Source organism: Sciurus carolinensis, chromosome X (assembly GCF_902686445.1).
Source record: "Sciurus carolinensis chromosome X, mSciCar1.2, whole genome shotgun sequence".
Classification (NCBI taxonomy): domain Eukaryota; kingdom Metazoa; phylum Chordata; class Mammalia; order Rodentia; family Sciuridae; genus Sciurus; species Sciurus carolinensis.
In genome coordinates this window covers 44,561,137-44,705,315 of record NC_062232.1, presented here as the reverse complement: position 1 = coordinate 44,705,315, position 144,179 = coordinate 44,561,137, and the positions used below count along the sequence as shown (strand labels likewise).

Sequence of the window (144,179 nt, the reverse complement as noted above, 5' to 3'; positions counted from 1 at the left end):
TTCATATGTCTCTAAAAATTTCTTGATGTCTTCAAGGTTTTCTGTTTTGTTGTAGTATAGATTTTCAAAATAGCTTCTAATTATGTTTTGTATTTCACTCGTGTCTGTTGTGATATTTCCTTATTCATTCCGAATTTTAGTAATTTGAGTTTCCTCTCTCTTTCTCTTTGTTAGTGTGCCTAAGTGTTTATCAATTTTGTTTATTTTTTCTAAGAACCAACGCTTTATTTTGTTAATTTTTTCAATTGTTTCTTTTGTTTCAATTTCATTGATTTCAGCTCTGAGTTTAACTATTTCCTGTCTTCTACTACTTTTGGTGTTGGTCTGCTCTTCTTTTTCTAGGGCTTTGAGCCGTAGTGTTAGGTCGTTTATTTGTTGATTTTTTCTTTTTTTATTGAATGTACTCCATGAAATAAATTTTCCTCTAAGTACTGCTTTCATAGTGTCCCAGAGATTTTGATATGTTGTCTCTTTTTTCTCATTTAACTCTAAGAATTTTTTAATTTCCTTCCTGATATCTTCTATTATCAATTCATCATACAATAGCATATTATTTAATCTCCAGGTGTTGGAGTAGTTTCTGTTTTTTACTCTGTCATTTATTTCTAATTTCAATCCATTATGATCTGATAGAATACAAGGTAGTATCTCTATCTTCTTGTATTTGCTAACATTAGCTTTGTGGCATAATATATGGTCTATTTCAGAGAAGGATCCATGTGCTGCTGAGAAGAAAGTGTATTCGCTCTTTGTTGGATGGTATATTCTATAAATGTCCTTTAAGTCTAAATTATTGATTGTGTTATTGAAATCCATGGTTTCTTTGTTCAATTTTTGTTTGGAGGACCTGTCCAGTGGTGAGAGAGGTGTGTTAAATCACCTAGTATTATTGTGTTGTGATCTATTTGATTTCTGGAATTGAGAAGGATTTGTTTGACATATATGGATGAGCCACAGTTTGGGGCATAGATATTTATGATTGTTATGTCTTGCTGATTTATGCTTCCCTTAAGCAGTATGAAATGTCCTTCTTTATCCCTTCTGACTAATTTTGACTTGAAGTCCACATTATCTGAAATGAGGATGGATACTCCAGCTTTTTTGCTGTGTCCATGTGCATGGTATGTTTTTCCCCATCTCTTCACCTTTAGTCTGTGGGTATCTCTTTCTAGGAGATGAGTCTCTTGCAGGCAGCAAATTGTTGGATCTTTCTTTTTAATCCAATCTGCCAGTCTATGTCTTTTGATTGATGAGTTCAGGTCATTAACATTCAGGATTATTATTGAGATATGATTTGTATTCCTGGTCATTTGGTTCATCTTTTTTTTTTTTTGACACGACTTGATTTCTCCTTTATTTGGTTGTTCATTTAGGGTAGTTCCTCCCTTTGCTGATTTACATCGTTGTTTTTCATCTCTTCCTCATGGAATATTTTGCTGAGAATGTTCTGTAATGCCGACTTTCTTTTTGTAAATTCTTTTAGCTTTTGTTTATCACGGAAGGATTTTATTTCATCGTCAAATCTGAAGTAAGTTTTGCTGGATATAAGATTCTTGGTTGGCATCCATTTTCTTTCAGAACTTGAAAAATGTTGTTCCAGGCCCTTCTAGATTTTAGGGTCTGGATTGAAAAATCTGCTGATATCTGTATTGGTTCCCCCCGAATGTAATTTGATTCTTTTCTCGCGCAGCCTTTAAAATTCTGTCTTTATTTTGTATGTTAGGTATTTTCATAATAATGTGCCTTGGTGTGGGTCTGTTGTAATTTTGTGTATTTGGGAGTCCTATAAGCCTCTTGAACTTGATTTTTCATTTCATTCTTCAGATTTGGGAAATTTTCTGATATTATTTCATTGAATAGATTGTTCATTCCTTTGGTTTGTTTCTCTAAGCCTCCTTAATCCCAATAATTCTTAAATTTGGCCTTTTCATGATATCCCATAGTTCTTGTAGATTCTGTTCATGATTTCTTACCATCTCCTCTGCTTGGTCAACTTTGTTTTCAAGATTAAATATTTTGTCTTCGATATCTGAGGTTCTGTCTTCCAGGTGTTCTATCCTATTGGTTATGCTTTCTATAGAGTTTTTAATTTGGTTTATTGTTTCCTTCATTTCAAGGATTTCTGTTTGGTTTGTTTTCAATATCTCTAACTCTTTATTGAAATGATCTTTTGCTTCCTGTATTTGCTCTTTTAACTGTCAATTGGTGCAATCGTTCAATGCCTGCATTTGCCCTTTCATCTCATCCTTCAATGCCTGCATTTGCTCTTTCATCTCCTCATTTGCTTCTCTGATTGTTTTGATTATGTACATTCTGAACTCCCTTTCTGACATTTTTTCTGCCATGTTGTCATTGGATTTTATTGCTATACCATCAAGATTTGTTTGGGACATTTTCTTCCCTTGTTTTCTCCTATTGTTCAGGTATCTTCCCCTCTAGTAGTGAAACTCTGAGATATTGCAGATTTCCTCTATTGACTAATATTTTCTCTGCAGATTCCAATAACTCACCTCTTAGCCTTCAGTAGCCTGAAGTCTTGGAGGAACTTGATAATGCAGTGCTCCACTAGGAAGCTGGCCTTCTGGGGTGGTGGCCTTCAGGTGGGGTATATTCTCCAGTGGCTCTGAGTTTGTCCCGAGTCTCTCAATACCTCCACTTCTTGGCTCCTGGGTCTTGTCAAAGGTCCTCTAGCCTCCTGTAGTTGTCTCAGGAAGGGAGCTGCCCTTCCAATGATGAATGCCACACACTCAGGAGTAATTCAAAATGCCTGCGCCCGCCTATAAAGAAGCCTCTGGCTAGCTCCGTGATGGTGACAAACCTCGGTGTGGTGGTCGGGCAGGGTTGTTCAGTGATGGCGTCTGTCTTTGGCCTGGTGGTTGGGCAGGTTGGCTACCCACCTCCCAGCTCCACAAGGCAGGCAGCTTGGGTGCCCGCCTGCTACCTCCGCGTTGTAGTCGGCCTGGCTCACCCGCCCGCTCACTCCGCGACTTTGCGGGTATAACATTCTTGATAGATGGGTTTTAATTTCAATACTTTAAATATATCACTCCACTCACTTCTTGCTTGCATTATTTCTCACAAGAAGTCTGCCATAGCTGGTATGTCAGTGCATGCCTGTAATCCTAGAAACTCAGGAGGCTGAGGCAGGAGGATCACAAGTTCAAGGCCAACCTCACCAACTTAGCAAGGCCCTAAGCAACATAGCAAGACTCTATCTCAAAATTTAAAAAAAATTAAAAAGGGGGACTGGGGAAGTGGCTCAATAGTAAGCATCTCTGGGTTCAATTCCTAGTACAAAAAATGTCTACCATAATTTTTATTCTTTTTCCCTATAGGGAAGGTGTTTTTGTCCTCTGACTTCTTTCAAGATTTTCTCCTTGTATTTTGTTTTCTGTAGCTTGAATATGATACACCAGGGTAAATATTTTGATACTTATTCAATTTGGTGTTCTCTGAGATTCTTGGATTTGTGGTTTGGTGTCTGTTATTAATTTTGAAAATTTCTTGACCATTTGATTCAAATATTTATTTTTCTCCTTTCTTTCTTCTACTTCTATCTCAATTATTTTTTATGCTACATTTTAAAAATTTTTCCACAGTTATTGGATATTATTTTTTTCTTTGTTCTTTCTATTTGCAATTTGTCTTGCAATATCAGCAGGACTCACTGAGTCCTACCTCCACCATACTGATTGAGTCTATTGATTATCCTATCTAAAATGTTCTTTGTTTCTATTAGTGTTATTGATTTTTAGCATTTCATTTTCATGTTATTGAAGAATTTACATATCTTTACTTAAATTAACCAATCTGTTCTTTCATGTTTTCTAATTCATTTCATTAAGGCCTTTAACATATTAATCATAATTATTTTAAGTTCCTGATTGATAATTGCAACATCTGTATATTATCTGAGTCTAGTTATGGTACATGCTTTGTCTTTTAAGATGGCTTCTTCTTGTCTTTTTTTTCATGTGTTAATTTTTGTTGAAAGATATATAGAGAGTTTATCCATGTATACAACTGAGGTAAAAGGTCTCTAGCATGAGACTTATGAGATGTTTGCTATAGCTATTTTTGTCAGAGGTTTCAAATTCCTCAAGTGACCCTGTTTATCTCTCCTTTTTTGATTTGGGACTTTCCTACATACTCCTTCTCAGAAAGACTTTGTCAGATAAAGGAAAACTAAGATAATTTGTTGCCAAAGAAAGGCAGGATAAAGAAAACAAAATCAGCATGTGGTAAAGATTTTCTCCCATTCTTGTAGACTCTCTCTTCATGGCTATTTAGTTTGAATCCATTTCACTTATTGATTCTTGATTTTATTTCTTTCACTTTAGGACTCTTGTTAAGGAAGTCAGGCCCTAAGCTGACATGATGAAGATTTGGTTCTACTTTTTTTCTACTAGGTGCAGGGTCTCTAGTCTCATTCCTTAGTCCTTGATCCACTTTGAGTTGAGTTTTGTACATAGTGAGAGATAGGGGCTTAATTTCATTTTGCTGCATATGGATTTCCAGTTTTCCCAGCGACATTTCATGAAAAGGCTATCTTTTCTCCAATGTATGTTTTTTGTGTCTTTGTCTAGTATGAGATGACCATACTCATGTGGGTTTGTCTCTGTGTCTTCTATTCTGTACCATTAGTCTACATGTCTATTTTGGTGCCAATACCATGCTGTTTTTATTACTATAGCTCTTGAGTATAGTTTAAGGTCTGGTATTGTGATGCCTCCTGCTTCACTCTTCTTGCAAAGAATTGCCTTGACAATTCTGGGTCTCTTATTTTTCCAAATGAATTTCACGGCGATTGCTTTTTCTATTTCTATGAGGAATATCATTGGAATTTTAATTAGAATTGCATTAAATCTGTATAACACTTTTGGTAATATGGCCATTTTGACAATATTAATTCTGCCTATCCAAGAACATGGGAGACCATTCCATCAACTAAGGGCTTCTCCAATTTCTTTCTTTAGTGTTCTGTAGTTTTCAATGTAGAGGTCTTTCACCTCTTTTGTTAGATTGATTTCCAAGTATAGAACTAATCTCCAGGATATATAAAGAACTCAAAAAACTCTACACGAAGAATACAAATAATTCAATCAACAAATGGGCTAAGGAAATGAACAGACACTTCACAGAAGAAGATACACAAGCAATCAACAGATATATGAAAAATGTTCAACATCTCTAGTAATAAAAGAAATGCAATTGAAAACTACACTAAGATTCCATCTCACCCCAATTAGAATGACGATTATCAAGAACACAAGCAACAATAGGTGTTGGAGAGGATGTGGGGAAAAGGGTACACTCATACATTGCTGGTGGGGCTACAAATTAGTGCAGCCACTTTGGAAAGCAGTGTGGAGATTCCTCAGAAAGCTTGGAATGGAACCACCATTTGACCCAGTTATCCCACTCCTTGGCCGATACCCAAAGGACTTAAAATCAGCATACTACAGTGATGCAGCCACATCAATGTTTATAGCAGCTCAATTACAAAACCTAAACTATGAACCAAACTAGATGCCCTTCAATAAATGAATGGATCCTCACACTTCCTGATTTTGAATCATATTACAAAGCTACAAAATTATCAAATTGATGTGGTAGAAGCATAAACACAGACAGACATATAGACCAAAGGAATGGAATAGAGGACTCAGAAATAAGCCCTCACACATCTGGTCAAATGATCTTCAACAAGTGTGGCAAGATCATACAACTTGTAAAGGACAGTCTCCTCAACAAAAAAGCTAGACCCTTGCCTTAAAGCATATACAAAAATTAAATAAAAATGGGTTAAAGACCTAAACATAAGTCTTGAAATTATGAAACTCCTGGGAGAATAAGACCTGAAACTATGAAACTCCAAGAAAAAAACATAGGGGGAAAGGTACATGCATGGAATTTGGCAATGATTTATTAGATACGACACACCAAAGGCACTGTCAAGAAAAGCACAAAAGGCAACTCAGGCCCTAAGCAACTCAGCAAGACCCTATCTCAAATTAAAAATAAAAAGGGCTGGGAATGCAGCTCAGTGGTTAAGTGCAACCTGGGTTAAATCCCCAATACCAAATAATAATAGTAACAACAACAACAACAGCAGCAAAGGATTGCAATATAAATTCTTTCAAAGGAACAACTAGCAGATGAAAAGATGCTCAATATCACTAATAGAGAATAATAGAGAAATATAAATCAAAACTACAATGAGGTATCACCTCACTGATAGGACAACCACTGTAAAAAATGACAAGTGTGTTCGACGATTTGAAGAATTATAAAATTTATTCATTTTTGGTAGGAATATAAAATGGTGCAACTGCTATGGAAAAGAATATTGAGATTCTCAAAAATTAGAGAATTACTATATGATACAGCAGTCCTACTCCTTAGATAAGTATCCAAAGAATTGAAAGCAAGATCTTACCATGTTCATTACAGCATTATGCACAATAGACAAGAGGTTGCAGCACCTCAAATTGTCCATCAGTGAATGAATGGAGAAAATAAGTCAGTCACACAAAGGCAAAAACTGCATGATTCCACTTATATAAGATACCTAAAAGAGTCAAACTCATAAAAACAGTAGAATTTTGGTTGCTAGTGACTGGGAGAAGAAGGAAAGGGAGTCATTATTTAATGAATATGGAATTTCAGATTTGCAAAATAAAAAGGTTCTGGTGGTCTATTGTATAACAGTGTGAATACAGTTAACATTACTAAACTGTGCACTTAAAATAATTAAGATTGTAATCATATATGTGTTTCATCGCAATTTTTAAAACTATCAAAATTCCAATGACTTTTTGGCAGAAAAGGAAAAAGCTAATTCTAAGACTTATATGGAATTGCAAAAGACCCCAAAGCCAAAAATACAAAATTAGGGACTCACAGTTTTCAATTTCAAAACTTATTACAAAACTATAGTAATCAAAACAGTGAGGAATTAGCTTACAGAAAAACAAAGATTAGTAAAACATATTGATAATCAAGAAATAAAACCACATATCTATGATCAATTAACTTTCAATGAGGATGCCAAGATCATTCAATAGGGAAAAAGTCTTTCACACAAATGATGTGTGGAAAACTGAGTTTTCAGAAGATACCCAATTCTCCCAGCACTATTTCATGAAGACTTTTAACTATAATACCAAGAGCACAAGGAACAAAATAAAAAATAGAAATATTAGACTCCATAAAATTTGAATTTTTTTTCATCAAAGGACATTGTAAAAAGAGTGAAAGGCAACTCATACATGGGAGAACATATCTGTACATACAAATGTAGATAGATAGATGATTGATTGATAGATAGATAGATAGATAAACAGACAGGCCAACAGACTTAAAGTTTATCTTCTCCAAAGAAGATAAACAATGATCAACAAGATTTCCAATCTCATTATTCATTAGGCAAATATAAGTCAAAACCATGAAATACTACTCCACACACATAAAGATGGCTATAGTAAAGACATATTTAAATAACAAGCAAGGGCAAGGATGTGGAGACAGTGGAACTTTCAGTCATTGTTAATGGGAATGTAAATGCACCCACTCTGAAAATGGACAGTCCCTCAAAAAGTTAAAAGTAAAGGTGCCATATCACTCAGCAATTACACTCCTAGGTATAGACCATAAAATTGAAAAACACATGTGCAGACAAAAACTTGTACACAAATGTTTAGAACAGCACTATTCACTAGTATCCAACAACTAATTAATGGATAAGTAAAAAGTGGTGTCTCCATACAAGGGAATATCATTCAAACAAAAGGGAATGAAGTAATGATTCTAAAACATAAATGAATCACAAAATATTTTGCTATGTGAAAGAAGTCAGACAAAAAACACCACATGATTACATTTATATGAAATATACAGAATAGGAAAATTCTTAGGAATGGAAACCAGGTTAGTGATTGCCAGGAATAGAGGGAATGGGAAACTAGAAGTAAATACTTAATGCATACAGGATTACCTTTTGTTGTGATGAAAAATTTCTGGAACATGACAGAGATGAGAGTTGTACAACATCGTGAATGTACTTAATGCTACTGAATTGTACACTTCTAAATGATTGAAATGGTATATCTTATGTCATATGGGGTTTGCCATGATTTTAAAAATGCAGAAAATAATAAGCTGAACCTAAATTTTTATGGAAATTCAAGGACTTGGAATTGAAAAAAAAAAAACTTGAGGAACAGGAATGATGATTTGAAGTTCCTGATTTCAATGCTTAATACAATTATAGTAAACAATACATCATGGTACTTGGCACAAGTATAGATATCTAGATAAGCAGAATAAAACTGAAACTCCAGAAGTAAAACCTGACACTTATGGTCAATTGATTTTTGACAAGATCATTCTGTCGGGAAGAGGTTATCTTTTCAGCAAGTGTTGCTGGAACAACTGGATACCCACATGCAAAAGAATGAAGTCTGCCTCAAACTCTATGCAAAAAATAACTCAAATGCCCCAACAAACTCGAAGAGCTAAAACTATATAATATGTACTGAAATATATAAGTTTAAATCTTCGTGATCTTGGGTTCATATCTGTCATTCTCAGATATGACACCAAAATCACAAACAAATAAAAATAGCCAAACTGAACTTCATCAAAATGTAAAGGGTTTTTGCTTCAGCAGACACCATTAACAAAGTGATTAGACAAGGGAGGTATGGTAGTGCATGCCTATAATCCCAGGGCTCTCGAGGTTGAGGCAGGAAGATCACAAGTTCAAAGCAATCGTCGGCAATTTAGTGAGGCCCTGAGCAACTTAGGAAGGCCCTGTATCAAAATAAAAAAATAACAAAATGGGATGTGGGTGTGGTTACGTGGTTAAGCACACCTGGGTTCAATCCCTGGCATCAAAAAAAGGAAAAATGTGATGAGACAAATTTCTCCATTCATTCACTGATGGACAATTTGAGGTGCTGCAAAGAAATACAACTGAAATATTTATAAATCATGTCTTCATTAACACACTTATGTCTAGACTATATAAAGGAGTCTTACAACTTAACATTAAGAAGAAAAAACACCTAGTGAATTAGTAGACAAAAGATCTTAAATAACATTTCTCAAAAAAGATAAATTACCAATAAGTACATGAAAAGATGTTCAACATCATTAGCTAATACAGAAATGCAAATCAAACCACAGTGTGGTTATAATCAGAAAGACAACCAAGGCCGGGTGCAATGGCACCTGCTTGTCACCCCAGCAACTATGTAGGATCACGAGTTCAAAGTCAGCCTCAGCAAATTAGTGAGGCCAAGCAAATCTGTGAGACCCTGTATTTCCATCTTGGGGTGCTGGTTTCATCGTCTCCATTCAGCAAATAATTGAAGAACAGGACACACAGATATTAAGCAAGAAATAGATTTATTGCAAAGGCGACAGAAATACAGAGATTGACTTCTCCAAAAAGAAGGGTCCCCAGAGTTAGGAATCTGGTGGGGGAATTTTGGCCTGTTCTTTTTATGGTCTCTGGAATTTCCTCTTTTCCTTATCTCCACCCCTGTCCACGCGGTCCTCACTATTATTGATTGGTGCCTCCTATGCCCCTGCGTCTGTTTTTGTTTTTTTATTGGATCCCCTACTTAGGAGTAGAAGTACGGAAGTGTCTGTCTGATTGGGTCCCCCACTTGTGTCTACAAGCACTTCCATCAAGCAGGAAATTGACCTAATCAGAAGATCCTCTCCATGCTCCTTTGTTCTGGTCCTGCCCCCCAGACCTGCTCACTTGCCATCTTGCCTTGACTGCCTAGGCCCTAGGCCCTTCTACATCTCCATCATTTCTCTCTAAATTAAATGAAAAAAAAAAAAAAAAGGACTGGAAAATGTGTGGCTCACTGGTTAAGTGCCCTGGGTTCAATCCCTAGTTCAAAAATTTTTTACAAAGGAGAATCAATAATATGTATATGAAAGGATTAGAAGTAATTGGAACCCTTGTACAATGTTGATGTATGGTATATGTAAAATGGTGTAGCCAGGATGGAGGTGTAACTCAATGTTAGAGCACTTGCCTAGCATACATGAGACACTAGGTTCAATTCTCAACACTGTAAAAAATTTAATTAAATTTTAAAATAACAATAAAGCAGCGCAACATGTTTGGAGAAACAGTCTTACAATTCCTCAAAAAGATTAAACTTGATAGGTGCAGTGGAGCAGGCCTATAATCCCAGAGGCTTTGGACGCTGATGCAAGAGGAATGTGAGTTCAGATGCCTCAGCAACTTAGTGAGGCCCTAAGCAACTTAGTGAGATCCTGCCTCAAAATAAAATATTAAAAAAGGTTTGGCAAGAGCCTCTGGGTTCAATACCAATACCAAAAAAAAAAAAAAAGATTAAACTTGGAGTTACTATAGGATCCATCAACTCCAAACCTAGGTGTATGACCACTCCCAAATACCCAGCAGCTCATGAGATTGAGGCAGGAGAATTGCAAGTTCAAAGCCAGCCTCAGCAACTTAGTGAAACCGAAGCAATTTAGTGAGACCCTGTCTCAAAATTTAAAAAATGAAATGGACTAGGGATGTAGCTCAGTAGTAAAGCAGCCATGCAGCCAACCCCAGTACCAAAAATGTATAAAAGGTATAAAATACCATGCCAAAAGTAATCAAAAGAGAGCTGAGGTGTATATATCCCTAAAATGATCACTACCTGAAGGTATATGAATGAAAACATTACCTTATACCTCATAAATATGTATAAATATCTTGTCAGTCAAAAAATTTAATTTTTAACAGACAAAATATACTCAAAACAAAAATTAATACTAGAGCCAAAAAGGTCAATATATAACCATTATATATATTTTTTTTTTCATTTAAGAGAATCCCCAAAATACATAAAGCAAAAACTGCTAGGACCTAACTGAGAAACAGACAATTCAACAATAAAAGGTGGAGACTTCAATGTCCCACTGTTTAATGGGTACATGGTTTGCTCTGGGATGATGGAAATATTTTGGAACAAATGGTTGAACAGCATTGTAAATATACTAAATACCACTGAAAGGTACACTTTAAAATGGCTAATTTTATATTATCTAAATTTTAACTTAATCAGAAATGAATTTCAACCCTGTATGGTGGCATATGCCTGTAATCCCAGCAACTTAGGAGGCTAAGGCAGGAGGACCTCAAGTTCGAGGCCAGCCTCAGCAACTTAGTGAGGCTCAAAGCAACTTAGAGAGACCCTGCCTCAAAATAAAAATAATAATAATAATAATAATAATAAATACTGGAAATGTGTCTCAATGGTTAAGCACCCCTCAGTTCAATCCCAGGTATCAAAAAATTGAACTTCAACAGGTGTCTCACACTTTACATATACCAACACAAATAATTGCAAACTTAAGTTTAAAAATATAAAACATATAGAAAAAACACAGGAGAATAACTTCAGGATCTATGACTCAGCAAAGAATTCTTAAACTTGACACCAAAAGCACAATCTATGAAGAAAAAAGATCAATAAATAGAATCTCATCAAATTTAAAAACTCTTGCTCTGAGACTATCAAAATGACAAGCTAGCAAAAGACAAGCTACGGAATGAAAGAAAATATTTGCAAACTACACATCATACAAAGGACTAGTATCTAGAATATATAAAGAACTCAAGACTGCAGAGAAAGAAAAATAAACAATCCAATTAGGAAATGGGCTAAAGACAGGAAAAGACATTCCACTAAAGAGAAAATACAGGTGGCAACTAAACACAAAAAGCAAAGTATTGAGCAGCATTAGCCATTAGTGAAACGAAAACCAGGGTCACAATGAGGTACTACTCCAAACCTATCAGAACCATAAGTTAATAAATAGTGACAACATCAAATGTTGGTGGGGATACAGAGAAACTGTAATACTCATATATTGTTGTTAATGTAAAAGGGTACACCTATTCTAGAAAACAGTTTGGAGTTTCTTCAAAAATATTAAACTTCTACTATATGACCCAGAAATTGCACTCCTGGGCATTTATCCCAGAGAAAGTAAAACATATTCACGTGAAAATCAGCAAGAAAAAGTTTACAGCAGTTTTCTTTATAATCGTCAAAATTGGAATCAGTCCCAAAATCCTACAACAGATGGATTGTTAAACTAATACAACCATACCATGGAATACTACTCAACAATAAAAAGAAGGAAATTATTGAGATGTGCAACACTTTGGATGACTCTCCAAAGAACTATACTACCTATAAAAATCCTATCCCAAAAGATCACTAGCTATATAACATTTTTTGTGGTCCTGAGAATCGAACCCATGATTTAGTTATTTTTTTTAAAGTAACTTACTTTTTTATACCTTTATTTTATTTATTTATATTTTCATGTGGTGCTGAGGATCAAACCCAATGCCTTACATGTGCTAGGCAAGTGCTCTGCCACTGAGCCACAATCCGAGCCCCCAGTGGTCTTAATGTATACATGAACTGCTGAGCTATATCCCCACAAGCTAAATAAATGCTGATTGCTTTATTCACTAAAAAAGTCATACACCAAATGTTATCATTTTATAACATTCTTCAAATCACGAAATTATAAAGATGGAAAACGGATTAGTGGTTCCCAAGAGTGAGTAATATTAGGGAAGTGGAAAAGAAGTAAAATTTTAAAGGGACAGCATAAGGGATATCTTTATGGCAATTAACAGTTTTATGATTTCATTGTAGTAGTAATTACACCAAAATACATATGTGATAAAATGGCATGTACACAAATATCCTAAAATGGCACCTTTGTGCTATTTTATAATTTCTTGTGATTCTATAATTATTTTAAAATAAAAAGTTAAAAAAAGAATGTTGATTCATACAATACAGATAAACCTTAAATACTTTTTGCTAATTGAAAGGGGCCAGATTTAAATGGATGTACATTTTTTAAATATTACTACAAATGAAAAATTGTAAATAGTAGAAAATACCATGGTGTGTAGCTCAGTGGTTGGGCTCTTGCCTGAAATGTGAGAAGCCCTGGGTTCAATTCCCAGTACTGAAAAAAAATTGGAAACTAAAAGAATTTCAGAACAATTTGCAATAGCACAAAAACTAGTCATTATTCTGACAAAATGTGTAAACTCTGCTGAAGATTACAAAACACTGATGAAAGAAAATCAGGAGATATAAAAATTGAGTGATACAACATGTTGATGAGTTAAAAGACTATGCTGTTATCATTTCTTTCTAACTTGGTTTGTAGTTTCAACATAATCCTAATAAATTTCCAGTAGGATTTTTTTATACATATTCTCAAGCTGATTTTAAAGTTTATGTGAAAAGACAAGGAAAGAAAACAACCAAAACAATTGTAAGTCAAAGTAGCAAAGTTGCAAAATTCATACTATCTGATATCAAGACTGATAATAATACAGTGTGATATTGGTGAAAGGATATATGCACTGATTAATGAAACAAAATAAAGGGTGCAGAATACACTGACATGAATATAATCAATTGATTTTTGAGAAAGGTACAAAGGCACTTCAATGAAAAAAGCACCATCTTATTAAAAATGTGCAAGTAAGGCACATTGGCACACATGTGTAATTTCAGCAACTGGGGAAGCTAAGATAGGAAGATTCCAGTTTGAGGCCCGCTTCAGTAACTTAGCATAATAAACTTTTTTAGAAAGAGTTGGGTACATAGTTCAGTGGTAGAGCACCTTGGGTTCAATCCCCACAACCACAGAAATTAGTTAATTAATTGAAATGATGCTGGGAAAAATTGGCTCACAAACAAAAACTTTACCTAAATCTCATAATTAATATAAGAAATCAGGCTATATAAGAAATCATGATAGAGAGCATGCTTAGCATGTGTGAGAACCTGGGTTCAATTAAAGAAAAGAAGGAAAAAGGGAAAGGAAATGGAAAATCAAAATGGACAATAGATACCTTTGAAACATATATTATAGAACATTTTATAGAACGTTATGAAATAGAATAACTTTGTAACAAGGTAAAGCAATAATTTTAAAGATATCGAAGTACAATCCATAAAAGAAAAACAAAGTTCAACAAAATTGTAAAACTTTTCCTCCATGAAGACACCCAACAGAATAAAAGGAAGCCATAGACTTATATATATGCAAATCACATGTAGTATAAAGGACACGCATACAGAATATATAAAGAATTCATAAAATTAAATCATAAGGAAATACCTTAATTTTTAAAAACAAGCCAAATATTTTAATAGACACTTCTTTACATAAGATGTATAGATATCAAAAAAGTTCATGAAAAGATTCCCTACAACATTGGTCATTAGAGAATTGCATACTTAAACCACAATGATATAGCATTACAGAACTACTAGAATGGATTTTTAAAAGTTAAGAAAAAAAGTAATAACATTACTGAATGCCAGTGAGGATATAGGCTAAATGGAACTCTCTGGCATTTTTTTCAGTTTCCAATAAAATTAAACATTAATATATAACCCAGAAATCTATATTCTATAATTTACAACAGGAATGAAACCTACTTTCACACAAATGTGTGCTTGAAATATTGATAGAAGCTTTTTTCACAACTGCTAAGAACTGCGAAACAACCTGAATTTATGAGAAACTGATATATCCATTCAATGGAATACTAATCAGCAATTTTTTAAAAATGATTGATACATGAAAGAAAATGAATGGATCTCAAATGCATTATGCTGTGTGAAAGAAGCTAAATTGAAGCCTACAGTACTTCAATATTCTATGCCTGTGACATTCTGAAAAAGGCAAAATAATGAGCACTGGTGAACAAACCAGATTATGGGTAGCCAAAGATTTCACTGAAAAATGAAAGAAAAAGGAAATTATGCTAGGTGTGCGGTGCTGTACACCTGTAATCCCAGCAGCTTGGGAGGGTCAGCAGGAGGATCTCGAGTTCACAACCAGCCTCAGCAAAAACAAGTTGCTAAGCAACTCAGTGAGATCTGTCTCTAAATAAAATAAAAATATAAAACAGAGCTGGGGATGTGGCTCAGTGGTTTACTGTCCCTGAGTTCAATCCCTGGTACACATCCCCCCCAAAAAGAAAATGATAAAAGTGATGAAGTTTTCAACTTCATCCTAATTCTGGTGTTGATTAAATAACATATATTTGGGGGGTGGGGTTGTGGCTCAGTGGTAGAGTGCTTGCCTAGCACGTGTGAGGCACTGGGTCTGATCCTCAGACCACATAATAATAAACAATTAAGAGTTATAAAAATACATTAAAAATAATATGGGAGATCCAAGATGGCAGGACTAGAGGGAGGTTGGGCTCCTTGTCTCTCTGTAACTCGGGTTTCAAGCAGAGCATATCTGTTTTCTTAGTGAAGCAGTTCTTGCTGCTTATCAAGCCCCTGCTGTTTACCCCATTTGTCTGCTGTGATCACCTGCAGTCAGCCAGCATATCGACGCCTTTTTGATGTGCAGATTGCTCACTGTCAGGCACCTATCATCCGCCATTTGCCTGCCTCTTGCCTGTCCATCATCACTGCCTTTCACCTATCCATCATCCATACCCAAGTTCACCTCCCGATTGTCTGACAGCAGTCAGCAAACTGACCACAGCCATCAGTGGAGCACCAGCTGCCTGCTGTTGCCTGGAAGTTCACCGTCACAGTACCTGCAGGTTTGGTTACATGTGGCTGCACCATTTTGAGACAACAGCCAGGCCCTGTAGGACCCCTGGCCAGACTGACTGAGCCCCGTCCCCAGGATCCCTCGGGACGACCAATCACTCCCTGCCTCTGGGGCCCTTACATAGACTAACTGCTCCCCATCACCAGGACCCCCACAACAACAAACTGCACACTATCACCAGGACTCCCAGACTGACTGATTGCACCCAGCCTCCAGGATCCCGCAAGTAGACCAAACACACCCCACCTTCAGGACCCCTGCCTGACCAACCACACCCCACCTCCAGGACCTCCAGCCGACCAGGCCCACACCCTGGGCTGCAACTCCCCATTTGTCAAACACATTTGGAAGCCAGAGCAGCCATCTTGGATAATCCTGGAAGCTGTATCTCCCATCTTTAGGTGGGGCAAATCCATCCTGAGATGCCTGCTGGAGACCTAAAGATCCTTGTCAGGTACCTCTCATGCATCAGGCTACTGAAACAAGTTTGAATACTATATGACTGTTATAGTGTAGATTTTCACTACACCAAAAGACTAGACCAGTTGGAAGACAGAACCTTAGACAATGAAGACAAAAAATTTAAGTTTTATTTCTTTACTTTTCTTGCTCCTCTTTCCTTTTGTTTACCTGTTCCCTCAGAGTCTCTTTCTCCCTTTTGCATGGTAACAACCAACTTCCTTTGATTACACTCTCACTCTATTATCTAGAACTTCTATATATTCTTTTCTTATCCCATTAACAGCTATATCCTACACCCCTCCGCATCCTCTTTGTCCTCCATTAGAAACTGCAGACCTTATTGCAAATCTGTTTGTTATACTGAAGATAATATTTGAACTCATTCAGTTTATTATCACAATATTGTTATTGTCCTCATAGGGGCTATTTGGTCTAGGATTGCATAGTGTCTGAATTGGGCACTGCTAATATTGATCTCCCCCTTAAAGAAAAGGTTTTGGATACCTGTAGAGTCACTGTAGGCCTATAGGGGGGGGAAATGCAATACCCCAGATCTGCACTGCTAGAGGGGAAGATACATGAACAACATGAAAAACAAGGGAAGAAAATAATCCAAATGAACCTAGGTTCCATATTAATAGAATTCAGTGACAGGATGGTAGAAGACATGCCAGAAAAGGGGTTCAGAATATACATAATTAAAATGATTCCTGAAGCAAAGGATGAGATAAGAGAGCAAATGCAGACAACGAATGATAATACCAATAAGCATTTGAAAGAACAACTGCAAGAAGCAAAAGATCATTTCAACAAAGAGATAGAGATTCTCAAAAAAAAAAAAAAACAGAAATCCTTGAAATGAAGGAAACAATAAACCAAATAAAAAACTCAATGGAAAGCATCACCAAAAGACTAGACCAGTTGGAAGACAGAACCTTAGACAATGAAGACAAAATATTTAATCTTGAAAATAAAGTTGCCCAAACAGAGAAGATGGTAAGAAATCATGAACAGAATCTCCAAGAACTATGGGACATCATAAAAAGACCAAATTTAAGAATTATCAGGATTGAGGAAGGCACAGAGAAACAAACCAAAGGATATGAACAACCTATTCAATGAAATAATATCTGAAAATCTCCCAAACCTCAAGAATGAAATGGAAAATCCAATAGAAGAGGCTTACAGAACACCAAATGCACAAAAATCACAACAGCTCCACACCAAGCCACATATTAATGAAAACGCCTAACACACAAAATAAAGATAGGACTTTGAAGGCCGCCGAGAGAAAAGCAGCAGATTCCTATAGGGGGAATCCAATACAGATATCAGCGGAATTCTCAGCCCAGACCCTAAAGCTAGAAGGGCCTGGGACAACCTATTTCAAGCTCTGAAAGAACATGGTTGCCAAGATCCTATACCCAGCAAAACCAAACTTCAAATTGAAGATGAAATAAAATCCTTCCATGATAAACAAAGTTAAAAGAATTTACCAAATAGAAAGCCTCAACAATATTCCACGAGGAGGAAATGAAAAACAACCAATGGAGGTCAGCAAGGGAGGAACTACCTGAAAGAAAATACATTCAAAGGAGAAACCAAGCCATGTTAAAAACCAAGAATAAGCCGAAATGACTGGGAATACAAATCATATCTCAATAATAACCCTGAACGTAAAGGTCTAAACTCATCAATCAAAAGACATAGACTGGCAGAATGGATATAAAAAGGAAAGGCCCAAGAATATGCTGCCTTCAAGAGAGTCTCTCATAGAAAAGACATCCACAGACTATAGGTGAAAGGATGGGAAAAAACCTACCACGCACATGGACTCAGTAAAAAAGTGGGGGTTTCCATCCTTATTTCAGATAAAGTGGACTTCAAGTCAAAGTTAGTCAGAAGGGATAAAGAAGGACATTTCATACTGCTTAAGGGAACCATAAATCAGGAAAGAAATAACAATCATAAATATTTATACCCAAACAATGGTGCATCCATGTACATCAAACAAATCGTTCTCAATAACAGGAATCAAATAGACCAAAACACAATAATTCTGGGTGACTTTAACACACCGCTGTCACCACGGGATAGATCTTCCAAACAAAACTAAACAAAGAACCATAGAACTCAATAACACAATCAAAACCTAGACTTAACAGACATATATAGAATATTCCATCCATCATGAGCGAATACACTTTCTTCTCAGCAGCACATGGAACCTTCTCGAAAATAGACCATATGTTATGCCACAAAGCAGCCCTTAGTAAATGCAAAAATAGAGACACTGCCTTGTGTTCTATCAGATCATAATGGAATAAAATTAGAAATCAATGACAAATAAAAAAAGAAATTACTCCAACACCTGCAGACTAAATAATATGCTATTGAATGAAACATGGATAACAGAAAACATCAGGGAGGAGATAAAAAAATTCTTAGAGGTAAATGAGAACGATGACACAATATATCAAAATCTCTGGAACACTATGAAAGCAGTACTAAGAGGAAAAGTCATTGCATGAAGCACATTCAAGAAAAGAATAAAAAGTCAACGACTAAATGACCTAACATTACAGCTCAAAGCCCTAGAAAAAGAAGAAAATAATACCAGCAAAAGTAGTAGAAGACAGGAAATAGTTAAAATCAGAGCTGAAATCAATGAACTTGAAACAAAAGAAACAATTCAAAAAATTGACAATACAAAAAGTTGGTTCTTTGAAAATGTAAACAAAATAGATAAACCCTTAGCCACACTAACAAAAAAAGGAGATAGAAAACTCAAATTGCTAAAATTCATGATAAAAAGGAAGCATCACAACAGACACCACTGAAATACATAACATAATGAGAAGCTATTTTGAAAATCTACATTCCAACAAAATAGAATATACCAAAGACATCGACAAATTTCTAGAGACATATGCTCCTCCCAAACTGAACCAGGAGGACATACACAATTTAAACAGATCAATATCAAGCAATGAAATAGAAGAAGCCATCAAAGCCTACCATCCAAGAAAACCCAGGACCAGATGGATTCTCAGCCAAGTTCTACAAGACCTTCAAAGAAGAACTCATTCCAATACTGCTCAAAGTATTCCAGGAAATAGAAAAGGAGGGAACCCTACCAAACTCATTCTATGAAGTTAATATCACCCTCATACCCAAACCAGGCAAAGACACATCAAGGAAAGAAATTTTTTAGACCAATATCCTTGATGAATATAGATGCAAAGATCCTTAACAAAATACTGGCAAACCGTATCCAAAAACATATTAAGAAAATTGTGCACCACGATCAAGTGGGGTTCATCCCTGGAATGCAAGGATGGTTTAATATCCATAAATCAATAAACATAGTCCATCATGTCAATAGACTTAAGGATAAGAATCATATGGTTATTTCAATTGACCCAGAAAAAGCATTTGACAAAATACAACACCCCTTCATGCTCAAAACACTAGAAAAAATAGGAATAGTGGAACATACCTGAACATAGTAGGAACATACCTGAACATTGTAAAGGGTATTTATGCTAAGCCATGGCCAACATCATTCTTAATGGAGAAAAACTGACACATTCCCTTTAAAAAGGGGAACAAGACAGGGATGCCCTCTTTCACCACTTCTATTCAACATTGTCCTTGAAATACTACCCAGAGCAAATTAGACAGACTAAAGAATTAAAGGGATACGAATAGGAAAAGAGGAACTTAAGCTGTCACTATTTGCTAATGACATGATTCTATATTTAGAGGATCCAAAAAACTCCTCCAGAAAACTTCTAGACCTCATAAATGAATTCAGCAAAATAGCAGGTTATAAAATCAACACACATAAATCTAAAGCATTTTTATACATAAGCAATGAAACATCTGAAAGGGAATTGAGGAAAAGAACTCCATTCACAATAGCCTCAAAAAAAATAAAAATACTTAGGAATCGATCTAACCAAAGAGGTAAAGAATCTACAATGAAAACTACAAAACATTGAAGAAAGAAATTGAGGAAGACTTTGGAAGATGGAAAGATCTCCCATGTTCTTGGATAGGCAGAATTAATATAATCAAAATGGCCATACTACAAATGGTATGCCTTTACTCCATGTACAAACAGAGAAACAACATGTATCCCATTTCTTTACAATAAAAAAATGGCCATACTTCCAAAGGTGCTATACAGATTAAATGCAATTGCAATTAAAATCCCTATGACATTTCATCATCATGAAATTCATCTGGAAGAACAAAAGACCCAGAATAGCCAAAGAAATCCTGGGCAGGAAGAGTGATGCAAGGAGGTATCACTAAACCAGCACTTAAATTCTACTATAGGGCAATAGTAACAAAAACAGCATGGTACTGGCACCAAAATAGACAGGTAGATCAATGGTACAGGATAGAAGACATGGCGACATACCCACATAAGTACCATAACCTCATACTAGACAAGGGTGCCAAAACTTACAATGGAGAAAAGATAGCCTCTTCAACAAATGGTGCTGGGAAAACTGGAAATCCATATGCAGTAAATGAAATTAAACCCCTATCTCTCACCCTGTAGAAAACTCAATTCAAAATGGATCAAGGATCTAGGAATCAGACCTGAGACCCTTCACCAAATAGAAGAAAAAGTAGACCCGACTCTCCATCATGTTGGCTTAGGACCAGACTTCCTTAACAAGACCCCCAAAGCACAAGAAATAAACGTAAGAATCAATAATGGGATAGATTTCAAATTAAAAAGCTTTTCTCAGAACAGGAAACAATAACAATGTGAAAAGAGAGCCTACAGAGTGAGAGAAAATCTTTTCCACACACAGCAGAGAGAGCACTCATCTCCAAAGTTTATAAAGAACTTAAAAAACTTTACACCCAAAATACAAAGAACCCAATCAATAAATGGGCTAAGGAAATGGGCAGACACTTCACAGAAGAAGATATACAGGCGATCAACAAATATATGGAAAAAGTGCTCATCAACCCTATTAATTAGAGAAATGCAAATTAAAACCACCCTAAGATTTCATCTAACTCCAATTAGAATGGTTATTATAAAGAACACAAGCAATAATAAGTGTTGACGTGGATGTGGGGGAAAAGTCACACTCATACCTTGTTGATGGAGTTTCAAATTGGTACAGCCACTCTGGAAAGCTGTATGAAGATTCCTCAGAAAGCATAGAATGGACCCATCATTTGACCCAGCTATCCCCACTCCTCAGCTTATACCCAAAGGACTTAAAATCAGGCATACTACAGTGATGCAGCCACATTAATGTTCATAGCAGCTCAATTCACAATAGCTAGATTGTGGAACCAACCTAGATGCCCTTCAATTGTGAATGGATGAAGAAACTGTGGTATATATACACAATGGAATATTAGCCATAAAGATTAAATTATGGCATTTGATGGTAAATTGGAAGAAGTTGGAAAATATCATGCTAAGTGAAATAGGCCAAGTCCAAAAAACCCAAAGACCAAATGTTTTCTCTGATAAGTGCATGACAATATATAATGATGGGAGGTGGTGGGGGAAAGAGATGAATGAAGGAACTTTGGATGGTGTAGAGGAAAAAGGGTGTGGGAGTGGGTGGGGATGGAAAAACAGTAGAATGAAACAGACAGTATTACCATATATATGTATGATTACATGAATGGTGTGAATATATATTGTGAACAACCATAGAAATGATAAATTGTACCCATTTGTCTACAATGAATCAAAATGTCTGTAAAATAAAAATATTTAATAAAATAATATGTATTGTCAAGCAAAAAGAGTGATATTACTATATGATATTAAAAAATAAAAACAACTACCATGGTGGCACATACCTGTAATGTGTTATAATTTTGATGTGAGGTGTCCCCCAAAAGCTCATGTGAGACAATGCAAGAAGATTCAGAAGATAATTGATTGGGTTTGTGGAGAGTCTTAACCCAATCAGTGAATTAATCCCCTGATAGGGATTAACTGAGTGGTAACTGAAGTGGTAGGGTATGGCTAGAGGAGTTGGGATTAGGCCATGGTTTGGGGGTATATATCTGTTTCTTGCAAGTGGTGACTTCTCTCTGCTTCCTGATTATCATGTAAGCTGTTTCCCTTTGCCAAACTCTTCTGCCATGATGTTCTGCCTCACCTGCAGCCCTGGAGAATGGAGCCCACTGTCTGTGGGTTGAGTCCTCTGAAACCCCAAATAAACTATTCCTCCTCTACAAGTTGTACTGATTGGGTCATTTAATCACAGCAAAAAAGCTGAACTTAAACAGTCAGCTACTCAGAAGGCCAAGAGCGGATGATTGAAAGTTCAAGGACAGTCTGGGCAAACTTAGTGAGACTGTCTCAAAATGAAGAAAAAGGGCTGGGGATGTAGCACTCATTCAGCAGGGACAAGCTCCTGGGTTCAATCCCCAGTTCCACAAGAACCAAATTTTTGATAAAATAAAAACAATTGAAGAAGAAACAAAGATTTCCCAAGAAGAACTTCAGAAAGATATACACACACAAAAGTAAAGAACACACAACATAATTGTACCCATGTACTGTGTATTGTTTTGTGTTCAGAGCATATGGAAAAATAAATCATACTAATATCACAAAGGCATGGAGGAATAATTGGGATGATGCCGTCATAAGATTTTTTGAATATATTTTTTATTGTAGGGAACATAATATCTTTATTTTATTTTTATGTGGTGCTGAGGATTGAATTCAGGCCTCACACATGCTAGGCAAATGCAACTACCACTGGGCTACAACCCCACCCCCAACATAAGATCTTTATACTTCATGTGAATAAGATAATTTGAATGTTGACTCCAACTAAAGATGTGTATTATTATGGAGGTCGGTGACAAAGAATGGGAGCAGTGACTCAGATTGGGAGTCTCTCATGACCTCATGGCTGCAGTGTGCCTGGTGCGTGAGAATGTTTCTATGCAAGGACACAACATGCCTAGATGCGGTGGTAAAGCCCTGCCTGAGGAGGCTCTGTGCAAGAATTCTGTCAGTTTGACCTTGATCTCAGGCACAAAGCTCCTGGGCATAGAGGAATCCTCCTGATAGATAACCACAATGTTTCACCAGCTCTGCTACTTCCTGAGTCTGCCTGCTTAACAGTAGCTTTAAATCATGGGACCTTCTTGAGAACTACACAAAGCTCCCAACATTACACTTTGCAACTGTGGATTGCAACTGTGAAAAAGCTATATAGATGTTTCTGGTTTCTGTAACTTTTCCTGAATGCAAAGAATAATGCTTGCATAGTCTTTAACCTGTAATGAGACATATATAACTAAATATTGCTGGCATAACCTGATCCCAGCTGTTTTATCTTCAAAATCTGCCTGTGTGAGTCTTTATTATTATAATTGCCCATCACCCCTTGCTGGAACCATGAGGTTTAGCCACACTGGTTGCAGTATATAATAAAGTTTGAACACAAGTCAATACTGGAATAAAATAGAAGCATAAAAAACATCCAAAAAAGAGAACAAATGGAACAAACAGGAAATAGCTATAAGATGATTTAATACAACCATATCAATAATTACATTAAATAAAAATGCTCTAGATATCCAATTAGAAAAACAACATGTGAGATTGGACTAAAATGTGAAACCCAGCTGTATAAAAGAAATCCACTTTAAATATCAAGACATAAAAAGGTTAAATGTAAGACTAGAAGCTGTGTGTGTGTGCACGTGCATGCATGTGATGAAAGCAATATTTGAAAGAACATTAGATTAGTTATATCAATATCACTTAAAGAACAAGGAATATTACCAGAGATAAACAAACCTATTTCATAGTACAGTGGGGTCAATTCTCCAAAAAGACACAACAACCTTATGTACCAAAAAATAGAAATTCAAAATAAATGCAGATAAAATTGAAGAACCGGAAAGGACAAATTGACAAATCCATATCTCCACTTGGATAGAAACTTCAATACTCCTACCTCAATAATTTACAGAATGTTTAAATGGAAAATCAGTAAGTATATATAAGACCTGAACAACACTATCAACCAACATGACCTATTAAGTGACATTTATAGAAGAATTACCCAAGAACGCAGAATAAGTATTCTGCTCAACTTCACATGGAACATTCATCATGATAGACATAGTGAGAGTCATAATACAATACTTATCATGATGGCTAATTTTGGTTGTTAACTTGATTGGATCGGAAGATTCTTAGAAAATTGGTTAAACACATTTCTGGGTATGTCTGCAAAGTTGTTTCCAAAGAAGATTGGCATTTAGGTCAATAACCTGAGTGGGGAAGATCCAATAGACTCATATGGAATGAAAAGGCAGAGGAAAAGCTAGCTCTCACTGGTACCTGATCCGACTTGATTGAGTGCATTTTTCTGCTGCTGTCACCCATGGGCATCAGACTCCAGAATCTCTAGTCTCTGAATGCTGAATTGCACTAGCAGACACTTTCAGTCCTCAGCCTCAGGTGAGTCTACATTATGGCATCTCTTTCATTCTGGGATTTCCAGCTTCTGGACTGAACAGTTTCTGATTTCTCTGGGTCTCCAGCCTACAGAAAGCCATTGTGGGAGTAGTCAGCCTCTGATCATGTAGGCCAATCTAATAAATGTCCCATAATACCTCTATCCTTTGATAGAAATATCACTGGAGAATGTAATACACTTACCGAATTTTGAAAAAAAAAATACTACACAAAGCATGTTCTCAGAAAATTAAACTCAAAATCAGTAACATAAAGATAACTGGTAAACTCCCAAATAATTGAAAATTGAATGGCACACATCTAAATAGTTAATAAGAAACAAAAGGGGAATTTTAAAACACTTCAAATTTAATGAAAGTAACAGGATAATTTATCAAAATTTGTGGAGATGGGTAAAACAGTGATTAGAGAGAAATGTATATCATTAAGTAAAAATATTATAGAGCTAGGTATATAGCTTGGTATAGAGTGCTTACCTAACATGCAGAGTTGTGAGTCTGATCCCCAGCACCAAACACACACACATACACACACACACACACACACACAAAGACAAGTTTCTCAAGTCATGATCTAAATTTTTACCTAAAAAACTAAAAATTAAAAGGAAAAATTACCCCAAGCAGGAAGAAAGAATAACAACAACAGGAATCAATGAAAGTGAAAATAGAAAATCATAGAGGAAAATCTATAAGACGAAGAAAGTGACTCTTTGAAGAAACTACCAACCAAACCAACCAAGAGAAAATACAGAAATTAAAACTACCAGAATGAAAGATGTTACATTATTATAGACCTTGCACATATTAAAAGGACACTGAATAATATGAAAACTCAGTTTCAATAAATTGCATAACATGATGGTAATGGACAAATTCCTTAAAAGACACAAATGGCCAAAGTTCATTCACAGTTAACATGATGACTCTCTCTCTATATATATATATGTGCATACTCAATGGACAGAACCCAAGACCTGTATATATATATATATATATATTATATATAATATATATATATATATATATATATATAATATTATATAGTGGCTCAGTGATTCAGTGCCCCTGAGAGAGAGAGAGAGAGAGAGAGAGAGAGAGAGAGAGATAGAGAGAGAGAGAGAGGGAGATGGAGAGTCAGGAGAGAAAGAAAAAGATAATTGGAAGGGAAAGAGGTATGTTAAAGAATTGCCTTATGTAATTTTAGAGGCTATAAGTCCAAAATATGCAATGTGGGAAAGCAGGCTAGAGACCAAGGGAAGAGATGAATACTGCTGTCTTGAGTCTGACTGCATTCAGACTCAAGACAGCAACATTTTCCTCCACAAGTTAGTCTTTTTTATCAACATAATCTTTTTTTATTAAAGCCTTCTTTGGATGAGACCTACCTATATTCTGAAGGGTAAGTTGTTTACTCAAAGCCTACTCATTTAAATGTTAACCTCATTTTTAAAATACCTTCTTTGAGGGCAGAGAGTGTAGTTCAATGGTAGAGTGTTTCCCTAGTATGCATGAGTCCTTGGGTTCAATTCCCAGCCACAACAAAAAAAAGACTTCTTGAGCTGATGGCATAGTTCAGTGGTAGAGTGCTTGCTTATAATGTGTGAGGCCCTAGGTTTGATCCCAGGACTGCAAAAATGAAACAAAAAACAACAAAGTTCATTTGTCCCTGGAATGCAATGAGGGTTCAAGATATGCAGATCAATAATATCATACTTCCCACTGACAGAATGAAGGGCAAAATTATGATTATCTGAGATGTAGAAAAATAATTGGACAAATTCAATATTCTATCATGATAAATATTCTCAACATATAGGTACAGAAGAAATATGCCTCAATAATAAAGGTATGTATTATGTCCCACAGCTAACATTATGCTTAGAGGTGAAAAGCTGAAAACTTTCCCTGTAGATCGAATAAACAAGGATATCCATTCTCATCACTTCTATTAAACATAGTAATAATATTACTATTAAACATAGTAATAATGCAAGTCCTAGACAAAGCATTAGTCAAGAGAGAACTAAAAGGCATCCAAATAAGAAAAGTTGTTAAAATCTGCTTGGCGGATATGTTTCTTATTTAGAGAACATGCTAAGACTCCACCAAAAAACTGATAGAACTAATAAGCAAATTCAATAATATTGCTAAATACAAATCAACATTACAAAATCAGTTGCATTGTTTTTGTGGGGGTACCAGGGATTGGGGCACTTAACCACTGAGACACATCCCCAGCACTAGTTTGTATTTTATTTAGAGACAGGGGCTAACTGAATTGTTTACTGCCTCACCATTGCTGAGGATGGCTTTGAACTCGCAATCCTCCTGCCTCAGCCTCCCAAGCCACTGGGATTACAGGCCTGCACCACTGCGCCCAGTTAGTTGCATTTTCTATATAAAAAATGAACTACTGAAAGAGAAATTAAACACAATCTCACTTGTAATATATCAAAAAATTAAATACTTAGGAATAAATTTAACCAAAGAAGTAAAAGATTTACACTGGAAACTAAGCTTGATGAAAGAAATTAAAGACACAAATAAATTAAAGATATTCCATGTTCATGGATCAGAAAATTAAGAGTGTTAAAATATCCATTTGTAATCTTTATCAAAATTCCTATGGCTTTTTTCACAGAAATGGGGTGGGGGTTCTAAACATCATGTGGAACCACAAAAGACCCTAAAAAGCTAAAGCAATCTGAGTGAGAAGAAAACTAGAAATGTGGAGTTCACAGTGAAGCAAATTGATTGCCATGAGTGAATCCATTTTGTATTATGGCTCCATCTTGTACTTAGGGATGTTTTTCTAAAGATAGATCTTTTGAGGAAATAGGATGTAGGAAAGTTCAAATAACACGTGCTGCACAGAGCTGATTAGTATCTCAGTTCTGTAAACAGAACATTTCCAAGAAAATTATAACACTATCCAGAAAGGGAGATTACACATTAACAGGAGAAAAACATCTTGTATTTTGTAGTTTAAATCCCTGCTTGTTGATACATAATGCTGGTAACTATCGTAATAAAGGATAAGAAGTCCAGCTGCTTGGGAGCTCAGCTCACTCATGGTTTAAACTACTGCATGAGTTAATTTTTCTTTATTTTGTTGTGCCAGCAATTGGTGCCCAGTGTGAGAAACCTGGTGCAAGGTCCCCTGTGAGCAATCTAGTCACCTACAGACTTTGGAAACAATCTGGTGAGAGGGTATCTTGGACATCCCAGTCAGTACATTGACAACATGTCTTGGGTTCTGTCCCATTGAGTATGCAATGAAGTCTGCTATCTCTTTCTCAAGTCAAGCAAATGGGGAATTCCATTCCTCCTGAAGTTAAAGTCCATGCTTTTGAGTTAAGAGGCTTAATAAGAAAATAGATATATTAGAGCTTTTAACTGTTTTAACTGTTATTAGGGAACAATGCCCTTGGTATCCAAACACTGGTAATTTAGAAGTGGCCTGGGAGAAAACAAGACAATGCCTTAAAATATCTATTGGGTCAATTACTCTTAAGCATTTAATTACTTGGAATCAATAACATTTAGCTCTTCAACCTATTCAAAATTTACAAATGTTATGTCCCAATCTTCCCCCTCCAGATAGACCACCTCCTCAAGCTCCCAAGCACAAGGAACTAAAGAACCATGGAATTATTTAGGATTCTAAGTAAATAATCGAGCCAATAAACTGCAGAAGCTTCACTTTTCAAAATTTTCCACATTAAATTATTTACAAATATTACTAGAAAATCAATTGAATTAGACCCGTACTAGGCATTACTACAATGGCACTACATCATTAGATCAATAGGTTTGAAGTCAGTCCCAAAGAATAAGTGTCACTTTATAACCCAACTTGCTGTGAGACATAAAGAACTGTTTTCTTTTCTTACACTCTGAGATTCTGCAATTTCAATAAGCTCCTCCCTAAATGGATTTCTCTTCTCTCCAGATACAGAAAAATAAGTAAATAAACAAACAAACAAATAATCCCATGGATACAAGTTTTCTTTTTCTTAAAAAAACTTTCTGAGGACTTCATGAGTTTCCAAATTCTTTAATTAATCTTGGCTGACTCTAATCTGATCCAAAAGTGCTCTCTGGTCTGATAACAAGTTCCATGTGCTCCTTTAATAAAACACTTGCAACTATATCTTTTTAAAAATTTTTCCAAGGTCTTTGTCTTATTCTAAACTCAAGGTTTTCTAATGAATTAATCTTTGGTGTCTAAGTAGAGTTTCTAGTCCTCTGTTTTTTTCTGCTATTTTTTTCAGGGTCAACTGTTCACAGGTTAACTTTCAAATATGCTTTTAAAAAGGAGTCTTATCCTTTAGTGTCCTAAACAAAATAATAATAATTATAAATAATAGTGATGGTGGGAATGATCTGACCCAAGAAGACAAGTGGCCACTTGGACCTTCAATTTCAGTGTCTGCTATGATACAGACTCCATTCATAACATCCCCAACTGTACAGGCCTATCCTATATCTGAATATTACAAGAATCTGTGACAAAATCTTTTAATTTCTAAAGGGTTAAGTCTGACAGTCTACAAAATTAAACATCTATAACTCTTTTGCTTCTTACCTGTGGGAATCTAATACCTAACAAAGGGCTATAAAATCTTTGTTTCCTGTTGACTTCTATGTAGAAGTGTGTACACTTGCATAGTATATTATGTATTTGTGTCTATAAATCATGTACATGGTACCAAAATTGGCATATAGATATTGAGCACTCATAATTTTTTTAAAGTATCCAAATGCCTTTTAGGTCATGTGATTACATTAGTTAAAATAAAAATAAAAGTATAGGTGTCTTCAAAATTACTAATCTGCATGTGACCAGCCAATCAAAAAATTAGTTCTATAAAATGTTTAAAATACAACATTCTATACCTTTGTCTTCATGGGTAACATGTTTATAACTAAAACAAATAATTTAACATAAATGGGATTAATCTTCATAAATAAGTTTGTTAAAAATCTGATTAATTTACAAAGTTAAAATACTATAACATCTACTAAATTTAAATTTAAGCACTCTTGGCTTCTCAAATTCTATAAGAAAAATTTGGGGCTTTATTGTGTTTTTTATAGATTTTTAGTAAATTAAAAGTTTAAGATGATTTTTTCTGGGTCTTCATTAAAAAACAATAATTAAGGACTAAAATTCTACTTACAGGTATTGTTCTATGTACAAAAAACAAAACCCTTTCTTGATTCATTCTAACCACCCACTATGGTACACATTTGCTTAAACCCAAATATCTTAAAAACAACTCTGGAAAAATTAATAAAAATTAGGTATAGGGCTGGGAGATAGCTCAGTTGGTAAAGTGCTTGCCTAACAAGCACAGGGCCCTGGGTTCGATCCCCAGCACCACAAAAAATATATATATAGTTTAATTATATTTAGATATAATTAAACGGATAATTTTACCTCATCAATCAGGATGTAATATTTATCCTAGGTTTTTACAAAGGCACATTTAATTATGAAAGACAAAAATTGCTGTTAAGCCATATTTGGCAGGAATTCTGATTTTATCTACCCAGCTATAACTAACACTCAATTTGAGATGGCTCAAGATGATGATTAACAAATTGCCCTAATTGGTTATGAAGGGCAAATCTTTTTACATACTCATCAATCCTTAAAAATATTATTTAAACAAAAGGGGGGATATACATCCACTATATACATGTCAAGATCACTTCCTGATTTCCAATTATAAAAATTATATTACAGAGGCTGGGGTTGTGACTCAGTGGTAGAGTGCTTGCCTAGTGCGTGTGAGACACTGGGTTCAATTCTCAGAAACACATATAAATAAATAATAAAATAAGGTCTATCAACATCTAAATAAATATTTTTTAAAACTATATTACAAAGGTAGCACCTAAAATATAGTATGTGCATAAAAACAGACACATAGAAAAATGGAACAATAGAAAGCCCTAAAATAAATCTACACATTTATATCAAACTGATTTGACAAAAGTTGCCTAGTATACACAATGAGGAAACGTTTCTTCAAATAAATGGTGTTACATTTTGCTTTTACTCAAGAAGCTTGAAATGTTGAGATGCATCTCCTCTCCATTTGCCTGGTACAACATTCCTTCATCCTTCAAGTCGAAGTTTAGAAACTTCCTCCTCTCTGAAACCTTTCCTTGACAAATTAGGCCTTCCTGAACCTTGGCTGCCAAACTTGTTTGTACAAACCTCTTTTGTAGCAATAGTCTTACTAAATTTTTTCTGTTTGTCTCCTCATTTAGACTATGAACTCCTTGAGGACAGGCACATTATCTTTTCAGCTTTTGTGTTCCACATGCCCAGCTCACTGCTCAGAAAATAGTAGGTACTCAATAAATGTCTGTTGAGTGAAGGAAAAGAATAAAAACTGAAAAGGCAAGTACATGAATAGACATTTTTCAATGAAGACAAATATATGAGAAGTCACTCATAAGGAATGCAAATCCAAGCCACATTGACATATCACATTGTTAGGATTTCTATGAAAAGTCAAAAGATAAGCATGAGACAAGGTGGAGGAAAGAGCCTTTGGAAATACAAAATGGTACAGCCATTATGGAAAACAATAAAAAGATTCCTCAAAAAATTAAAATAGAAGCAAGGTGCTACCACAGGTCTATAATCCCAGTGACGAGGTAGGTTGAAACAGGAGGATCACAAGTTTGAGAACAGCCTCAGCAACTTGGCAAGACACTCAACAACTTAAAGACCCTGTCTCTAAATTTTAAAAAGGGGGATGTAGTTCAGTGGGAAAGAACCACTGGATTCAATTCCCATACCAAAAAAATAAAAATAAGAACTACCATAGGATTCAGCAGTCCCACTTCTGGGGATATCCAAAGGAAACATAATCTCTACCTAAGAGCTTCACTTCTGCATTCATTGCAACATTATTCACAATAGGGGATATATTGAAATAATCTGAGTCTGGATGGATGAAGAAATATGGTGGGTATGTATATAAATATATGGGTGCATGTGTAAACTTATTCAGCCTTACAGAAATTCTGGCATTTGTGATAACATAGATGTAATAGAGGATATGATGCTAAGTGAAATGAGACATACCAAAAAGACAAATATTGCAGGATTTCACTTACATGTAGACTCTCTAAAAGGTAAACTCAAGACGGATGTAGTGACATATGCCTGAAATGCCAGTGGTTCAGGAAGCTGAGGCAGGAGGTTCGTGAGTTCAAAGCCAGCCTCAGCAAAAGCGAGGTGCTAAGCAACTCAGTGAGACCCTTGTCTAATAAAATACAAAACAGGCTAGGGATGGCTCAATGGTTAAGCACCCAAGTTCAATTCCCAGTATGCATATGTATTTGTGCGTGTGTGTGTGTGTGTGTGTGTGTGTGTGTGTCTAATTTCTGGACCTAATATACAGCATATTGACTTTAGTTAATAAAATGTTGTATACTTAAAATTTGCTAAGAGTAGACTTCAAGTGTTCTCACTACTCAAAAACAGCTCTGTGAAGATGCATAAGTTAATTAGCTTGACTGTGGCAATCACTTCACAATGTACACACATAACAAAGCATGACACTGGTATCAGGGATATAGCTCAGTGGTAAAGTGCCTGGCAAGCACAAGGCCCTGGGTTCCATTCCCAGACTGCAAAAACAAAATAAAAGTCATCATGTTGTATACACATTGAATATATTTCATTTTATTTGTCAATTACCACAGAAGTTGAAAAAGGTAGATACATGTAATAGATTACTATTAAATCTTAAAAAAAATTGTGACAGATTACAACACAGATGAATCTTGAAGATATTTTGCTAAGCAAAATATGCAGTCACATAAGGACAAATATTGTATTATTCTATTTATATGATGTTCTTAGAATAATATTCATAGTAGCAGATTCATATTGTGTGCATCTACAAATATGTAACAACAAGTCACTGTTAATGTATTTATAATACACCAATAAAAAGGAAAATAAAAATGAAAAATCAAAGAATTGTGGGGAATGGGGGATGGGGTTATCATTTAGTGGGTGCAGAATTTTGGTTACACAAGATGAAAGGAGTTTTGAAGGACTGTGGTGATGATTGCACGATGTGAATGTACTTAAAAATGGTTGACAGTAACTTTTATTATTTATCCTTTACTACAATTTTTAAACAAAAATTAATTTGTCAATAAAGCTTTACCATAATGAAAGTAAAAGACACTGTTTAGAAAATCAAAGATAAGTCCAGACTGGGAAAAACTGTCAGAAAGCATATATCCAACAAAGAACGTGAACCCAGCACAGAATCTTTAAAACTTACAAATAACAAAACAAACCATTACAAAACACCCAAGACAAGAACATTTTGTCAAAGAGGATATTTGGATGGCAAATAAGCACATGAAAATGTTCAAATCATTAGTCATTAGAGAAATGCAGATTGAAACCACAAAGAGATACCACTACATACCTATTAGAATAGCTAATGTTGGGGCGGAAAAACTGGCAAAACCAAGTGCTACAGAAATGTGGAACTAAACCTTTCAAGGAAATGTCAAAACGGTAAGCCCGGGGGGCAGGGGAGGAAAAACTAACAGAATGAATCAAACACCATTACCCTATGCAAATGTATGGTATGCCTCTATTTCATATACAGAGAAACAAGATGTACCCCATTTGTTTACAAAAAAAAAAAAAACTGGTAAAACCACTTCAAAAAAGTTCAGCAGTTTCTTAGAAGGTTAAACATACACTTACCATATATTCCAGCAATCCAACTCTGGGTAGCTGCTCTAGAGAAATGAAAACACAAAAAGTCGCACACAAATATTTATATAGCAGCTTTATAATGCCCAAAACTGCAAAGATCTAAATGTCCCACAAATGGGGTACAGATAAAACAAATGGTAGTACATTCACACAATGGAATATGACTCAGGAACAAGAACTAATGATACACCCAATGACATCAGTAAATCTCAAATTTATTATTAGCAAATTGATTCTCAAAAAGTTACATCTGTATATTCCACTTATATACATTCTGCAAAACATGAACCAGAAGGACAAATCAATGATTACCAGGGGTTAGCTACAGGGGACTGGTTTTAACTATAAAGTGCAGGAGTGAATTTGGTGGCGGTGGCTAATAGGACCGTTCCATACCTTATTGTATTGGTGGTTACATACCTCAATGCATAATTTATCAAAGCTTATAGAACTGTAATTTTATTTTTTTGCAGTAATAGGGATTGAACTTAGGGCACTCTATCAATAAGCTACATCCCCAGAACTTTTTATTTTTTATTTTAAAACAGTCCTGCTAAATTTCCCAGGCTGGCCTCAAATTTATTATTGTCCTGCTTCTGCCTCCAGAATAACTGGGATTACAGGTGAATGCCACCATGCCTGGTTCTAATGTAAATTTTAGGAATACAAGTTTAAAACTTGATGGCATAAAATAAACCTATATACTGTATGATTCTATTTATATGGCATTCATGCTAAAGCAAAACTATAACAGATCAGTGGTTTGTAGTAACTGAAGATAAGGGCTAAGAGTAGACAACAAAGGTCCTGAGGAGTTTTGGGGGATAACAAATATTCTAATCTCAATTGTGGTGTTGATTCACTCCTGAACTTTATGCAAATCTTAATTTTTTTAAAAAGAAAGGGAAAAAGATTTATAAGTAGCTTTAATTCAGGAATAGTGGTGCACACCTGTAATCCCAGGTACTCAGTCAGGAAGTTTTAAAAAACTGAAGATATCTATAGGTAGAATATCTAGAATCCAAAATTCTTATCCCAACAAGACTACTTTACTTCTAGATATTTCTATTTCTCATCCTTGCTTACCAGAACCACTCAGGAATAAAAATTATTTTAAATATTAAATTATGAAATTCCAACTGAACATGGTGGCACACACCTATAATCCCACCTACTCAGGATGCTAAGGCAGGAGGACTGTAAGGCCAGCCTGGGCAACTTTCAAGAATCTGTCTCAAAATAAAAAATAAAGGGATGAGGATGTAGCTCAGTGCTTGCCTAGTATACCTGAGGTCCTAGGTTCAATCCCCAGTACTGCAAAAAGGGTGTATGTATACATACCTGTGTGTGTGTGTGTGTGTGTGTGTGTGTGTGTGTGTGTGTGTAAATGGCTTTGGCAGTCTCAGTATCCAATTTCTCATTTTAACACTATTACCTACCAGAAGAGTCTCATAATGTGATGTTATGAAATGTTACACCTCATTCAAGGAGACTCAGGCAAAACTTTAGCAAGACAATACTAGGATTTTTAAACCTAAAAAGAAGAAAATGCATTTTAAGGACTTAATAAATTGAGACTGGCACACAGTAGGTACTTAATTAATGTACCTTTGTTAAGAATGCAGTATAATGCAGACGAAAGGGACTGCATAGGGTTTCAATCACACTTGGCTCTACCAGTTAATGTTGTCTTGGGCATATCCTGTCAACTTTGAGCCTGTTTATTTTTCTTATGAGACTAATCCTGTATTGGTACAGCCATATAGAGGGTTAAGGGGTTAACAGATTTCCAGAGCTTGTTACAGTTTGTGCTCAATCAGTACCTAACTCCCTCCTTTGGCCATGCCTGAATACAGGAGTAGTCTGTCTCAAAATAAAACAGTCTATAGTCAGTGGCATTCTAGTCTATCACCTGATTTGGTTATTAGGATCTGGTTAGGTAAACTGCGGGTGCTGGCCTAAGAGGCAGAGGTAAGAGCAAGACTAAAGGGTATTATTCATGGGTCAAAGGATAGCTGGAAGTTTAGTGTAGCGGGCAAAGACCGAAGTAATGCAATGCTCACTCCCTACAAATATCTCGACTCTGGATAAACTGCTAGGAACTGAAATTTTGTACATGAAACAAAATCCCTAGTAAAATGAGATCATTTCAGTTGTAATCTTCTATCCCAGTCCAAGAGCTTGCTACAGTTTGGATTTTAAATGTACCCCAAAGGCCCATGTGTTAAAAGGCTTGATCTCGGGGTGGTACTATTAGGAGGTGGACTAAACTTTTAGGAGGCAGGGCCTGGTGGGAGATCCTTAAATCGTGAGACAATGAAAGGGATTGTGGGACTTCAGGCACTCCCACTTTTTTTTTTTTTTTTTTTTTTTTTGCTTACCGGCCATGAGATGAAGGTTGGTCACCACTTATACCCAGTTTATCTATGCTACCTCACCAGAAAGCCAAAGCAATGGAGCCAGTTGATCATAGATTGTAACTTTAAAGATTATAAGTCAAAATAAACCTTTCTCTTTATAAATTGATATCTTAAGTATTTTATAATAGTGACAGCAAGCTGACTAAGCCAAGACCCTAGTACTGCTTGGGCCTGCTGCTCTTGTCTGATGGGTAGGCTGTCCAAAAGGTGATAGTTAATTATACTTTAATGGGTGGCTTCCAGGCACTAGGAAAGGAGTTAGCTGGTACAGTCCCAAATACTGCTGCTCTCTTAAGGGCACACTCTGAATAAATGGAACCAAAACTCTCTGGAATTATGGAATTCAAATTCTGATGCTGGATAAGGTCCACAAGGGCAGGGACCAGCAAGAGCACTTCAGTTAACAGAATTCCTCCAAATTCTCACATATGCCAAGATGGGACTGTCCCTAAAGCACCCAGCTGCCCTAACAACAGGTACCTTCTATTCCTTTCCTACAAAATAGTACCTAACACACTTTAGCACCAGCCAAGCTTGTTTGTTTTCTTCTTCCCTCTATCCTATCTCCAGACTCTTCCACAGATATAAAAAGGCTCATCACTATTCCCCCTGTCCCCACTGCCACCCAGGTGAGGACTTAAGAACTTGGAAGAAAGATGCATGGCCAGGAGCCCATTACAGGAATACCTTGATGCTGATACCTCTTGTTGAATGGTAAAGAAATCATCTTCCCTGCAGGGTCTCCAGGTCTACTAACAGTCTAGCCTTTATTGTACATTCAGCGGTCTAAGAGGGCTTGTGGGAGGTCATCCCTAATATCAGCTCAACCTGCGGGGTGGGATCCTGGGATTAAGTGTGAGGGATAAATTGTTAGCACCTGGGCTCTGCTGATATTTTATTTATCTTGTAAAACACAGCAGGGATTAAGTAAAGGACACTGGATTGGCAACTCCAGCCTCTCTAGAGAGGATGGAGGGAATAGTATGGGGAGGGGACACAGTATGGGAGGGTTTTTTAAATATATAGATACTTCAGAGAGAACCAAACTCCATTTGTATTCCCCCATCCCACAGGAACCGGTGCTTGGAGCGGGAGGGGAGTGAATCAGCTGATCAGTCACCAGCACTGTCATCACCGTTGCCAGAGAGGTCGAGAACAGACATCATGGAATCGGACAGCTTGCTGGCAATTTTATCTGCAGATGAAGAAATACATGCAATCTTTGGGTGACTGGCTTGCCAAAAGAAGGCCTACTAGATCTGACCTACATGAAGCTTGGTCTGCACCAAACTCCCCAAATAGCTCACTTAATCCCCAAACACTAAACAAACAACTGGTGAGCTGTTGGAAGCCACTGTTAAACCTCACAACTAGAACCATTTATCAACCTATGATCACCACAACATAGCTTCTACCTCAGAGTTTCAAACTCACAGGGCTCCAGATTTTTTTGTCCCTTCCAAGAACCAAAATGGTAATTTTCTTATACTACATTGTACTTAGCACCCCATCATTACCTTCAAAACAAAGCTCTCACCAGGCATGGTCATTCACACCTGTGACCCTAGTGACTGGGGAGGCTGAGGCAAGAGGATCACAAGTGAGGCCAGCCTGGGCAACTTATCAAGACCCTGTCTCAAAATAAATATAAACAGGGTGAGGATGTAGCTGAATGCCCCTGAGTTTAACCCCCACGACCACAAAAACAAAACAAAAAAACAAAGTTCTCACAGCAAAAAACAAACACAGGGGCTAGGGAGATAGTTCAGTTGGTAGAGTGCTTGCCTTGCAAGCACAAGGCCCTGGGTTCAATCCTCAGTACCTCAAAAAAATAAATAAATAAAAAGAGAACACAGCAGTGGTAGCTTTGAGCCTGAATGCTCACAACTCACGCTTCTCATCTGCCCTATTATTCCTCAAGATTCCCTGAGACTGGTTAGATCCCTTCACGGTACTTGCTATCTCTTCAGAGTGATCACTCTGTGCTGTCAAATGTCTGTTTTATCTCCTCCCTACGCTCTAATAAGACCATAAGTTCAAGGGCAATTTATTTCTGGAGTCCAAGGACTCAAAGTAGAGCCAGGCCAAGAGTGAATGTTTGATTATAAAATATGACCTACTTCAAAGAATAGGGCTGACAGGGCCAATCAACCCTATCTAGGTTTGCATTTTGCCTCCAATGATTACTAACTGTCTTACTTTTAAAGTGTCGCTGACTATCTCTGAGTCTCAGTTACCTCATTTACTATATGAGAATAAGTCTTTTACAATGAGTTAGTGAAGACAGGTGTAACCATCCTTCAGTATCCATAGGAAAAGACTTGGAGGATACCAATCCAGATTTGTTATTCTGAAGGCCCTTATATGAAATGGTACAGTATTTGAATATAAACTATACATATCCTCCTGAACACTTTAAGTCATTTTTAGATAATACTTAATACACTATAAATTCTATGTAAATAGTTGTCATACCATGTTGTTTAGGAAATAATGACAAGAAATACATAGTCTTTATACATTCAGGACAAATGCAATGTTTTTTCAAATATTTTTGATTTGCAGTTGGTTGAATCTGCAAGTACAGAAGCCACAGATATGGAGGACCCACAATAAAGCATGAAGACCTAAATGGGTCAGGTACACAATGGACCACCATTAAAATGAAGGGAAGTTCTTTCATGTATGATGTGGAACAGAAAAAAAATGATGGGGCAAAACCATGTGTTCAGTAGACTAGCATTTGAGTAGAAAAAACAACAAAGAATATAGGTATTTTCTTGTGTCTCTTTGTTAGGAAAGAGACACAAGAAACTAACGGTTGCCTATGAGGAGAGGCCTAGATAACCAGCAGATAGAAAATATATTTTACTGTATATCCTTTGGGATTTTGAGTGCAATGCCAAATGATAAAAAAAATTATATATAGCCTGATAGCTAGCTAACACAGAAAGTACCTGATAAATGTGGCTATATTTACAAAGACTAGGCCACTGGTTTTCCAAGTGTGGTCCCCAGAGGACCAGCATCAGCTGATTTATTCAATTAGAATCTCTGGGGAAGGGTCCCATAAATCTGTATCTTAATAAACACTCCAGGTGATTCTGATGCAAGGTAAAGTTTAAGAACCACTATGCTAGTAGTTGAGCCCCTAACCCATCCCTGCTCTCCAACCCTGGACACATGGATATGCTCATTGAGCAGCCCCTAATACAGGACCCAGACTGGCCCTTTGCAGAGCAAATGGGCAGCCAAGTACCCCCACCTGTACGCTTCTGCATCTTCTTCTTGTTCTTCAAGGCAGATGCCAAAGCCTGGCCCTGTTGCAAAGGATCTGTCTCCATGATCCTCTGCAGCATTGGACGGCGGTCCACTGAGCTGACATCCACCACGCTGTTGTTCTTGGGGTGGTGGTGGTTCACATTGCGTTTAGCCCACCCCACCTGATGACGGTTTGGATTGGTGCAATAACCAGTGAGGTCTCCAATCTGGAGAGAGAAAGAGGATAATGGTGAGGTCCTGACCTTCAAAGGACCTCCAGAGACTTCTACAGAGGAGGCAGAAACAGGCTTAGTAAAGACTAGGAAGCCTACAGCTGGGTATGATGACACACATCTGTACTTCAAACTACTTGGGAGGTGAAACAGAAAGATCTCAAATTCATGGACAACCTGGGAAACATAGACCCTGTCTCAAAATAAATAAATAAATAAAAGAGCTGCAGACATAGTTCAATGGTACAGTGCCCCTGGATTCAATCCCCAATAAAGTGGGGGAAAAAGGAGCCTGGAGTCATGTGAACTAGGCTCTAATTTGGCTCCACCATATATAAGCAGGTACTTAGCCTTTCAACCTCAGTTTGCTCATCTGTCAAGTGGGAGTGAATAATGGGTAACCTATATGACTTTTACAAGAATAAAATGAACTGGGTGTGGTGGTGCATGCTTGTAATCCCAGCGGCTCAGGAGGCTGAGGCAAGAGGATCACAGGTTCAAAGATAGCCTCAGCAACTTAGTGAGCTCTAAGCAACTAGCAAGACCCTGTCTCAAAATAAAAAAATAAAAAGGGCTGGGGATGTGGCTCAGTGGTTAAGTGCCCTTTGGTTCCCTCCTTGGTAGCCCCTGCAAAAAAAATAATAAAATGAAAAGATAGGGTTACTTGATCATGAAAATTGGTATTATAATGATCCTTTACTTAAGCGACTCTTCAGGTCTCATTAAATTTAACAAATATTTTTGGAAACTATTTTGTTCCAGCTCTGTGTGAGGACAAAGAAGAGTCAAACTCATTTCCACCTTTAGGGAGCAACAATCTATCTCATAAGTATGGTGTCTGCCCACGAGGGACACAAGGATGAGTAACAAAGAGGTTGGAATGACAGCAGTCAACATACTACTGATGGGAGGATCATTCCTTTCTCTTTCTTTTTTATGGTGGTACTGGGGATTGAACCCAGGAGCACTTTACCAATGAGCTATATCACTGACCTTTTTATTTTGAGACAGGCTCTCACCAGGTTACCAAGGCTGTCCTCAAATTTGATATCCTCCTACCTCAGCCTCCAGAGTCATTAGGATTACAGGCATGCACCACCATGCCAAACAGGGAGGGTCATTCCTAACTAAACATTGGAAAAGCACAGAGCATACTTGGGGGGGTCACCAAAAGGGACTTGATGTGGCAGGAGTGAAAGATGTATGTGAGTAGTAAATCCAGTGTTAACAGAAAGTTTACTATATGCCAGGTACCACTCTAAGTTCATATGTGAATATACGTATATGTGGGTGAGTGTGTGTTATGTATGTATGTTTGTGTCTTAGCTTATAGAATATTTGCACAACTACAAAAATCACCTAACAATGCATCTCTCAGAACATATCCCCATTGTGAGGCATCATATGTGACTGTACGCACCCTTTTGCATGTATTAATTAACTTAATCCTTCTAACAATGCTATGAAAACAAGGTACCTGAGGTCACAGATCTAGTATGCTATGGAGTAAATTAGAACCCAAGCAGTCTAGCTTCAGAGCCCATGCCTATGATCATCTACTTCCCTATAGTGAGGAAAAGGCAAGAAGAGATGGGACTGAGTAAAGTTACCATCCTGCACCACTTGGGTTGAGGGCAGAAGCACTATTCACAATATAGTATACCTAAACCATATCTCTTATTTGTACAATGGGGTGGCCCTAATGAAGGCCCTGAACTGAATCTGAAACTTGTAGTATAGAAAAAGGGAACCACTTGCAGGTTTCTGAGGAAAAAAGGATGTGTTCTGGGGCTTAGGAGCTCAGTGGAACATATTATTGGAGATGGTCTTAAATACACAACTTTACACTGATTTTCCCTTTAAGCAATGAAAACCTCTAAAAAACTATGTGAGAATGAAAATAGTGTGATTCCCTCACTTTTGCATACCACAAATTTCATATAGACTGACTACAGACTGGGTTTCCTCCTCGGACTACATGCCCCCATGGTGGACCCTTTCCTATGATAACTGTTCTAATACATAAACCTGACCATGTCATTTCCCTGCTTAAGGAACCCTTCCAGATATATAACCAAAAAATAAAGGACAGCTCCTGAAATTAATCCTGTGGAACAATCTCCAAGATGAATTTGTAAGTGAATCAAGTAAAATGGAGAACTATATGAAGAGCATTAAAAATATTTACCTGTAACTATTTATATAGTTATATATTATATTTATATAGTGCACATATAAATATGGAATAGCTCTGAAAAGACATTTAAAAGTCTGCTAATAATGACTGGCTCTAAGAAAGTGACAGGGGGGCTGAAACACAAAAACAGGAGAGAGATTTACTTTTTGCTGTACACATTTTAGTACCTTTTAAATTTTAAACCATAATTACATTACCTACTTGAAATTTTTTTAAAAATAAAAAAATTAAGAAAACGGGAGTGAAAAACCCTTTGAAGTCAGGTGCAGTGGTACACACCACTAATCCTAGTGACTTGGGAGGCTGAGGCAAGAATATAGCAATCCAAGTTTAATCTCAACAACTCAGGAAGTTCCTGTCTCAAAATTGAAAAAAAAGAAGGAAAAAAAAAAACTCTGGGCACAATGGCATATGCCTGTAATCCCAGCAACTCAAGAGGCTGAGGCAGAAGGATACCAAGTTCAAGGCCTAGCTCAGCAATTTAGCAAGGCCTTAAGCAACTTAGTGAAACCCTGTCTCAAAAAAAGTAAAAAGGGTTGGCTCAGTGGTAAGGTGCCCCTGGGTTCAATCCTCAATACCAAAACTAAATAATATAATAAATAAATTAAAAGTAAGAAAATAAAAAGGGCTGGGGATATAACTCAGTGGTAGAGTGACTTTGGGTTCAATTCCCCAGTACCTAAACAGTAAAAACAGAAACAAACCAAAAACCCTCTGACCCTGAAAAATAAATAACCAATTTTCAGTGTTTTCTGGTTGTCTATGAGTTACAATCAACTAAAAGCCTTCTGTGATCTGACTCCAGGATTATCTTTTCCCCACCTCTTACTGCCCACTCAAGCTACCTCACATCACTAACCATTTCCGCAAAACACTTTCCTGTTACCCTCTTGGGCCTTGGCACGAGCATGGGTTGAGCCCTTGCCCAGAAAACTCAGCTTTTAAGATGTGGTTCAAGCAAGACTTTCCTAACTCACAATTGGTATAGATGAGGGCCCTTATAACCATGCTTTCTCAACCTTCATCCCACCCCTTTCCCATCCCTGCCAACATTCCATGCACCTCCCATCACAGTGCAGATGTCTTTCTGAAATCCAGAAAGATTTGTGGGGACTGGCAAAAGAGAAGGCTGAAAACAACCACCTAGAGTCATATCATCCATGCAAATCTTGAATAACAGAACTCTGGTATCTGAACCTTATTCTTTAGGTGGCTAGGGAGCCATGAAAGGAGTTTAAGCAGGTGAGATTAACACGGTCAGACTGGGCCATGAAAAATATGAAAAATAGACCTGGGACATATGTCTGGCTGAGTTGAGAGAAGTTTACTCTAGAGTTATGGAAATGGTAAAGACAAGGGAAACTGACAGATTATCAAGGGATTTTGAAGGGATACCATAGGACTTGCTGACTGACAGTTACAGCATCTTGGATACTAGGTAGGAGAAGTCATTTGCAACTTAAAACAACTGAGTGACTACTGATACCTGTTCTATGGGTTAGAACCAGATCTGGCAAAACTGCTCGAGAGTATACCTCTCTCCATGGACCTATTATCGTTTGGCAAAAGACACACAAGTCAGGCATCCAGGAACCCCAGGTAGTATGTGAACCACTCATACCTCACTACCTTACAGAAGCTAGGCAGAAGGGACTGACCACATTCAAGAATGTGGGTAGAGAAGAGGGTTGCCATAAAGAAGTGGACAGGTACCTTATATACAGTAGTTTTATTTTCAATGGCATCTGCTATTTTCACCATCGGAGAATGGAGCCACTTGATCTCCATTTCAAGCGGGTCCGTGTCACCCAACAGCTCATCTGATTCTCCTGTGGCCAAGCCTTTAACAGAACCAACACCATTATCAAGATCCTTGCTCCTCCTTGCTGTCAGCCCCTTGGTCAGGTCTCAGCAGAAAGGAAATGTGGGTACTGCCCAGGGAGTCAGGTGGGGGAAGATACTTCTCAGTTCTGCTAAAAGGTTACATAACAAAAGATTAAAAGCATGAGTTTGCAATACAACATTTGCCTATTGGGAGCTATTGGGAGCTGGCCTCAGAGTCTTAACTTGCTCATCTGAAAAATGGGAATTCCACAAGGCCTATACACAGAGGGCTGCTGTGAGTCATGGCAGAGGAGCCCTATTATTGTTTGGCCCAACCATGATGCTGTTCTATAAATGGCAGCTACCAGGATTACCTCCTCTAGGACCAGGACTATCTGTTCCCTGGCCCATTGTCTAGAGTTGGTTTCCACCGTAATCTCAGATGCCCACTGCCTCCTATAGTTCTGTCCCTATTCCCTTCTTCCTAGTCCCTACTCACCCTTCAAGATCCAGTACTAGGAACAACTCCTCCAAAACTGCTTCACCACTAACCTCCCTGACCCTCTTCTCCACTTCCCAGACCTCAATCATTTGCCAAAATGTACTGTCAGTGATAGATTCCCTCTTGCCCTCACATACATCAAGAATCAAGCATCATCCTGAGAACATGATCTCCCATCCCTCTCAAGTGCCCACCTGACAGAAACAAAAACTAAAGTTCAGAAAGAAGGAGGATAACCTGCCTAAAGCCACAAGGGGACTAAATAAGGAAGTAGGCAATTTCTCTTGTCCTCACTTACAGACATTACATTAGACATTAGAAAACCCAGACAATGAAATGTCTAACCCTCAAGAGAAACAGATACCAGAAGCTAAGTCAGCTAAGACATTCTCAACTACCCCAGTGTCTACACATGGGTCCAGGGAGTCTTGAGGCAGGATACAGAAAGAGGCCAGAGCCACAAGCCAGGGCTCCAGAGGGTAGTGTTTTATGAAAAGAAACTTTCAAAAGTTTCTGAAAGTCACATCTCTGTACACCCAGAAAATAGTCATCTTAATAATGGCTAAATTTTACTGAGCATTTATTTACTATATACAAATTACTGTTCTACATGTCTTTTCCTTTCTCATGTGCTAAGCACCAAACCCAGGGCTGTGAGCATGCTAAGCCACTGAGCTATACTCCCTACCCATTTTTTAAACAGTAAATAAATCCTCACAATCACTTATCCATGGGTGCTATTGTCCTCATTTTACAGATGACGCTATTGACACAGGGAGAAAAGAAGTAACTTATTCAGCCTCATACAGCTAATAAGAAACAAAGCTTGGACTGAATGCAGGTAGTTCATCCTTTCAACTACCTAGCTACTCAGAGCTGGGTGTCTTACATAACAGGGCAATAGTGCTGGTTCCAAGGCTACCTTTGCTTGTCACTGTCTATGTGCCTTTTAGCAACCACCACCTTTTTGTGAATTAGATAACTCACCAGCCAATGGGCATAAGAAGGAAAGCCTAGAAATACATTTGAAATGGTAGTGGAAAAGCATACAGCAACACTAGACAAAGGGCTTTTGAAAGGAACATCTCAAATCTACTACAGGCCATGCCCGAAGAGGCAGGAATTCGCACCTAACAAAAGTTCACAACCATCACCCCACCATCACCCCGTGGCCCAGATTAGAATTCTCTACCTTGCAAAAAAAAAATTAGGATGAGCTTGTTAAACTTGTACAAAATACAAGTAGAACCAGGGAAGGGGAGATCATGAGTGGGATCTGTCACCATGTCTGTGTGGCATCATCATCATCAGATCAAGTGCACCTACCCATCCATACTTACATTCCATGGTGTCTTCATTGGCCTGCTCAGTATCTTCAATGTCAAAGACTTCAGTCATCTCCTTAACATCTCAGCACTGAGATGGGCTGGTAGAGTGTGGGTGGGTGGTGGTGGTGTATAGAAGCTGATCTTCCCACTGCAGAGGTGGAGGAGATTGATGGTGGTTGTTGAGAGACCAAATGACCAATCAGACAGAGGATGAGTTCACAAGCCAGTAAGGGACAACAGAAAGGGACAAGAAAATCCAAAGTGGCTTCTAAACAACAATGGGTTGAGTTGCTGGATAATCATTGGGTATAAGTCCCAAGCACAAGGCCCTTGTGCCTTGACTGTTCCCTGCCCTGGGACAGAGGACACGTTGCCCCCCAGCTGTAATAAACACAGATGAGCTTAGCCCAGTCCTCACCTCACCCAGTCAGCCAGGACAGCTTTGGCAGCCTGTTCCTGACTGTATAAGCCTCCCTTCTTCTTCTTCCCCAAGCGGTGGGCCACTGCAGTCAAAAAGTGCTCAGTGGTCTGGAACCCAGAAACCCCATAATAGTTGGAAATCTGGTTTAGGAAAGGAGAAGAGCAGTCATTAGGAATAAAAACGAGACCCTGGAGTGGGTAGGGTAGGGAATCCACCAGGGGACCTGCTGTGTACCTCTTCCAGGTTGCAACGCTGTAGGATTGTCTCCACTGGGGTCACAGGGTCTGCCAGCTTCTGCACATGGATACAGTTACGCAAGATGGTGCCCACCTCTGAGTTGGGTCCTGGGACAATGCCTGGAGCATCCAGCAACCTGATGAACTTGTCTAGGTAGACCTCCTGCATGAATCTGGGGTGGGAGAGAAGATAGGACTGCATATGCCTGGCATTTAGTCACAAAGTTTGAACCTGGAAAAGTTGGGGAGGCGATAAAGGAGCAAGGGGAGGGTGTCTTACAGAAGTAGAAAGATGTAGGGCTGGTGGGATCTGGGGCCCTACAGACTTGAACCAATTCTAAAATTCAATCTCTGCCATTGGGAACCAGACTGCAGAACCACAGGTTAACTTCTGACTGTCTGGGTTTCAGTTGCTCCATCTATATAACAGAGCAAAGCCCAATCTTAGAGTTGTTAGGAGGAACTAATGAGAAGGATCAAGTAGGGTACCTGTCCCACACCTAGGGGGTACCAGGTAAATGAGGGACTCCCATGCCCAGGGGAAGAATCAGAGGATTGTCCAAAATAAGGAAAGGGATGAGGGCTGAAGGCATAGGAGTTGGAGAGAATGGTAGCATCAAAGAGTTGTGAAGTAGGGGAACAGGTGCTTACTTGGTGACCCCAGGAACGGCTCCCACACTGCATGCACGGCTGCGCTTCAGGCTATTGATCAGACTGCTCTTCCCAACATTGGGAAGGCCTAGAAAGTAGCAGCACATGACTCAGGGTAAAGAACATCAAGACAGATTCTGTGAGGGAGGCCTGGCAGGAGCAGCCATGAGGCCATGGAGAAGCCAAAAATAGAGCCTGGTATCCTGCCTTCCCATTCCAGGCCTTGATCAAGACCCATATGGGGCCTTTCTTTTTCTCTTCCTTTTGTGGACATGCTCCATAAATTTATCCTTCTATCTAGATGTGACACCCACCTCCCACCCACAACTAGCCTGGAAAGAAGTTCAATCCAAGGCCTCACAAACCCAATGCAACAGAAGGTGGACATCAAGAAATGTCTGCAAATGTCACAAGGCCATCTGTTCTACTGTATAATTGCCCTGGGGGAAGGGGCTCCTTTCCAGATGCCAGCCTCTTTGAGCAGCTGTCTTTTCTTGTGATCTGGTTTTTTTTTTTTTTTTTTTTTTTTTGTAGGCACCTGTGAACTGCTCTCAGCCTGTGAATAGCTTGTTTCTCCCTCCTAGGTCTCTCATTCTCACTGTTATCTCTGTATGTACTTGAATTTACACATGTATACTACCCTCTCAAGTATGTGCTTGGTGTGCACCTTTTACCTGGAAGTTTCTGTACACCTCTATCTCTTGGTGATTCTTATTCTAAAATATGACTGCTTTTTGCCTTTTTGTCTCTCTCCCCATCTATTTCTCTAGCATCTCTTTCTTTTTCCATTTATGTTTGTACCTAAGCATCTCTTTCTCATGCTGGCCACAGTCCTTTCTGATTCTCTACACCCCACCAATTCTGCCTCTCTGTAATTCCCTCTATGCTAACTCCTGTCAGTCTCCTTCTGACCACGCCTAAGGTGAATCAGGTATATGAGGGCTATTAGTGGGACTCCCATGCCCCGGATAAGAATCAGAGGATGGTCCAAAATTAGAAGGGGCTGAAGGCATGGAAGCCTCCTCTACATAGGCTCCTCTACATATTTGCTTTCTAAATGTGTTTCACTGTGTCTCTTTTTATCTCTGCCTGTGTCTCCCTAACCCTGTTGTGTGTCTCTGTCTCCCTCTCCACATACAATCTGTCTCTTCATAGACATGCTCATAGATCTCTCTCCCCATGACTCTAGATTGTATCAGTGGGTTATAGTGTATCTAGGCACATGTGTGTTACTCTGTGACTCTACTGAAGAGCAGAGGTGGGGTGAGTACATGTGGAACAGGCTTGGTCTGCATGCACTTTGCCTCTCTGCGTCTCCAGATGTGCACCCACTGGATGTGTATAGGACTCCACACATGTAGATCTGTATATACGTGTTTGTGGATCAATATGTGTACTTAGGCTGTGTGTGTGTGTTCCTTTGTGTCTATATATCTCTCTCTTTAAATCTGCTTTTTCCTTGAATGTTCTCTCTTTGGATACGATATCTGCACATCTATATACATGGGGTGTCCTTATTCTTATGCCTCCCTTTGGCATTTCTTTTTGGTCATTCTCTCCCCCTCTCTGCATGCCTTTGTCATTTAAATTTGTCTATTCTTTCCATTCTCCACCAACCTTGCCATCTGGTCTCCCTGGTTTGGTATTTGTTAATTTTTTTTCCTACATCTTCCTCTGTGTCTATTCAGGTATACATATCTACACATTCTCAGTGTCCAGCTCTCTCTCCATGGTCTCTACCTTGGCTTCACTTTCTCTGCCCAATGATCTGTCTTTGTCTCTCATGAATTCCCTAGTCCCTGCCCATGATCCCTCCCTGGGTTCCAAAAGGGTCCAGGTTTTAAACCTCAGTCCTGCCTTGCTACACAAGGCTAAGCCCACAAATCCTTTTTCCTTTGTCTGGGTCTCATTATTCTCATCTGTAAAAGATAGACAGTAACACCTCCCTTCTGACAGCTCTGACAAGATGAGATGATACCAATCCAAGCCTGGCACTATGCACTTGGTCCATGGTTCTAACATTCCATACACAGTGGTGATCTGAATATGCCTTTCTATGCCACCTATCGAAATTAAAGTTCAGAAAAACCCTTTTTGAAACCACTCCTCTCTTCCCCCAAAAGGCATATTTAACCCCAGTGACGTCCCTCTCCAAGGAAGGAACCTAGACCCCATGACTATTCACCAGGCCTTACCACGACACCCACACGGATGTGGGTGCGTACTTCACCCAGGCGGCAATAGTTTCCCAGAACCCTCATGAGATTTTCAGCTCCAAAGCAAGCTTTGCTTTTTAGCAGCGATTCAGGGGCTTGATCCACTGGCACATTACACCGATTCTGGAAATAAGGGCTGTTACAGAAGAGGCATCAGGTAGCAGATGCAATCTGAGTCCAGGTTTTCAACTTTCAGGGAAACATTCAGGAAGTCCCTGTGATGACCAACTCCTCAACCTTCAACACAGGGCTTCTCAGACAGACCCTGAACACCTACTCTTTTCCACTCTCCTCTCTTGTCTTTGCATCTCCAGATTTCTCTGTCTCTGCTTCTACCTTGACACATGTATCTTGCTTCCCATAGCAGGGGCAGGGTAGCATCCTAGCTCTAGACAAGTCTGAGTTCCAGTTCTAGCACTCACAGGTCTATCCCCAGCAAAACCTGCTTTCCTTCTCCAGGCCTTATTGCCCTCAAGTGCACAATAAGAATGCCTGCCCTCTCTGCCTCTATAGGGATGAGGTGGTGACCGGACCACAGACTACCTTCTCTTGACACCTCGCACAGGATGAGGCCATCTCAGCAATCCATCTCTTTATTCCTAATACCACCTCCTCTGCCCCGAATGCCCTTCCTCCTTTGCTTCTTCCCTTACTCACCCCAAAATGGTTTCTAATGCCACAAAGTTAGAATTAACTAAACACCCATCAATAAGAAATAGGTTCAAAGGCCTATCTGGCATATACTTAAGGTGGAATACAAATGTTAACATAGCAGGTTTTTTTTTCTTAATTTGTTTGTTTTTTGAGGTACTGGGGATTGAACTAAGGGGCACTCTACAATTGAGAAGCACATTTAGTCCTTTTTTTAAAATTTTGAGATAAGGCATTAATAAATTGCTGGCCTTGGCCCAAACTTAAAATCCTTTTGCCTCAATCTCCTGAGTGTCTGGGATTACAGGCATGTATCACCATGCCCAGTTGGAATACAACTGTTCAAAGAGACTTACAACATCTTTGCCATCAAAATGGCCACAAATTAGGCCATGGTATACAGCTCAGTAATAGACTGCTTCTCTAGCACGCACAAGACCCTGGGTTTGATCTCTAACAGCACACACACCCACATACAAAAGGTCAAAAGACTATAAATGAGGACACCATGTTTCTCAAGACTTAAAAGTTAAAAGTTATCTAAATAAAGTCAACATAGATTAACTCTGTTTATCTAAGGATTTCTGTATGGGAAATGTTGATTTGAGAATCAAATACATGCCCCTGAGACTAAAAATAGGCATGCCTACAATAGAAAAGAAACATTAATACTATTAAGTGTTGGCAAGGGTATAGGAAGCCAGCTATGGTGATGCATGCCTATAATCCCAATGACTAAGGAGGTTAGGAGGGTTGCAAGTTTTGAAGTCAGTCTCAGCAACTTAGCAAGACCCTGTCTCAAATAAAAATAGAAAAGACTAGGGATGTAGCTTGAGTGGTAAAACAACTCTGAGGTTCAAGCCTCAGTATTTTAAAAAAAGTGTAGGGAAAGATGCCCTAGTTAGCTACCCCACTGGTGGGAGTATAAACTGTTACAGCCATTATGAAGGGCAATTCAATCTGTGTCCTGGAAAATGCAAAATACACAAAGCCTATGTATGACCCAGTGACACCGATATTTGTCTACAAGCCAAGGAGACATATACAAGGGAATTGTGAAGTACAGATTATAACAATGAAAAACTGGAAACTAGGGGCGTGGGTTATAGCTCAATGGTAAAGTACTTGTCTACAAGGCTTGAGGCCCTGGGTGTAATCCCCAGCACCACAAAAAGTAATAAGTTTAATGCCTGGGGCTGGGGTTGTGGCTCAGAGGTAGAGTGCTTGCCTAACACATATGAGGCACTGGGTTCAAGCCTCAGCACCACATAAAATAAAATATAAATAAAAAAATAAAGGTATTAAAAAATAAGTTTAATGCTTGTACAAAACTGAAAAAAATGTTTCCCTAGCACCAAAATTCTCTCTCTAGAAGCAACCATTGTTTCTGTAATACATTTTATAATAAAAAAACATATTCGGGGCTGGGAAAATAGCTCAATCAGTAGAGTGCTTTGCCTTGTAAGCACAAGGCCCTGGGTCGATCCCAAAAAGAAACATATTTCTATATTAATAATATCCTTAACGCTTATAACTTTCCTACGTTCATATATGAATACAAACCAGTGAAACTCCACATCATGTACAACCACAAGAATGGGATCCTAATTAGACTAAGTTATACTCCATGTATGTATAACACATCAAAATAACACTCCACTACCATGTATATGTAGGAAGAAAGAATTTTTTAAAAACAGTATGACTTGTTGAAAAGTGGGGCTCGGGTTGTGGCTCAGTAGTACAGCGCTTGCCTAGCACATGTGAGGCACTGGATTCAATCCCTAGCACAACATTAAAAAACAAATACACATAATAAAGGTATTGTGTCCATTTACAACTAAAAATATTTTTTAAAAGTGAATGGCGGTATATATTTTTTTGAAAAGTTAACAAGTATTTAACTTCCTTTTCCAAATTTCCTATACATAGTATGTTCTTACCTTTAAGGTTGAAAAAAAGAAGCATACTTCCTGAAGAGCAATATATACGAAAGAGGAAAACTGAAACTAAAATTAAGAAGTCACCCAGTAGAGCAAAAGGCTCAACATTAAAGGTCCAGTTCAATACTAAAGGGATAAAGGACCCAGTCACATCATAACCCCCTAACCCTGGTCCTAGGCTACCCAAAAAAGGACAGATGCCCTCATCCCAGACTTACCAGTTTTTGACCTGATGTTGGGTGCTGGCCTTAAAGGCCACGGTTGGCAGTTCATTACGAAGGTAATCCACCCATTTCTCCACAATCTCCTTAGAACCAGATCTGGGGAAAATAGAAACAGATGGGGTTGGCAAGAAGATCATCTCCATGGCTCACTCCAAAGACATATCCATAAACACCCAAGGGTAGCGTCACCTCCTGCCAACATGTCTCTCACAGGCCCTGTCAGTCCTTGCCCAGTCCCCAGATGGGAGTTACAAAGGAGAGTCTGGTCTCTGGGACCATTTGGCCCTCCCTGAAGGGGCCTTCTCTCAGGGAAAATGTGCAAACTAGCTGTTTGGTCCGAAATGGCCTCCTTCCAGTCAGGTGCCCAAGGTGCCAGAAGTCTGCCAAAGATTGTCTTTCCCTTTCTAAAACAGAAAGGGATGGGAAAATAGTTCAGTGGTAGAGTACTCTAAAAAAACTAAGTTTAATACTTGGTGCAAAAATGAATAAAATGTTCCCCTAGCTTCCAAATTCTCTCTCTAGAAGGGACTGAGGATGTAGCTCAGTGGTAGGGCACTCCTGGGTTCAACCCCAGTACTGCAAAAAGAAAAATAACAACTGTCACAAGAATGACTAGCATTTGTGAAGTACCGACCATGAACCAGCACTTTATCATTAATCCTCAAACAAACCTGTCAGGTTGGGACATTCATGGCCCATTTTTATAGACAGAGAAATAGGAGATCTCAGAAGTGACATGACTTGTCCAATAAGTCACAGAAAAAGCACAAGTAGGATGAGACATGAACCTGAATGATTACTGAGTCCATATGCTCTTTTATCCCAATCTTTGGGTTACAGTTTGGGGGAGAGGACTGCCAAGTCATAAAAATGGCTCAAAATGGCAAGAACAGGGGACTGAAAGACAGGCTTGGACTCCACATCCACCTTGCACTACACTCTTTTGTGTATGTATTTGTGTACCTTCAGATAATATTTCTGGCTTTGAAAATTGGAACAAGATTCCTACCTTGCATGACTGTTGTAAGTACAATGTACTGCTGGATCTGTATCTGGTTTGAGCTAGTTTTCAAGAAGGCTAACCCCTTCCGTGCCTTACCCAATTCAGCCTAACACCTACAATCTTGTTCAAGACCAGGACCAGCTTCTTGTTGCCTCTGCCCGCAGAACAGCCTCCTCCATTTGGAAACAGCGGCAGCCCAATGGGTCTCTGGCATCCAGGACTTCCAGAATTACATCAGAGTATTGCACCACCTGCATGGCAGAGGACATAGGGATGAAGGCAGGGAACAGACTGGACAGTAGCCCATGAAAGTCTTCATTTCAGTCCAAGAAAAACCAGAAACGGAGAGGAAATTAAAATGGATTGGGGCCCTCCCATAAAGGTCTTACGAAATGGAACCCTGCACCTTACGGAACTCCTTGTATAAGCCTTCCTTGTAGCCTCATCATCCAGCTGAGGAAACATATTTAATTCCTGCAAAACTTCCTCCTAAAGAGAAAAAAAAGAGATGGGCTGGGGAAAGAAGGGAGAGAGGGAAAAAGACACAGCTAAGAGTGCGGAAGTATGGACACACAAGGGCTTTGGAAACCACAGGAGGTTGGGGAAGCCATGTCAGTCTCAGTCCACCTAAAAGTAATTTTGACCAAACCCACTCAGTTGAGAACTGGAAAAACACATGCATGTAGTGAATGCTTTTAGCTATGTGTATGCATATATTTGAGCACCAGTCAGAGGCCTGAGCATGCACAGTGGAGTGTAAGGGAGCGATATGAGGAAAACAATCTATGGTAGACATAGGATTGGGGAGGTAAATCTGTACTATATGTCAGAGAAGAAAGTCTGGAGTTGACAAGTGTATACCTGTGTGTGAGTCAAGAACAGGACAGACAGGCAGTGAGAAGCCCAGAAGGAAGATGAAATCACCCTAAATGCTTCTCTCCCTCAATCCTTCCCCTCATAATCTACTCCCTCTTTTGCATGCCCTCCCCTCATCACACCTCTCCAAGTCCCCGCAACCCACCCACCACTCCCAGTTTGGGGCTCAAGTTTGGGAGAGATGCTCTCCAGAGATATCTGGTCAGAGGTAAAGTTAAAAATGGCCCCTTATCTCCCTTTAATCCTCCCTCCCTGTCCCCAATGTTTCCTTCCTCTCTGCACTAATTCCTTTCTTCCCCTCCAACAACCTCACACCCTTCCTGTCCCTTTTGCAGAATGATAGCAAACCCCACTAATCCCACCCAGGGGCAAGGGCTGCTCTCTTACCTTGCGTTCAAACTCCTCCTGCCGTCTCAGGACATCCTGACAGTAGCTCTCAATGGTCCTGCGTCTGTGTCCTCTCTTGCTCCCGAGCAGCCTGCTGCTTCTCCCTCATCTCCTCAACCTAACAAGTAAACAGACACTAGGACTATAGCTGACTAGATCTATATACTAAGGGAGGAATGGATGACAGATGAAGGAAACCGTGCTACATGGCAGAGGTAACAGAAACCAGGGTACAGAGTGAGGACAGACAGAAGAGCAGGAGGTAGAGTACTTGAAAGGAAGAAAAAGTTGGAGAAATGAAAGCAAGGAGATAGTGGTAGATAAAAATAGAGAGAGGAAACTGTGGCACACACATGTAATCCCAGACACTCAGGAGGCTGAGAGAAGGATCAGAAGTATTGAGTCCAGCCTGGGTGACTTAAAAAGACCATGTCTCAAAAATAAAAAGGGCTAGAGCTGGGGCTAGGGATTGTAGCTTAGTGGTATAATGCTTGCCTACCATGTGTGAGGCACTGGGTTCGTTCCCCAAGCACAACATAAAAATAAATTTAAAACAATAAAGATATTATGTCCATCTACAACTAAAAAAATTTTTAAATAAAATTAAAAAAGGGTTGAGGATATATCTCAGTGCATAGAATACCCCTAGGTTCAATCCCCAGTATCACAAAAAAAGTAAAACTAGAAAAGAGTGTGTAAAACTAAAAGAGACTGCACTCCAAGCAGAGAGAATCACTTAAGACCAGACAAGAAAAAGGACAAGGTCCTGAGATATATTCCCATTTTTAAAACCAGGAAGAAAAAGCAAAGAAGCTGGATGCCACAGTACTGCCTGTAGTCCCAGCTACTCAGGAGATGGAAGTAGGTAGATCCCTGAGCCCAGGATTTCAAGGCTACTTCGAGCAACGTAGATACCCAGTCTCACAAACCACACAAGCAAGCAAGCAAACAAAAAAGCAGGAAGAAGAACAGCAAGAGAGAAATGAAAAAATTTGGTCAGAGAGGAAGGAAAGATCCAGGACAGTGGATGTCAAAGTCAAATTGGAAGTGCTTCAAGGAAAGCATGGTCTCAAATGCTGAGAATTCCACTAGGATGAGGGGGAAAAACTAGCCATGAAAATGGCATGAAGGATGGCACTATGGGAGGCCAACAGGGGTGGTTTCCATGAAGCAGTGGGAACATAAGCCAGAGAGTAATGGATTGGAACATGAGGCGAAAGTCGGCAAATAGAGATACTAAATCCTGTATCAAGGAAACCTTCCTCCCTCACTTTCCCCCATCCACAAACAGCCTCAAGAAGCCTAACAACTCTGGCCACTACCCTTCCACTCAACACTTTTGCAGATCTGGCATGTAAGCCAGGGCCCTCTCTCTCCCCCGAGGTAAAGAAAGGGCTCACCCTCTTCTTCTTTAATTCAGCCTCCCGGCTGGCATGATCATTACAATGAACCAAACTGGGGAGTAGAGTGCCTTTGGAGGATGCTTTCTTCCCATTTTGCTTCATAGGCTGGTTACCACAAAGAAGAAAAATAAGTCAAACAGAGAACTGAACCATAGAAATTACCTCATCTATGAGGGGCAGAGGTTAAACCGTTCAGAGGAGTCTAGCTCTAGGTGGAAAAGAAGGAGCAGGCCAAAGAGGTTTGGTCTCCAGAGATCTACCTGTTTGGCTGAGAAGAGACCCTCCCTTACCTATCCAAGCAGGAAATGACTAAACAACTCCAAGAAAGTGGGGGGGCCGGGGCAGCTGGAAAGGTTTCCCAAGGCCAAGGCAAAAGCTTTCTAGACAAGTAGTTCCCAAAATGTGGTCCTTAGGCCAACAACAGCAGCACCAGGGGACATGTGAGAAATACAAATTATCAAATGCCATGCCAGAGCTACTAAATAAGACGCTTTAGGGAAGCACCCAGCATTCTGTTTAAAGTCACTCTAAATATGATCGGAGAGCTGTTAAAAGTCTGTAAACCAGGCCTGGTGGCTCATGCCTGTAAACCCAGTTACTTGGATAGCTGAGGCAGGAAAATGCCAAGTTTGAGGTCAGCAACTTACAGAGACCCTTGGCAATTTAGCAAGACCCTCCCTCAAATAAAAAATAGAAAGGGCTGGATGTGGCTCAGTGATATAGTGCCCCTGAGTTTCAATCCCAGTTCCACAAAAATACATAATTTTTTTTTTTAAAACAGGGTTGGGGGTAGGCGTGTAGCTCAGTGGTAGAACTCTTGCCTAGCATGGCACACGGTCCTGGGTTCTATTCCAGCATTACAAAATAAAAAACAATAAATGAATAATGAAGATGATGGGGTGGGGATAGTAGCTCAGCAACAGAGTTCTTGCCTAGCATGAACTGATGCCCTGAGTTTAATCCTCAGCACTTAAAAAATGGGGATTGGGCTGGAATTGTAGCTCAATGGTAGAGTACCTGCTAGCACACGTGAGGCACTGGGTTCAAGCCTCAGCACCAATAAAAATAAATAAATAAAATAAGGTATTGTGTTCATCTACAACTAAAAAATATATTTTTTAAAAAATGGAGATGAGGGCTAGGGTGTGGTAGAGCACTTGCCTAGCATGTGTGAGGTATTAGGCTTGATTCTTAGCACCACATATAAATAAATAAGTTAATTAAATTGAAGGTCCACCAACTAAAAAAAATTTTTAATTAAAAAGAAATGTGGATGACAATAATTCCAACCAAGGTAAGTAAAGCAAAAAAAGCAGTGTATGGCCTGTGGTGGGAACTTAATACCTGCTGCTGAATCTCTGTTGCAGCCACCCTGAAAGGGAGAAAAAGCCAGATCTACGAATTCCAATGTGGTGCTCTGTCCAGAGTTAGCTAATTATCTACTGACCTGATCCCCAATAATGGGCATGCCTTAAGGTAGAGCCAACTTACCTTCTTACAGCCTTTGGAACTTTACCTGGTTTTTTATTTTCTGCAAAAAGAAAAAGAAATAAAGGAAGGAATCATCATTCATCTATCCAAAATGTGGTCACACCTTAATCAAGGTCAAGCCACACTGAAACCTAAGAAGCCTCAGACACACTGTGTCTGTCTAGATTCAGCATAAGACAGAGATGCAGATGTCAAAGAGATACAGATATAACATCAGGAGAGTTATTTCAATGTAAACTCAAACAATTTTTAAGGGAATTCTGTAGCTATCTGAATGTGTACTTGTCACTCCCCTGCCTCCAGTTCCCACCTCCTTGTTTGGTGTACCTCAATATTTCAGTGCCAGGGTGAGGTGAGGGAGCATGCAGCAAGGGAAGGTGATCTGATGATAATCAGCAGGCTAATCCTGCAAAAATGCCTCAGCATATGGAGGGAACTATCCCTTCCTGCTGGCCCTGCTCAGGCCATTGCCTCCAAGGAACCTGACCTACTAAACTAAACTGCTGCCTCCCTTGGATCCAAGAAGGAGAGAGTTGCCACTTCTCCAACCCATGCCTTAACAAAGCCCAGGAACTTAAGTGGCCTTCCCCCAACTTCAAAGAGAAGTCCATCTGTCATCCCCTTCACAGCTGGCCTCCTGGGGAAAATAGTTTCCCTTAATTCTCCGTACTTTCAAGGGGGTCAAAGGAATTCCTAGAGATTGAGGAGGTTGTAGAAGGTCAGGATATATACAAACAAATATATGAGCAGCTCGAAATTACCACACAAAGAACAGCTCCACAATCATTTGGGGTGGCCAACACTGAAGCAGAGTTAATACAGGAAACAGAACTTAAATACTACTGCAAATCTTAAGGAAGTTCAAGAGATACTTCAAAGGAACTGTGTGAGAAAGATTCCTAAACTAAAGGGATCACTTCTAGTCTGTTACTAGAGAAGTTTCCTGAATGTGTAGGACAAAGTCTTGGGGGGAAAAAAAGATTCCCTAAAGTTGAAATTGAATAGAAATGTAATAGGTATAGTGGAAAGCAGAATGGACATCAGTAACCATCAAATAATATTAATCCAGAACTATTTGTCTGACAGAATTAATATGTAGAATATATAAAGAACTCAAAAAACTGACAACAAAAAATCAATACCCAATTAATAAATGGGCAAATGAATTAGACAGTTCTCAAGAGAAACAGAGATGGCCAACAACTATATGAAAAAATGTTCAACATCATTAGCAATCAGGGAAAGCAAATCAAAACTTACACTGAGATTTTATGTCACACCTGTCAGAATGGCAGTCATCAAGAATACAAATAAAATAATAATAAATGCTGCCAGAGGATGTGAATAAAAAGGAACACTTTCATACTGTTGGTGGGATTGTAAATTATTACAACCACTATAGAAATCAATACGGAGGTTCCCTCAAAAGGCTAGGCATAAAACCACCATATGACCCAACTCATCATACCAAAGTGATACATGCATACTCATGATTATAACCGCACAACTCATAATAGCCAAACTATGGAACCAACTTAGGTGTCCATCAATGGATGAACAGATAAAGAAAATGTGGTATACATACACTCAGACATAATGAAAAGTGAAATTATTACATTTGCAAGAAAATAGATGTAACTAGAGATCATTATGTTAGGCAAATAAATCAAACTCATAAAGTTAAAAGTCATATGTTTTCTCGCATATGTGGAAGCTAGAGAGGAAAAGGAAAAGAAAATGTAGATGGATCCCATGAAGGAGATCAGTTGCTCAGGAGATAGCTCAGCTGGTAGAGTGCTTGCCTTGCAAGCACAAGGCCCTGGGTTCAATCTCCAGAAACGCACAAAAAAAAAAAAAAAAAAAAAAAAAACAAGGGAGATCAGTGAGGACTGGGTCCAAAGGGTCGGGGATGGGAGGGAGGAAGAAGTGCTGGGGGGTAATATTGGCCAAATTATGTACTTATATTTTATATTGTGTACGTGTACAAATATGTAACAACAATACCATCAGTATATGCAACTATAACACACCAATAAAAATGTGGAAGAAAAAACATTAAGCTAGAGGACTAAAGGAGTTTACTTTAAACAAAATACAAAGAAAGGGAATATAATTATAAAATGGAAATATAAATTAAAATGGAGATGGAAGAGAAAAAGGTACAAATGGAGACACAATAATTTTCTTAAATAACATATGGAAGTTCCTTAATTGAAGACAGGCTTAAGGTTTCAGATTGGAAAGGCACATGGAGCATCAAGATAATAAGCATCCAGGCGTGGTAGTGCATGCCTGTAATCTAAGTTATTTGGAGGCTGAGGCAGGAGGGCTGCAAGTTTGAAGCTAGCCTCAGCAAATTATTAAGACCCTGCCTCAAAATAATAAATAAAAATGGCTGAGAATGTAGCTCAGTAGTAAAGGACCCCCTGGGTTCAATCCTCAGCTCAAAAAATAAAATTTACAAGGGGGCTAGGAATGTAGCTCAGTGGCAAAGAGCGTGCTTAGCATGTGCAAGGCCCTGGATCGAATCCCCAGCATGTCAAAGAAAAGATTAACCAAAAATAAAACAACAAAAAACATACCGAGGCATATCAGATGAAATTTCTGAACTCCATGGGTAAAGAGAAAAATTGTCTAAGCTTCCAAACAGGGGCTTCTAACAAACATGAGGGAAGCAGACAGCATTCCCAAATCTGCAACTCAGAGACAGAAGAACAGATAGTGCAGGTTGAATATCCTTATCCAAAATACAAGGGATCAGAAGTGTTTTGGAACTGGACATGGTGGCACAGGCATGTAATTCCAGCTACTAGGAAGGCTGGGCAGGGGGATCTCGGGTGTAGGCCAGTCTCAACAATTTTGTGAGACCCTGTCTCAAAAATAAAAAAAGTTGAGGATATAGTTTAGTGGTAAATTGCCCCTAGGTTCAATCCACAGTACTGAAAAATAATAATAATAATAAATAATTTTGGATTTTGGAATATTTACACATAAAGATATCTTGGGGATGGGACCCAAGTCTAAACATGCAATTTATTTATGTTTTCACATACACCTTAGGACATAGGCTGAAGTTAATTTTATAAAATATTTTTTAAATTTTTGTGTATGAAACAAAATTTCAGAGTGTGGAATTTTCCACTTATTACATCATGGCAGCACTCAAAAACGTTTCAGATTTTGGAATATTGGATTAGGAATGCTGAATTTGTAAAAAGATCTGAGAAAAGGGACTGTATATCAAGTCAAAGTCCTCTATCTGACCAATAGATTGCTCTAAGTTGAAAAAAAAAAAAGATTTTTCAGAAATGCAAAGATTACCATCTATGTTTCCCTTCTGGTAAAACTACTTGCAAAAATAAAAATTAGGGGTTAGCTCAATGGTACAGTGAGGTCTTAGCATGTGCAAGGCCCTGAGTTCAAGTCACAGCACAAAAATAACAATAAAATAAAAAGTAAAACAAAATTATATCAGAATAAAGGATTTTTAAATAAATGAAACAAACAGTGACAGGAAGGAAATATATTAAACTTTATCATAAGTCTAAGAAAAAAAGCTGGTGATATGGCTAAGAATTATAACATATTAAGAAAGGATTCTTAAAATCCAGGAAGTATATCATAAGAAATAGCACAGAACTAAAATACCAATTTCAACAAACTCCAAAAATCAAGTAATGGGGACTAGAGAAGCAAAAACATGAAATCACACTAAAATCTTCACTCTCTAAGATAAGATGAAAACAACTATTATTTTTGTAACATGATAGAGAAATGCACTTTAATTATGTTTTTGTCCTTTTTTTCAATGCTAGGGACTGAACCCAGTGCCTTGTGCATGCTAGGTAAGCATTCTGATTGAGCCACATCCTCAGGCTAATTATGTTGATAATTCCTAATGTTACATTAATTACTGGGGGAGGATTATTTATTTTTCCCACCTCCCACCCCTTAATCCCTTTCCTCTACTGATCTCCTTTTGATTTGCATGAGATCTGCCCCTATCTTTAACTTTTCCTCTCTACATTCCACATACAAGAGAAAACATACAACCCTTTACCTTCTGAGTTTGACTTATTTCACTTCCATTGTGAGTATATACCACATTTTCTTTATTCATTCAAACCACTAGACACCTAAGGTGGTTCCACAGTTTGGCTATTGTGAATTGGGCTACTAAAAACATGAGTATGTATGTATCACTATAGTATGACGACTTTAATTCCTCAGGATAAATACTGAGGAGTAGTATAGCTGGGTTACATGCCTAGTCTTGATTTTATTCATATTGATTTCCACAGTGGTTGTAATAATTTGCAATCCCACCAATGGTATAAAAGTGTACCTTTTTCTCTACATCTTCTCCAGCATTTATTATTATTTGAATCCATGATGACTGCCATTCTGACAGGTGTGACATGAAATCTCAGTGTAGTTTTGATTTCCATTTCCCTGATTGCTAATGATGTTGAACATTTTTTCATATTTGTTAGCCATCTCTATTTCCCCTTTTGAGAAGTATCTGTTTAATTCATTTTCCCACTTATTGAGTTATTTGATTTTTTATAAAGTTTTTTGAGTTCTTTATATAATACAGATGTTAATCCTCTTTCAGAAAAGTAGTTAACAAATTTTTTTCTCATTATGCAGGTTCTCTCTTCACATTCCTAATCGTTCCTATGCTGTGCAAAAATTGTATAATTTGATGATGGTGGATTATTTTAAAACTTCGTCAATTTAGCAAAAAATAAAACAAATTAAGTAATAAGAGGAAATCAACAATAAAATAAAATGGTAGAAATTTGCCAGACATATGACCAGATTACATTAGTTACCATAACAAATGTGTGTTGAATTTTCCCTATTTAAAAAAAAACACATATATACTCAAAACAAAACCAAGTCTCCTTTTCTACAAAATACTCATGTTGCAACAAGAAAGAATGTGAGGGTTGGAATGAACCAGGTCTGGCCATTTTACTCAATAATTTCCATGTGTCTAACTTCCCTAGAAACTGTGCTGTATCCTGTGCTGGCTGGATACAGGCATACAATGAAAGAAAATGCATCACACCAAGAGGAGGAAAGCATCTGCTTCACAGGGAAGAAGTTAAAGGGGAACAGTGAAGAGGAAAAGGCAAGAGATGCTGTCTCATTACTCACAGTACTCATTACTCTCATTACTCTCAGTACTCACAGTACTACAGCACCCAGGAGCCTCCACATATTGGTTTTTCAACAGTTTCAAAAGGAAAACAGCTACCATATTGCAGTGGCAGATGGCAGTACTTACTCTGGCTCAACAACTACACAGCTATATGACCTTGAACAATTTTGTTTTTATTTGTTTTTGAGATGGAGTCTCTGCTATGTTGCCCAGGCTGGTCTCAAACTCCTGACACTGAAGAAATCTTCCCAAGCAACTGGGACTACAAATGTATATGAATGCACCAGGCTGAAGAATTTTTTTTAAATCTCTGAGCCTCAGTGTCTGCATCCAACATCTAGGCCAAAAATCACCAACTCTCAATGGATATTCTAAGGCTGATCTCTCCATTCATTCATCCCTTATTTCCCATGCTCTGGGTGCCTATGTTTCCCCTATGTCCCTTTACATCCGGCTTTGCACAGACTTCATCTGTCCATCCTCCCTCTACCCTGTCATGAAACTCCACATAATATCCTCTAAAAATCTCATGTAGGTGATCAGCACTACCCCTAACTCTTCAACCTTTCCTTGAGAACATTCCACAACCTCCTTCCTGCCTTGAGACTTCACTCTCCCAAGAAAAATGCTTCACTTGCAGTCTCTCAAAAGTGGTGGTTCTGGTGGGGACATAGCTCAGTTGGTAGAGTGCTTGCCTAGCATGCACAAGGCTGTGGGTTCAATCCCCAACACTACCAAAAAAAAGTGGTGGTTCTGTCTGGAACATTGTTATCTTGTGGTCTTCCACCTAGAAGACCTGTCCTCCAAACTTACAATGGTCAGTCTGTAACTACTACTTCCTCTTGTAAAAGGAAAAAAGTAGAATTAAACCCTGCTCTTTGAGGACCTCACCTTGCTATAATACTTGTCAACTAAATGTCACTTTTCCTCATTTATAAAGTACCTGGACTGCAGCTTTATTTTCAAACCCAATCGTCACCATCAACCTGGGTAACTTTGGAGATGACTGGGTACCTATTCCAATAACATGGGTTTCCACTTCCTTGAAATCCTCACCTCCAGGTATCTCCACTCCATCTCAGTCACCCATCTATCCATATGGTTATACCTATGGGGGCATCACCTATAATTGCTTGGACTTCCACAAGCAGTCACAAACATGCCTCTCTCCTATCTTCAAATTTATCTAACTTTCTAGAGACTTGACCCATTTACTCAGTTCTTTATTCTTCAGCTACCTCCACCTCTGACCAACTAACATTCCACATTCTATCATTACAATCATGCTCTCACACAAAACTTCAATTCCCTTGTCCTTCTATCACCCCACCAGGATATATTCACTGGTGTTTGTTGATCAACCTGTCAGCATTATACGCCTGTACCACCAACATTGATGGCTGTAAGCTTTTAAGTAATGAAACACTCTCCTTTTAACAGCCACAGTGGTGCACAACTGTAATCTCAGTGACCGGGGGCAGGATTAGGCAGGAGGATCTCAAATTTATAGCCAGCATCAGCAACTTGGTGAGACCCTCAACAACATATCAAAACCCTGTCTCAAATTCAAAGACTTGGAGACTTGGAATGTAGCTCAGTGTGTAAAGTACCCAGGTTCGATGTTCAGTATCAAAAAAAAAAAAAAAAAAAAACACTTCCCTTTTAATAACCAAACATGTTCTTAAAATCGCATTGGGAGGGGGAAAAAGGATCTCATGAAAATCAAAAGGAGATCAGTAAAGGAACCAGGGAATGAGAGGAGGAGAGGGAGGGAGGAAAGTGCTGACAAATTATACATGTATGAATTTGTAAAAATAAATCCCAACATTATGTACCACTGTAATGCACCAATAAAAAAATGTGGAGAGTAAAGTGCTTGCCTCATAAGCACAAGGCCCTGGTTCAATCCCCAGCACCGTAAAAAAAAAAATGTGGAGAGAAAAAGTATAAATAAAATAAAATGATTTTATTTTATGGTGCATGGTGGTACATGCATGTAATCCCAACTACTTGAGGCAGAGGCAGGAGGATTTTAATTTCAAGGCCAGCCTGGGCAACTTAGTGAGACTCTGTCTCAAAACTTTTTTTAAAAGGGCTGAGGGTGTGGCTCAGTGGTATAGGCACTCTGGGTTCAATTCCAAGTACTACAAAATATATATTGAGATGGATGTAGCTCAGCAGGAGCACACTTGCTTACCAAACACAAGGCCCTGGATTTGATATTAAATGCCACAAAAAAAAAAGAATGAAATCCCAGTCACTCAGGCTACTGAGGCAGGGGATCACAAGTTTGAGACCAGCCTTGACATGACAACTTACCAAGATCCTATATCAAAATAAAAAATAAAATGGACTAGGGGTGTAGCTAAGTGGCAGAGCACCCCTGGTGTTTCAATTCCCACTACCAGAAAGGAAAAATGTATTTGAACATTCCTTGTAGGACTACTCAATTACCTTCCAGATTTAATCATTATTATTATTTTGGTCCTAGGTATGCCCAGTTCACAACACAGGTATTCACACTACACAGAATCTCCCCCTCATCTTTCCTGGTAATCTTTCCAGTAGTCTGATCATTTCAGGTGCAATTTACCAATGAAAGTCTTTGTTTCATGTGTGCTGTAAAGTTTTTATACTCAGTTTAACTTTTACCATTTAATGTATGTGTATAGTTTTATTTTTTTCTTCCTCCCTCCCTCTCTCCATCCCTCCCTCCTTCCTTCCTTTCTTTCTGTAGCTAGGACTGAAACCCAGGGAATCATGAACGATAGGCAAGCATTCTATCACTGTACTATACCCCAGCCCATTATTCTTTATTTTTAAAATAGTTACATGGCTCCAAAATCAATGTATATTTTCAGATGAGGGTATAGCTCAGTGGTAGAACATTTGCTTAGCATGCTGAGGTCCTGGGTTCAATCTCCAAACAACACAAAAATAAAAATGTGTTTGAAAGGTCTCCTTCCACATGTGTCCCTACCCACTACAGACCCTTCGCTGTCACAAGAAACCATTTTACTTATTGGCATCAGTTTCTTTCTTTTTTTAATTTTTTTTTTTAGTTGTAGAGGACACATGTTTAATGTGATGCTAAAGATCAAACCCAGTGCCTCACACAAGCTAGGCAAGCACTATACCACTAAGCCCCACCCCTAGCACTTGTTCAGTTTCTTTATGAAAATATGAACATATATTCTATTTCTATTTTCTCCCATAAAGGTACACTGTAGTTCTATCAGCAACTTGTCTTTTTCCACTTAACAAATCCTAAAATCTTTTCATCTAATGGTCTTCCATACAACATGCTTGTTCCAAATAATTTTTCCATACGATATTCCTCATTTTTTAAAACTGCCTAGATTCCTACATACACATATATCCTTATTTTATGAGAAGATTTTATTGTAGCCACCTAATGTCTTTTTCATCATTATCAGTATTTTATTATCTGGTGTGTAGATGTTGCTAAATAAAGTATAATTAATTTTCTTCATTTTTCTTGTGCAACTCTAAGTATTATTTGCTTTTGGTATTAACACTGATTTTGATAAATTTTTTTATTATTTTATAAAGAAAATGTATTAAATTTTTTTCACCAAGCCCTACATAGGCAGGGCCACAATTCACACATAATACAGGTCCGTTGGTGCACAGGACCAGCTGGCTATACAATGGTTGCAAAAATCCTGTCCAATCCCCAAGGTGTTTACCAAATGTTGTCATTTTCTTTGTGGACCATGGCAGGATAAAGGCAGGGAGCCCACAAGTGCACTTGTCCAAAATTCCTTGCCTTCCCTTTTATACAGGAGAGTCTGTATGTCATATATGTCTTCTTCTGAGCTGTAGGCCTCATGGTAGGAGAGGGAACTGAATGAGTAATTTGACAAAACTGAATCACTCTAGTACCTAGCACAAACTAAGTAACACAAACTATGCTTCATCATGCCAGGCCCTTGGGACCACAATGATTAATCAGGTAAGGATGAGAAGTCAACAGTGTACTTGCAGGGACAGCCCTGAACACATGGTCAATAGCCCCAGTTTCTATGGGTGCAGAAGATTGAAACAAAGGAAGGAGGTTACAAAGAGGGATTCCCAGAGGAAGTGATGTATAGTTGAAATCTGAAAAGCAATAATTACTCAGTTTGAAGAGTGAAGGGAGGAGAGGGAAAGAGTCCTAAGGCAAAAAGAATAGCAATTTGTCCACATGGTCTATTTTACAGTTAAGAAAGACCCTAGCCAGTCAAACGGGCACATACCTATAATCCCAGTGAGGCAGGAGGATTGCAAGTTCAAAGCCAATCTCAGCAACTTTGCAAGCAACTTAGCAAAACCCTGTCTCAGAATTTAAAAATTGTTAAAAGGATTGGGTATATAGCTCAGTGTTTAAGCACCCCTGGCTTTAAACCCCAGTACCAAAATAAAAAGAAAAATCCAAAGGGCAGGAGAAGCCAGACAACTATTTGTGGGAAAAATAGTGTATGCATCCTCTGAGGGGCCAAATTCCAAAGAGAAATGAAAAGACTAAATTTTATTTATTTGTTTATTTATTTATTTAGGGTACCAGGGATTGAACCAAGGGCACTTAACCACTGAGTCACCTCCGAGTCATTGGGATTACAGGCATATGCCACCATGCCAAGCTTTCAGCTACTCAGGAGGATCTCTTGAGCCTAGAAGTTTGAAGTGAGTTGGGTAACATGGCAAGACCTTGTCTCAAAAAAAACTCCTCACAATAACTGCAATAGGTAGAATGCCATAATTAATTATTTCTATTTTGTAGTTAAGGAGAACATGGTAAGTAACTTGTCCACAGTCACAGAACTAGCAAGTGAGAAAGGTGAAACTCAAACTTGGTCTAGCTCCAGAGTCTATGCTCTTCACCACTGGTACAACTTATGGTACCAACTTGAAGGTATCACTCATAAAGGAAATATAAGGGCATGTTAGGCTGCACCATATATATTTACTGCCATTCACCTAAGATCAAGTCACCTTTAAAACGGGAATGGTGGATAAGGGAAGCATTTCCTATAAGAAAGTCAGGAGGGCAGCCATGATACCATATGTAAATACCCAGACTAATGATCTGGAAATACTGAGCAATTTTTTAAAGTCACTATGAAATACTATGAGTATCACTAAAAGCAAAGGATTGGGAGGGGTAGTTCAAGAAACTCACTGTGTCTATGCTTCATCATGATGTATCAGTCCAGCTCGAAAACAGGTAGTTTCAAATATGGCCACTTTTTTCCTATAGAATGGGAGAAGAAGCAATTTGCACAGGACCTGGGAACCACAATGCCACAAGCCCCCTCTTAAACCCACTAAAGGTAAAATGAATGTCAAAGAACATGATGAGAAAGCCTAACAGCCAGAGATGCTGGGAGAAAGGGCTACATTAGAACTAGGTTCTAAACATGGCTAAGTGCACACAGGGAAGACAGTGTCACATTATCCAAGAGAGGGGTAGGTCTGAACCTCTCTTCCTAAGTGGAGCTGGTGCCCTCAATGAATTGAATGGGGTTCATCTTGTAGTGTTATACCCTAAATAAGGGACTCAGCTAAACCCCTTCACACTGAGGGAGAGGAGCATGCATGTCTGTTTTTGTCATGAAATGGGGTGATATTTCTTTTCCCAAGTAGGAGGCCCTGTCCCATCTACCCCAGGAGGTAGTGGTGGGGATAGACTGCAGGAGTCTACCCTGAGGAAAATGGACCTCAGAACAAGGCCTATATGTCCATGTGCCTGCATGTGTGGCTGGGATCTACACCTTTGGCAACTGGAGGTGCTACCATCTGTCCATCTACTCTAGGGTGCAGATAAATGTGAAACCAGCAGCGGGTGACTGCACTTCTGCTGCATGGAAGAGAAGTACATGTAAATGTATCTCCAAATTGTTGGGAGGGGAGGAAAGGGGTTCTAGGTCTCTCTACCCTGGAAAGGGTTGTGGGGCAGGACTGATATGCCTGATTTCACCATGAGGTGACATTAGTGTCAAACAAATAGAGGAAAACTGTGCAGCTTTGAATGAGTAGGATTTACACCTTGCCTGCAGGGGGCTGTTCTGAAACCTTCCATGCATGTTGGTGGACAGGGACCATCTGTGTATCTTTTATGTGGATCTGTTCTTATATTGGCAGATAGGGGGGTATCTTGTATTTTACCCTGGATGAGGAGAAACCAATATGAGCTCCTGTACCTTGGGTAAGGAGGAGGAAGACTATGTGCACTGCACCATAGGGTGACTGGTGATTTCACTGCCTCTTACCATTACATATTAGGGGAGCTACACTCTGCTCTAACGAAGTCTCTTCCTTGGCTACATTTGGTTATAAGTCTTTGGAAGGAGGTCTCTGGGTCTACTTCAAAAGGAGGAGATAAAAAACTGAATCCTAGCTGAGAACTTCTTGAGGGACACATGGGACTACCTCCTCATATATTAATGTTGTTCATATTTGCTGTGAGGCACTTTGGGGTGGGCCTTCACAAATTCAGTAAAACAGCGCTTCTGAATGGGGTAGAGGTTGAGTTTAATTCTCCACAATTAGGACTCCCTCTAGCCCAGGAAGGAGGAGTGATCTGCGTGGTTCCCCATATACTGAGGTCAGTGCCTATAAACACTTCAGGGAGGGGTGATCTTAAAGGCTCTGCAGGAGTGGGGGCGGGGCTTTCATCAATTAGGCAGTAGAAGTGGAAACTTGCAGAGGTCACTAGGTCTCTACATCAGGAAAAGAGGTTCCCTAACTCTTTACATGTTTTTCAGCTCAAATATAATGGTGTGGGGGTGGGAGATACATCAAAGTCTGTCCTGGGGAGGAGATGCCTCAATGCGGATCTGTGTCTTAAACCAGAAGAGGTCTACACCACTCAGCCCTATATTAGCCACTGTATCCCTATATAGGATGCGGACAATGTCGCCACACCTTCGGAGGGCTGACGTCTGCCTAACACCGAAGGGACTAATGCAAAACGGAGTAACGCTATCCTGAGGGTTGGAGGGCCACAACGATTTACCACACAAGTAGGGGTCTTGGCCTCTCTGCAAAGTGTCCCGGATCTACACCTTTCTCGATGGGGTGGGGCAAAGTCTCAACCCCGCGAGAATTCAGTTTGGCGCATGTCCACGTGCGGAACTATCCCTGCCCCTCTTCCGGGCCCTTCTACACTGGAAGAGAGCCAGCTCTCTATTCCAGGCTGGCAAGCATCTCTGGTTTCACCTCAAATAGACGATCCTTATGGTGCGGCCAGCTAGGTGAGCGCTCACCTTGGAAAAGAGAATAATCTCTTACCTACACTTCCGGCGGGGATCAGAGAGAAGAGAGTCGCACAACTACCAGGACGGAGGACATGCGCTTGTACGGCTAGGCTCTGACTTCCGGATCCCAGCCTCGCGATGCGTGATTCCGTGGCTGAGCTCGGCTCCGCCCCCTGAGCGTCCTCTTCAGAGGCGGGGCCTCAGGTTATCTACTAACCCTTCGGTGACTCCCTCGCCCTCATGCCGGCCCCGCCTCCTGTGGCTGCACTGTAGGTTAAGAAATAGCGGAGGGGAGGAAGCAGGGAAATAGTAAGGGGAGTCATCAGATTTCCTCGTACGGTCATGTAACCTACGTGTAAGACAGAATCTTGTATACAGGACTCTCTCTAGAATTAAAAATACGTTCCCAAATCTTAGTGACCAGGCAATAATTCGGCCTGCCTCAGACGGGGGGGGAGGGGGGTGTCTTTGTCTGCCTGGAAGATGGCGACTGGCACAGTGTGAGAAAATGGCGCCTGGGTCACATGTCTAGCCGAGAATTTCCCACCTGAAGTGAATTGGGTTAGCAGTTCCCAGCAACCTTCCCAGTTCACAGGGCCCCAAACTAACCCTGAGGCAGCCACTCCCAGAACTTTCTGCAGAAGCTCGGATCCATGGCCAGGCCCAGCCTGACAGGAACCAGGAATAACTGGAAAGCTCTCCCACCTTACGCTGTACCCTCCTCTCTCCTTCCCTGAATCGCGGAGCACCCTGTGCAGAGGGAATGAATTCTTGTCTCTGAAGTGGGATCAAGTAAGGTTTTCTCGGAAACTCTTGAGGCGCACCTGACGTGGCTGGAGAGTGAGGTGTACCCCTACAAACAGTAAATAGTTGAAATAATGGCTTCCTTAATAGTTTCATTCCAGCAGCTCTTTCCTCTAACCTAGACCTCCGGATGGGGCACAGGGTAGGTGGGGCTCTACCCAGAGGATTTGTTCCTCCACTTTGGCACATCTACTGAAAATGATTTCCCAGCCCTCCTACCCCTTAGCACATACTGAACTCTCTCATTATCCCTACATCCATGAAGGGCTTCTAACCTCTCACCATAGAGGCATACAAATTCCTTTGGACACCAAACTGCTTTCCCTTGCATTTGCAAATTCAATTTTTTCTAAGACCATACTCGTGTCATTTCTGTGAAGTTGCTATGAAACTTTCCCCGACTTGCCCAGTTGAGTAAAAGACCCAGAACACCTTGTCTATAACTGTTAACCTAGCGCTTCACTTAATATTTACTGTAATTGTTTATGTGACTGTATCTCCACAGGAGAGTAAACTCCCTGAGATCAGGGGCCATATGTCTTCCAGTCCTCAATCATACCTAGCACAAGACTGGTAAAGGTTGGTTTCAGCAACTTTGATAAATGAGTGAGTTTAAAGCCTGTATCACAAATCAACAGGAAATGAACAGTTTAATAGCTAGCATTGGGAAATTTGATTCACCATAAGAAGAAAAAAACTAGATCCCTACTTATCCTACATAAGAAGGTGAACTACAAATGTGAAGGTAAAACTATAAAGCTAATATAAAATGTGCAGGAAAATACCTTTGTGACCTATAATTGGGGAATATTTGGGGGGAGGAGTGGTACTGGAAATTGAACCCAGGGGCACAGTACTACTGAGCAACATCATCAATCCTTTTTATTTTTTATTTGATCCAAGTTCTCACCAAGTTGCCTAGACTAATCTCAGATTTACAGGACCTCCTGCTTCAACCTCCTGAGTAGCTGGGATTACAGGCCTGTACTACTATGCCTGGTTTGGGGAAGCACTTTTAAACAATATCCTAAGTTCACAGAAAATGAAGTAGTGAACAAATATAATCAATCTTTGATAGGAATGAAAATTGATACTATTGCTTCAGAAAATAATTACTAAGTACCCAGAATAGTTGAAGATGACTCTGGGATCCAGTAGTTCCGCTGTTGGAGATAGGTAGACAGAGATTTCCCCTACACATTAAATTCTGAAGAAATTCTTACATATATGCTCAAGAAGGCATGTGCAAGAGTGATCTTTACAGAATTGTTTGTAGTGGAGAAAAAATTTGAATGTCACCAATAGAAGAATGAATAAAGAAATTGTACTATAACCATACAACAGAATACCATACATTGAAAAACAATGAATCACTTTGAGGCAGGAGGATCACCAGTTCCAGGCCAGCATGGGCAACATAGAAAGAATCTGTCTCGAAAACACAAACACAAAGAATGAATCCGTTGCTTGCATGAACCCAGATAATTTTCAAAAATTATGCCAAGATGAATACAAGCTGCAGAAGAATACAAAAAGTATGAGACCACTTATATAGTTTTAAAATCTAGAATAATATACTATATTTTATAGATTATATAGATACCTAATTTTTTTTGGTACAGATGATTGAACCAGGGCCACTCTACCACTGAACTACATCCCCATACCTTATTTTCTATTTTGCAGCTGGGTCTCACTAAGTTGCCCAGGTTGACCTCAAACTTGGAATCCTCCTGCCTCATCCTCCTAAGTTGTTAAAATTTCAGGTGCTTACCATCTCACCAGGTTGAAACAGTATTTTTACAATAGAAATACCAAATACAGAATGATGATTTCTTCTGGAGAAGAAAACAGTAACAGAATGAGAGAGAGATACACGGGGGATTTTCAACTGTTTGTCTTAATATTGAGTAGTAGATACATGGGTGTTATATTATTCTCTATATTTATTTGAATGCCTCATATTTTTTCAAATGACTGCAAGGATCTACAACAAAGTGTTAATAGTTTGAATCTAGGTCCCTGTTTCTCTTAACTGTGGCTAGAATCAGAATCACTGGAAGTGCTTGTTAAACTACCAATTACTGGGCCACATGCCTAGAGTTTTGATTCTGTAAGTCTGGTTTAGGGAATTTAGAGCCCAGAAATTTGCATTTCTAACAAGTTTCCAAGTGGTGGTGGTAGTGATGATGGTGATGATGAAGAAGAGGAAGCTGTTAACTGCTGCTAGTCTAGGTGCCACATTTGGAGAACTACTGATGGAGAAAATGAGATTATCAGTGAATTTAATTTTCTTCCTTGTGCTTTTCTGTGTTTTCTATTTATTTGATGAATATGTGTTACTTTAATGAGAGGTTTCTGTTGTTTCTTAAAATAACTTTCTACTTCCCACTTTGATTTCCCTCCTATACACATTCTAGGGTATTTTATGCATATCTATATTTGCCACCTTGCATATATATATATATATATATATATATATTGTTTTAGATGCATATTTCCTCAAATTTTTCATTTTTAATTTTTCAAAATTCAGAATAGTTAGAAGTGTAATGAAAGCCCATGTACCATTAATATTTGCCAATATTCTACATAATCACAATACTACTATCACACTTAAGAAAATTTAGCAGTTATTCAATAATATCATCAAATATAGCCCAGTGCTTGGAGTTTAGCTCAGACCCCTGTATTTTTGTGGGTTTTTTATTGTACCTCCCCACTATTTGGGGGAGTGTACTGATGATAGAACTCATGGGCATTTTACTACTAAGCTTCATCTCCAACCCTTTTTATTTTTTATTTTAAGACAAGGTCGCACCAAGTTGCTCAGGGTCTTTGTAAGTTGTTGAGGCTGATCTCAAATTTGTGATCCTCCTGCCTTGGCCTCATAAATTTCTAGGGTTACAGACATATACTACCATACCTGGCTTTCTCCTCCCTATATTTTTGTGTGTTTCAAATGATATCAGTATTTTTAACAGTCCAGGCTAGTTGTCTTTTTCCTTTCCTTTTTTTTTTTAATATAGGGATTGAACCAGGGCCTTCATTCTATGCAAGTACTCTACCACAAACTACGTCCCCAACCCTTTTTTTTTTTTGTATTGTGAGACAGGGTCTCTCTAAGTTGCTCAGACTGGCCTCAAAGTTGAGATTATCTTGCAGGCTCTTGTTTTATATAATGTCCCACATTCTGGGATCATGCTTTCTTCCCATATGATTAGATTCAGATTAAATATTTTCAGCAAGAGGAGTACATAGGAAATATCCTTTATTTCATATTGCATCACCTCAGTTGGCACACAATATCAAATTGTTCCTTGAGGATGCTTTGTGTTTGTGTATTTTCATTTTATAATGATATTCTGTCTTTTTTCATCCATCCTTCTGTTTTAAGATCTATGCATATTGTTAGGTATACATCTAATCCCTTACTTGTACCTCCTCATGGTAACTAGTGTGCCTTTGATGCATTTTCTCTAAATATTTCCCCAGCAATGGACAGCAAGATTGTCTCTAACTCCCCAATGGTACAAATAACTTCAGTGAACATCCTTGTACATGTTCCCTTATTTACCTGTATGAGAACTTCTTTTGCAATACTGGGCATTGAGTCCAGGGTCTCCCAAGTCCCCTCTCCATTTTTTTCATTTTGTTTTGTGACAGGGACTCACTACATTGCCTAGGTTGGCCTTGAACTTGGGATTCCCCTGCCTCGCCCTCTTAAGTAACTAGGATTACAGGTGAATGTCACTGTACCCAGAGAAGATTCTTTTGGAGCATACACCCAAGAGCAGAATGATTGTATCCTAACGTGTATTATATTTAGTTTCACTTAGAACACCAATACTTCTAAATCATTCTCCAGGATAGCTGTACCATTCCCACACTTTGACCACACATGAGAATTTCTATATGCCTGCATCCTCATTAAGACCTAATGTTTTCCAGCTAATATTTGCTAGTCTAATAGGTGTGACAGTATTTTGTTTTAGCTTACATTTATTTGAATACTAATTCATTTTTAGCATCTTTATGTGTGTTAAACACCTAAATTACTTTTTATTGGCTCAGTATTTTATGTTGAAGTTCCTATCATTCCTGTTGATTTCCTTTTGATTTGCTGAAGTTTTCTAACAGAGTCTAGCTAATTAGTCAGATTCAGACTTTGTTAATATTCTATTGTAACTTTGAAAATGATAGACTTCTTTGAAGAGAAATTGTTGATTTTGATAAAATCAAATTCATCAGTTTTTCCCTTTGTGGGTTTTTTTTTTTTTTTTTTTGTCTGTTTGATTACTTTTTTTTTTACAGTACTGGGCATTGACCCCAGGGGTGCTTACCCGCTGAGCTATGTCTTCAACCCTTTTTTAATTTTTTTATTTTGTGATAGGGTCTCACTAAGTTGCCTAGCTGTCCTTGAATTTACAGTCCTTCTGTTGAGCCTTCCTAGTAACTGAGATTACAAGTTTCACTTTGTAGTTTGGGGTTTGGAGATTTTATTTATTTATTTTTGTGGTGTTGAAGATTGAACCCAGGGCCTTGCACATACTAGGCAAGCATGCTACTAATGAACCATATCACCAGCCCTGGGAATTTTATTTTTAAAGTACTTACCCCTTCCTAAGTCAAAAAGATATTCTCTAACTTTTTCCCATTAATGTCATAGTATTGCCTTTCAAATTTAAGCCTCAATTCATCTAGAATCCATTCCTTTTTTGGGGGGGCAGGGTAACAGGGATTGAACTCAGAGGCACTCGACCACTGAGCCACATCCCCAGCTCTATTTTGTATTTTATTTAGAGACAGGGTCTCACTGAGTTGCTTAGTGCCTCACTGTTGCTGAGGCTGGCTTTGAACTCTGTCCTCCTGCCTCAGCCTCCCGAGCCACTGGGATTACAGGCATGCACCATCGCATCAGGCTAGAATCCATTCTTATAAGTGGTAATGGGTAAGATACAGTTTTTTTCACATAGCTAGAATTTCCATCATCAAATACTAACAATTCCTTCTTTTCCCATAGATTTGCTGTGCCAACTTTATTACATCAATATTATGATATGCATACATGCATTTATTTCTGTTCTTGCACTAATGCCACATTAGTTTTAATATTGTGTAATATATCTTAACATCCAATCGTACATTTTTTCCTCTTTAGTCATCTTTAAGATTGCCTTAGTTATATCATCATATAAGTTTTAAAACAAATCTGTCAGGGTCTTGAAAAATGCAAGTGAGATTTTGATGGGGATCACACTGAATTTATGAATTAATTTGGGGAAGTTGACACCATTGTAATATTAACTAATTCCATTCAAGAGCATAGAACTGTCCCCTAATTTGTTCAACATGTCTTCTTCTGTGTTAAATTTTCTCTTTAGAATTGTTTTATATTAATTTATATTTACTTTAGAGTTTTGGTTACTATTGTGTTTCATTTATATATTTTTCTATAGCTAAACATATTTTCAATATCAAAACTATTCAAAATTTATTTATATTATTTAGGTACTGAAGTTTGAACCCAGGGTTACTTTACTACTAAGCTACATCCCCACTCCTTTTTTATTTATTTATTTTTTAATTTTCAGACAGGTCTTACTAAGCTGCCCAGGCTGACCTCAAACTTGTGATCTTTCTGCCTCAGCCTCCTGAGTACCTGTGGTGAATATCAAAGTATTTTAAAATTATGTTTTGAGAGAATGCTCCTCCAGCACTATGCAATACACAGTACTTATGGCTACCTACAAGAAAGTGAGCATGTTGGGCTTTGAGTAGTTCAATCAGGCTATGGAGCAGCACCACAGACAAGACCGTTTTCTCCTACTTTACCAGCTCTAAGGGCCCTGAAGGGAAAAGCTGGTATCCCTACTGTGTGCAGGCTGAACCAGCCATTCAAAAGGGACTGAGGCATGTTAGTGAAGGAGGTGTCATTCACTGCCAAGAGAAAAGTCTTATTGGAAAGATCCAAATGATGACTTCAGAAAACAACTGAAAGTACCTGCAGTGCCTATGCTAAAAATATGGAATGCCTCAAAAACTAGTAGAATCTGAGTTTCTTCAGGCCATCCCTGTGTGATGTTCTCTGAAGGCTGATGGCAGAGCCAGGTGTGGTGGCACATACCTGTAATCCTAGCAACTCAGGAGGCTGAGGCTGGAGGATTGCAAGTTTGAGACCAGTCTCAGCAACTTAGTGAAGCCCTGAGGATTTAGCAAGACCTTCTCTCAAAAAAACATAAAAAGAAAGGGTTGGGGATGTGGCTCAATGGTTAAGCCAGCCTGGGTTCAATCCCCAGTACCAAAAAAAAAAAAAAAATTTGATGATGGCAATTGTGTCTTGATTTCCTGGTTTGCTCTACTATAAAGAAACTGCATACTTGCTTTGAATTCATTTTAGCAATAAATAAATGGTGATGCCAAAATTAGCTTATGTCTAACAATAGAGAATGCTATTTAAAATAAAATTGTGCTTTGAAACTTCACCCCTGTCCACTCCACTCATTTGCCCCCCCCCCAAAAAAAAAACCTTTGGTATAAGTTTTGTTCATTTATCTTTTTCCAGTGTTTCTTTCTGCAGATACAAATACTATAAATGTATATAGCTATTCTACCCCTCTTACACAAAAGTAACCATATTCTACATACTGTTATATGTTGCTTTTTAACTTAACAATACACTTGGAGGTCTCTTCACATCAGAGCATTAGAGAATTTTCAGTACTTTGAATGCCACTGTATACAGTACATATAGGACTGCCTCAAAGTCTTAAATTATGTGAACGTACACTCTTATTTAATGACTGTGGTTCATGACTGATAGATGTTTGGGGTGTTTTTAGTCTTTAGTGTTACAGTTCTGTGATGAATAGATATTTCATACATATGCATATATTTCTGTAGGATAAATCCCAAAAATTACATTTATAATTTTAGTAGATATTGCTAAATTGCCCTCCATAGGTGTTGTATCATTTTGCATTTCTACCAGCAATGTGTGGATGTATCTGTTTCACCACAGTCTCATAAGCAACAAAGTATATTGTAAAACTGTGGGGGTTTTGACAATGTGATAAGTGAGAAGTGGTCTATCAGTGTAGTTTTAATTCATACTTCTCTTATTATGAGGAAAGGTGAATATATTTCCATATGTTTAAGGTTTATCTTTATATCTTTTTCTATAAATTAACTTTATATCCTCTCTCCTTTTTCTTTTGGATTGTTGGCCTGTCTTTGATTTCTAGAACCTTGTTATAATTAAAGAGATCATATCTTTGACAGTGGTATCAGTTTTCAGTATTTTTTCCAGTTTGTCATTATTTTGACTTAGCTAATGGATTTTCCCAACTGAATTATATCTAAAAATTTAAATGTTTTCTTTCTTTTGCCCTTGCTTAGTTTTTCTTTATCTTAGTTTCTTTCTTCCTTTCTTTTGTCCCTTCTTAATGTTTTCTCTTTCTGTCTTTACTTTTTTTCTTCTTTCTTTCCTCCTCCCTTCCTTCCTTCCTTTTTTATTGAGAACTAGGTCTTACTATGTTGTCCAGGCTGGCCTTGAACTCCTTGGCTCAAGCAGCAACCCTCCTGCCTCATCCTCCTAAGCAGCTTAGGCTACAAGCATATAACACCTCTAGATTTTTAGTCACAATTTTTAGGATATATTTCATTAATGACCCCAATTTTTCATTTATCTCTGTATCCACAAACTTTCATGGTATCCTTGCATACTATTTGGCCATGTGACTTTCTTTAACTTACAGGATAGTAGAAAACTTGATATAAGCAAAGACTTAGAAAACCTCTTACATGTTCTGCTTCCTCTCTTGGACCTCTACCACAGCCATATTACCCATGCTAACCTGCTGGAGGACTGTGAGAGACATATAAAAATGAACTTGATCATCTCAGCTGATGCATCCTATAGCAGTCTACCTCTGACCAAACCACCAACCCAGTGCAGCTAACCCAGTTGAGATCAACAGAGACAGGCTTATTTTTTATGAATCATTATTTTGTCAGTAATCCTCTATCATTGTTCTTCCTTTCAGATATCCTGACCATGCTTGCTTTATGTGTGTGTTTATGTATTACTGGGGATTGAACCCAAGGCCTTGGGCATGCTAGGTAAGCAGTCTACCACTAAGCTACCTCCCCAGCCACTTACTTATTATTTTTCCATATGAACCTTAAAATTAGCTTTTCTAATTTCAGAAAAAGTAAATATTTTTAATGGGTTTACACTAAGTTTAAATTAATTTGAAAACCAAGCATGGTAACTCATGTGTCATCCCAGCTACTTGGAAGGCTGAGTCAGGAGGATCACTTGCACCCAGAAGTTTGAGAGCAGCCTGGGGAACATAGTAAGATCCTATCTCAAAAATATTTTGAGGGCTGGGGTGGTGGCTCAGTGGCAGAGCGCTTGCCTAGCATGTGTGAGGCACTGGATTCAATCCTCAACACACACAAAAATAAATTAAATTATTAGAGCATCCTTAAAAAAAGATTAAAAAATAATTTGACATCATTATGATTTTGAATCTTTCTAAGAACACGGAGTATGGAGTGCCTTTACATTTTTCTTTAGGATGATATAAATGTTTCTCCCAAAGATTTGAGGCATTTTTTTCTTTTGGCAATACTGGGGATTGAACCTAGGACCTTGCACATGCTAGGCAAGCACTCCTACCATTGAGGCACATACTCATCCCTTTTTATTTTGAGACAGGGTCTCACTAAGTTGCCCAGGGTGGTCTCAAAATTGTGATCCTCCTGCTTCATCCTCCCAAGTATCATGGATTACAGGTGTGTACCACCATACCCAGCTGGACATTTCTTTTAAGGTTTCTAGTTATTTTATCTTTTTTCTGTAATAAATGGAGCTGTTTCTTCTATACATCATCTAAATGGATGATTTCTATGTATTAATTTTATATCTTGCTACCTTGCTGAATTTTTCTCATTTGTAGTAGTTTTTCTATTGGTTCATTTGAGTTTTCTGGCTATATAATCTTATCATATAAATAGTGATAGCTTTATCTCCTCCGTTCCAATTGTATGCTTTTAACTTATTCTTTTTCTAATTGTAATGGTTACTACCTCCAATACAATGTTAAATTTATAGTAGAGAAAGTAGGTACCTTTGCCTGGTTTTGATTTTAACATATAATGCTGGTAGTATTTCCTGCTTAAGTAAAATGCTGAATTTGGGAAATTATGAACCTATCAACAGAAAGAAAGAGAAAACATCATATCAAGAGGAAACAATATAGTTCTCTTTTATTGAATGTTCCATTATAAGAATGATGTTGAATTTTGTCAAACAACTCTTTGGCATCTCTAGAGATGCTGACATGATTTTTCTACTTAGATTAATAATATGTATTAATGAATTTCCTAATATTGAGTGATTCTTACATTCTTGGAATAAACTCCACATAGTCCTGATGGTTTGCTAATATCTTCATTTATGATTTACATCAGGATTTATAAGTAAGTATTAATCTATATAGTTTCTTTTTTCTTATGGGTCCCATTTTTTTTCTCTGGTACTAGGGTGGAACCCAAGAGCACTATATTACTGAGCTACATACCCAGTCCTTTTTACTTTTTATTTTGAGACAGGTCTCACTAAGTTGCTGAGGGTCTTGCTAAATTGCTGAAACTGGTCTTGAACTTGTGATTCTCCTGCCTCAGTCTCCCAAGTCACTGAGATTTCAGGCACATGACACTGTACCTGGCTTCCTGTGGAATCTTTCTCAGACCTTGGCATCAGTATTATACTCACTTCAAAAAGAGATTTTAAAGTGATTTGGGGCCATGGGGTGCAGCTCGGTAGTAGACTGCTTTCCTAACATGCATGAGGTCCTGGGTTTGGTCCCCAGCACTACACAAAATGTTCCTTTAGGTTCAGAAAAATAAAAAATAGCATTGGGATTCAAATTTTTAAAAAAAATAGCATTGGGATTATCTGCTGTTTGATGTTAATGGACTTCCCCTTGTGAAAGGATCTTGGTTTAATACTTGTAGGAGGTGAATAGCTCCTTAAAGCTTTCTCTGTTTCTTCCAAGGAAGTGGTTCTGCTTGGAATTTCTCTTTTAGGATCAGTTTGGTAAATTATATTTCCTACTACATTATCCATTTCTCCTAGGTCTTTAAAACCATTTGCATAGATTTGTGTAAAGTCTTTTTTGGTGTTTAGTTCTGTTCAGCAATTCATTTCTTATTTCGTATAGTGATGCTTTTTCTTTTCTGGATTACATTAAAGAGCTTATATTTCTTTTTCACAGAATCAGTACACTTATTAATTTGTGCTCTGCTATCTAAATGTTTTCTAACTCCTTCATTCAAGGTCTGGTCTTGGCTAATTCTCTCCTTCTGCTCCCTTGAATTTATTGTTTTTCTTTCTCTAACTCTTTGATTCCTATTTTATTCATTTACTTTTTCCTTGTTTTTTTTTTTTTTTTTTTGTGGTGCTAAGTTCCCCAGGACTCAAATTTTCAATCCTCATGCATCAGCCTCCCAAGTAACTGGGATTACAGTGCACCACTGCATCCTGCCCATTTTTCTATTTTTAACCTTTTGTTGTTATTTATTTATTTATGTGGTGCCGTGGATCGAACCCAGGGCCCCATGCATGCAAGGCAAGTGCTCTACCACTGAGCCACAACCCCAGCCCCTATTTTTAACCTTTTGGAATCCATGTATTTTACTCAATTCTTTCTCTATAGATATAGATATAAATATAGATATTGATATATTGCTAGGGATCAAATCCTGGACCTTGCACATGCTAGGCAAGTGGTCTAATATTGAGCCACATCCTCAGCCCTAATTAACTCTCTTGAATATAGCAGTTGGGTTTTGTTGGTGATCCAATGGAAAATACTTTTAAACATGTAAACTAAGACCATTTATGTTTAGTGATATGAAAGACGTTTGATGTTAAGTGTTGTCATATTATTTTTTAAATTTTCTATATATTACATATTTATTATTAAAAGCATTGTGATGTATAGTCTCTTCTGATATTATTTTTATAGTTATCCTGACATCCAGAAAGTTTAGGACTAGGATTATAGCTCAGTGATAGAGTGCTTGCCTAGTGTGAGAGGCCCTGGATTTGATCCCAGACAAAAAAAGTTTATATTTTGGACTGGCGACGAATCTTGTGTCTTTTTTTTTTCCTTTGGCAGTACTGGGGATTGAATCAGGGGCCCTCTACCACTGAGCTACATCACCATGCCTTTTTTTCATTTTGAGACAGTTGCAGAGGTTGGCTGTGAGCTTGCCATCCTCCTGCCTCAGCATCCCAGGTAGCTGAGATTACAAGCATGTACCACCACACCCTACTTAAATGCCTTATTTTTTATTACAGTTTTCTAATTGTTTATTGCTGAAGTAAAAATATACATATTATTGATTTCTTTTTGTTGGTGGTTGGTAGTAATAGAGACTAAATCTAGGGGTGCTCTATTACTGAACTACACTTCCAGACCTTTGTATTTTATTGAGATAGGATCTCACTAAACTACCAAGGCTGACCTCAAACTTGCAATTCTCCTGCTTTTGCCTCCTAAGTAACTGGGATCACAGGCCTGTGCCACCATGCCAGCTCATATTACTGATTTTTAAGTTGATTTTGTATCTGGCAACCTTCTTTAAGTCTAATAATGTCTGTTGAATCTTTTGAAATCTATTTTTTTTCAGTCCTCACATCTCTCATTTCTTTTTCTCACCACATAGTCTTGACCAAGACTTCCAGTTTTATATTAAACAGTAGTTGGTGAGAATAATATCTAGTTTTTTCTTGATCTTAAAGAAATACATTTAACATTTCTCCATTTAATATGAAGTATGCTGTAAGTTTTGAGTACATAATCTTAACCAATTTATGAAATTTGCCTCCTACTCCTAATTTGCTAATAGTTTTAATTGTTCATAGGTGTGTGACGTGATTTTTCTATATTAATTGAGATAACCGAAAATGTGATGAATTACATTGATAGATTTTCTAAGATTGAACTAATTCTTTTTTAATTCTTGAAATAGATTCCATTTGATCATGATATATTTTCACATACTGTTGGGTTCTTTTTAAAATATTTTTTAGATGTTGATAGACCTTTATTTATTTATTTATTTTTTGTGCTACTGAGGATTAAACCCAGTGCCTCACACATGCTAGGCAAGCGCTCTGCCCTGAGCTACAACCCCAGCCCACTGTTGGGTTCTATCATTTAATATTTCATTTGATATTTTTACATCTATACTTGTAAGAGAAATGAACCTATAATTTTATTTTCTTGTATTGTCCTTATCTGGTTTTAAAATCAAGATTCCAAGATTGTACTAGACTAATGAAATGAGCCAGGCAGCTTTATTTCCTTTTCTATTTTCTGGAATAACATCTATAAGAAGGGAATTGGCTGGTGGTGTAGCTTAGTGCTTGCCTAGCATACATGAGGCCCTAGGTTTGATCCCTAGCACCATACAAAATAACTAATAAGAGTTTCTTGAGGGTCTGGCACAATGCACCTGTAAAACCATCTGGACTTGGATTGGGGATGGAGTGGGAGTTCCTTGACTACCATTTCAATTTCATTAATACTTCATGGTCTATTTCATTTCTGCATTTTTTTCTATGCCACTTTTGTCATTTTCAGTTTCTCAAGGAAAAATTCTTATCTGATTTTTCAGATTATTTCTGCCTAGTTCCTAACAGTCAGGTTTCTGGCTCAAGTGCTTGGCAGTGTCTTCACAGAGAGGGGGGCGCCAGAGGAGCAGCATGCCTGTCATTTGGGGCCAGAGAGAGTTTGGCTTCATCTGCACTTCGAGCAAAAAGAAAAAAGTGACTATGTGCGAGTCTCTAGCTTTGAATATTTGGGACTGTATATGATTGTGTACTCTTCTATGAATGTGTTTGTTTTACATGATACTCTGCTTTGCTTCTGTTTATACAAAATATAAGACTGAAAGAACAGTTTTTCAACGGGAAATTGGCTGGATGATTCCCTCTGTAGCTATTCTTCAGTATCGCATGAATCCCTGAGCTGCAAGGGGGTAATTCCGTGGGTCTTTCAATGTCCCTGTGTACGTCTGTATCTCTGCCAGTGGATGATTCATTCTGTGTGCTATTCCAGTCTCTGAATGTCTGCATCTGTGAGAGCCCGTAATTATATGTGTATCTGTATGTCTCTGCATGTGTCTGGGTCTCTTAACAGTGGGAAATGGTATATGCATCTCTGTTTCACTGTAGAAGTATAATATGGAATGCACATGCTACGTGGCAAGTTCAGACTCTCTAAGTCTGGAAGAAACATTACAACAGGAAATGCTCTGGATTCCAGCTTCCGGATGGAATTTCACTCAGAAAAAAATCCCCTTCCTGGTCCTCCCAATAAATGCAGCATTCTTTGTCTTTCTTCAAGAGGCTGAGTTGAGGGGGTTTTTGCTAACCTTGACCTCGAAGGCCACGTCTTTCAGGAGGTTTTGGCAGAACCATGAAATTCCACACCCTGCCACTCGCCTTTTGCCAGGCCTACTTCTTCCTCCTGAATCCTTTTATAGCTCCACATTATCTACCAGACCAATTCCAATCTAATTGTTCAGAGTGGCCAGAGGAAGACACAGGGAGATTGGGACAAGAAACAATATAAGATTTCTTTTAAAGTAAATTGATAATTGTATATAGATATGGGAACAGGAACAGATAAAGACAAAAGACAGAGATCGAGAAATAGGGTTTGGTAGGTAGAAGCAGACAGTCAAAAATGGAGATTAAAAAATGGATATATAAGATATGCAGAGAAATGAAGTGAGCAGGGTGAAGAAAAGAGTCTTACTGGAATGAGGCAGGAATGTAGGGAGATAGACAGATTGGGGTCAGAGAAGCAACTACATTGGAAATGAGCGCACAGGCCAGGCTTAGTGGTACATGCCTGTAATCCCAGTGATGGGGAGGCTGAGGCAGGAGGATTGCAAGTTTGAGGCCAGCCTCAGCAATTCAGCAAGGTCCTAAGCAATTTAGTGAGACCCTGTCTCAAAAAATAAGAAGGGTAGGGATTAGCACAGTGCTAGAACACCCCTGGATTCAATCCCCAGTACCACACACAATAAAGAGGGCACAGAGATGATAACAGAACCAGACAGATTGGGAGGGGTAACTGGGATTAGATAGACAAAGATGGAAATAGACACATTGATAGCAATAAGAAGGAAAATGCTGACATTGAAGCTAACATTTTTGAGCATTTGTTCTAAGTGGGGCATCATTCTACAAGCTGTGCTTAATATTAAAACTCATTTAATTCTCAGTAACACTATGAAGCACAAGTGCTATTCTCATTCATATTATACAGATGAGGACACTGAGGCACAGCAAGTCAGTGGCACTGCTAGGATTGGAATCCAAACAGTCAAGCACCAGACAGTGTATATGTATTTGGTGTAGATTATATCATCAAATCCTCAGAATCCAATGTAGGTTTTGTTATTATTATCTACAGTTCACAAACAGGGAAAGCAACATTTGAAGTGATAAGTAACTTGCCCAAAATCACACAGAGGAACTAGGAATGAAGCCCCAGCCTGGACCAATAGTGAGAGTATGTCATGAACCAAGGATTAGGATTAATTATTCCATCAGTGACAGAGAGAGAGAAACAAAATGTGAAGTGGGGCCGACAGAAATGAAGACAGAGATACAGAAATTGGAACAAAAGGTGAGAACAGAGAAAGGTAGAGAACAGACAGAAGAATGCCATAACACAAATGGAAAAATAAGGACTGGGAAGCAACCTGAGATAAGTAAAGACAGAGTGATTGAGTCAGGAGGACAGGAGCCATGGAGCCAAGGAAATTGAAAGGGAAACAGAAAAGACAAAAATTCAGAAAGAGATGAGATAGAGCAATAGGGTTACAAATACAAGGATGGACACTGACCAAAATGGGGACCATGAGTTAGAGGCAGATGGGAGATAAGGTGTACTGAAACATAACTAACACAGAGAGTGAGACAGCAAAAGCAAGAAGGAGAAAGTTTGAGAGAATAGGAGGTCAAGAAAAGGAAACATCCAGACAGATGTAAACAAAAAGACAAGAAAATAGAGACAGAATTGGGGATGTTTGAGAGGTGGTGATAGTGATGGTGAACTGGGATGGTGGGGGACAAACAAATGATAAAGAGAAATAGTGACAAAGGACAAAGTCATTTCAATATAACAACCATTCACTAGTCTCTTGGCTATATTAAGGCCAGCACTGGACTGCAGGGGGCCCACTGGACTATGAACTTAGAAAGGCAGGGTCCCACCTTCATTATTCACTACTGTATCCTACACCCATATAGAGAGTGCCATTTATGGGAGGGCTTTCTTTTATTAATATTAGGTAGCAGAGACTGTGCATGCATATGTGTGGATTATATCATCAAATACTCAGAACTCCAATATAGTTTTTAAAAAATTTTTAGTTGTAGATGGACGATATCTTTATTTTTTTAATGTGGTGCTGAGAATCTAACCCAGTGCCTCACATATGCTAGGCAAGCGCTCTACCACTGAGCCACAACCCCCTGGTAGTTTTATTATTAGCATCCACAGTTTACAAATGGGGAAAGTAACACTTCAAGTGATAAGTAACTTGCCCAAAGTCACACCGAAGAACCAGAGTGAAACCCCAACCTGGACCAATGGCAAGATATATCATGGACCAAGGATTAGAATGAATCCTATTCCATGCACCTGAGGCACAAAAAGCCAAACTCTAGCCCACCTGCCTCTAAGGCCTTCATGTTTGACCATGATGCCATACTGCTTGCTAACAGACTAATGGAGAACTGCAGAGCCTCTAGGGTAAGTGTGTTCAGACTCCTTATTCTCTGGAGCTCTAGCCATTTATTAGGAGAGACAGATCTAGCTGTTTCAGAGAAACTGGAAAGTCCTGTGGGAGAACCTCAGCATAAGAAAAGCAAAAAAAATTTTTTTCTTAAAAGAGGAGGAAGTTTTAAGAGGCCAGAAGTAGATTTACATAGAAGTCAACAAAGCTTAAGTTTCAGGACCTCTCACCCCTCATTTACACAGGTCCCTTCAAGTCCTTGGTTAATTAACAACAAAATGTACTGAAGGTTTGTCATTTTATAAGAAAATTGAAATGTACCCCAAATCTTCAATTCATGTGAAAGAAACACGACAGAGGTTCTACCAAATTTGACAGCAGTCCTAAGTATGTAAAAGATAGGGCTGGGGTAAGATCACTCCATAGAAGAGTGTTTGCCTAGCCTGGAAAAGGCCCTAAGTTCAATTCTCAGTGCCACAAAAATAGTGTAATTAAGATATTATTGTTGTGAAACTGAAATTTTTCTAAACTATCAATAGATAAAAATTCTATCAACCATGCTATTAAGAAAGACTAAAATTTCTATTATCTTTATAGAAATGACCTTCCTCACACTTCAGTGACAAAATAGAAGCCATTCATCAGACATTGAGAATTATTACAGGTCCCTCCTCTTCCCATCACTGAATCTCTAAACCTACCAGTGTCAGTGTTCATCCCTTTCTTGTTCCTTCCTGTTATGGTGAGGGGATTAGGACAGGACAAGCTCCTCTGTGAGTATAGTAGCCCAGCTCTCAACCCTCCTTTCCCTTGCATTATTCCCTTTCTTTCTTTCTACTGGATCATTCCCAGAAGCAAACATAGTCCACTATCTCCCATCTTTTAAAAATCATATTTTGACCCTAACCCTACCATTACCCTGTCTCTCTGGGCTCTGTTCCTCTTTGCAGCCAAGTTGCCCAAAGGAATTTTCTACACACCTAGTCCCACTAGGTTGGCAGAAGGTGTTCTCTTCCATCCAATGTCAGTGAGGGTCCTGTAACAATCTATACACCTGCCAGCACTCTAACCAGTTAGTCCTGTTCATTAAAATTAATGAATTTTAATGATATAGATTATTAATTTTATAATATACATTATCTGTATAATTTGAATAAATAATAAGTCCCTATATACCCATCACCCAGCTTCAAAAAAGAACATTCATTGTGACAACGCCCCCTATGGAACCCTTCCTATTCACATCTCTTTCTCCTCCCTAAGAGGTAACTGCTGTCCTGAATTTTTCCTTTTTCATTCCTTTTCTGTATGGTTTTACAACATATTATTGTACCCATATTTGTTTAATTTTGCATTTTTTTTTCAGCTTTATAAAACATTTCTGGTGACTTTTGAATCAGCATTAGGTTTCACAAGTCTCATCAATGTTGATACATGTAGCGACAGTTCATTCATTTTTTATTTCCTTACTGTATTCATTTATATATCTCAACATATTCTTCCCATGTTTGTGCTTTAAGTTTCTTGCTATTAAACAGGCTTTTGTGAACATTTCTGTCATGTTTCCCAGTACACATATGCAAGAATTGCTCTAAGGGGCAGTTCTCTAATATTTTGGTCTTAGGTCCCCCTTTTTTAGGTCTCCCATTTTTAATTGAGGCACCATCTATGTTGCCCAGGATGACCTCCAACTTGGGCTGAGACAATCCTCCTGCCTCAGCCTCCTGAGTAGCTGGGACTATAGACCCATGTCACTGTGCCCAGCTTACAGTCTTAAAAAACATTGCAGACCCCAAAGAACATTGGTTTATGTGGGATATATCAATTGATATTTGCTGTATTAGAAGTTAAAACTGAAGAAGTGGGGTGCATTGGCTTGGGGGTCAGGAGGCTAAGGTAGGAGGATAACAAGTTTGAGGCAAACCTGGGTAACTTAGTGAGACCTTGTTTCAAATAAATTTTAAGGGTTAAGGTTAGGGTTAGGGTAAATAAATTTTAAGAGTTAGGGTTGTAGCTCAGTGGTAGAGTGTTTGCCTAGCATGTATGAGGCACTGGGTTCGATCCTCAGCACCACATAAAAATAAATAAATAAATAAAGGTAGTGTGTCTATCTACAACTAAAAAGTATTTAAATAACTTTTTTTTTTTTTTTTTTTTGCAGTGCTGGGGATCGAACCCAGGGCTTCGGGCTTGCAAGGTAAGCACTCTACCAACTGAGCTATCTCCCCAGCCCAAAAGTATTTAACACAATAAATAAATAAGTAAATAAATAAATTCTTAAAAGTTCTGGTTATGTAGCTCAGTGGTAGAACACTTGCCCAGCATGTGCCAGGTCCTGTATTCAATCCCCAGTACCACCAAAAAGAAAAAAAATTAAACTGAAAAAGTTTAAATATATTAACTTCAAAACAACAATAATAAATCTATTAATTTAACATAAGGTTTTTATGAAGAATGTTTTGCAAAACAAAAATAATTTGGTGAAAAAGTGACCTTGTTATACATTTTTATAAATCTCTACTATATGGCTTAATAAAAGACAGCTGGATCCTCATATCGCTTCTGCATTCAATCTGTTGTGATATCACATGTCATGTAGCCTCTGGAAAACTCTCTCCTACATTCTTGAGAGAATGAGAGTAAAATAAGCAAATAAACTAGTATTATTTTTTGGCTCCCCCCAACTCCACAGGATCCCCAGACCACACTGTGAGAACTGCTACTCTGGGATATCTAGAATTGTTGGGTCATAGAGTATGTGTATCATTTGGCTTTACTAGGAAATGTTCAGCTTTTTCTAGAGTAGTTTATCAATTTATGCTCCCACCAATGATGTATCCATTCACTCTTCATCCATTCTGGTGTTCACCTTCACCACTCCAAAACACTCCTACCAAGGTCACCGACAATATCTATGTTGCTATATTCAATGGACTCTTTTCATTCCTCATCTTACTTGACTTCTCAGCATTCTATTTTAAAAATATTTTTAGTCATCAATGGACCTTTATTTTATTTATTTATATGTGGTGCTGAGAATAGAACCAGTGCTTCACACTTGCTAGGCAAGCACTCTACCACTGAGCCACAACCCTAGCCCTTGACTTCTCAACATTCTTAAAAGATCCCACACACTCCCATTTAGGACCCTACCTCTCAGTCTCTTTGCAAACGCCTGCTTTCTCACCCAACATGTAAAGCTGGAGTTCTGCTGAGCTCATTCATGAATTCTCTTTCATTTTTACTCTTTGCTTTATCTCAGGCTGATCTCTTTTATTCTCATGACATTGTTTGTTTGTTTATACTAGGGATTGAACCCAGGGCACTTTACCACTGAGCTATATTCAGCCTGTTTTACTTTAAATTTTGAGATAGGGTCTTGCTAAGTTGCTTAGGGAATCACTAAGTTGTTGAGACCGGCAATCCTCCTGCCTCAGCCTCCTGAGTCACTGAGATTACAGGTATATGCAATTGTGCCTTGACTTTCTCCAAACTTTTAATGCCAACTCTGTGCTGATGGCTCTCCTTTATATTCAAAACCCATACTACTTCCCTGGAATGAATACTACCACATACCTGACTTTTCCACGTGGATATCACAAGAGCATGTCCCATTTAACATATCCAAAACTGAATTATTCTTCTTTCTCAGAAAACCTGTTCCTCTGTCTTTCTCATTTCTATGAGGTACTGGCTCCACCATCTCCAGATCCCTGAGAATCATCCTTGAGTTCTCCCACTCCCTTCCCCTTCCAAGCCTTTATACCATACCCTCTCAATTCCAAATCTCTATGTATGAAAAAATCTCTCTATAATGAAAAAAATCTAAATTTTTTCATATATATGTGTATATATATACACATATATACATATATGTATATATATGGAAATATATGGGGGGCACTGTAGTGAATCCAGAGCTTCACACATGCTAGACAAGTGCTCCTCCACTGAGATAAATTTGTATACCTCTCTCCATCTCAACTGCCACTACTTTCAGCATTTGTCAACTCACCATTATCTTTACTTGCAATGAGTGCCTAATCTTGTCCATCACTGATCCAGTCCACAGCAACCAAAGCATCTTCTTAAAATGCTAAATATACTGTATCAACCCCAAGCTTAAAAACTTTTAATTTTTTCAGTGTATCTCATCAGTTTTTGGATATGAAATACCTACAAAAGAGATTCTATTTTCTTATGATTCTGTTCACATATGACAAAAAGTGAAGAGTTTCATGGAATATACTTACTCTTCCTACACAATCTTATGATACACTCTGGCACTTTCTATTCTTTATTCAAATTGACTTCAGTACCTTCTTCAGTGTGATCCACACGTAAAATCATTGCTTTAATACCTTTCTTTCCATTGCTTGTAGACTCAAATACATTCTCCTTACCATGGTCTTAAAGCCCTATAATTTAACTCCTGCCTACCTCTTTAACCTTGTATCCCACCCCTCTCACTATGCTCTAATCACACTAGCCTTCCTATATAGCTCCTAAATAAAATTGTCCATTGGCATCCTTGGACAATTGGTTCCAGGACCCTCACCACATGGATACCAAAATCTGCAGATGTTCAAGTCCCTTATATAAAATGGCATAGCCTGGCTAACAAAGCAATCCCATCTCAAAAGAATGGCATGGTATTTGCAAATAACCTATGCATATCCTCCTATATACCTTAAATCATCTCTAGATTACTTATAACAGCTAATACAATATCATACTATGTAAATAGTTGTTATACTGTACTGTTTAAGGAATATAACAAGAAAAAGTCTGTACACATTTGGTACAGGTACAATTTTTTCATATATATATATATATATATAATATATATATGGAATATATGGGGGGGCACTAGTGTGAATCCAGAGCTTCACACATGCTAGGCAAGTGCTCCACCACTGAGATACATCCCCAGCCCTTTTTTGAAATTTTATTTTGAGATAAGGCTCACTAGTTTGCCCAGGCTGACCTAGAACTTGTGATGTTCTTTCCTCAGCCTCCTGAATAGCTGGGATTATAGGTATGAGCTACCACACCCAGTTCCAAATATTTTTTATCTGAGATTGGTTGAATCAGTGGATGCAACAGAGGAGAACTGTTTGTCATTCCCCCTCCCCCAGGGCCTTCCCACTTACTGTTTCCACTGCCTGGAACATTTTTGCCTTCACCCTTCCTCTGCTGACTTCCATTCCTTCAGTCTCAGCTTAAACATCAGGCCTTGCCTGACCCCTCAGACTAAATCACCCACCCCCATCATGCTTTTCCTATTTATCACCCTGTTCTGTCTCTTTATGACCTTATCACAATTTGTAATTATGTGTTCATGTGTTATAATTTTGTGTTTGTATATTCACATTCTCTCCAGTATACTAGACTATAAATACTGAGGGAAGAGTTTGTTCACCACTCTCTTGTTCATGTCTGTCTTCTACATAGACTGTGTCTCACATGGAGCTGGCCCATAGTGTGTGCTCAAAAGGCATTCATTCAATGAGCTGAGATTTGGAGAACAAACGAAGTGGAATAAAGGTAATGTGGAGAGAGTTTCATGCAGAGGCAACAGCATATGCAAAGACTCAGAAGCTATGAGGCTAAGGAACAGTCTAAGAATTTCAGCTTTGACTCAAGCATGTACTCTGGAAAGGCTGGCACGGGGCCAGATCATGAAGGATCTGCTTAACCTTCCCTGTTAGGGAAAGTAGATTTCCTTTTGAACCAGTAGGGACTCGCTGAAGGATTCTAAACATGGGAGTGATATGATTTGATATGCCTTTTCAAAAGATACACATTGCCTATGGTGTAGAGAATAGATTCCAGAGAACAAAACTGAACCAGGGTGGCTGTGAAAGTATTGCAGGTTAGAAATGGTCTAAACCAGCGTAGTGTCATCAGAAATTAAGAGTCTACATAAATAGATTTGGGAGATATTCAGCAGTTAAATGACAGTACTTGATAATTACATGGGGGGATAGAAGAGAAGCAGAGCCAGGGGCATACCTCTGGTTTCTTCTTTCACGAGTGTCATTCACTAAGGTAAGGTGCCAAGAAGGACAGTTTGGAGGTGGATACCTGGAGTTGTGGAGAAGAGGGTTTTAGGTACCTTTGGAATATTCAGGTAAAGCTGTCTAATAACCCATGGAATGCATCAGCCAGGAGAAACATCTGGACTTATGGTTAATTGTTTAGGGGTAATCAGCAGAGATGATAATTGAAGTCATGAGTGAATGAAATAACTGAAGGAAAGAAAGAGAAGACAAGAGTTTAGATCACAACCCTAAAGAACAGCAACATTAGGGGTTGACAAGGAGGAGCTCAGGAAGTAAAAAGGAATTACCAAGGAAGTAGGAGAAAAAATAAGGAGAATGTGATGTCATGAAAGTGGTATAAGGAAAAGGAAGTGGTTCTTGGGGCCAAATGCTACCTAAAAGCCAAGTAGGATTACCTCTGAAAAAATTCTATTGCCCTGCAGCTCAGGAGGCTGAGACAGAAGAATCTCAAGTTCAAAGCCAGCCTCAGCAACATAGCAAAACCTTGTCTCAAAATAAAAAATAAAAGGGGCTGGAGATATAGCTCAGTGGTTAAGTGTCCCTGGGTTCAATCCCTGGTAGAAAAAAGAAGAAGAAAGGAGTAGGAGAAGGAAGAAGAAGAGATATAAGATTCTATTGGATTTAGTGACATAAACCATGCCAGACCTTGATAAGAGGCAAGAAGTGGAGGCAGATTGGAGTGGGTTCAAAGATAAGTGGGAGTGGGAAAATGAAGACAGTTGAATGTAGGCAACCCTCTTGAGAAATTTGTAGAAAGAAGAAAGGAGGTGGTTGAAGAGAAAGAATTTTTGGTAATAATTTATTTGTTTTTAGATGGATGAGACCTGAGTAGCTTACATGGGAAGGAGTAAGGGGCAGATTCCTAGCCTTGGTGGCAAAAGTCAGGAACTTCATCTTTGATGGCTTTTGTTTACTCTGTGAAGTAGGAAATGGGGTCATCTCCTGTGGGTTAGGAGGCTGATGGAGAAATAGGGGCCAAGCAGAGGGGAGAAGGTTAGAATAGGAGAGTTGATCTGGGAGTGGTAGGGAGAATGAGAGCGAGAGGGTTGACTAGTAGGGTTGTAGGTCAGCACTGAAGACGTCACAGAAGCTGGAAAATATGGGCACAATAATGTAATAATAAAATAATGGCACAAGTCTGTGAAGTTGAATAGTTTTTGCCGGCAATGTTTCCTTGCCTGGGAAAGGCGGACAGTCGGACGGATTAAAGGCTGGGATGTTGCCAAGCTGATGCGACAAACCAGGGAACTGAGGTTACTGGTAAGACAGTTGAAAAGTAAAAGACCATGAGATCTGGTCTGAGCAGAGTGAAGAGTACAGGCTCGTTAAGAGCCAAACCCTAGGGAAACTGGAACGTGTAGAAAGGCTTCTGGAAGAGAGTGATGGGCAAGCGGAAGAAGACCCGACATGGGACGGAAGAGCAGATTTACGGGATTGAGCCTGGAGGTTAGCGGGTGTGGAAACACGGAGGGATGGAGAAAGCAAACCGAGGGAGAAATTTTAAGGGGTAGGAGGAGGGCCTTGAAGGTATTCGCTGCTAAAAGTGAGGCGGGACCGACGAGGGGCGTGGTCAAACGCAAATCCCGGGCGAGGGGGCGGGCCCCGGTAACTGGGTCCCAGCGCCGCTGTGGCTGCGGCTGGGCTGCCTCAGGGACGGCCCCCGCCTCCCCATCCCCCTTCCCAGGGCTTCTTCCCGCCCGCCGCCGCGGAGACCAAAGCTGAGACTGGAGAGGACGGTGGAGCTCGGCCCAGGCGGTTTCCCTTCCCCCGCGGCTGGAGCATCGTCTGGAGGACGGGCTGAAGGAAAGCCCCGCAGCCCTAGCGCGCGGCGCACACGCGCGCCCCCAGGCCACCGCCGTCCTCTCTTCCCTCCCTTACCCTCCCCTTCCCTCTCCTCCGCCCCCAGCCTCCGCTGCGGCGGGAGGAAGAACCCTTTCCGACCAGCCAGGAGAGCCCAGATCGATTCCCATTTGAGGAGAAAGAAGAAACCCCGCACTCGGATCCGACTGGCCGCTCGCCCCGGGGCCACGGAAGTGGCTAGCAGTCCACCGGAGAGCCCGCGCCGAGTGCAGCCCTCCGACCCTTGCCTAGCCGCAGCCGCATAGACAGCGCTCCCCAGCGGGCCCCCGGCCCCGCCAAGCCCACTCCCGGCTTGGGGCCAGGGCCGGCGATGCCTGGCACGGCAGCGGCGGTGGCCGCGGCTGCTGCTGCTACTGCCACTGCTGCCACGGCTGCTGGCCCCGGCCCGGGCCGGGGGCTCCAGTCTCCGCAGTGGGGCTGAGCCCGCAGCCCCGCCCCCCGAGCCTGAGGCCGCTGCTCCGCCGGGCGCCGGGCCTCCTCCCCCGCGCCTCCGCCCCAGGAGCTGGAGCCAAGCGGGGAGCCCGGCCCCGCGCCCAGGCCCGGACCATGCATGGCCACCGAGTCCCGGGGGCGCCGGGCCTTCGGATCCCCAACACCCGGCCACGAACCCCCCAGGCACAGCTCCACTGGCCTGTGCCGATTCGGACCCTGGATCCTCGGAGCCGGTACTACCGGTGCGCAGGGGCTCAGGCTCGACTCTTGGCGGCCCCCTGGATCCCCAGTTTTCCGGACCCTCGGACGCCATCCTGGGTCCTGCTCCAGGGCCCCGGGTCTTGCCCTGCGGCCCCAGTCCACAACACCACCGGGCCCTGCGCTTCTCCTACCACCTGGAGGGCTCGCAGCCTCGGCCTGGTGAGTGATCAAGAAGGCATGGGAGCTTGGGCCATAGGCCTGGTACTGGGAGCGGGTTCTTGTTCTCGGGCCCTCCAAGCCCCACCTCAGGGCCGGCCCGTTCACCCTGGCCCCTTGGGTCCCCTCAACTCCAATTACCTCCCCTCATCCCTCCACCTCCTGTCCAGTTCTTTCAACCTCTATTTCCTGACTCTCTTCTCTCCCTTGTGCCCCTCAACCCCGCCGACCCGCTTCTCTTCTATGTGTTGAAGCTAATGGGAGAGGAAGCACTTCAAGAGAAAGGGGCAGGATTGCAAGGCAGAAGTGGGGATTGGTTGGGGGAACGGGAGTTTAGTTGGGGGAATAGGAGGAAAGGAGTATCCCATTAACCAAGTGCCTACATTGCCAGGCACCAAACTGGGTGCTTCACTTAGGTTCTCATTTCACCTTGAGGAGCCCTCTGTGAAGTAGACATCATTAGCCACATTTTGTTGTGGGGAGGGAACTGAGACTCAGAGAAGTTAAACCATTTGCCCAAGGTCGCACAGCCAGTATGGAATCTGAATTCAAACCAGATCTGTGTCCAAAGTCTGTGGTCTTTCCGTTACCCCAAACTCAGGCTGGAGACCATGAAAGTAATGCCAAGCCTTCTGCTTATGTGATTTTCTCCTGTACTATTCAGCAGGTCTGGAGTATGAGTGGAAAAAAAAAAAAAGGACGGTGGATTGATCCAAGGTTGGGGTTGTGCCAGGTGTGTGTGGTGGGAGGACAAGGGAAGGGAGGCAGAAGGTGCTGCTGAGAGAGAAAGGTGAAGATGTGGGTCTTGGGGGTCAGGCTGGAGAAGAGGGCTTGAGGAAGACAGCAGAAAGGTCAGAAGGGCGGAAACCAGTTGTAGCAGAGCTGGAGAGCTGCAGAGCCATGAGGTTGTTTATGAGGATAAATCAGGATGGTTGCTCAGATTTGCAGAGGTGGAACAGCTCTATATCAGGCTGGGGCCACAGACCACTGCCTGAAAGGGCCTGTGAACTGCACAGTCCTAAGTGTCTGAGGAACCTAGCAGGTCCTCCTCCATATGGGGACATTCTCATGTGGGCCTGAGCTCAGGAGCCATGGAAAAGAGCAGTGTATATCTGCTCTGCCTTCCACTGAGACTAAAGGAGTTGTTGAGTCTCAGGGATTTCGGGGCTCATGTCCTGGCTCCACAGGTCTTTGGGATTGTGGCCAACACCAGGTAGCACTAGTGAAGCATAAAACAACGTTAAGATGAGCCCCTTGGGCTGTCATGACCTTGGGCTAGTCATGGAACCTCTGAGATATTTCAGGGCCCCCTCCTTGTGGGCTGGAGATAGCCAACTGACAACAGGCCCTTAATACCCTATCCTGCTTGTTGTTTCTGCTCATTTTCCAAACTCCTCTTGACAGATGCTGTGTGGAGGGGGCTACTAATACTTTAATGTAGCTTCTTCTTTTTCAGATCCCAAAACACCTACAAGCACTCCCACCCTACTTAGGGCCTTTGCATTTGCTTTGCCTTCTGACTGGTAGCTCTTCCCCCAGTCCTCCACCTGGCTTGCTCTTCATCTTTCGGGTCTCAGCTCAGATGTCACCTCCTCCAAGAGACCTTCCCTGACCACTTTCAGTAGGGCCACTTGTGAGTCTCTATCACAGCTGCCAGTGTGCTTTCCATCCTTGCACTTAATACAATCTGAAATCACCTTATTGTATGGTCTTCCTCTACTAGAATGTGAGCTCCATGGGGGCAAGGGGATTGTGTTTGTGTTTTTCACTGTTGTATCCCCAGTGACTAGCACAGTGCCTGGCACACAGAAAGTGCTCAATAAATCCTTGTCAAACAAATGCCTGAACAGATACTACAGGAGCACATAGGTCCTCAGCAACTATAGCTAAAGAAAAGGACCCTGACTTCCTGCCCTCCAAATACTCTTGGTCTGAGAGTTAGTAGCTGGAGCATCTAGACCTCTGGTCTTTGACTTGTCTAATCAATACATGATCCTTCCAAATTTCCCAAACCTTTTCCCTTCCCCTCCCACAAAAGCAGCACAGCATTCCCAGAATCCTTTTTACTAGTGAATATCTGCCTCTGTAATTGCATGGTGGGTACCTCTTTTTTTTTTTTTTTTTAAGTGAGGATTGGGAATAAAAAGGGTGTCAGGGAGGGACCTGGTTTCCTATCCAACCATTCATACTGACTCACTGTGTGACCCCAGGTGAGTGACTTCCCTTTTCTGAGCCTCAATTTTCTTGTCTAGAGAATGCCATGAGGAGTCTATGAGATACTGGTTGCAAAGCCTGCAGCATGGTTTAAACCCTCAGTAACCAGGAGTTTAAAAAAAGATAAAATTATAAGAAGAGAGGAAAACCTTCTGAAGAGGAGGTGGAGGAATTACTCAAGCCCTGGCAAGGCGGGTGCTGGGCCATGTGATTCACAGCAGCATGGGTTGTGAGAGGCTCGCCTCCCCCACTGCACAGCCAGCCCAGGGGTAGGCACAAGTGACTTGCTTCTCTCTCCACCGGACTCGCCTATAATTGGCTCAAAGAGGGCAGGGTTGGTGGTTGTAGGGTGTGTGTAAGAGGGGGAGAGAGAGGGTTTCCTGAACTTCAATTAAAGGGTTGAAACATTTTAATCCACATGTTAAGATTTCAGTGTTCCTGCTGACTTCCTCCCTTACACTGCTGAGGCCTCACTGAATCACCATCCTTAGGTCCCAGTGGCCTAGGACTGCAAAGGGGGAAGGCTTTTTAAAATAATGATTATATCTTATCTATGTGAAGAGCCTTGAATTGCTTCCAAGTCCTTTCTCTTTTAGCTATCCTATCTGATTCCTGGTGAAGGGAGAGAAAATTGTTATGCCCATTTTCCAGGATGATAAAACCTAAGGCTTCATTGGGCTACTGGGATAACCCAGTGAGGTCCACAGAGGCTTTGTGAGGGTTAGGAAGGGTTTAGGTTTGCTCATAAAGATTTGAGAGAATCCTATCCTATTTCCCATGGTTGATGTCTAGAATGTTCTTCCAAATACTGGAGATTTGGGGGAACTCAGAGTCTGACCTAGCTCAAAAGAGTTGCATGTATTGTTAGAGACTTTTTGTGGGTGGAGGGGAAAGTCAGCCAATTCTGTGGACAGCAGGAGAGGCTGGCTCATTCTGATTTGGAGTCTGGGGATACCAGGGGCATAACTCAGTTTTTACTTGCCTAGCATGTGTGAGGCCTTGGTTCCATCCCTACCACTGAAAAAAATGAAACTGGGAAAGACCCTAGACACTGTCTAGTTCTAGGCTTCCCAAACTGAATGAGCATCAGAATCCCTTGTTTATTTTAAAAAGAAATAAAAGTTATTCCCAGATTCTACCTCAGAGTTCTAGAGTCTTGGGGTTGGAACCCAGGGATCTAGTTTTAAAAGGTTCCCAGGAGATTAGATGTATAGCCCAGAGTTGGAAACCACTGGCCAAGCCCAATTTTCAGTTGAGGCAGTGGAGGCTTAGAGAGGCAGTGATTTAGCCACGGTCTATAGCGAGTCAGCCTAGAGTCAGCCTCGTTATGGCTAGGAGAATGCATTGCCCCCCCCCAGGCCCTCCCACCAGGACCCTATACGGAAATCCCACAGCTCACTCCCAGCCCAGAAGGGAGACATGGGATCTAAGATAAAGGGAGTGAGTCAATCCCTCACCTACATACACAAAACTGGCTACCTAAGTTTACCTCTATCCCCAGCTCTTGTGAATGGCTGTCATTTGGCAGTTCCTAGTTAGAAGGGAGTTGCAGAGTAGTTAGTACTCTAGGAGATGAAATCCTGATGTGAGTAGTGCCTGGCCCAAAGGAAAGGCCCTAGAGGGATGTCAAGGATTGTAGATCTAGAAAAGAACATGGAGGACAGTTCAGGTAGGAGGTTTGGTGCGAGCAAAGACACCAAGACATGGGCACTGAGTGGGGCTGATACTGGAGGAATAGAGGGATAAGTTTGGCAAGGGGTTTTTTCCCTGAGTGCAATCAGTAATCATTGAAGGGTTTATTAGCAGAGGGGAATGATGTGCTCAGATGTGAGTGTTTGAGGCTCCCCATTAGTGTACATGGAGAATGGATGAAAGGAGTACAAGCATGGAAACAGGGAGACAGGCAGGTGGGTATTGCAGTTATTTCATAGAGAGGTGATGGTAGCTCTCATTAGAGTGATGGCAGGTGGGGTAAGATCTAAGAAACATTTAGATGATAACATGGACAAACCTTGATAGTACCTTGGACGTAGAGGCTGCAGAAAAAGTGAAAGGCCAAGGTGGCTCTAGATTGTTTTCTGAAACCAATCCAAAAACCTGATGGATATGGGCTGGGGAGATAGCTCAGTTGGTAGAGTGCTCGCCTTGCAAGCACAAGGCCCTGGGTTTGATCCCCAGCACCGCAAAAAAAAAAAAAAAAAAAAAAAAAAAAACACAAAACCTGATGGACGATGGTGGGGCCATGTACATAAAGAGAAGGAGTAGGTTTAGGGGAAGATGGTTGTGTTTGAGACATGTTGAGATTGAGAGCCCTGGCGGGGACATCAGGTAAAGATGATCAGCAGGCATTTGGATGTACGGATTCAAAATTTCATGATGGTCTGGGCCAGAGATGTTTGGGAGTTTTCGCCACCAACACATCCTATAGACCACATGATGGTTCTGAGGGCCAGCCCCATCCTTGAAGACAGTGAGGGCAACAGTCACATTCAGGTGAATCACTCATTACCTGTCCAAAGATTGCCCTACAAATGTGTCTTTTTTGTGGAGGAGCAGGTTTTTTTTGTTGTCATTTTTGATTTTTGGTACTGAGAATTGAACCCAGGAGTACTTTACCACTGAGCAACATCCCTAATCCTTTTTATTTTTACTTTGAGACAGTGTCTTGCTAAGTTACTGAAGACCTCTCTAAGTTGCTGAGTCTGGTCTCAAACTTGTGATCCTCCTGCCTCAGCCTTCTGAGTCACTGGGATTACAGGCATGTGCTACCATGCCCCACTGTAGGGGTGCAGTTTTTAAAACGTGTGGAGCTGACACCTATTTCACATACACCCAGAGTAGCTGACTTTTGCAAAGAACTGAGGAAGTAGTCCTAAAAGTCAAACCAAATACTGGTAAAGTAAATTCATATGGCTCCCTCAATGTTTCTCCTGTTGAGGGAATCCTGAGAGGCCACAGAGGAGATTGCTCATTGAAAGGAGAAGAGAAGGCTGAGGACAAGAGGGGTCCTGGTGGACTCTGAGGGGTTTTTAGAAAGCAGTAGTTCAGATTCTAGGGTACCGTGTGGGAAAAGACCCAGATTTGGTTCCTGGTCAGCTGGGGCCTTCCAAACAGACACAACAAATTAAAAGTTTGGTTAGCTGGACAAAGGACTTCCCCAGACAGGACTAAAAGAATTAGCTGGGCACAGTGGTCTATACCTGTAATCCCAGTGACTGGGGAAGCTGAGAAAGGAGAATTGCAAGTTCAAGGCCAGTCTCAGCAAATTAGCGAAGCCCTAAACAACTTGGTGAGATTTTGTGTCGAAATGAAAAGGCCTGAGGATGTAGCTCAGTGGTAAACCACCACTGGGTTCCATACCAGTATGAAAAAGGGAAGAAAAAAAACAAGAATTGAAGTTTCCAAGTGTAGATGTTCATCACCTCCTGAACCCTTTCAGGTCCTGTACCTGAAGGAGAGCCCAGGTAGGGCTGACTGTTCCCTGAAGGATGAGTAGCAGCTAAGAGCACCCCAGACACAAGCTATGGCTTTCTGGGGGCCAGTTAGCTAAATGCCTTAGACAGATGTGGAGCTGGCCAGACACTGACTGGTGGGACTAGGACCTGTCTGGAATGAGGGCAGGAAGCACAGTCTGCCATTGGCTAGCCCCTCAGATTTAAGTTCCCACATCTTGAGAGAGCAGACATCTTTGGAGCAAGAAATCCAGCCTCTTAGGGCTCCAGTGTCCAGTTCCTTGAACCTGGAAGGCATTATGCCTCCAAAACACCCAGAGACAAGGCTTCAGGGCAGCAGCTGAAGGAGCCTCAGTACTCCTGGCTCTACTGTTGGTTCATTGTGCCTCCCGGCCTCTTCTCCCCACTCAAGGCCTAGTTTCCCCTTTTGTAACATCACAGACCTACCTGCTCAACCCATTTGTCTGGCATATAATATGTCAACCATAAATACTTGGTGAGCAAATAATGGAGAAGAAGAAGGGAGGATGTCATATCTTTAACGTGTCTATGGAGTGCCTTCTAAGTGCTAGGTTCTGAGCTGGGTGCTGGGTGGGCAAAAAGATAAGCACAATCTCTGCCTTCATGGAGCTCATTTCTAGCAGGAAAGACACTCTAAGTAATTCCAAGCATAGATGCCAGAGGAACACATGGGGAGGAAGCAGGGAAAAGAGGACTCTTGAGTTGAGACCTGAAGGATAAATAGGAGTCCAGAGGTAAGAAGTGGAAAAGTGGTTCAGGCCATGGGAACAACATGTGCCCAAGCCCCAGGCGGAAGAGAGCACTTTCGAGGAACAGACAAGAGGCCATTGTGGCTGGAGGGGGGGGGGAAGGGTTCATGAGCTTAGGCCTTCCTTGTCCCTGTGCTCAGGAGTTTGGAGTTCACCCCGAAGGCAAGGGGAGCTCTTCACAGGCTGAAGGAATTGAAGGGGACTGTGTTCTCCAAAAGCTGGCTGTGGCGTAGAGAATGCCTTGAAGAAGGCCCTGAGGATGGGAGGGAAACTAGTTAGGAGGCTAGACGGGGGCAGTGTATGGACTCTGGAGATACTGAACCTATGCTGCAGAACTTGGGAACTGACTGGATGTGTGACTTGCTGAGAGGGACGAGTGGAGGAGAAAGCCTAGTGTGCTATGTGGGGAACTGAGTGTGGAGGTGCTACTCTTGGGATGGAGAAAGCAGGAGGAGCAGACTAGAGGCTGGGAAGCTGTGTGATTGATTTAGGATGCACTGAGGAGTCCAAAGTCAGGACATCTAGGTGACAGCGCCCAACAGGCATCAGCTGTGCCTATGTGGGCTCCAGAGTAAGGATAGGAGGGTGAGGGGCACATGTGTGTGGCTGAAACTTCCAGGGAGCAGCAGGCTCTTCTGGGTGCCGGTGGCTTTTAGGCATCTGTACATTCCCGTGGCCCCTGCAGGGAAGGGGTTAAGTCACGGGGAAGGCGCCTGTGGAAAGCGGGAAAGGCGGGACTGGCAGGGCTGGCCCCTGGGAGCTGCAGCTGGCATAGAAGCCTTTCCGCCCGGGCCTGCTAGGCCTGCGCCCGCCTCAGTGGACACTGCTGCCGCCGCCGCCGCCACCGCCGCCCACGCTGCCGCCTTCACCTTCACCTTCACCTTCACCTTCACCTTCCCAGCTTCCTTTCCTGCTTTTTGGCTCCCCTAAGCCGGGCCTCCCTACCTAATGCATTCCAGGTGTAGACGCGGCCCCTCCCCCCCCCGGGGCGGCAAGGGAGGGGGGCAGGGAAGGCGTGGGTCTTTCTCTTGCTGTGCATCTCTTAGGGTGAGTCTTCCAGTGTCACTGATTGCTTCTCTCTTGGAGAGTGCCCTCAAGGATCCCTTTTTTGGCCTGTGTCTGTGGCGTGGGCTGACAATGGGGAGAGTCCCCTCAGCCTCAGCTCTACATCTTTCTAAAGTTTCATGTGACCTTGAGCAAGTCACTTCACCTCTCTGAACCTTGGTTTTCTCATCTGTAAAATGGGGTTAAAATTCCCACCTCCTAGGGCTGTTTTAAGGATTAAATGCTACAGGCAGAGCCTTCAGCCCTCAGCATAGCACATTGCAATATGATTCAACAAGTGGCCCTGGCCTGCTCTTTCTCTCCCTGACTCTTTGCTTCTCTGGGCCTGCATCCCTCACTGACTTCCAGGATCCACAGGACCTCTTTGTCTCTGTCTCCCTTCTGATTTGTCCCCTCCCTTTGCTGTGTGTGTGTATCTGGGACTCTAGTTTTCCTGTCTTCTCCCTCCTTTCTTTGTCCCAGTGTCTTTCACCCTCATAAGTCTTTCCGTTTCCAACTTTCAGATTTGGCCAGACCACTGGTGGATGGGAGGGGAAAAGGGTGGGTGTTGGGGTCCCTAGGGTCAAGGCAGGGGTCAGAGGGACCATCCCATTGTGGCTTTGTCCTTCCAGGGAGGGGAATCCCAGCCAGCGTGGCAGCCCTAGCACTGGGTAATTACTGCCCCCAGTGCTCCCAGCTGCAGTTCCACTCTCTTCCTTTCCTGTCCTCTGAAGTCCCCAGCTCCTCCCCGGGGTGGAGCTACCATCCCCTATCCTTCTCTGGCCTCTGGTCCAAAGAAACAGAGAGGAGGTGGCCAGGCCTTCACAGCAATCAAGGCACTGGATGAGGCATGGAACGCTTGTGCTGTCTTGTGACCGTGGTGTGCATGTGTGTGTGCCTGGCTGTCCAGCTGACTTTGTCCCCATGAGTCTTCTCTGTGTCTTAATGTTCTTGTTTTTGTATGTCTGTGTATGTTTTCATGTGTGTCTTTGGGTTTGTATGTATTGTATGTTCCACATAGTATGTCACCTTGGCTCAGTCTAAACCTGTGGAGGTTTCTAGATGTTTCTGCATGTGGGTCTCCATATATCTTGTATCTGTTTCTATTTCTGTGCCCATGTCTGTCTCTGTGTGTCCCCTATGGGTTTATGTCTTTTCTTTTTCTTTTCTTTCTTTCTCTTTTTTTTTTTTTTGGTGCCAGGGATTGAACCCAGGATTGCTTAACCACTGAGGCACATCCCCAGTCCTTTATATTTTATTTAGACACAGGGTCTCACTGAGTTTCTAAGTGCCTTTCTAAATTGCTGAGCTTTACTTTCTACTTGAGATCCTCCTGTCTCTGCTTCCTAAGTCCCTGGGATTACAGGCATGTGCCACTGTGCTTGAGGTAGATCTATGTCTTAATATGGTGGTTGGTGGGGTAGGGAGGCTGTCTGCCTTCATCTTTTGGCCTCCCCTGCCCTTTCTTCCTGTCCTGGATCCTTTTTGCAAACCCATTGTTCTCTGTCCTTCAGACACACACTTCACCTACACACTCCTCCAAAGTATCCACACTTTTTCCCACTCTTCTCTTGTCTGCGGGACCACCCCCAGCCCAACTGTATATGAAAAACACACCCTATCCTGGACAGCTCAACTAAAAACTACCTCCTTTAGAAAGATTTTTCTCCTCCCCCATCTAAATGTGATTTCTTTCCTAAGTCGTCAAACATTCACTGAAGATGTACTCTGTGACTCTGGACACAGACACACTTGGGATACAGATAGCTCCAGTTCACTTTTAGCGGTGTTTCCTCAAGTCAGTTTTTTGCTGGGTTTTGGGGTTTTTTGTTGTTGTTGTTGTTGTTGTTTTTTTGTTTTGTTTGGTTTGGTTGGTTTTGTTGGTTAGTTGATTTTTTTTATAGTATTGTGAATTGAATCCACGGGCATTCTATCTCTAAGCTATATCCCCAGTCCTTCTGGATCCTTCTTGCAAACCCATCATTCTCTATTTATTTATTTTGTGGTACTGGGGATTTAATCCAGGGGTGCTCTACCACTGAGGTATATCCTCAGCCCTTTTTATTTTTATTTTTGAGACAGTGTCTCTCTAAGTTGCTGAGGGGCTCACTAAATTGCTGAGGCTGGCTTCAAATTTGTGATCCTCCTGTCTCAGGAGGAGTTGCTAATTATAGGCCTGTCTCATGGCTCCCAGTTTATTTAGTTTCTTTGTCTCAGTTTCTTCATCTGTAAAATGGAGCTAATAGCTCACAGAGTTATTAGGAGGATGCCACACAGGAAAGTATCAAGACAATGCCTGGCCTAGAATAGGTGTTCAACAACCAGTTGAATTGTTCTCTTGTATCTTCTACTAAATATTAACAGCATAGGTGGCTGCTGTGGTGAACACCTGTAATCCCAGAGACTCAGGAGGCTGAAGCAGGAGAATTGAAAGTTTGAGGCCAGCCTTGGCAACACAACTTAGTGAGATCCTGTCTCTAAAAGTATTTAGAAAGAACTGGAGCTGGGCATGGTGGCACACACCTGTAATCCCAGCAGCTCTGGAGGCTGAGACAGGAGGATTATGAGTTCAAAGTGAACCTCAGCAATGGCAAGGTGCTAAAAACTCAGTGAGACCCTGTCTCTAAATAAAACACAAAATAGGTCTGGGGATGTGGCTCAGTGGTCAAGTGCCCCTGAGTTCAATCCCAGCTACCAACAAACAAACAAACAAAAGAACTGGGGATATAACTCGGTGGTAGAGCACCCTTAGGTTAAATAGCCGCTGCCACACACAAGCTTGAGTTCCACAGAATTCAGAATTTTCTTAGAATCCCCTCCTCTCTTCTCAAGTCATCCTGTGTAGGGCAGAGGGTAAATGGAGCCAGACAGAACAAAAAGCAGATTCTAATTTGGTGAACTCCTGAAAAGTACTGCATCAGCCAGTTCCCTGGGCTTGCTCAAGCCCAGCAGAGACCAGGTCCTTCCAGGAGATAGAACAGGGGACCACCAAGGCTCCTCCCTAATACCAGAGCATGCCTGCAGGGCAAAAGCTGAACAGCATAAGTGAACTATTTAACTCAGATTTTAAAGTGTAATGACCTACAAGTTGAATTGAATCCCAAGGTTTATTTGACCTATTCACTGTTTTGAAAATGAGATTTTACACAAAAATCTAAATTTCTGGATTCTCTCGAAATATTACAAGATTTGGCAGTACAGGGCCCTATTCCTACAAGGTAACAACAGAACGGAAGGGAGGAGCTGCTATTCCTACTTTAGGTAAAGCATGTGCTCTTCAGTTTAACATAGTCCACATCATTCCCTATTGCCCTTTACTATCCCATTCTACAGAAAGGTCCTCATTTTAAAGAAGGGACCACTCTTTACTAAATAAATGTTCATCCATTTTTCATACAAGGCTTCTATTTTGTCAGAGTCCTTTATTTACTGATAGGTCATCTATTTTACAAAAGGGTTTCCATAGAACTTGCCTCACTTTACAGAATGTCCCTGCACTTTGAAGAAAGCTCTTCCATTTTACAGAAATGTCTTCCCTTTCAAAAAGGACTTTTTCATCAGAGACCTTTATGTTACAGAAAGCTTCTCCATTTTGCAGGAAGGCATACTATTTAGGAAGCTCCTTACTTTCCAGAATGGTCTCACTTTCCAGAAGTATCTTCACAGCCAGACACAGTGGTGCATGCCTGTAATCCCAGCAGCTGGAGAGGCTGAGACAGGAAGATCACAAGTTCAAGGCCAGCCTGAGCAACTTAGAGAGGCCCTAAGCAAATTAGCAAGATCCTGTCTCAAAATAAAAAGGGCTGGGGATGTGGCTCAATGGTTAAGTGCCCCTAGGTTTAGTCCTCAATAACACATACACATACAGTGTCTTCATTCTGCAGAAAGTGCCCCCACTTTTCTGCAGAGTTCCTTATGTTCAGAAGACAGGGGACATAAGGGAAGGAATCTCTGGACTACCCACAGGGTTCCTGTAAACAGCTCCTCCTGCACATTTCACACTTGACAGGGCTTTGTGTTTGGACTTCCAGAAAGAACATCTGCCAGGCCAAGCAAGGCCTGTGTACAGTCTGGCCTTGAAGGTGAATTGGGGCAGCTGAGCTGGAGCTCACATTCAAGGGTAGGCAGGAAGAGGTGGGGCAGATTTGCCTTCATCCCTTGCTTCTTCTCTCAAGCTGTGGGACTCCCCCTACAGAGCTGACTTCTCAAAGGCATTTTCCTTTATGCTGTTGTTCTTTCTTCTCCACTCCCTCTGTTCCCTTTCCCCACCCCAACCCAACCCCAGGAATTCCAGCTGTCCCCTGGGGCCTACCTCTCAGCCAGGAAAGGCAAAGATTTGGGGGCTGTTGGAAGAAGTCTACAACAGCTGTGAAAAGGCCTGAATGCTAGGGTCAGCTTCTGCCCATCTAGCATCTCACAGATTCCTCACAACAAGAAGCACACACATATTGTCCCCAGTTTACAAATGAGGAAATTGGGTTCAGAGCTATGCAACCACTTGCCCCAGGTCACCAGGGAGTTAATGGCAGATGTCCAGTCTTGGGGCCCTAAGAGCTATCTTGAGATTAAGCCAAGGCTACAGATGGGAGAAGGGAGAGGGGATACTGCTAGACAGGGAAGAGGGGAAACTGGCAGCTGAAATTCCAAGAAAGAGTGAGGGAGAAGTAGGGTCTGGTTCCAGTGGGAATGGGCCAAAGAGGAGCCCTTGTCCTCAAGCTCAGCTAAGCTAGAAGCTACCTCCTGTGCAAGCTAGACCTCCTGTGCCAGTAAACCCAGAAGCATGCGCTCAGGGCACCTGCCAAGCAGGGGCATGCAGCAACCAGAAACAATGTTTTGTAATGATTCTGCTATTTCAACAGTAATAAGTTGTCATGAGAAAATTCAAAACTCAGCTACATTTCTTCACACATATTTTACACTTTTGTATGGTTTGTATTTTGAATTGTGTTTGAATGGAGGAGACAGGGCACCATTGTCTTTTCACTTTCCAGCCACCTCTAATAGGAATACTGCCCTGATCTGCTGTTGTGAATAGGGCTGGATTCTGCATCCATCTGTGGCTGGATTTACTTGCATTTCTCAATGTATCAGTAATTTTGTGCTGGTTAAGCTTCTAGCTGAATTTTAGAGCAAGGACTCCTCTCTTTGGCCCACTGGAACTGAACCTTACTTCTCCTTGCCTTCTTTCTGGAAATTTCAGAACCAAACCAGGGAGATTTATTATTATCTTCTTTTCCAGACATGGAACAAAGACTCAGAAAGATGGGGACCCAGCTACTTAGCTATAATGGTGGTGTGGGATTTAAATGGGATGCTCACTTCCAAATCCAAACATAACATGCTCCAAAATCTGAAACAATTCTGACATTTCAAATAAGGGATGCTCAACCTATGTAGTGTAACATTTTAGTATAATATACATGACCTGTTTATACTAAAAAATCTATTCGTTGTTCATGTGAAATTCGAATTTAACTGGGTGTCCTGTATTTTATCTGGCTATCCTTTCCCTGACCTCACTCCCTGAGCTCCCCAGTCCCAACAGCTGACCCCCTTGCGCTTTCTGAGCCACCACTTAGCCTTTCCTGAATGAGAGTCTCTTGTCTTTAATATTGGAAGCTCCCTGAAGATAATTGCAAGGTTTTCCTTCCTTGGGCTAGGGGTGTAGGTCAGTGATAGAGCACTTTCCTAGCATGCAAGGCCCTGTGTTCCATACCCAGCCTGCAAAAAAAAATTGCCCTTCCAGCATGCTGAGAGCCAAGAGATAAAGGTGGAGCAAGGAGAATGTACACCCACCTCCACACCCACAGCAGAGCTGAAGAACCCAAGTGCTCTTGGGGTGCCCAGGGTGTGCTTCCTGTCAGTACCAAGAGATGTCCAAGTGGTGGTGGTGGTTGTGTATGTGCACATTGCATGGAGCATGTTGCATAGGAATATATGGAATAGCTCTGTGCTTCTTTCTGGGTCTTTGAGGACTATGTAACAGTAGGTGTGGCTGTAGTGTTGTAGGGTTTGGTGATGTGGCTTTGTGTGTGTGAGGAGCCCTCCTTTGTGTCCCCTGCTCTGTTGGTCAATGAGGACTCTGGTAAACCCAGTGGTGGAAGAACAGTGCTGGTGGAGGATCTTGTCAGGGTGTAGGTTTATGTGTGTGAGAATGTTGTGGATTATCAACCATTTAAAAATGGGTCATTTACATTCCTGTAATTTCAGTGACTCAGGAGGCTGAGGCAGTAGGATCACAAGTTCAAGGGCAGCCTCAGCAATTTAGCAAGAATCTCAGCAACTTAATGAGACCATTTCAAAATTTAAAGAAAAAAATAAAGTATGGGAATGTAGCTCAATAATAGAATACCCCTTAATTCAATCCCCATACAAAGAAAAAATGAGCTGGAGAAAACCGATGTAGAGCCTATCTTGGTGCTGACTGGATGAGACTGTGGGAAGGCCTGTGGTTTCTAGAAAGGGGAAGGATCATCCTACCCTGGATGGTCCCCTAGGGCAGGAATGGGATTTCTTATCTGCCAGCATAGAGTCAACCAGGCTCAGAAATATTTGGAGCAGGGAGCAACTAAGCTGAGGAAAACCAGAGAATTCAGTAGTGCTATAATGCTGCAGAGACCTAGCTGAGAAGTTTGCTTTCGTATGGGTGTTAGGGAGTTATGGAAGTTTTTTGTGTAGATAAGTCACAAGATCTGAGCTATACTGTAAAAAATGCAGCCAACCACCAGGAGGGAGCAAGCCTTGGGGCCAAGGGAACCACTGAGTGAAAATAGAGAGGAAAATCGGAGTGTAGGTAAAGAAGAAAGAGGAATACTGAAATAGGAAATGGAGGGATCTTAAACCTTTTTCTCCTTGGTGGAACCTAGCATGGTTCTTAACCAGACTTATACTACTAAACTGAAACTGTGTAGTTCTTCTCCCTGTGGGCAGAGTTGGGATGTCCCTCTTATTAACCACACTACAATTTATGACTTTCTGAAGCCCTGGAGTCCACCTCTGTCCCTCCTTGTTCCCCACTTTTCCAGGTCCCCCTTGGAAAGCAGGTTAGAGAGGAGTCTAGTCCAACCCAGCCTTCCTAAAAGTCTGCCATTGACTTTCTGTGTGACTTTGGGCTAGTCACTGCCTCTCTGTCTGTTTTCATTTCCACATTAGAAACTAAGCTGAGAATCCCTGCCCCACTCACCTGGACTCCAGGATGTCCCGAATCTGTGGATTTCAGTCTGCTGTTCTATAGGGTAGTAGGATAGGTCAGGATAGGGCCATGGAAGAGAGGTATGGTCACCACACCCTGAAGAATAGCAGTGGAACAGAGGGAGAGAAGCCCCACAGGAGACCTGCTGCCCTGCTACAGACCAGGTGGGAGGGCTTTCTCAGAGAGGCACACTGATATTGGGTTATGGAGAAGAAACATGTAGGTTCCACAAACCTAGGGAGCAGACAAGGATCCTGGGATCTTGGCACTTGTGTGTGCCTCTGGAGGAGCAGGTATCTGTATTTGTTCACTTGCTCTTTGACATGAGCTACTCTCTGTGTCTCACTTTCTCTGGACAAGTGTCTTTCCAACTGAATCTCCGCCTGTGCCACCTGCAGGTGATTCATCCTCTCAACCCCACACCCAGGGAGAGGGCAGGGCAGGATCAGCCAGGATGTGCTGAGCAGGTCAGGGTAAGCAGCCCAGCTAAACCAAGAGGAGCACCTCCTCATCCTAACTGGGTCCTGCCTGCTCAGGTGGGCAAGGAAGTAAGGAAACTGCACCCAAAGCAAGGTATGAGTTGGGAGAAGGTTGCTTGACTGGGGCACCATGTTCCCTCAGCTGAAAGGGCCTACCTGGCCCAGCTATTTGCTGGGTGAGGTCAGGGGTAGAGGAAGCTTCTGGAACCCTGTGAGTTGAGTATTCTTTCTTTCCAAGACTGGGAGACCTAAAAATCCCCTGTAACTCTGCCTTTATAACCTTGTAAAGGAAGGTATACATATCTCTGTGTACCACTGCTGTATATTTTTGCAGCAGAGGCAGCAAGTGACATTGTGATTATTTATACCAGGAGGAGGCAAGTGTCCTATGTCTGTGTATCCCAGGGCTAAGACCCTAGGATACCTTTGATTGTTTCAGGAGTACGGACATAGTAAATTATGTCACGTGTCTGTGATTCTGTGTTCATGTATCTGAGTAAGGTCATTGTGTGAGATTGTGTCTAGCCTGGTATAATTGACCTCAACCTTGTGGCTAGTCTTTGTGTTTAACCTTGTTTGCAGATGTGCTGAGGCACATTATAGTGTGTATCATACCACCAAGTCCTGCAAATTGAGATACAGTTAAATGACACTGTGTATCTTTATGATTCAATGGAACCATGTTTGAGGATGTATGACAATGGTATATGATGGTATGTGGTTAGGTGATTGTTGTGAGATGGTGGAATGACCATTATGTAAGTGTCTTTGTGACCGTGCATGACCATGTTTGCAGGTGAATATAACACCATGACCCTGTGTGGTCATATGTGAGGTCATAACTTCAGGTCTTTGTAACTGTGTATGACCAGACTTTCAGGAGGGTAATGACATATGTTTGAATGTTTGAATTTGTGTGACCCTACAGTGGTGTAAAACTGTAAATAACACATGTGCTTTTGTGACAGTGGACCCATTTGTGACTGGTTGTTGATGAGACTGTTGCCCTCTAAACTACTGTTCACTCTCTTGTCCTCATACCTGCTTTCCTGCATCTTTCCCTACACAAACACCTTTTGTGGATCCCTTCTGCCACAGGATAGATGTCCAACTCCTCAGCCTGTCATCTAAACTTTGCCCCCTTCTCTGTGGCCCCACCTGACTTCTCTGTCATCTGAAGCATTCCCATGGCCCCCTACCTAGTCAAGACCACATGAGCCCCACACTCCTTCCTTTGGAACATGTCAACCCTAGGAGATCCTTTATTGCCTTCCAGACTGGAACTTTCTCTTATAAGTGTCACCATCATCTCCAGGGCCCCAAACGGGTGGGTTTAGGAGGCCCTAAAGTGAGGTAAGAGGGACAATACAAAAAGACTTCCACTTTTCTGACTTTGATGCTTGCTCTTTTAAAGTCTTCCTAGTGACCTGACCTGATCTCTGGATGCTGGGTGTGTGTGTCAGGGGTGGCATGCATGTGGGTATGTGTGGATGTGAAAGTAGACGAGACTAACAGAGATTGGTGAGACACTGTTTTTTGTTGTTGTTGTTGTTTTTGTTGTTGTTTTTGTTGTTTCAGTGTTAGGGATTGAAAACCAGGGGCACTTTAACAGTAAGCTACATCCCCAGTCCTTTTTATATTTTGTTTTGGGACAGGGTCTCACTAAATTGTCAAGTTTGGCCTCCTGCCTCAGCCTCCTGACTCACTGGGGTTTTAAGAAGCAAAACTTTTGCTCATGAAACACAGTTTCATCATTGTTAAATTCACTCATCTGTATAAAATTGTATACAAAAAAGTACAAATATTCTCAAGGCCTTAAAAAATAGGATAAAGCTGGGAGCAGTGGCATACCTGTAATCCCAGTGAAATTAACCAGCATCAGCAATTCAGTGAGACCCTCAGTAATTTAGCAAGACCCTGTCCCAAAATGTTTATGTTTCTTTTCTTTTCTTTTCTTTCTTTCTTTCTTTCTTTCTTTTTTTTTTTTTTGGCACTGGGGATTGAATCCAGGGGTGCTTAACCACTGAGTCACATTCCCAGCCCTTTTTACATTTTATTCTGAGACAGGGTCTCATAGGGCCTTGCTAAATTGCGGAGGCTGACTTTGAACTCGCAATCCTCCTGCCTCAGCCTCCAGAGCCACTGAGATTACAGGCATGTGCCACCATACCTATCTCTGTCTCAAAATTTTTTAAAAGGGCTGGGAATGTAGCTTAGTAGTAAAAACCCCCTGAGTTCAATCCCCAGTACCAAAAGTAAAAAATAAAAAATGGTTTATGCCAAGCATACCCACTGTGACTATATAAACAAAGACTGCAAATACATATACAAACTTTAGGGTGCTCACTCCCATCCCTGGCCTGATTAAACTCCCTAATAATAATGTCCACTGACATATATGAAATCAATGCACTAATAACAAAGAAAGAACTATTATCTATTGATGAAAACAGCCAGCCCCAGCCCCAAGACTGGCTTCACATCTGAGGGCTGGGGTAGGGGTTTTGCAGCAGTGCAGTGTGGCCAGAAAAGGGGTTCATTGAAACCCAATACCCAAGATACCTGCTGAGACATGCAACTCCCCTTTGGAATAGTCAGTTGCTTCACATCCAGTTTCTCCCTTTCTGCAGGGCTGCACCAGGGAAACAGAATCCTGGTTAAAAGTTTGTCCCTTGACCCTGGCCAGAGCCTTGAGCCTCATCCAGAAGGCCCCCAGCGGCTTCGCTCAGATCCAGGCCCCCCCACTGAAACCCCTAGCCAGCGTCCTTCACCACTGAAGCGGGCACCAGGCCCAAAGCCACAGGGTAAGTGCTTCCAGAAAGAGCTGAGAAATGGCCCAGGGGAGGGGATAGAGGAGAGAAGTAACCAGTAGCAGAGGAGAGGGCTTGTTAGAACAAGGAGGCCCCGTGGTCTCAGACAGTACTACCTACCCAGCAGGCAGAGGATTGTGGAGTTGGGGAATGTGTGTGTACTGGGTTCTCACCTCAGGCCTTCTCTGTGCCTACCTCAAGCAAACAAAAAGAAAATAAAACCCCCTGTCAAACTGGGGTTTGTAGAGAAGGATGTAGCCTGGTCATGACAGCCACCGCTAATCCCAGCTGACTGAGGTATCTCTTTTCTTCCCCAACCATTTCTCTAGTCCCCCCAAAGCCCAGCTACCTGCAGATGCCCCGGATGCCCCCCCAACCTGAGCCCATCCCTCCTCCGCCATCCCGCCCACTACCTGCAGACCCCCGAGTGGCCAAGGGTCTGGTCCCTAAGGCAGAGGCCAGCTCCAGTTCAGCAGCAGTATCCTCACTGATTGAGAAGTTTGAAAGGTGAGTCTGGTACCTCTAGGACCCTGTGGGGAATGGATCTGGGATAGGAAGGGATGGTTTTAGGAGAGGCCTCTCAGTCAAGCTCATACCCTGCTTCCATATGTGTCCGTCACCAACCTCAGAGAACCTGTGATTGTCGCCTCGGATAGGCCAGCTCCTGGCCCCTGTCCAGGTCCCCCAGAGCCAGCCATGCTGCCACAGCCACCCCTGCAACCACCAGTGTCCCAGCTCCCTGAGGGTGAGGCCTCCCGCTGCCTGTTCCTGCTGGCTCCAGGGCCTCGGGATGGTGAGAAGGTGCCTAACCGAGACAGCGGCATTGACAGTATCAGCTCGCCATCCAACAGTGAAGAGACCTGCTTTGTCAGTGATGACGGGCCTCCCAGCCACAGCCTCTGTCCTGGGCCCCCTGCCCTGGCCAGTATGCCTGTTGCTTTGGCCGACCCCCACCGGCCTGGCTCCCAGGAGGTTGACAGTGACCTAGAAGAGGAGGACGATGAAGAGGAGGATGAGAAGGACAGAGAAATCCCAGTGCCCCCGATGGAGAGACAGGAGTCTGTGGAGGTACTGACCTATGTTCACCAAGAGACGATCATGCAGAGAAACCAGGAATCTGGCTTTTGTGCTTGGTTCTTCCCCAGTATGGTATTTCTCAAAACAGTGCATTGATTCCATTTAGGATGTTCTACTTCCCTGGTATCCTGGTACTAAATATCAGTAGCAAAACCTTGCTCCCCCCTCTAATTATTGTGACCACCAAAATGACCATGCATCATTCCAACCACTAGGAAGGTGGTTCTACTCTCATCAGAGAACCACTAGCTGGACCTCAGTTTTTCCATCCTGAAGATGGGCATTCTGGTTGGGGGATCTTTAAAATCCTATCCCAACTGGGAAAATCTCATGACTCAATAGCTGTGTGACATTGGTCAAGTCTCTTCCCTCTCTGCTCTCCTACCACAAGCCTCCATTTCCTTGTTTGTATAAGAGGAAGTCTCATTCCAGAAAGGCTTCCTGACGGCTGGAGGAATGGCACAAGATTTAGAACCCCAGAAAGACCTAAGGCTGTGGAGATGAAAGCTCTTGACTGTAGGGACCCCTTTCTATGCCCTCACAACCTAATATTTCTTCAGGAGGCATCCTTGCACTTGAGTTAGGTCTCAGCCAGAATACCTGCTCTGCCAGAACCAAGCTCAAGTGTGGGGGCTACGGTCATGAATCACTGAGATAAAAGGTACTCAGTGTATATGTATTTAACAAATAGGAAACTGAACCAGAAGGCAGTGAGTTTTAGACCTTTCTATATTTGTGTTTATCTCACACCTCAGGTATTCAGCAAGGCTTTACTGACTAAACTGAATGGATGAATAAATAGCTAACTAATATTTATAGACTACTTAATCTATAGTCTGTTATATAATTGTCTGCATTACAAACGGGCTTAGGTCTTCTTGTAATTGGAATTTATAGATGAGGGATCTTATACAAAAGGCAGTTAAACAACTTATGTAACCTAGTAAGTGGCAGAGCTAGGATTTGAACCCCCGAAGTCTGACTTTCCAGTCTCTGTGCTTAATCCACTACACTATGCCCAGTGAACAGAGAGCAGATAAATGGGTAAATGAATAACTGAGTGAGTGAGCACATATCATCAGAATTGAGGGTAGGCTTTGTGATCAACTAGGGAGTCAGGGATGAAACGGAAACGACTTAAGGGTCTAGAGATGGGTGTCAGGGTTATCTCAGGGCAGCATTAGGTTTAGAGCACCATGTGAGCCGTTGTAAGAATTCTAGGGGATCCAGGTGAAGTGGCATGTGCCTGGAGTCCCAGCTACTGGGGAGGCTGAAGTAGAAGGATCACTTGCCTGGACAACATATCAAGAGCTGGTCTATTAAAAAATTATTCTAGAAGCTTGGGTGAGGGTTAGGGTAGAGGATGATGAATCAAGTGTCAGCTCTTCTTCTTTCAGTTGACTGTGCAGCAGAAGGTATTCCACATTGCCAATGAGCTCCTGCAAACTGAGAAGGCTTATGTTTCCAGACTCCATCTACTGGATCAGGTGAATATCCCCTTGGGGATCCCAGGTCCCCAGGACCTGGTAGGTGGGTTCTAAGGAGGAAGTGATAGGACCTGAACCTAACCCTACCATTGGGACCAGAATCTAGAGGTGGTAAGGTCCCTCTCTGACCTTGAAGCCAACTGTCCCTAAAGCCAACTCTGATTTTTATTATCCCAAGTTTGATCCTTGTATCAACCCTCACTCCTAAGCCTGGACGGGTATTCCAGCCCTGATTATAACTCTAACTCTAATACTGACTCTATAACTCTAATACTGACTCTTCTCTAGATCCTGAATTCACCTCTCACTTGAACCTCACTCTAACTCTAGCCCTTTTCTTGACCCCAAATCCAATAGGAATTTTTGTCTGCTTTGTTCACTGCTCCATCCTAGTCAGCAGGACAGTGCCTGGGACAAAGAAGGCACTCAGAAATATTTGTTAAATGAATGGATTTAATTCCAGCTTTCTCTCTGTTCCTGAATCTGTTTCTGATCTTGACTCTGATTCTGAATTCTCATTGTTCAATGTCTAACTCCTAACCTTAACTTCCTAATTCCATTCCCTTTCTCCTCAATCTCAAAACCAATTCTTATCCCAAAACCCCAAAAGCGTCCCACAAACACTGCCCTTACCTGTAAGCTAGCCCTTCCTCAGCCAAGCCCCAGGCCCAGCTGGGCTGAGCACTCTTGCCTTGCTTCACAGGTGTTCTGTGCCCGGCTGCTAGAAGAAGCTCGGAACCGCAGTTCCTTCCCGGCTGATGTTGTACATGGCATCTTCTCTAACATCTGCTCCATCTACTGCTTCCACCAGCAGTTCCTGCTTCCTGAGCTAGAGAAGCGCATGGAGGAATGGTGAGAGGCCCCAGACCTAGGATGCCTACTCTCCTGTCCAGTTGCTTGCTGAGCCCAAGCCCAGATATATACACAAGAGTTCGTTCCTGGGCTGGGGGTATAGTTCAGTGGTAGAATGCTTGCCTAGCATGCACAAGGCTCTGGGTTTGCTCACAATCACCACAAAATAAAAAGAAGAAAAAAAAGTTCTTTCCTACATACCCTCTCTTACTGACCATAAAAAGAACCAGGCCCAAGCTGTGCCTTCTAGGCCCTCCTGATCTACTGTACAGCATAGACCTAGACTTAGAAAATTACAACAGAATAGCAGAGCCTTTAAGTGCGTGAAATTCAGGCCAGACATGGTAGCTGCAGCAGAAGGTGTTAATCCACTACACTATGCCTAGTGAACAGAGAGCAGATAAATGGGTAAATGAATAACTGAGTGAGTGAGCACATATCATCAGAATTGAGGGTAGGCTTTGTGATCAACTAGGGAGTCAGGGATGAAACGGAAGGGGGACTTAAGGGACTAGAGATGGGTGTCCATAGCAGGAGTATCACAAGTTGGAGACCAGCTTTGGCCTGTCTCAAATTAAAATAAATAAAAATAAAAAGGGCCAGGGCTACAACTCAGTGGTAAAGCAACTCTGGGTTCAATCCCCAGTACAGAAAAAAAAAAAAGGTATGAAGTTTAAAGCTAAATTGGTAAAAGATGAAAGATTTACACAATCTCAAGAGAAACCAGAGTATCCAGGGATAAATTGGCAGGATTCAAAGTCTAACTCTGCCACTTGCTAGCTTTGATCAAGTTTCTTAAATTGCTGTGCCTCAGTTTCCTCATATTTATTTATTTATTTAGGTACTGGGGATTGAACCCAGAGGCATTTTACCACTGAGCTACATTCCTGGCCCTTTCTACTTTTTTATTTTGAGGTAGGGTCTTGCTAAGTTGCTGCGTCTGGCCTCAAATTTGTACTCCTCCTGCCTCAGCATTCAATAGCTGGAATTAAAGGTGTGCATCCTTGTGCCTGGCTGCTCATCTTTAAAATGGGAATAATAAGGGTTGCTTTAAGGATTAAATGAGTTGATACATGTGGATAGCTCATAACAAATAGTATCCAGTTGGATAGCTCATAACAAATAGTATCCAGTATCTAAGTGTTCAGTGATTGTCAGCTATTATTATTTTTATCAGTGCTATGATAGAGGTGAGAATGGGAGGCTGTGGGTATCCAAACAGATGGATCAAGCCTAGCTTAGGGGTCTGAGAAAAGATTTAGGGAGGAGATAATGCCTGAGCTTAGTCCTGAGGGAGCTGGGCAGGGTTTATAGGTAAGCTCTAGCCTCTGGGCTTTTCTCTTTCAATCGGCCTTTTGAGTCTGTACCACTACTTGAATGATCTTTTAAAACAACAATCAGATTATGTCAGTCCCTGCTTAAAATTGTCTCCCTGTTCCCCACATTTACAAGATAAGTATGTCCCTCTTACCAGACTGTGATCACAGAGGCCTTGCATGAAACCTGGCTTTGTTATCTCCCCAGCAGCCCACGACCTCAGGTCTGGCTTATCTTCGCATCTGACTTTGACCAGTGGGGAGTGCGAGCAGACCTAGTTTCTTGACCTCTCCCACTGGACAGTAAGCCTCTCAGGGTTCATCTGAGTATGACTCATTTGTGTTTCCAACACCACTTAACACAAGGCTGGGCATGGAATCAATTATGTATGAAGTGGGCCTTACAGTAAGGTCAAGGCAGATGTTCCAGGACATATTCCTGTTGCTTGAGCAGGAGTCAGGGCAGGAGGCCTCCCAGGCCATGGTCTCAGGTCAAAAGAGCCTCTTGGCCTAATTGGCCCATATTGTAAGCAGCATTTCCAAATAAGTCAACTGGCTGGGAAGTAGGTTTCCAGGACTAAAATGAGAGTGGTCTGCCTGGGACTGGAGACCTATGGAGGAGAACCCTAGGAGCTAATGATCAGCAGGACCACATCAGCCCCCACTTCTACCCAGGGACCGCTACCCACGCATTGGGGACATCCTGCAGAAGCTGGCACCCTTCCTCAAGATGTATGGCGAGTATGTGAAGAACTTTGACAGGGCCGTGGAGCTGGTCAACACCTGGACAGAGCGCTCCACCCAGTTCAAAGTCATCATCCATGAGGTGCAGGTGAGTGGCAAACCTAGTTGGAGCAGATGGGGGGGAGATCTGCAGGAACTTGCTGACGGGGTCTGCAACTAGACCTGAGCTCTGTTGTTTCTACCTGTCACAGAAGGAGGAAGCCTGTGGCAATCTGACATTGCAGCACCACATGCTGGAGCCTGTGCAGCGCATCCCCCGCTATGAGCTGCTTCTCAAGGACTATCTGTTAAAGCTGCCTCATGGCTCCCCAGACAGCAAGGATGCCCAAAGTGAGTGTGTGAACCCAGACCCTGCCCTGCTCCCTGACACTGACAGCCCTAGGCCAGACCGTTTAGGCAGGACCCTAAAACTTAACTCACAGGTTCAGATTTCCATTGTCATGTGATTGAGATCCCAGAATAGAAAGAATCTCTAAACTGAAATACCTACATTGAAGCTCTGAGTTGAGGACCCCAGGATGAACCTCCAGGTTAAGATCCTTCCCTGTGTACCCAGAAAGAACATTTAAAAGGAGTCTCCTAGCTGGAACTTCTCAACTGGAACCCTAGAGTTTGAGAGGCATGCCCAGAATGATCACCTAAAGGAAGCTATCCATTTCCTAGGCTGACCCCCATATTCATCCTCAAATGAAATACAAGTACAAAATGAAACTGAGCATGAACCCCCAGAGACTGAGCCACCAGGCTGATAGCTTAGACTAACTCCCACAGACCAAACCCTCTTTACTAAATTTTCAGGGCTGAACTCCCTAGAAACAGTCTCGTGTCATTAAGCTCCTAATTTTTCATCCTCCAGAGGTAGAGCTCCATTCTACGTCCACTATCCACTCCCCAGAATGAACCTTCCAAAAGAACCTCCAAATTTGATCAGAGCCCCACAGAACCACCTCTAGAACTGATTACCCTGACCTGGATCCCACATTTTCTACTTCAGATTTGGATCTCTAGGCTGAGAAACTTCCTCTCCACACTGAGTCCCTGCACACTGAACCACTAAGAAAAGTATTTCATTGTGACTCCTCCAGTACCTGCCCCACCCATATAGGGTCACACCCCAGGTAGAGCTCCCCAGGGTCTACCCCGCTTTCTTCTCCCCAGACTGCTATTTCCATTTATTCAACCATTAACTTAACAACTACTTACTGAGCACATTAACATTCAGTGTATTGTTCTAGGCACTGGGGATATGGAGGCAAACAAAACACACAAGGCCCTTGATTTCAGAAAGCATGTATTCTAATTGGGCAGTGAAACAATTAAAGTAATAAATGCATGGGAGACTATTAGATAGGTGTTAAGTATAATTCAGAGAATTAGAAAAGAGTGATGTGACAGCGACTGGGTAGTCTACTTTAAATTGGGTGGCTTCTCTGAGTAGAAGACATTTGAGTCAAAACCTGAATAACAAGAAGAAGGTAGCTACATGCCAATGGGAGGAGTAAATTTCAGGCCAAGGCAACAGCAGGTTCTGAGTCCCCAAGGCACTAGGGATACTGGGGAATCTTTGGGAGGTGGGCAGCTTGCATATCTCTGGATCAAAATGAAGGCCACTGCGATTCAAGCATGACGAGTGAGAGTAGAATAGTAGAAGTGGGGTTGAAGAGACAAGCAAGACTTTGAAGGTCAAGATAAGGAGATAGATTTATTCTGAGTGTGGTGGGAAGCCATGGGAAATGGATTACATGGGAAGAAGAGAGGGAGCCAAGTGATTAATTTGAAGGCTTTAGCAATAATCTGAGTGAGAAAAGCTGACTTGAATGAAGATGATAGTAGTAGAAGTGGTTAGAAATGATTGAATTCAGGATATATTCTATTTGGAAGTAGTATTGAAAGACCTAGGATGGAGTGGATGTGGAGCGTGGGAGAGTCAAGAACAATGGTTCTCAGCTGGACATGGTTGTGCATACCTGTAATCCCAGCGACTCAGGAAGCTGAGGCAGGAGGATCACAAGTTTGAGGCCAACCTCAGCAATGTAGTGAGACCCAGTCTCATGTTAAAAATAAAAAGGGGGCTGGGGTTGTTGGCTCAGTGGTAGCGCACTCGCCTAGCACATGTGAGGCCCTGGATTATTTGATCCTCAGCACCACATAAAAATAAAATAAAGGTATTGTGACCACCTACAACTAATATATATATATACATATGTTGTATATATATATATATATATATACATATGTTGTATATATATATATATATACACAACATATGTATATATATCGTACACACACACACACACACACACACACACACATATATATAAAGTAAAAAGGACTGGGGATGTGGCTCATTGATAAAGCATCCATCAGTTCAATCCCCAATACAAAAAAAAAAAAGAGGTTCTTGAGATGAACTCAGGAGTTTGGTTTTTGAACAAAAATTAGCTGCCAATTTCAACAGTTAGATGAGTCTAGAATTCCAGGGACAGAGATTTGGATTTCACTGGCACATACTATAGAAAGTCATGGGGTTGGCCAGGATCACCATAGGGAATGAATGTAAATGGAGAAGAAAAAGGACCAAGGACAAAACTCAGGGAAGTGGAATCAGAAGGAATAGCCATAATCGTAGGAGGAAAATGGAAAGTGTGGAAGCTACAAGAATGCAGAGTGAACAGTTGTTTCCTGTGCTATGTTCCCCAACTGAACGCCTTTCAACCTGCCAGATGGGACACTTTGCTATCAAGCCTATACCTCTAGAAAGAGCTAGACCGCTAGAAAGTTTGATAACTGAACTCTTCAAATGGATGTCTACACACAAAGTACCTCATTCCTCCCCCAAATAAGAGCCCCAATGAGGTGCCAGGATGAGCCACATAACCTAAACCTATAGAAAGATCCTGAATGATTCTTTGGAATGAGCCCCATGAACTTCCATTTCCAACCTGAGCCCTCAAGCTAAGCTCAGTCTGAGGTCCCAGTTTTAAACCCCTACAGGGCTCTCAAACTGAGATTCCCAGACTAGGCCTCAAGAATGATCACCCCACTGTTAGCCCTGAGAATGAGTTCCTAATCAGTGCCCTTGGCCTGAGTCCCCAAGTGAGATTCCCCCAAAAGTGTTACCCAATCTTGTCTCCTTGGCCACCATTCTCTAGACAGGTATTGCCAGACTGAGTACCCTAGATTAATCCCACTATTTACTATCCCTCAGACTAACACTTCCAGCCTGAGCCCAAAAGACTGATTTTCCTGTTCCATCCCACACATTGAAACCTCACTGAATCCTCAGACTGGATTCTCACAGTTCCCCAGTGGAAACCCCAGAAATGACCCAGACTGAGCTCCAAGGATTCCAGACTATGTTTTCCCTCACCCAAGTCCCTGAAGAGCCCTATTTTTCATCAATCAGATTGATTTTGAGAGTCTCTCACTAAACCCTTAGACTAATGCCCTGGATTATCCCCCAAATTAAGCCACACAGTCTAAGTACCTAGTCCAATTTTCACAGTCTCAACTCCCAGACTGACTTCTCCCATAATGAACCTCTAATCTTCTATCTCCCGGACTTGAATTCCTGAGTTGATATTCCCAGGCCAAGTCCAACAGACAAGTCTCCAGACTGGGCCCTGTACTGAGACCTAAGAAAGGTGCCTAACTGCTATATTAACTCCCCACATTTTGTACCCATCCAGCTGGGGACCTCATAAGGTGCCTCCCATCTCCTTTCTCTACTGAGCCCCACATTGAGCTTCAAGACTTGGTTCTTTAACTTTACTTCCAAACTGGATCCCCAGCATGACATTCCCAGATGGAAGTTCCCTTAATGAGCTCCCTGAACTTGTTTCCAAAGTGAGCTGCTAATATAAGCTCCCTAGATTGGGTCATAGGTTGAGCCTCTTTTATCAACTATATATCCTCCAGCAATCTACACAGCCTCAGTTTTTGCACATGTAGAAGTGAGATGATAATGATGCCTACCTCTTGGGGTTGTTTGGAGGATAAATGAGATAATCTTGTAGCACAGTGCCTGGCAAATGGTCAAGGCCCAATAAATGTTAGCTGTTTTTATTACTAAATCTCCTGAATAATGTCATCCATACAGAATTCCTCTAAAATTAGCCCCCAGATTGAGCCTATCAAACTTAGTTTCCTGTTTTATACTAATCCCAACCCTAGCTGAGTCCCCAAATGAACCTCAGGTTGGCTGAATGAGCTCCCCACATTGAGCCCAAAGTTGAAACCTCCAGAAGGAACTTCCCAGTCTGGTTTTATAAGCTGCTCAGAATGATAATCTCTGAATGAAAGCTAACCATGATGTATCCACTAAGGTCCCCAGCCCAAAATCTTAAGCTGAACTGTCTATTTTTACCCAGCAGACTAAAATCTCTTGGCTGAGCCCCACTGAATCATATCTCTGGTTCCACAAAATGACTTACCTACTCTCTAGCTCCAGACTCAACCCTCTAGACTGAGCCCCTAGACCAAGCTAAGTAGAACTGCTGACCTCAGCTACCTACACTGAACTCAAGACTGATCTCCAAACCAAGATCCCAGACTGCCAAACCCAGGCCAGGCTTCATTAAAACTTCTAGATCAAGCTTCTACACCAAACTACTCAAAATGTACTCCCTAGCCTGAATCCCAGGTATAATCATGGGATGACATCTCCACACTAATCACCTGGACTGAACCTGCTCACACCAGACTCCTGGAAATGCCTTTCTATTCCTCATGTGATACATCTTCAGACAGAGGTCCCTATAGCAAAGCCTCCAGCCTGAACCCAGTGACCTACACAGGCCTGAGCATGTACACTAAAAGCTTGCCAGAATATTCCTGTTTCCTTCCTTGGGCACCCCTATCTTCACCATCCAGCCTGCCATCTACCCAATGGTGGGGGAGATGCAGAATATGTAGGAGAAAAGGTAACTGGGAGATCAGCCCCAGCTCTGATGCCAACTATCACCTCCCAGGTAGACAATCTAAAGTGGGCATCTACTTTCTGAGTCTTGGTTTTGTCATTGGACAAATAGAACACAATCACACCTATCTGCTAGGGTTGGAAGGATCAAAGGAGCTAATTTATGAAAAGCATCTGTTGGGGACTCCTGAAAGGGCAGTGGAACCTTGGCCCTGTCCTAAGTATCTCATAGTCTACTGAGGGACATAGATACAGCTGCATAATTAACACATAGTGTGGCTAGTGGGATAGAAGAGGCAAAGGGGGATGTGGAAACAGTGTCCTCAATCAGTCTGGGAATTCAGGACAGGCTTAATGAAGGTGGTGAGTAGAATCTGGAAGACTGAGTAGCACCTGGCTGAATGAAGCAAGACAGAACATGTTTAGGGAGGTGCAGAGGAGGAAACTGAAGCCAGATCACCAAAGGTTTTGAATGCCAGGGCTGTGCCTTTGCCCTGCAGGCACAGGGGAGTCATTGAAAAATTTGAGCAGAGAACTGACAGTGAGCTGTGTGTGAGAAAACTCTTCTGGAAATCAGGGTAGAAAAGAGACGCATGGGGAGACCTGATCCAGGACACGGACCACAGACTTGCTTAAACACCAAAACAAGACTTGGTTTACCAACCATATGGAGCCTCTTCAGAAGTGCCTGTGACCCTCCAGTTCAGGCATCTGTTCTGAGTGGGGAAATATAGCATGTAGAATAGGGACTAGTAAAGCTATGACCAGGCAATTAGCAGGGACAAGATTTGTTTAGTGCTTGGGGACTCATTTCAGTTTTTTTTTTTGGTTGGTTTGTTTGAGGTTTTCTTTTATTTTATTTTGTTTGGGATACTAGGAATTGAACTCAGAAGTGCTTTATTGAACTTCATCCCTAACCCTTTTTACTTACTTATGTATTTTGAGACAGGGTCTTACCAATTTGCTTAGGGCATTGCAAAGTTGCTAAGGCTGACCTTGAACTTGTGATCCTCCTACCTTAGCTTCCTGAGGCTCTGGGATGACAGGCATGCACCACCACACCCAGCTCATTTCAGTTTTTTTTTTTCTGATAATACCTGGACCCTATAGGAAATAGGAAAAATTACAGAAAAGATCAAAGCCAGGGGAATTCATGTGATCCATGCTCCCATAGAATAAGTGTAACGAGCACTTTGATATATGTTCTTCCTGGTGTTTTTTAGATATGTATATTTGCAAAAATGAGATCATTCTGTATATACAAGTTTGTATCCATTTCTTAAAATATCCTGAGCATTTCCCAGACTATTAAAAACCCTACATAAACTGGGCAGGGTGGCACACACCTGTTATCCCAGCGACTCAGGAGTCTGGAGGCAGGAGGATTTAACCAAACCCCTACAGTTAGAGGTTTTTGTTTTGGGCTTGGCACTATTAAAAACAGTACTGCAATTAAAGTGTATTTATGCATAGAACTTTTGCCTATAGTCAGAATTATTGAGACAAAGAAAAGGATCATTTCTCCGCTGCTTCTCTTTTAGGGTGCTAGGGATTAGACCCAGGGTGTCAAATGTGCTAGGCAAGCACTCTAACACTGGGCTACATCTCTAGCACCCTTTTTGTTTATTTATGACTTTTCTGATTATAAATGTAATACATGTTCTTTGTCAAAAATATGGAAGTAACTCTGGCTGGCACGGTGGTGCACACCTGTAATCCTAATGACTTGGGAGGCTGAAAGCAGAATGATCAATTCAAGGCCAGCCTAAGCAATTCATTTATTTTTATATATTTTTTAGATGTTGATAGACCTTTATTTTATTCACTCATTTATATACAGTGCTGTGAATCAAACTCAGTGCCTCATACATGCCAGGCAAGCACTCTCACTGAGCCACAACCCCAGCCGGCCTAAGCAAATTAGTAAGACCCTGTCTAGAAATTAAAAAATGAAAAAGGGCTCGGATGTAGCTCAATGGTAAGGTGCCTCTGGGTTCAATCCCCAGTCCCTCCCCCAACAAAAAAGCAAACACACACACACAACCTATGAAGACAAGGTGGGTGTGGTGGTACATACCCGCAATCCCAGCAACTCAGTCTGAGTCAGAAAGATCACAGGTTCAAGGCCAGCCTGGGCAATTTATACCCTGTCTCAAAATGAAAAATAAAATGGTCTGGAGATGTAGTTGAGTGGTGAAGTGCCCCTGCATTCAATCTCCAGTGCAGATATAAATGTATATAGTTTTCATATATTATTTATTTATCTGATATATATGGATAATACAGAATATCTAAAGAGGTCAATAAAAACCACCCACAGTCCTATCATCCAGAGACAACTTGCTAAATATGGATATTTATATGTAACTATTATTGCATTATTATTAGTGGTAATAATAATTTTGCCAAGTTTGCATTTAGTGGCTGTCAGCTATCCCATATACTATGATTCTGCTATTGTGGCCTTGAGACAGTTTCAGATTTCATATGATGTTGCTTTGGACATCTTTGAAGCTAGCACTTTCTAGGATGGGGGCTGTGGTCAGACCAGGGCGAAGTATTCAGGGAAGGAAGAAGCCCTCAGGAGCTTCATCTCTGCTAACCATTCATCTGACCTCACCTCTCTACCTGTAGAGTCTCTGGAGCTGATAGCCACAGCAGCAGAGCACTCTAATGCTGCCATCCGAAAAATGGTGAGTGGCCCTTCTAACTCCTGCCCTTCCTCAGCCACCCACCTGTGGTGTCCCTCTCCAGGGTTTGGGGGGCTTGTGACTTAAGGACATCCAAGGGAGGTTGGCACCCCAATCCTTCCCTTTTGCTCACTGTCTCCTTCCAGGAGCGAATGCACAAGCTGCTGAAGGTATATGAGTTGCTAGGGGGTGAGGAAGACATTGTCAGCCCCACCAAAGAGCTCATAAAAGAAGGCCACATCCTTAAGCTGTCAGCGAAGAATGGGACCACTCAAGACCGATACCTCATACTAGTAAGTGCCAGGTGTAGAGTTGTGGGTGGGTATACCATCCCCCTATTCACGTTGGCCTAGTACTCAAGAATATGCCTTCTGTCAGGCATTCTTTCCTATAGTATTTCATTGTACTTTCACTATCTATGCTATGAATTATTTTTCTCTTCTTTACAGATAATATTACTAAGACTTAGAGATACATGCCTACCTAGGCTCTTTCTTTGTGACCCCTGATCCCAATCTGGGCTTTCTTTCCTCCATCTGTTGTCTTGAGTCTTCAGCAATAAAGCTTTGGAAGTCCCATAGGAGTGGGGAGCCAGGCCACATCCCCACTAGGTCTCCTGTACATATATCCCAAACCTTTTCCTTCCTAGTTCAACGACCGCCTCCTTTACTGCGTGCCCAGGCTGCGGCTCCTTGGCCAGAAGTTTAGCGTGCGGGCACGCATTGATGTAGATGGCATGGAGGTGAGCACCAGGAGGTGGGAAATGGGAATCCAGACTGGGGTGTTGGTGATGGGAAGAACAAAGATGTGCTAGCTTTGAACATAAGTCTGTGTGTGTATATATGCAGAGGACTAGGACCCTAGGGAGCTCAGTAGGCCTCACCACTACCCTTTCTCCTTCCATTCAGCTAAAGGAGAGCTCCAACCTCAATCTGCCTCGGACCTTCCTGGTGTCAGGAAAGCAGCGCTCCCTGGAGCTCCAGGCCAGGTACCTGCCCTTGTCTATGCCTTCCTTCCAGCCACCTCTCTCCTTAAGATATTCTCAGGCTTTAAATGACATTTGCTAGACAAGAAGGATTGAATTCAGCCTTAGATGTAATGGGCACATTGTCATACTCCTGTAATCCATGAGTGACTCCGGAGTTTGAGGCAGGAGGATCACAAGTTCAAAGCTAGCCTCAGCAACTTATCAAGGTCCTAAGCAACTTAGTGAGAACTTGTCTCAAAATAACAAACAAACAAACAAATAAATAAATAGAAAAACAGGACTGGTGATGTGGCTCAGTTTTCAAGCACCCCTGGGTTAAATCCCCAGTACCAAAAAGGGAAAAAAGTTCTGGGAATGTAACTTAGTAGTTAAGTGTCCCTGGGTTCAATCCCCAGTACTGCAAATAATAACAGGAATAAAATAAAATGAAATTGTAAAAATAATAGCATGGGTAAAGTGTCCAGCCATTTAACAGAGGGGCTTTTATACCTATCCTCTATGAGGATATTTGTATTAGTAGATTACATTTCATAAAGTCTTACTCTTGTGCCAGGTACTATTTTGACTTAATTGAAGTTTAAGCCAACTAGTTGAAGTCCATCCAACAACCCTTGAAGTAGCTACTGTTATCATCAACCCATTCTACAGATGAGGAAACTGAGGCACAGGACAGTATTGCCCCAGATCCCACAGATAGAAAGGAACAGAGCGGGAATTGGAGCTCAGGCCACTTAGGCCTAGAGTTCACACCTTCAACCACTGTCTTCTGAGGAAAGGGGTATCAAGTTCATGGTCAAGCCTGGAGAATAGATACACATCAGTAGATGACCTGCCTCTGACAGGCTGTGCTTAGGGACTGCATTGAGACAGAAAAGATATGAACATGAACTGGAGATTGAAGCTGGAAATTGGGCCTTGAAGCTCAAGGAGACTTAGAGAGCCTCCCTGAGGCCTGCAGCAGGGAGAGCCGGGGAATGACAAGTCACATGACAGAGAAGGAGGGGGCTGCAGAGGACTCCAGACCAAGCAGTGTAGGGTTTCCTCCTAGTGGCAACAGGAAGGTATGGAAAGTTTGCTTTGCAGTTGCTTTTTTAATGAAAAATTTCAAGTATCAAGAAAAGTAGAATTATAACAAGCCCCCATATGCTCACAATATAGACAACTGGTTCTCAACCTTGGCAACCCTTGGAATCAACTGGGGAGTTTATAGAAAATACTGATAACTGAGACCCAGGTATAGAGATTCTGATTTAATTATTCTGGGATGTAGCCTTAAAATTGGGGAGTTTTTGCTGGGTGCGGTGGCACACACCTATAATCCCAGCCGCTCAGGAGGCTGAGGCAGGAGGATCGTGAGTTCAAAGCCAGCTTCAGAAATTTAGTGAAGCACTAAGAAACTCAGACCCTGTCTTAAAATAAAAATACAAAATAGGGCTGGGGATGTGGCTCAGTGGTTAAGTGACCTGGTACAATCCCTGGTACCAAGAAAAAAAAAAATGTGGGGAGTTTTAAAAGCTCCCCAGGTTATTCACCAGGTCTTAGAATCACTAAGTCAACACTGGGCTAGAGAAGTAACTAGTGGTAGGCACTTGCCTAGCATCCATGAGGCCCTGGGTTCCATTGCCAGCATGAGAAAGAGACACAGAGACAGAGACAGACAAAGAACAGCTATCGATATTTTCCATCTATGTCTTTTTTGTTTAGTATAGTTTGGTTTGGGTTTTGGGTTTTTTTTTGTTTTTGTTTGTTGTTTATTTTTCAGGCAGGATCTCACTATGTTGCCCAAATTGGCCTCAAACTCCTAGATTCAAATAATCCTTCTGCCTCAGCCTCCTAGTAGTTGGGACTATAAGTATACACTATCATGCCCAGCCTGCCGTATCTTTTGCTGAACCATTTTAAAGTAAGTTACAAATATCATGAGACTTACCTCTATATAATTGAGCATTAATGGCTAAAAACACTATTTTGGTTCTTAAAAAACAAAAGCAGAACTTTTTCACTACAAATAAATTGTAAATTAGAAAATATAGATAAATACAGAATAAAGTAAGAATTTGGGGTTGGGGTTGTGGCTCAGTGGTAGAGCGCCTGCCTTGCATGCGTGAGGCCCTGGGTTCATCCTTAGCACCATATAAAAATAAAATAAAGATATTGTGTCTACCTACAACTAATATATATATATATATATAGTAATAAAGTAAAAATTCTCCCTAGAACCCTACTACCCTACCACCCAGAAATAACTCATGACCTTTTCTTTCTACATTTTATTATGAAAGTTTTCCAAAATACAGAAAGTTGGTAGAATTGCACAGTGAACACTCATAAACCTACCATTTAGATTTTGTAAATGTTAACACTGTATTATATTTACTTTATCATATATCTGTCATTTTATTCATCTACCAATCCACGTGATTTGTTTTTAAAATGCATTTCAAAATAAGTTGCAAACATCATTATACATCCCCCCTCAAGAGTTTGGCACATGCAAGCATGGTAGTGCACACCTGTAATCCCAGCAACTCCAGAGGTGGAGGCAAGAGGATTTCAAGTTCAAGGCCAGACTTTGCAATTTAGCAAGGCTCTAAGCAACTTAGTGAGACCCTGTCTCAAAATTTAAAATAAAATGGGCTAAGGACATAGCTCAGTGGTAGAGTGCACCTGGGTTCAATCCACAGTACCAAAAAAATAGGATATTAGATATATTTTGTTTTCACTCAACATATTACAAATATTCTACACCATTAATGTCTCCCTTTTCTTCTTTCTTGTCCTTTCCTCTTCTCTTTTTCTCTCTCTCCTCTCTCTCTCTTGCTCCCCTCCCCCATCTCTCAGTGCTACAGGGCCTCAAACATGGCAGGCAAGGGCTAAGCCACATTCCCCCACACACACTTTTTTTTTGGTACCAGTGATTGAACCAAGGAGTGCTTAAGCTCTACCAATTTTTTGGTACTAGTGATTAAACCAAGAGGTGCTTAAGCTCTAAGACACATCCCCAACCCCTTTTATTTTTTGTTTCAAGACAGGGTCTCACTAAGTTGCTTAGGACCTCACTAAGTGGCTGAGGCTGGCCTTGAACTTAGGTCCTTATGGCTCAGCCTCCTGAGCCACTGGGATTATAGGTGTGTGCCACTGCACCCAACTAATGTCCTCTTGTTGTAGTGACATGCCATGATTTGTTTTGTTTTAACCTGATCTCTATTGTCAGATGTTTAAACTGCTTCCAGTTTTTCACTAGAACAAAAATGCAATGCAGTGGACATTCTTGTAGCTAAATATTGACTTACATCCTTACTTTTTCATGAAGTGGTTGGAGGAATACAGTTGAACTTTCATAATTGGAAAAATACTTTTGATGTCTAGAGCGTGTGAATGAGGAAAGAAATTAGAATAGACAAGATGGAAGGCAGCAAGAGTCTGGGGTCCTACTTTTAGTGAACAGTTGATGAGGCTACACCAAAGATCTGAGAGAAATGCAGGGCAGACAGGAGAGTCAGGGAAGAAGGCAAAGGGAGGGGAAACTCACATTGATTGACATTTTATCTTTTATCTCGGTTATGCTAAGAACAACCCAGAGAAAGATAATCATCTGTGTTTTACAAATGAAAAAAATAAACTGCCTCCTTTCTCAAACTTGATGTTCCAGCAACAGGGAATTATTGATACAGTTTTATGTATGTTCCATTCTCTTTCTCACACCCACTTACTCCTCTACCTGAGGCCTTGCACCTCCCTGGGAAAAGTTTCTTTAAAAACCCCCATCCAGACTTCAAGCTGGGTCAAGTCCCCTCCTCTGGGCTCTTCAGCTCTATCTTTTCCTAGTCACAGCACTGATCTCCCTGAATCAGACCTGTCTGTCTCCTCTGCTACACCCTCCTTAAGAGCAGGGTTTTCTCTGAGGCCCAAGTTCCACAGGGTCTGGAAGATAGTAGTAATTGCAGACAGGTTAACTGACTTGTCCAAGGTCACATAGTAATAAATGAAGAAGAGAGTCAAACCCAGGTCTGTCTAACTCTAAAACACTGGCTCTTTACCACTCCAATTGCTTTTGTTGTTTTTGTCATTGTTGTTGCCTTTTCCCCCCACAATGCTGGGGATCAACCCAAGGACTCATGTATGCATGCTAGGCAAGCATTCTTCCACTGACCTACATCCCCCAGCTCTCCAATTGCTTTTTTAAATTCCAGTTGTTTTTTGTTGACCTGCCTAACCCAACATCTTTTTTCCCCCAAGGACAGAGGAGGAGAAGAAAGACTGGGTCAGGTAACATCCAAGAAGACTTTGTGGTGGGGGCTGGAAAAGTATTGACAGGTGTCATAGGGGTTGGTGGCCTCTTCCCCAAAATATATTTGAACACTATGGCCTTGGACACCTGCCTTCCAACAAATTTCACCATCCCCAGTATACAGATAAGCAAACTGAGGTCCAAAGGTTAAACAGAACCTCACAAATTCTTCTGTTAGAAAACTGGTTTCTCTGAGGGTGCAATCCCAGTGAGTCAAGCCCTGTAAAACCTTTTGCCCAGGCAGGGGCTAGAAAAACTGGCCCCTGGTTTTTCACCACTGCTCCCCTCCCTCATAAGACTGAGACCTGGATTTGGGGAGGAATTTGCTCAAGGTCATATGCATTGCAGGGGCAGAACTCAAGTTTTCTGACTCTAGGCTAGCATAGGAAGGTGAGGTGAGGATGGAAATGGGTGACTTGTAGGGCAACCTGATCTCTCATTTCTTGCTCCTCTTCACCAGGCCATCAACTCCACCCTCCTGAAGCATGAGCAGACGCTGGAGACCTTCAAACTATTGAACTCAGCAAACAGGGAAGATGAAGACACCCCCCCCAACTCTCCAGTAAGTCCCTAACCTCTCCTGCATTGGGACCCTTTCCAGACCTCCAGATTCCCACCTCCCTTGCAATGGTCCTCTCCCCTTCTGGGAAAGTAAAGACCAGAGAGTCAATGTGTAGTCTTCTGTTGGTAGGGCCACAGAGAAATCACTGGGGAAACTAGGGCCTCCAAAATAAAAGACACACAGCAAGGTAGGAGCAGAGCCAGACTCAAAGGCAGGTCTTCTGACTGTGTCTGCTGCGCCCCACCCCCTGTAATGATCTAAGCCTTGGGGCAGGGACAAGGGCTGGTTGGACTGGGCAGAGGAAGAACTGTCTCTGACCTGGGACCTGGCCCTCCCCCTAGAACGTGGATCTTGGGAAGCGGGCACCTACGCCCATCCGGGAAAAGGAAGTCACCATGTGCATGCGCTGTCAGGAGCCCTTCAATTCCATCACCAAACGCAGGCACCACTGCAAGGCCTGCGGGCATGTGAGTGTCGGGAGGCAGGGGCAGAGCTCAGGAGGGGACAGGCTGACAGCCCAAAGACTCACTTCTGAGTGGGCACCCTCCAAGTGGGGGGAGGCTGCAAGTCTGCTGTGGGAGTTGACACACTGAAGGGGAATGCCCACTAGAATCAGGCTGCTCTTGCCCACTTGCCACCCCAGGTGGTTTGTGGGAAGTGCTCCGAGTTCCGGGCCCGCCTTATCTATGACAACAACCGCTCCAACCGTGTGTGCACTGACTGCTATGTGGCCTTGCACGGGGTGCCTGGGAGCAGTCCAGCCTGCAGCCAGCATACACCTCAGCGCCGGAGATCCATCCTAGAGGTAAGAGCCAGGCCCCTGCTAAATATTCCACAAGTGGCATCAGCCATCTACCTAGTACGATTGAGGAGGCCTGGGCATCTCTGAAATAGTAGGTTGTTATGTGCATCTATTGATCAAGAGATCCAGGCTTGGAGTGAATAAAATGAGTGCAAGAGTGAATGAAAGAGTAATTTTTATTGAAATGCTTTACACATTTAATCCTCACAGTAACTAACCTACCCCATACCATTAATATCCCTAGTTTTCAAAAAAGGAAACTGAGACCCAAAGAGATTATTTTCTGTTACATAGCTAGTGAGTGGCAAATCTGGGGTTTTGTGTTGCTTTTTTTGAGACAGGGTCTGGTTGTGTTGCCCAGGCTTACCTTGAACTTGGAAAAGCTGCCTCAGCCTTTCAAGTACCTTTGACTATAGGCACGTACCACCCTGCCCAACTCTAGGATTTTTTAAAATTAACAACTGCCTTTTTTATTACAAAGTAGGCTAAATAGGATAGCATAAACAAAAAGCAACAAAATACTATATTTCTTTTACCCAGACCCTACCACTAACACCAGTCCTTCCTATCTCTCCAGGCACAAGCACATACATACACTTTGGGATTTATTTTTTTAAATAAATAGAGGCATTTAACACCTAGAGTGCTGACTCTGTACCAGGAACTATCCTAAATGCTTACATGTATTAATTCATTTAATATTTACAACAGCCCTCTGTGTTCTCCTTCCAAGTTCATACATTTTCATCTAGAGATAGGATTCTGAGTCAGACTGCATTAACCACCCACCCACCCCTTAACCATAATGTTAGATTGCCTCTTGCTGAGTGTAGGCAATGAACATGTAATGAAAGGTGAGGTATGAATGCATGAATGACTTGAGGAATAAATAGGTTGACTGAAGTAAGAGTGCCTGACTGACATTTATTAGATGGCCCTGCTGAGAAATGTACCCCTTCCACTGGCTCTAGAAACAGCAGCCTTGGCCTGAGCCAGACAGATAAACCTAGCTTTGAATTACTCTCTACCTGACTTTCTGGGTGACACCCAGCTCACCACATGAGCTTCACTGTTTTCCTCTGAGACATGGAATAGGAATCCATACACTAAAGGGGCCCTTTAAGCCAAGAGGAGTCAGACTGTCTTCTATCAACATTGACACCACCCCATGTCTCTGGCTACAGAAACAGGCTTCCGTGGCTGCAGAGAACAGCGTCATCTGCAGCTTCCTGCACTACATGGAGAAGGGTGGGAAAGGATGGCACAAGGCATGGTTCGTGGTCCCCGAGAATGAACCCTTGGTGCTGTACATCTATGGAGCCCCTCAGGTATGCATGCTATTCCTTTGAGTCTTTTCAGCCACCTGGCAAAACCAGGCTACCCCCCTTCTCTCCAGTTCTTTGACCTTTCCTTGGCCTTGGGGGTTAGGGTGACAACTGAAGGGAAAGGTAGAACTCCCATCCTTGTGTGACAAAGACTGGCTAGAGACAAGGAGTGATTACAGGTCAAGTCATGTAGGGAAAACAGGTGAGTTTGGGTAGGGGTTGGCTTTCTGGAAGAAACAGGAGTGGAGACAGCACTACTAGGTCTAATTCAGAGTGGGGAAAAACATGTAAATAGGGGCAATGGCCTAGACAAAGGCCTGAAAACATTGTGCCAGAGACTAGACCAGCTGTCTTTGGTTGTGGGGAGAGACAGGTATTTGAAAGAAGCCTGCATTCTAGCCCCAGTTCAAACATTTTCCTGTTATTACAGTAAGACCAAAGAATCTTTTTTCTTTTTGATACTATGGATTGAACCCAGGGGTGCTTTACCACTGAGCTACATCCCCAGCCCTTATGTAATTTTTGAGGCAGGATCTGAGTTGCTGAGATTGGCCTCAGACTTGTGATCTTCCTGCCTCAGCTACCTGAGTTGCTAGGTTATAGGCATGCACCACAGCATCCAGTCAAGGAAATCTTCTTGAGCAGGGGAAGAAAAAGGGGAGCAAATGCAAAGCCATTTATAATTTGGGGCAAAGGGCAATGTCCAACCCCCAGGTGATTCCAGCCCTATCCCTCCTCAGGATGTGAAAGCCCAGCGCAGCCTGCCCCTCATTGGCTTCGAGGTGGGGCCTCCTGAGGCAGGAGAGAGGCCCGACAGAAGACACGTCTTCAAGATCACCCAGAGCCACCTAAGCTGGTACTTCAGCCCTGAAACAGAGGAGCTCCAGCGGCGCTGGATGGCTGTGCTCGGCCGGGCAGGCCGTGGGGACACGTTCTGCCCAGGGCCCACACTGTCTGAGAACAGGGAGATGGAAGAGCCACCAGTGGCAGCTTCAGGAGCCACTGCTGAGCCCCCTGAAGTTCCCCAAACCCGAGACAAGACCTAGAGGGTTTGGGGGAAACTGGGAGCCCCCATCCCACACACTAGCTGCCCATGTCCAATAGGGGGTGTTCCAGCCCCCTCCTTCCCAGCTCAGTCAATACTTGAACTCCCATCACGGGCACTTTCAATCCCGAATGCTGGGTCTTGGGTTTTTTAATTCATCTTTTCACAAAACGTGGGCTTTTAAAAAAATATTCCTACAGTGATGTTGATTTTTTTTTAAATCCCTGTCCCCAGGTAGGGTAAGAGCTGTTGCTATACCCGCCTGAATTAGGCAGTTTTCCCTCCACCCAACAGTACCCCACAGATCCTGCCTCCACCCAATTCCCCTCAAAAGCATCAGAGGCAGGGGTCCTGGATTCAAAGTGCCAGCTCTGCCACTGACCCTGGGGCCCCCAACCCACCCCTGCCTCCTCAGCTAGTGTCGTCACGTGTACAACTCCACGTGGGGTGGTGACCAGACCCCTCCTGCCTCTCCCATGGCTTATAGCTTCTACCCAGCTCCAAGGCTACCCAGTATTTTATCGTCCAGACCCATGGCAGGGCCACTGGGCAGGACAAGGGAACAGGGGGGAGGACAATGGATACTCTTTGTTTTGTTTTGTTTTGTTTTTTAAAGAAAAATACAGTTTATTTCAGGCTTACAGTAACTTTCAGAGCACTTCTGTGTTCCATTCATCCATGTTTGTTTATCCAAAGTACCAGGCTACTAGGGTGGGCCCAGAAACCACTCCCTTGCTGAACTCTGAAGCTCAGCTCCCAGAAGGCTGATTCCAAGGCTATTCACAGGTCAAGCCACAGATTAAACAACAAGGTATTATTTATTAGGGTCATAAGCCTCATCCCTGAACTTAAATGGGATGGGATAAAGAATGAGGAAAGAGGTTGGAGGAGACAGAAAATAGCTCAACTCTTCCAAGCTCACCACCTAGCCAAGATCTTAGGATTCCTAAGGGAATCTGGGGTGAGAGGCTGAGCTGCAGAAGGGAGCATTCCTGGGAGGTTTTAAGCTCTGAGCAGGAATAAGAGTTGCTATGTGTGGGGTGGGGTGGGATAAGGGAGAGGCACCATAGCTACTTTTACTCACATCTTCAACTTTCCTCTCTTCCATCTACATGTTCATCTCACCATTCCTGATCCAGCCAGCCTTTGGCACTGGGTACTGGTCCCTGGCTGGTCCTCTCCACAATCCACCTGTCTACTATCCACCAGAGTCGAGCTCCTCCTCCAGCCACACCCACATTCACTCATCCCTCCTCTTCACACTGACTGCACCCAAGAGGCACTGTGTAAAGCCCAATGGGGTGTGATGGACCAGGTCCCTTAGGCCCCCAAAACCAAGGACCTTAGGGCTTTTCTTCCCCTGTAGGGAACTGCACAGAGGAACAAGAAAGAGGGTGGGAATAGTATAACCAGTCTAGAGGTCTATAGCCCTCCAAAAAAGCCCCTACAAATAAGTCTCAGAACGTCTAGCAAAGAAGGGCCCAAATCAATTCCAGCCCCATTCATTTCTTTCTCCGGACAATGGTCCAGCCATCTTCCACTATATCTTCTTCCTTAATATTCTGAGAGTTTGGATCAGAGGGTTCAGGCTGGGGGCAGATCCCATCCGTAGTGGCCCCATCATTTGTAGTTGTCACCTACAAATACAAGAAATATAAGAAACAGAAGAGAAGTATAAGAAAGAGTATTAAATATACTAGCCATTGGAGACCCAGGCTCTGCTCCCAACTTTCCCAGAATTGGCTGTGACCTATGATGCTGGATAATACCACAACCTCCGACAACCACCCCCAATCATTTCTGTGATTCTAGATGATCCCCCAGAAAACTGAAAACATCTGTACCCACTCCCAACCCAAGGGGTACCCCTTTCACCTCCATCTCTTCCACGCTGTCTGCATCATCTTCATCCCCATCTGTCTCTCTGCCTGCCTTAAGTGCGGTGGCTTTGACTTTGCACTTTCTTTGGGTGATGTGGGAGGCCATCTCCCTCAGAGCAGCCCCATCACCCTTCTGGAAGTGGTGGAACATGGTCTGCAACTGCTGGCTCACCTACCAAGAAAACATTCAACCAGTGTGGATTTTTCCAAAGAATCTACTATATAACCAGCCTGTGCTTACAGCAAAACTATGGAATGGGTTATATCTTCCAGAAGAGAATGGAGCTCTTTCCTCTCTAAGAAGTTTACCAATGAAGAAATCACATATGGAGGGCTCCGGTGAGGGTCTGAAGCATTGAGGGAGGGCCTTCTAGTGGGAAAGGCACTAGAACTCAATTTTCAAAGACAGACGATATCAAAGGGAAAGCAATCTCATCAGGGAGAGCAATGTTAACCATAGCAGGGGTAGAAATTATTGGGGTTAAAAACAGGCCTGGAGAGGAATAGTATATGAAGAAATATAAGAAATGTAAGGTTTGAAAAGGCCTAGAATGGTCAGACCTTTTCCTCTGGGCTTAAGGAGTCTTTGAAGGGTCTTGGCAGGACCCAAGAAAAGAATAGTTATAGCCCAAAACGTATAGCTGTGGAGAACAAAGATGGCAGTTGTATCCATGATAAGCTCACCTGGGGCAGACTCCCATCCTCCACAACCGTATCAAACTCGTTGGTCATCAGCTCTCCAAGGAAATCTTCCACCTCGTCTAGCTCCAAGTCAGCTGAGTAGGAAAGGATAGGACTCTCTGTCAAAGAACAGGCAACTTCATCACCCCTTCCCACTACTCTTCAATACCTACTTGGTAGGTCTGTATCTGGTTGGGAGGTGAAAGACCAAACAGCAAACCTTTTATTCACTAAAATGCTCTTTCATCTGGCCTATTCTAACTGATCTCCCTTCTATGTGATCTTGTGTAAGCTACTTACTTCTCTCTCAGTCTAGTTTTCTCTTCTGTGAGGTGGGTCTAATAGTGCCCTCCTTAAATATCTGTATTAAGAAGTCACCCAACACAGTGCCTGGCAAAGGCAAGAGCTCTAATCTTATTAATTTCCATTACTGAAGGGCTAAAGTTTTAAAAATTGTACAGATCTGTCATAACTGAGGCTCCACTGATATAGGAGACCACAGAACAAAGAGTTAGGTAAGAAGAAATTGATGTGCTATTTCCAATGACTGAAATCCTAGTCTTGACATTAACATCCTACAATGGGACTCTGGCCAAGTCCTCCTCTTTGGGTTTCAGTTATCTTATAGGCCCATGTGCTCTACCTTTTCTGAATTAGAGAATAACTCAAAAAAAAGTCTTCCACAAAGCTCCTCAGTCTCTCTTCCCTTTATATGGTCTCCCTGGGAGAGCTCATCAACCCCCTTGCTTTCCCTATGACTCAAAGCTCATATCTCCCCACTCTGTCTCCAACTCAGAGTGTTTATGTACATAGATGTTTCTCAGGTGCCTCAGAATCCCATATCCAAAGACAGACAGACTATCACCTTACCCTCCAAACCTCATCCTCCAGGGTTCCTCTATCCTACGAAAGGCACATAATCCACCCAGTCACGCAAACCAGAAACCTGCTTCTTTTTCCCCCACCCCTCTCCAGCCAAGCACTCTCCAATGACATAATCTATCCCTTTCTTTTTTGTGACTGCTATCATTGCACTACCTCAGGCGTCATCATTTTCTAGACCAAAATGCCCTTCTCTTTAGTCTTTCTCTCTTCACTCCATGCTTTATACTGTTAATTTCTGAACTTTCTATCCAACAAATCCCATCCTATGGCTCACCATAGAACCTGCTCATAAATTTTTACCACCAACTGCAGTGTTTCATAGTTTGCCTTTGGGAAATATCTATTCTGTTGGATTTTAAGGGAAGCTATCCATAGAATGCTTATGGAAAACAAAGGCAAACAGTGATTCATATCCTTATACATGTCTTCAATATGTTAATGAGTATTATGTTATGACTCTCAAGTTGGAGATAAGAAAAAGAACTTACATAATTTGACTGGAGAAGTTTTTCTTCATTGAACATCTAACTGGACAAGTTTTCCATAGCATGCATTTTGGCAAACACTGGCCTAAAGGATAAAATCAAAGGCACATAAGGCCTTCCAGGTCTTACCCTTTGGGGGGAAGGTCTCCCTACCTCTAGCCTCATTCTCTACTACTCCTTCACAATAGAGCCCTCTGTCAGTTTCCAAATATAGCACATTATCTCCTCATACCACAGTATTCATGTGCTTTATTTTTTCTCTGCCTCCCCTACTCAGTTAACTCCTTCTCATCCCTTAATACCCAGTAGAATCACCACTTCCCCTAAGAACCCTCTCCCCAGGCTCATGTAACCACAAGAACCATGAAGCTAATCTTTATCAGAACACTTATCTCCCAGCATTTTAACTGTTCATTTACCCATCTGAATCCCTCACTAGATCGTAAACTTTCTTGAGAAATGACTGCCTGATATCATCTCCAAGGCTAAAAAATGAATACTTTTGTGAAAACCATAGAATGCAACAGGTCCTCTGCTGGGCCACTTGTTCTTGTATAGCCCTCAAGGCAAGCCTAAGAAATAGCCACATGTGGTTACTGAGCACTTGAAATGTGGCTAGGCCAAACTGAGATGTGCTAAAATAAAAAATACCTGAGTTTGAACAATTAATACTAAAAAGTATTAAAATATTTCAATAATGTTTGTTTCTGTGGAACTGGGAACTTAATCCACAGTTCCTGGAGCTGAGCTACATCACCAGCCCTTTCTAAAAAACTTAAGTTGGAGACAGGGTCTCACTAAATTGCCCAAGCTGGCCTCCAACTTGTGATCATCCTGCCTCAACCTCCCCAGTCACTGGGATCACAGACATGCACTACCACCCCTGGCTCAATAATGTCCTCTACTTATAACATACTAAAGTATTTTGAAAGTGAGTTGAAAAGTATGTATTATTAATTTCACCTGCCTCTTTTTGCTTTAGTAAAAGTGACTTCTAACTTTTTTTTTTTTTTGCACGTAGTGCTGGAATTGGAACCCAGGACCTTAAGCATGTTAGGCAAGTGTTCTGCCACTGAGCTACACCTGTAGTCCAACAATTTGTAAGTTACATGATGACACAATTCTGTTGCACAGCGCTAGGGGCACATACTCTTACACTCATTTTGGGAACTAGGAAACTGTCTCAGGAAGGTAAATGCCTTGTTCAGGGTAAAAGCATGATTCAATGGCACACCCATTAAGGCAGGATTCTGACTCCAAAGCCTGCATTCATTCCACCTTGCCTTCAGATACCAACGGGCAATTGCTCAAGAGGAAGTGCGTACTTAGCAGGATGGGGCCCCTCTTCTCCATACCCGGACACAGACCGCTGTGCCTCACATTCACTCACCATTGCGGATGAAGTAATCCTCCACTGCACCCCCCAGCCACTCGGCCTTCTCTTGGCTGTGCACGCCCCCGAATCCGTTCTCTACAGCGATCTGCGAACACAGGCCCAAGCCCACCACGTCAGCTTGGACACTGGCCTGGGGTGGCCTGGAAGGTCTGCTGTTTACGCTGCCGCGCCAAACCTCAGGCACCTAGCCTGGCCAATTCCTATTTTGTCCCGGGGGCCTAACCGTGATTTCCGCCGTGGACTCACTCACCTGTAAAGCAGGCCAAGCCTCCAGCGCCGCGCGGACGCCAGCCCTGAAGAGGGCTCTTGCATCTTCCCCAGCGCCCGCCATCATCCGGCCTGTACCACGTGAAACCCAAATGGCCCAATCCTTCCGCAGCTCATTATAGGCTAAACCAACCGAAAGCCGATTCTGAGAACAGACTCTTTTCCGCTGACCTGGCAGCAAGACTAGAGCAATAGAAAAGTCTATCAGATCGATCGATGACACCACCACAATTAACACTTGTACTAATTAAATCAAAGGACGCCAAACGTGAAGGACTTGTAGGCCTTGACTTCCGGATCCGTGGGTACTGCGCAAAAAAGATGTGGGGAAGTTATTAGGGATACGGATTCCAGGCTCTGGGACAAACGACTCAGGGAGCTTAGCCAAAAAAAATTTGTATTGTAAATAGCATGCTAACGTCTGTAGAACACTGCAAGCAACGAGAGGAAAATACACATTTTTCTGAAGTGCACAAAAACAACCTCCGGAATGGACCATAAATTAGTCCATAAAGCAGCCGGGCACGGTGCTACATGCCTGTAATGACAGTGACTTGGAAGCGTGAGGTAGGAGGATCACAAGTTCGAGACCAGCCTGGGCAACTTAGCAAGACCGGCTCAAAATTAAAAGGGCTGGGGATGTAATTCAGTGGTATAGAGCTTGTCTAGCATGTGTGAGCCCCTGGGTTCAATCCCCAGCACCAAAAAAGGGGATAGGGATTGAAGTTATACAGGAATGGAGTAGTCTGACACAGTAATGCAGCCTATAATCCCAGTGACTCTGGAGGTTGAGGCAGAATGATTGCAAGTTCGAGACCAGCCAAAGCAACTTAGATTCTGTCTCAAAATAATAAAAATAAAAAGGGGTTGTGGGGTTGTGGCTCAGTGGTAGAGTGCTCACGTAGCATGTGTGAGTCACTGGGTTGGATGCTCAGCACCACATAAAGATAAATAAAGGTGCTGTGTCCTTCTAAAACTAAAAATAAACAAATAAATAAATAGGGCTGAGAATGTGGCTCAGCCCTTGGATTTGATCCCCAGTACCAAAAAAAAAAAAAAAAAAAAAAGGAAAGGAAAAAAATCTATTCAAAAATAAGTTGCAGTTGCAGAGCAGCAAGGTATGTATTCAAAGCATAAAATGGACCACTGTTACAGTATGGAGTAAAATTAGAAATCAATAGCAGAAATAAACTGAAATTCACAAATACATAGAAGTATACACACTCCAAAGTAATGAATGGGTCAAAAAGTAGAAAATTCACAGGGACACTAGAAAACACTTTGAAATGAAAGAAAAGGAAAACAGCATACCAAAATTTATGAGATATAGCTGAAATAAGAGGGAAATTTTTAGCTGTGAACTTTAAAAAAATGTAGCTGTCAATGATAACAAAACTTCAGTCCTTATCTGTTGCCAATCCAGTAACGAGGATGTTTTGAGAAAAAGGAGAAAGAAGTTTTTTTGTCCAGCTAGCAAGGGAGAAACACAGGGGACTTCTGTCCCAGAGGCTGTGATTCTCCCCCAGGGGAACAGAGAGCTTTTAAAAGAGGAATACGAGGGCTCATATTGAAATATTATCAGCAGATGTACTTAGTTAATATCCAGCTGGTGTTCTTGAGAGAGCGCCTGGGTCTGGAGTTTCTTTATTGTTGTGGGCAGTGATGTTTTTCTGGGCAGTAAAGGACATGATAGCTTAGCCTGGGATGGGAAAAATGTTATCTTGGTTTTTTTTTCCCCACTGTTAGGAAAGGGGGGGGAGAAGAAGATAAACAGGGAAAGTTCAGGTTTAAAATAAACCATCAAAGCTGGGAATGGTGGCACATGCCTACAATCCCAGCAACTCAGGAGGCTGACCCAGGAGGATTACAAATTCAAAGCCAGCCTCAGCAATTTAGTGAGACCTGTCTCAAAATTTTAAAAAAAAGGGGGACTGGGATGCAGCTCATTGGTTAAGTGCCCCTGGGTTCAATCCATGACCAAAAAAAAAAGTTGTCTAGCAACAAAGTTTATATTAAAAACATAAAGTGGACACGTTATACAAATATTTTAAAAGAAGATCTTAAATTAATAACTTAAGCTTAGGAAACTAGAAAAGTAACCCCAAAGCAAACATAAGAAAGGAAATACTAACAATAAGACCAGGAAAACATGAAATAGACAATGGAGAAAATCAGTGAAGCCAGAATTTGGTTATTTGAAAAGATCAAACTGGGTGTTGTAGATGGGTGTGGTGGTGCATGTCTGTAATCCCAGTGGCTCAAGAGGCTAAGGCAGGAGGTTCATGAGTTCAAACCCAGCCTCAGCAATTTAGCAAGACCCTAAGCAACTCAAGGAGACCCTGTCTCTAATAAAGTATAAAAAGAGGCTGGGGATGTGACTCAGTGGTTAAGCACTCCTGGGTTCAATTCCTGGTACCAAAATAAACAAACAAACTGGGTGTTGTAGTACATGCCTATAATCCCAGCTATTCTGGAGGCTAAATCAGGAGTATGGCAAATTGGGGGCCAGCCTCAGCAACTCAGTAAGACACTGTATCAATATAAAAATAAAAATGGCTGGGGATGTAGCTCAGTGATTCTTGCCTAGAATGTTTGAGGCCCTGTGTTCAATCCCCAGTACCTCAAAGACTACAAAAGAAAAGAAACTATCAAGAAAATTTATCAACCATTAGCTAAATAGACTAAGAAGGGAAAAAAGAAGACTCAAATTAGTGAAATCAGTAATGAAAGAGGGCACATCATTACTGACTAGTCAAAAAAGAGACCACAAATTATATGATACCATTTATATGAAATGTACACAATAGGCAAATCTGTAGAGACAGAAAATAGCTGAGTGGTTGCTCAGGGCATGGAAAAGGAAATAGCAGTTACTCTTAATGGGTCCAGAGTTTAATTTGGGGATGATGAAAATGTTCTAAAATTAGATATGTAATGGTCACTGTCACGGACTGAACTGTATCCACCCCTACCCTAAATTTGCATGTTGAAGCGTATAGGCCAGTACCTCAGTACCTGTATTTGGGGATAGGGCCTTTCAAGAGGCAATTAAGTTGAGGTGAAGTCATAAGGGTAGGCCTAATCTAATATGGTTAATATCCTTTAAAAAAGAGATAAAAGGTGCAGAGACACCAAACAGGTGGGTAGGTGTATATATACACAAGATGATCATGTGAACACACAGCAAGAAAATTAAAGAAAAAATATCAAGGAGGAAATCAATAGAAACCAACCCTGCTGACACCTTGATCTTAGACCTCTGTCCTCCAAAAATGAGAAAATTAAGTTTTTGTTGTTTCAACTACTATACTCATTCTTTGATATTTTAGTATGGCAGCCCTAGCAATATAACATGGTTTACTCTGTAAATATACTAAAAACCATTCAATTGTACACCTTAAATGTTAGAAGCTATGACATATAAATATGTCATATGTATTATGTAAATAATATCTCAATAAAATTATTTTTATAGGAGTATCCGAGGTGATTTCCCTCACACAGCAAAGATTGCAAACTTTGAACTAGACCATACTAACAAACAGCCCTGACACTTCTGTGCTTGGGCCTGTACTGGGGTTTGATGGGTTGCTCAAGGACTTTGTGATCTGGCATGCAAGTTTGTCCAAGGACCATAGAGAATGAACAGGGCCCAAGGCGAATCTAGGCTTGATTAGATACAATTTTTCCAGCCCTCTCTAAGAAAAATAGAACAGGAAAACAGAAATAGAACAGGGCTGGAGGGATAGCTCAGTGGTAGGACACTTGCTCAGCATGCGGGAAGCCCTGGCTTTAATCTCCGGCACCACACACACACACACACACACACACGTATAAAAGTATTTCTTTATCATTATAAAATAAATCACAAACTTTAAAGCTTTACAATTTTTCTGTTGTTTGGGGGTATTTTTTGTTTTTGTTTTGTTTTGTTTTATCTTGGTTCTGATTATTAAACTCTGGGCCTTGAACATGCTAAGCATGTACTCTGCCACTGAGCCACACATCCAGCCCTTAAT

At 41.3% G+C, this 144,179-nt stretch overlaps 3 protein-coding genes and 1 pseudogene across 4 annotated transcripts; 2 read left to right on the top strand and 2 right to left on the bottom strand.

The window, feature by feature from the left end:
- Positions 1-35,186: 35,186 nt before the first annotated feature.
- On the bottom strand, positions 35,187-69,443 carry Gnl3l (G protein nucleolar 3 like). The gene is given in 20 exon segments (XM_047535226.1): positions 35,187-37,021; positions 39,092-39,314; positions 43,231-43,358; positions 45,184-45,252; positions 45,255-45,319; positions 45,590-45,732; positions 45,827-46,001; positions 46,480-46,568; positions 48,675-48,831; positions 51,508-51,609; positions 52,608-52,671; positions 52,674-52,767; positions 52,923-52,942; positions 52,945-53,005; positions 53,780-53,848; positions 53,850-53,897; positions 55,180-55,287; positions 56,674-56,693; positions 56,696-56,713; positions 69,317-69,443. Coding segments are annotated over 20 exon segments (1,863 nt in total). The 3' UTR covers positions 35,187-36,938.
- A 6,199-nt stretch (positions 69,444-75,642) lies between these two features.
- LOC124971459 (thioredoxin domain-containing protein 17-like) lies at positions 75,643-75,985 on the top strand (annotated as a pseudogene).
- Positions 75,986-93,409: 17,424 nt separating this feature from the next.
- On the top strand, positions 93,410-135,239 carry Fgd1 (FYVE, RhoGEF and PH domain containing 1). Its single transcript, XM_047535969.1, is given in 19 exon segments — positions 93,410-94,218; positions 94,221-94,511; positions 112,290-112,463; positions 112,799-112,976; positions 113,099-113,537; positions 114,944-115,033; positions 115,737-115,885; positions 117,877-118,033; positions 118,137-118,275; positions 125,498-125,556; positions 125,700-125,846; positions 126,203-126,295; positions 126,462-126,541; positions 130,781-130,807; positions 131,289-131,394; positions 131,736-131,861; positions 132,038-132,199; positions 133,381-133,524; positions 134,262-135,239. Coding segments are annotated over 19 exon segments (2,880 nt in total). The 5' UTR covers positions 93,410-94,205; the 3' UTR covers positions 134,568-135,239.
- Positions 135,168-140,253, bottom strand: Tsr2 (TSR2 ribosome maturation factor). Of its 2 annotated transcripts, none has more exons than XM_047535970.1 (5): positions 140,144-140,253; positions 139,888-139,978; positions 137,131-137,222; positions 136,442-136,618; positions 135,168-136,203 (listed from the first exon to the last, which is right to left on the bottom strand). In XM_047535970.1, the coding sequence occupies exons 1-5, from the start codon at positions 140,225-140,227 to the stop codon at positions 136,069-136,071; spliced, it is 579 nt and encodes a 192-aa protein (XP_047391926.1). In that variant the 5' UTR covers positions 140,228-140,253; the 3' UTR covers positions 135,168-136,068. The 2 variants fall into 2 exon arrangements, with proteins under 2 accessions (XP_047391926.1, XP_047391927.1); XM_047535971.1 differs by lacking the exon at positions 140,144-140,253 and adding an exon at positions 138,501-138,582 and having other exon boundaries at positions 139,888-139,972.
- Positions 140,254-144,179: the final 3,926 nt, after the last annotated feature.

What these genes read in the sequence shown, in the direction of transcription:
- Tsr2 (XM_047535970.1), bottom strand. Translation starts at nt 140,227, where the DNA reads ATGATGGCGGGCGCTGGGGAAGATGCAAGAGCCCTCTTCAGGGCTGGC. An exon ending in GGATTACTTCATCCGCAATG is followed by an intron (nt 137,223 to 139,887) that starts GTGAGTGAATGT and finishes TTTCCTACTCAG; the next exon opens with CTGACTTGGAGCTAGACGAG. An exon ending in AGGATGGGAGTCTGCCCCAG is followed by an intron (nt 136,619 to 137,130) that starts GTGAGCTTATCA and finishes TTTTCTTGGTAG; the next exon opens with GTGAGCCAGCAGTTGCAGAC.